At 40.0% G+C, this 144179-nt stretch overlaps 1 long non-coding RNA gene across 2 annotated transcripts; it reads left to right on the top strand.

The window, feature by feature from the left end:
- Positions 1 to 45324: 45324 nt before the first annotated feature.
- LOC134738914 (uncharacterized) lies at positions 45325 to 121264 on the top strand. 2 transcript variants are annotated; one of them, XR_010125195.1, is made up of 7 exons: positions 45325 to 45553; positions 101771 to 101807; positions 102539 to 102610; positions 103415 to 103526; positions 104947 to 105069; positions 119533 to 119669; positions 120541 to 121264. It is a non-coding gene; the product is annotated as an uncharacterized LOC134738914 (long non-coding RNA). The 2 variants fall into 2 exon arrangements; XR_010125194.1 differs by lacking the exon at positions 45325 to 45553 and adding an exon at positions 90222 to 90280.
- The last annotated feature ends 22915 nt before the right edge of the window (positions 121265 to 144179 follow it).

Below are 144179 nucleotides of genomic sequence, written 5' to 3'. Positions count from 1 at the left end.
CCAGTTACCAAGGCTTTGCCTTTTAACTTATAATTGAGAAAGATAAATGATTCTCTATGTTTTTACTGAATTTCTCATTGCATCTGTTTATTACAAATCCCTTCCGTAACTACTACTACAATACATACATCTAAAGATGGCATCAACTAGTTAAGTGGATCAGAAAGGAACAAGTTGACATTTAATAGATCTTCATGAGATTATCAGTGTTCACAACAAATGCAGCAAATATGAAATAATTACCTCATATCAGAAGAATGTTTAGAGAAGTCTTTGGGGGGACCAGATAGATGTTTTCACATGAAAAAAGGCTGACTCATCAACCCTGTGCTGTCAGAGGCCAAAGTGGGCCTGAGGAAAAGAGGAGATTCACTACTTAACTCATCAACCCTGTGCTGTCAGAGGCCAAAGTGGGCCTGAGGAAAAGAGGAGATTCACTACTTAACACAATAGTTTTTGTCATTTGTTTCAAGCACTTGTCTCCTCTACTGGTGTCTGGGATTTTCTATGGTAGGGGAGGAGCCTTAATCATCCCTGGATCCTTGTGCTGTACTGTCAACAGTACACAGTACATTACATGTGTTCATTTGATGGGTAAATGACTTGCTGAATAACTGGAAGCAATTCCTCATATAGATTTTCCAATTACTAGAAAAACTCCCTTATGAAAAAATGGCCAAACACTTGCAAAACACGTTTGAGGAGTACAGAGGGGGTATTTCTTAGATTATGTGGAATCCAAGGCCCTCCCATCTTTTTGGTGTCTGAAATTCCTGTCAACATGCCAGAATTATCTCTCAGCAATCTTTCTTCCTCATATCCCTCATGCTATGTTTACAGACATACCCTGGTTCTTACTAGGACAGTTGTAGAAACAGTCTTTGAACTTGACCTCTGCTTCAAAGCTTCTTCTATCTAATCTATCCAGCTCTCTTCAGCTGGTTTTATTGTTACTTTTTTTGAGACAGAGTCTCATGCTGTCACCCAGGCTGGATGCAGTGGTGCAATCTCAGCTTACTGCAACCTCTGCCTCTAGGGTTCAAGTCATTCTCATTCTTCAGCCACCTGAGTAGCTGGGATTACAGGCATGCACCACAATGGCCAGCTAATTCTTATATTTTTAGTAGAGACAGGTTTCACCAAGTTGGCCAGGCTGGTGTCGAACTCCTGGCCTCAAGTGATCCACCCGCCTCTGCCTCCCAAAGTTCTGGAATTACAGGTGTGAACCACCGTGCCTGGCCTTATTTTGTTTAACTGAGTTCCTACGCTGTGCCAAGCACTGTGCACAGCAGTGAATACATACTAGGGTGCTACTGAACTGTATGGTAGAGATCACCTGGCCCAGAATAGCAAAGTAGGCTTTCTGGGAGAAGCAAATTAGAAGGAAAACAACAAAGAACCAAATGAAGAAAACATCAAGGAAAAGGGTATTCCAGTATGAAGGAAAATTATTAATGGTATCTGATATGGTTTAGACATTTGTCCCCTCCAAATCTCATGCTCAAATATAATCCCCAGTGTTGGAGGTGGGGCCTAGTGGGAGGTGTTTCGATAATGTGGGTGGATCCCTCATGAATGGCTTGGTGCCCTCCTCCGAGGTAATGAGTGAGCTTTTGACTTTTTAAAAGAGTGTGGAACCCCTCCTCCTCTCTTTCCTTCTCTCTCACTGTGTGACACGCTGACTCCCCTTCCTCTTTCACCATGATTGGAAACTCCCTGAAGCCCTCACCAGAAGCAAATTCTAGTGCCATGCTTCTTCTAGAGCTGCAGAATCATGAGCCAAATAAATCTCTTTTTTAGTAAATTACCCAGCCTCGGGTATTCCTTTATAGCAACATAAAATGGACTAATAAAGTGTCATTGAGTTGAAACAGCATGGAAGAATAGAGGTACTATAAAAAGCTGTGGCTAAAGAGTAAAGCAAAAGTGATAGAATTGTGTGATGGGAAGAAGGGAGCAGAGGCCATGATAGGAGTCCATGTAAGTCATAGTCATACATTTGAACTTTACAACAGTCCAGCCCAAATGGATTATTTGAAAACCTAGACTCACCATTTATTCCTCAGACCAAAGTCATTCTTCAGGCCATTCCTACTGCTAGGTATAGTCCTCTTCTAATTTCTGTCTTGTAAACATTTTCCTAGCCCACAAAACCAACCCCTAAGAGCCACTCCACAACCCCACCCCCCTGCCAATACATTCTCTCAGAAGTCTTTGATGATTTCCTTGAGTGGGCCCTCCTCTCCAGAGACCACTTCCATATCTTGCCTTATGTCATGAGACTGGGCTGCATGACAGAGAGGATATCTCCTATCACTTCTCCTACTCCCATTCAACTCAGGAAATATTTACCAATGAACTGTGCATAATGGTCTGCTGAGAAAAGACTACTGGCCAGAAGGAGCACCAGTCAGGCTTCTCGTTTCAAATCTTGATGCTGTCATCTGCTCAGTGTGGAATCCTGGACAAGTTGCTTAATCTCTTCAAGTGTCATTTTATTCACGTGTGAAAGGGGGATCATGGTAATATGTACCCCATAGGGCTTACATGAATATTAAAAATAATACTTGTGATTGACTTAGGGCTCAAAAATGTTAGTTGTTATCCTGGCTTGACAGTTCAGAGACAGTCTCTGAACTGTCAAGCCAGATAATGCAAAATCCTCAGAGGATTTTTGCACCTCACATGTCTGACTCTACTGTCTTTGTCCTCAACAACCCTATAATAATGCAATCAGGAGAAAAAATATTAAGGAGAAAAAGAATGACCATGGGTTTTTGATTTTTCACATGCACTTACATACATGCAAAAGTTGAGCTGAGGGAGGAACAAACTATATGAAATTATAGAGTCACACAAAGTAAAATATGTTTGAGGAATCGTGAGACAATGCTCCTCCTTGGACCCCAATTCTGCCTTTTGGTTTGCATTCTCTCTTACCACCTGAAGCTGGGTCTTCCTCAGGGCCTGTTTTTACCTCATTAAATTGTGCCCTCTCCAATCTCTCTCACTGTGGGGTAACCAGGATGATCATAGTGACTATGCAATGATTGTTCAAACCAAGATACTTGGGGAGGGAATGGATGCTCTGTTAAACATTATCCTGGGACCAAAGGTATAAACTGGACAGTCACTGGCAACTTAAGCTGTGTGGTAATCCAGGTTAGAACCAGCAATCTTGCTGACTGGGGTTGCACAGCTTTCAGTATCTTTCAAATCCCTTCATCTCCCAGCTAAAGAAGAGTAAAGGCTCTTTCTGATCCAATTTATTTTTAATTGTATCGGAACATTTTAAGCTCAATATTGCACATAGGTTTCCTGGAAGGCCATGTCAATATATTGTGAAACAACTGGATCTTTGGGTATCGGGATGTTAGACTATAATGAGCAATTTTCATCCCAAATCTTTAGAGTCATGTAGATAAACCGATTGGTTTCGATTCAGGGAACTTAACTGCCAGCTTCAATTAGCTCGGCTTCTTTAATATATTCTTTTTCTTATATAGTAGGCAACTTCAATAAATTATTATTTATAGAGTACTCATTAAAATGCTACAGGGAAATCATTCCTGGAAACATCTCACTGTGTAACTGTAAATGATCAAGCCCTCGCTTACTGATTGAGTGTTGGAGGACTTAAGTCAGATCACAGGATCACAGCAACTCATGCCTAAAGGAGACATCAGACAGCATGCAGGCCACCCACCCCATTCCATCTCCAACCCCCTGCAACAACATCCCTGCCATGTAGGTATCCAGGAAATATCTGATGTATCAGCGATGAAGGGACTCATTCCTGCCCAGAGTAACTTTTTCTTTGCTGAACGGCTTTACCAGATAAAAACTGGCTCCTGATTTTAAATGGAAATTAGGTTTCCTAAACATTTATGCACTGAGACTCATTCTCTAATATCGACTGCATTTTTCAATAAAATTAATCTCTTTCAGCCCTTTTTTGTTCTCACCTCACATATGGTGGTGAAGATCTACATCATCGGAGCTGGTGAGAAACAAGCGTGGCCCATAAAGTGACAGACAGTGGGCAAAGTTGTTTATCCCATGGACTAGAGCCAAAGTTCTTGAGATTGAATCCTAGCACCACCTGTAATAAGGCAAGGCATTTAACCTCTCAGAATCTCAATCTTCTCATCTGTACAATGGGGAATGTTAGTGATATCTATTTTGGTGTATTTTGAAAGACTATAGGAGGCAGTGTATGTAAAGTGTTTAGAACCATGTCACCTGGCATATGGTATACGTAGCTATTATCACGTAGAATCCCAGCAAATAGAATCTGGACATTGTCCTGCTATTGTAAGATTAGTGGTCAGTGGGCAATGGCTTAGTCCTATGCACTGCGTAGCTCTAAAATTCAGCCTCCGCAAAATACCCCACCAAGCATTCCTATTTTTTTTCTTTGTTTTAATGTTTAACTTAGTCTCTGGAGCGTATAAATTCTGGTAATTAAGAGTCAGAGCCTAGGAAATTGTACTCAACTCAGATATACATTAAATTCATTGGACTGTTTTTTTTAAAATAGCAATGAAATAGGAATTCTTGAGGGTTCAGAAATGGATATTTTCCAAAAGCTCCTCAGGGAATTCTAATGTGCGGCCAGGTAAGAACAACAGACTTCAAATGAGCCTTTATGGATCAGAATCTGGGCTCCCTCAACTGCCAGCGGCACAAATTAGGGCAGGTTTCTTAATCTCTTCAGGCCTCGGTTTCCATAACTATAAAATGGGAGTGAAATGGAAAGTTCCTTTCTCGTTAAACTGCTATGATACTTAAATGAAATAGCACACATGGACAACAGAGTACTCATTAGGTATTAATACTGAGTACCTGACTTTACTATGCAGCTTCCATCCTCACCCCATCTCTTTCAATCACTTTTGCCTCAGCCTGTCAGTAGGTATCAAAGGGTGCTAAGCACTGCCTCAATTATAGGTGTAACCCACAGTCCTGGACACAAGAATCTATCAAGAGATCTTTACCTAACCTGAGTATATTTCAGGCTGATGGTGACCCACTTTGCTTTTCCAGTAATTGAAAATGATTTGCATTTACAGACCATGGGAGCAGACATGGGTCCCCAGTGGCAGAGTACTTAGGAGGGATGAAAGCAAACTTGCCGACCGGGGCCATGGTTTATATCAGCCCTGGAATCATTGTCCTGGATGAGTCACTTGGGTACTACAAGTGATGAGAAGAAGGGTACTACATACCTGCCACTCAAACCAGCAGCATTGACATCACCTGTTAACTTATTAGAATGACAGAATCACTAGACTTACCTCAGGCCCACCAAATCAGAAAGTGAATATTAGCAATATCCCAGGTGATCTTTTTGCACATTCACTTTGGGGGAGTGTTGTTCCTTATCAGTATTAAGAGGAATTCATTCCCAAAGTTTGTTAAAACTTTCCAGAAATGACCTTCAACCTGCCACCTATGCAGCTGGGTTGACGCTTACATAATACTCTTAAGCAACCCTTTGAGTCAAAGCCCTCTAAATTATCAGCTTTTCTCCCTCTCTTGTGCACCCTATACCACTGTCTCAGAAAGTATATAAATGCCTTCTTTGAGTTATTTTCTGACTTGGGGTTTCTACCTGGTTTCTGGTCCTTGCTGGAACTCAGCACCTGATACTTGGTTTAAAGGAAGCCTCAGGTCTGTTTCCTACTTCAGTCACAGAGACAGAGAGAAAGCTGTTGACTAATACAGTTTCTCTCACTAATTATTTCCTACTTCTGATTTTCTCCTCCAGGGATCTATGATTTTTAGGTGGTATGGAGTCTGAATTCAGTTTGAAACAGAGAGAAGTTGGGCCCTAGACAGCATGTGCTAAAGGCCTTTGCTGAACAAAAGGACCCCAAAGCAAAGTCAGAGAATAGTTTCTTCCAATTATCATTTGACTTTACATTGTCATTACATACATATTCAAATCCTTGATTTCACAGGGTTTTACATAGCTAAACTACAGATGGAGGGAGTCAGTGAATTAAAGCCTTTGATGAAGGCCAGGTGCTGTTTCTCATGTTTGTAATCCCAGCACTTTGGGAGGCCAAGGCAGGCAGATCACTGGAACTCAGGAGTTTGAGACCAGCCTTGGCAACATGGCAAAACCCATCTCTCCCCAAAATACAAATATATTAGCCAGGAGAGGTGGCGCACACCTATAGTTGCAGCTACTAGGGAGGTTGATGTGAAGGATAGCTTGAGCCTGGGAGGTAGAGGTTGCAGTGAGCCCAGATCACACCACTGCACTCCAGCCAGGGTGACAGAGTGATACCCCGTCTCAAAAAAATAAAACAAAACAAAAAGTAAGAAAACCTTGGGTGAGTCCTGGGGTACAAAAGACAGCTGTTATCCTTACACACACACACACACACACACACACACACACACACATATTGAGCATCTATTATTACACTGGAAAATGTTGATCCAAAGGTGAACAACTATGAGTTCTGTCCCCACCTCTCACCTCTGGCCCTGTGAAGCTTATACCTTGATGGGGAAACATATATGAATCAAATTACCAAAATATATGTTACATATTAACAGTGATAAACACTCCTAAAAGAGAGGTACACTCATGCCTGCTGGGCTTAATAACTAGGTGGTGGGTTGATATGTGCAGCAAATCACCATGTCACACATTTACTTATGTAACAAACCTGCACAGCCTTCACATGTACCCCACAACTTAAAATAAAATTTAATAAGGAAAAGAAAAAGAAAAAAAAAAAGACAGAGAGAGGTACAAGTACTGTGAGGACATGTGAAAAGGGAGATGGTTCTACTCAGAAAGGTTTTTCTGAAGAAGCAACAAAACTGAGGGGTACATAGGGTTAGCCAGATTCAAGGGTGTGACAGGGAATGGAAGCCCAGCTGGCACTGAGGTCCCGTGACAAGGGGAATCCATGCTCTTTTGAGGAACTGAAACAAATCTGGTGTGAGTGGAGTCCAGAGAAGAAAGGAGGGGGAGGAGGGGCTTGACTCCAGCTGAAGCTGGAGTGATTGTGGGAATATGTTGGTCTTCATTTTAAGAATCTGGGGAAGTGATGCAGGGTTTGAAGCAGAGGCAGCAGAGCCAGATTTGTATTCCTGCAAGAGTGGTCTTTCTGCCATGTGGAAACAGACTGGAGGAGGGCAAGACAGGATGTGAGGAACAGGCCAGTTAGGACTGCCTATTAGGACTGCAGTTAGGACTGCAGTCTTCAATGGTAGAGACGGGCTGCTTACACTGTGGAGGTGATGGGGCAATGAGGAGAAATGGGGAGTTCCAAGAGGGAGTTAAGTGGTTAAATCAAAAGAACTCACATTAGCGTGGTGGGCAGGAGTAGGGGAGAGGGAGGTGTTAAGGATGACAAATCGTTTATAAAACAACTGGATGTTGTTCTCTGAAACAGGGATCTCTGAACAAACACCAGGCAGGGAGGTCAGGGTAGCCACGAGTTAGTTTTTAGATATTTTGAGTTGGAGGCCTTCCCTGACCTCCCAGGCAAAGATACACAATTATGAAATTTGAATGAGCATTCTAACTTGGAAGGAGATATTTTGTAATGGTAATTTAAAAAGTAGAAATGACAAAAGTTACTATTTGTTGAATATTTACTCTGTCCCATGGTTAGGAATCTATTATCTAATTTAAATGGTACAGGACTCTGTATGAAAAGACTGATTCTCCCATGTTACAGATGAGGAAGAGGAGGCCCAGAGGGAGCAGCACCTTCAAGCTCTTAATGACTGTGTCACACTGCCCCCTGCTGAGCAGCTATTACGTGCCAGGCTCTCAGGGCGTTTGCATTCCAGTAATGTGGGCTCATGGGTTTTTGTGTCTTCCATAGCAAACTGAAAGAGAACTTATGTGGTAGGAATTTCTGCCATGTGCCTATTAAACTGCCATTTGTCTGCAACAAACACCCCACTGGTATTCACATACACAAGTACATAGGCACACCTGTGCACACAACTTTCTCACCAGTTTCCTCTCTTCACTTTTCTCTGCCAGGATTATTATTTATTTTCTTCTGATACCTGGTTTTAGGTTGCCCAGTGGCAGGTAGGCTAAACATGATGAACTTCGCCGTGCATCCAACAAGAAACACACTCTATCAGCCTTTAATTTCAGAGTCTTAGACAAACAGGGAAGGGATGGGAGACCAGCAGTACTCTTCTTCTATAAGGTCAACTAAAACTCTTGCTTGCTGTAAGCAGCTTCCTCCACTTACCTATCTGAGTATTGTTCTGAGGATGGTAAGAATGCCACTTCTAAAACTAGCTGAGAAGCAGAGATAGGCTTACTGCAGCATCTAAAGAAAGAAGAACATTTATACAGCATGATCCCTTCAAGCATGTTCTGCTTTTGCCCAAACATTTAACATGACCGTGGAAGAATTTCACTATACCCATTACTCAGAAAAGTTTGAGATTTGAAACTGGAAAATTTTTCATAGTTTTCATGGAACAAAACATACAGATAGGTACCGAAAATATAAATCACTCTTAAACATTTGGTTCTTACTATTTTTGTAAAAAGTAGCACAATTGGAAGATTAACAAATTATGCCCCTGTGTTGACATGTATGTATGTGTGTGTGTACAGAAAAAATAAATAAATTTTCAATGATCCATTTTGGATTTAATTAAAATTCAGTTTTGTCTGTAGTCAAGTGTATTTTTGCTGTTTCAAATAATATAAATCTCCTAATATAAAGATCCTGGCTGGGCACTGTGGTTTATGCATGTATTCCCAGCAATTTGGGAGGCTGAGGTGAGAGGATTTCTTGAGCCCAGGATTTCAAGACCAGCCTGAACACATAGCGAGACCCTGTCTCTACAAAAAAAAATTATCCAGGCATAGTGGCATGTGTCTGTAGTCCTAGCTACTTGGGAGGTTGAGGCAAGAGGATTACTGGAGCCCAGGAGTTCGAGATTGCAGTGAGCTATGCTTATGCCACTGCACTCAAGCCTGGGTAATAGAGCAAGACCCTGTGTCTAAAAACGAAAATAAAATTATTGTCTATAGGATCAGTGACAGTGACGACAGGAGCAATTTTTATCACAAAGTGAGAAGTCTCGAACAATTGAGACTATTGCTGGAATTTTCTCCTATAAATACTATACAACTTGTCTTCCTATATTCAATCATAGTTTTCATGTACTTTAATTTTCCTAAAACTTATATCCAAAAACATAAAACAAATAATATTTAGATTACCCATTGTTAGACAATTCAAAACAATGCCATCTTTAAGCAGAAAATCAGTGCAAACTTCAAGGATTATCTGAGGTCACTGGCTTTTCTCAAACAAATGAAAGAATACACAAACCTATGTTCAAAGGGGAACATATCATTTTAAGAAATTTTTTTGGCAATGTTATTATGACTTATTTTTACTTAAAAAGTAATATATGCTTATTATAAATCATTCAACTATTAAAAGGGAATCGAAAATGGCCCCATTTGAAGGAGGGTGGAGGGAGAATATTAGCTGCTTTTGCCACAGTTTCCCTAACAGCATCTCAAAGCAGAGTTCAGTATAACTCATTAAAAAAATCATAAAATTGTTCACACTGGTGGAAATACAAGGCAGGTAATGCTACCAAACCCAGATCAAAAGCAACTCTAAGAGGTTCCATATTTCTGTCTGAGGCCAGTTCCTTCACCCACCTGTGTTCTAGATGCCATCCAACTTTGTTTCATCCCTAACTTTTCACTCTTTCTACAGTGGATCCTGCCAGAATATCATTTGCTCAAATATCTGTTTTCTTAAAAAAAAAACTTTGATTTTACTTTCCTCTATTTTTCTGTGTTTTTTTAACAGCAGCATTCTCGAAAAGGTGTCTGCATCGCTATGTCCATTTCCAAGAACTTTACTCCAATTTGGTTTTCATTACATCACTCCAGGGAATAGTCTCTGGTTAATTCCATAAGAAGTTATCGGGTCATTAAATAAAATGAACACTTTTAAATCTTTTTATTCATTCATTCAACAACTAATTTTTGAATAATTTCTATGTACCCTAGTTCTTTATTAAATATCAAAGTTGATTTATCAAACAAACATTTAAAAACCAATTTTGTCTTAGTTTTAATGTTGTTGCAGAGGGCATTTTCCATTGTACCTATTAGTGCCCCCATTAGAAGGTTTTATGTAATATATTTCTTTTCAACTATATCTGTGGCAAAATACATAAAATGAAAAATAATCTATTATTTCTATTTCCTCTTTTTGTTAGACTTTTCTTTTAACTCTGGCCACCAGGAAGCTCAAAAGCATTACCCAAATGTAATAACTACATTTGTCTTAAATTTAGCATAATTAATTCTCCAAAGGTTCTGATTGTTTGTATATTTCTAACACTCTTTCTTAATGTCATATGTTTTAGCCACCTCAAGTCCATTTTAGAATGTATTGTGTGTAAGCAAGCAAGGCTTTTCTAATGCTTGTTTAACAATAGTTTAGAACCAAGTGTCTGCATATGTGTCAAATCTAGACCAGAAGCTGTTTCTTAAGGACCTCAACTTAATCTCTGCAACCTGTTATATGGTCTTTCATCCTTGGCTTTAGAAAAGTCATCAGTTTGCTAACTGCTTTAGGGATCATAAAACAAAGTTTGTTCCTAAACAGAGGAAAAGAGTCTAAGAAGGAGAAACTTATGCACAGAACACAGGGTGAGAAAAGGCCCCTCAGAAGCTTTGCTGGCATAAATCCCAAGCTCATGTTACCAGAAATATTTACATTAAAAATATATCTCCAACTTGACCAACTGCTCTAAGGTCAAGCTCAAAATCCTGCTTGGGAATTCTTTGGTTTTATGAACACTTGTCAGCTCAAACTTGGCTATGATTTCTGTGCCTTCTGAGGCATGAAGGCAAATAGGGCAGAGGGACAGCTGAAAATAGCAGCCCTGATAATGTGAGGTAAGAGTGAGGGGCTTCTGAGATTTTTCAGCAGGAAGTGTCTGGTTGCAGCTTTAGTAGCCAAGAACTTTCCTTTCACATACTGACCTTTTTATGTGCAAGAATATGCCCACCAGGAGGTGAGTGAGTCTTACCTTCTCTTCTGAGGCCTGCTTCTGGTGATGAACTCATTTGGTCCCCTTTTCCCATCCACCTGGAACTCCCTAAGAGGTCTTGCTGGCTGTAGGAGTAAGAGAGGGAGCGATTTATGCAGTTTCCATTATAATTATAGCCCTAGTTTTTCTAGGTTCCTACTCAATCTTAAATATTTTCTCCTAAGCCTGACATTAGTGAACACCATTTAAGAAGGCATATAAAAGGTAATTTTATTATTAATATTGTTTTAAAAAACGAATATACGGATCTATGTTTAAAGAAAAATTCAGTGAATAAACTATTCCTGTTTCAGTGTCTCTCAGTAACACCACCAGTTAAAGTAATTCTGTGAGAGACTGCATGTACATAGTACCAAAAAAAGATCATGGTCACACAGAATTGGGGTTAGGAAATGCCACCACTATGCAACAATGTATAAACAAAACTCCAGCCCCCACTCATGTTCCTAGTATTAGTTCTGAACACCTTGTCCCAAACCATGCCTCATATTTTACTCAGTGCAGTTGTCAGGCTTCTTAGTAGACTGCTTTTTCACCAGTGTTGGCCATCTCTTGCAATTTAGACCTGACGATACGTATCAATCACCTTTTTATTTTGTAGTGCTGCATTCAGATCTATTTTCCAGTTCATAGGTTCTCTCTTCAGCTGTGTCTATTCTGGTGTTTAATTTGTTCATGAAGACTTTAAAAAAAGTTTTATTTTCTCTATTCTTTTCTAGAAGTAGTATTTGGTTCTTTTCTTTCTTTATATCATATTTTTATTTTATTTTCTGCTATCTCATTTAATTTTAGTCAGATTTAACATATTTATTGTATAGACACTTCAAGACTTTCATATTATCATCAATTATTAGAGTTATTAAATTGTGTGTGTGTGTGTGTGTGTGTGTGTGTGTTGACTCATTGTCTCATTGACTCTCTGTCATGGACTTTTAGCCTGACTTGGTTCTTCTTCCCCTCTAGGTAGCCCTATAAGTAAAGCCACTCCTTTTGGGTGGTAATAAGAAGAGGAAAAGCAAAATATTTGCAGGCAACAGGCAGTTCCGTTTCTAGGTTAACTGTCCCATGAAGAGCAGTATTTTTTTTAAATTCTTTTCTTACATCACAATTCCTTCTGGTTAATTACATGAATGAATTGAACAGAAGATAGAATGTGGATGTGCAACTTCAGGATTAATTATCTACATGCTCTTGAGATCGTGGCACAAACAACAAATAAACAAAACAGTATCTAGAAGCTCTTTGGAGCAGATAGTCTCAAGTTAATTCTTTTTTTTTTTTTTTTTTTTTTTTTTTTGAGGGAGGTCTCACTCTGTCACCCAGGCTAGAGTACAGTTGTGGGATCATAGCTCACTCCAGCCTTGACTTCCTGGGCTCAAGATATCCTCCCACCTCAGACTCCTGAGTAGCTGAGACCACAGGAACACACCACCACACACAACTAATTTATTTTATTTTATTTTTTGTAGAGCTGGAGTCTTCCTACGTTGCCCAGGCTGATCTCAAACTCATTGGCTCAAGCGATCCTTCTGTCTTGGCCTCTCAAAGTGCTGGGATTACAGGCACGAGCCACCGCACCCAGCCAAGTTAATTCTTTATAAACACAAATCATCGACCTCATCATTTTCTTTGCACCCACAAACTGTTCCCCCATGCATCCCCTAGGTGGCGCTCACCAGGCTATCAGTGTCTTTTCCTAGCATCCTTGCCAGGAGGGAGGCCCATTAATCAGGAAGTGAGGTATGTGCATTGTAGTTTCTGTTGGCCACTCAACTACGTTTGCTCAGATTTCAAGTATGATCTTGACTCATCCCACTCTTGAAGGTGCAGAAATAAATACTTTAAGCAGTTTTTTTGGTTTGTTTTTGTTTTTTGGTTTTTTCTTTTTTGTTGTTGTTTGTTTGTTTGTTTGAGACGGAGTCTCCCTCTGTCTCCCAGGCTGGAGTGTAGTAGCGTGATCTCGGCTCACTGCAACTTCTGTCTCCTGGGTTCAGGGTTCAAGTGATTCTCCTGCCTCAGCATCCCGAGTAGCTGGGACTACAGGCGCATGCTTTAGGCAGTTTTCTTCTCTATATCTCGTCTTTGTACCCTGAAGATAGTGTGACCTCCAGAAACCCCCCTGTTCCCAAATATAAAGAAATAAAAGCTTAAGAACAGTGAAATAATTTCTCAAGGTCACACATGTAAGTAAGTAAAGGAAATAGAATGTGCACCCTGGTCTTTCTGGTTCCAGACTCTGTGTTTACATTCTCAGCAGTGCAAGGCACAGGGGAGTAGATACATAAGCCTACTGGATGAGAAGTCTTCCCAAAAATGAATAATAAAGGCAGATTTGCTTTATGTGTTTTAATCATATCTTAAAAACTCATGTGACTTTTGTATTCTACTTCATAATATTTTATGTGACTTTTGAAATGAAACTCATATTAAGTTAAACTACCCTGTTTTTATTTTAATCCCTTTGCCTTTGTAGCATTTCTCTCTTTTTGTTGAGAACTTGGCTTGTTGTCCATTAAGAACTCATGCTTCTTCTCCATAATATAAAATTGTGGTTGGAATATAACCACCCTAGCAGGAACTAGATTTCCCAGACCTCTTGCATCTAGGTGGAGTAATATGACTAAGTTATACTCCATGGAATATGGGTAGAAGTAATGTATGCCATTTGCAGGCTTGGATTATAAAAACCCCCATTGGCCCCCCTCTTTCCCCCATCTTTATCTGACTCCTTGATGCAGATGCCCAAGACAACCTCAAAAGTCATCCATTAAAATGTTCTCACTTATAAGTGGGAGCTAAATGTTGAGAACACATGGACACATAGAGGGGGACAACACACACTGGGCTGTATTGGAGGATGGAGGGTGGGAGAAGGGAAAGAATCAGGAAAAATAACTAAAGGGTACTAGGCTTAATACCTCAGTGATCCTGGGTGATGAAATCATTTGTACAACATGCCCCCACGACACAAGTTTACCTATATAATAAACCTGCTCATGTACCACTGAACTCAAAAGTTACAATAAAATCATGCAGTAAGGATGGCTGAGCCTCCATCAGTTGAGTCCTTCTCATGAAACAGAATCTCCACCCTCACCATTGCTGCCAACTGGGCTTTACAAGAGCAATATGTAAATGTATATTGTGTTACAGCATTAAGATTTCACCATTCGTGTCTTACAGCAACTGGCTTTAGTTTACTGCACCAGCCCCCAGTTCCAACTTCTTGTCCTTAATTCCAGTCTCTCTTCAGGTCTGACCAGCCTTACGTCTGACTAAGCCCTTAGCTCTGCTCCAAGGGAAAAGAGGAGGGTAGCATTCCTGAATTAGTTTCCTATGACTGCTGTAACAAATTACCCCAAACGGGGTGTCTTAAAACAACAGAAATGTATTCCCTCATAGTTCTGGAGGCCAGAGTTCAAGATCAGTTTCACTGGGACAAAATTAAGGTGTTAGCAGGAACACACTGTCCCTGGAGGCTCAGTGAAGAATTCCTTCCCTGCCCCTTCCAGCTTCTGGTGGCTGCATCACTTAAATTTCTGCCTCCATCTTCACATTGTCTTCATCGCTGAGTTTATCAAATGTCCTTTTTCTCTCTCTTATAAAGACGTTTATGATTGAATTTAAGAACCACCTGGATAAAACAGGATATTCTTCCCAAGTCAAGATCCTTAGTCACTTATGCAAAGATCCTTTTCCCTAATAAGGGAACACTTAAGGTTGTAAGGATTAGGAACTGATGCTTGTTGGGGCCTGTTGTTCAGCCTCCTACACTACCCAAAGTAGCTTGAGTTTAAGGCCAGAGCCAAGGACGATGCAGAAAGAAAGAGCTCCTGAAGTCAGGAGGATGGTGAGTCAGAGGATACTACAATCTTTCACTAACTTCTTTAGTAAAGACAAGAAAACATACGTTACACACACATAGTGAGAAGTTTGGAGCTCCAAATAGAGACTCAAACCAAGAAGAGACCTTCACAATTACCTGGCCTGCAAACAGTAGTCCTGAAAAACACTTTGCTGGGGGAAGCTGCAGACTCACCTCTATTTCCTGTCATTTACTCAATTAACACATAGTGTTCCAAACCTACTACAAATCGAACACACTTCTCTGTACTGGGATATTTCAATGGAAAAGATGCAAGCAGAAGTCCCTGTGCTTTTGATACTTACATTCCAGGCAGGATAGACAGTAAACGACACATTTAATTAGTAGCTAAATCATGTGTAAATAAAAACGTTCCTTGTATCCAGTTTCCAAACTCCTGGCATCTCTCCTATTCCCCTGACTCCCCGAAGATTAAAAATAGAAACCAATAAATCACATCTGAGGGTTCTCTCTTCACTTGTTTTGCATTTGGCCTCTGTTTAAAGACACTGTTTTTTCTCCTACCAATATTTTCAATTTGTTTTTATTTGGGGCAGGGTTTTTTTTTTTTTAGCACATAGTAGGTTATTGCATAAGTTTCTATTGATTTTTAGGTTAGAGAGGACTATCTTAGGGCAAAAATGTATTTTGCATTGGACAGTTCCAACTGCACAGCCTTATACTTCAGTATTTATATTTCTGCTCATCTTTCCTTTCGTCATTACGTTCTCTTGGCCCTCTCTCCCCATTTCTCCCATATAAGTTCATATGGGGCTGTACAGTCAGCAAGAGACAGACACAAGCTGTCATTGCCCTACGGACACCCTGGCTACTCCTGTCTGCCCTGCTCTCAACACAACCTGATGAAAAGATGTCTCTGCAGACAAGCGTTTAACCTCCTCACCTCTCCCCTTTGCCCTCTGCCTTGTCTGAACAGCAGTGGGGGAAGGTGGGAGTGAGAGAAGAGATTAAATCAGGTGGTTGAAAGCTAATACCATCTCCCAGCAACTCTCAAAGTCAACCCAGGAATTTAAACTGTAATATTATCCCCTAGGAAAAAGGAGCAAGAAAATGAGAAAGTCATTGTCTTCCTGGGTTTAGGGTTGGGGTGCTCAGGCAAGGCTAATGACAGGGGTGGGACAGCCTGGCCTTAGCTGGGGTGAATCTGGGAGAGGAAAGAAAAGTGCGGCTTCCATAGACATCCATGTGGGAGCAATCCAAATCGTGCCTGCCAAGCCTCCAGGGCTCTGGGGACATTCAGAAACTCCAAACAAGTGCGTGGAAAGATATGCTTTGTTTTCTTTTTGCCCCCGCTGAGAAATGCTGCCCATTGTGTTTCTGTGGGAGGCTTTTGTGGCTAATTTTGAAAAATGAAGTGAACAGGTAAACTGGAGCTAATGGCCTCAACCTCGGGGCAGACATCTGGGGCGATGTTGACTTTGTTGCCAGAGAGCCAGCTGGCCTTTGCACACCACTCCCGCTTCCAGGCCTGCTCCCTGCAGGCCTCCAGGGGGGCTTCAGCTTCTAATGAACCAACTGCACAGTCCCTGACGCTATAGTTGCTGCTGCCCAGACTCTTGCTGAAGCTCCATAAATGTTTGTTTTACGAGTAAGCACGCACTTGGCACTCCTTGAAGATAATTCTCCTTTATCCTCAGAGGCAACAGTTTCCCAACTGCCCTTCTCTTGCCAAGGGAAAAGAGTACCATCATATATACTCGCAGATCCAGGTAGAGACAGACTCAGCAGAACTGGAGACCAAAACATTCCTCGTGTGTTTCTCCTAATGACCGAAGTGATGGGAATGAAAGTAACCTCCTATATGTTGGACACTGCTCTGATGAGGTGTTTAGCATATATCCTTACAACAATCGTGGGACACACTATGTTTCCCATTTATAGATAAGAACAGTGGAGGCTAGTGCATGTAACAGACCTAAAACCACAAAGTCATCTAGAGCTAGATGTAAAGTTAGATGTAAACATGAGTCTAATTATTCAGTGCAATGCTTAAGAGCATTGCTTAGAAGGCTGAATTCCTGGATTCAGTTCAGATTTGCCAATAGCTTGCATTGTAACCATGAGAAAGTTAATTTACCTAATTTACCTCTCCGGACCTCATTTTCCTTATGTACTAAACAAGAATAGTAAAGGTTCCTGCCTCTTGGATGTTGTGATGACACATGAGATAATGGCTGTAGAGGATTTTAAAAGTATCCTATGCAAATAAGTGCTCAAAAGCTATTTGCTGTCGATATTACAATGTCAGTGATCCTTCCACACAACTGCAGATTGTTCCTAGTGAGTAGAGAGATGCCCAATTTCTAATAAATACTAGAGAATACTAAGGTATATGTGGATGTCCCAGCTGGGCTGTTGGTCTGATTTAGATGATCACCTTTCGGTAGAACAAAGGGGCCTTCCCTATTCAAAAGCTGCCAGCACTGAGTGTGAGAAGACGTGGGGTGAGAAGAACTTAGCATTTCTGGGCTGAGGACTGAGGTCTGGCTTCCCCACATTACCCTGGTTATGGTGACTTATTGATCTTTGGCACCAGAAGGTCCAGTAAGCATCAGCCCTACCAATGACTGGGAGTCTCAAGGACATTCTAGAGTGGAATTCCCCAGTGCCACTTCCCTATTCTTTGCCCTTGTCTGGTTCCATAGACAAAAAAGAGAAAAAGAAGGTTGGTAGGTCCTTCTTCCTGCTAAATGGCCCCATCTTTGAGCCATTTATTTATTTATTCATTCAACAAAGTTTTCAACATTTATAATGTACCAGCCATAGGGTTAAATGCAGCACAAATAACAAAGAGAAAAATAAAGACATGTACAATTGCACATGTATAAGTTCACTGAGGGAAGAGTGCTCAGCCCCTTTATAGGCTTCACTGTGGATCAGAAGTGTGGATGTCTGCACAAAAACACACCACAAGCAAAGAACAGGGAGCCTTCTGTTGATGTGGATGTCACTAATCATTTTATGTTACCCACATGGAAAACTCTTATGCCTGTTTTTCCTCTTCTGCTCCCTGCCCTTGGGCTTCCAAATTTTGCCATCTCAACACTCCACTGTTCTGCTTCTTTCACACAATTGTATTCCCCTGACTTCATGTCTGAGCTTACAGGGACTGTCAGGCAGGCCTCCAAGTTAGCCCTCATACTTTCACAAAGAGCAAGTCTGCATTTCCTTCATCCAGAACATCAAACAGAGTGTCTCCCCTGGGCCCCTGATATCCTCGTTACCACCTCGTTAATGACTGTATGGGGGGAAGTTTTATGAGGCATCAGGGCCGATGTAAACAGATATGGGAGGATGGATGTCTTCTTGCCTGCATCATCATGGGGTAAAAGCAGTACTGACCCTCTTGTGTATCCTCCCAAGCCATCAGCATGAACTTCCTGGGCTTTTACCCTGTGCTACCGTTTGCTCATGAGTCTGGGGAGATATAAGAAGGCAGTTTGCTGGAGGAGTTTGGTGGCTCAACCTAAAAGCACGCTGGAAATTCATGTGAGGATAGAGTGTCAATCCTTCCTGCTGTCATGGTGGCTGCAGTGGAGGGTCACAGTATTACAGTGTCCAGAATAGCAAAGGCATGGCTACCTCAGTTTCCAGGTAGTGTTACCTGGTAGTTGTAGACAGACTGCCCACCACAAAGTGAATGCTTAATAAATATTAGTTGAATGGGTGATTCAATAAATTAATAAATGAGTGAGTGATGGGAGGGATGTGGAAGTTTCTGTTCTCCTATGATGATGACAAGAGTCAGTACAGTCTCGAAAGAGGGGTTAGGGTGGACAAGAGCCTGGCTCTGGAGGTGACCCAAGTTAAACTGAGTTCTGTTTGTTTTGTAATGGGAACAGAGCTTCAGGGCAGGTTTCTAATAATTTCATGAAAACTGAGTCATAAGCCCAGGCATCAGTACTAAGCACAAATAACTGGTATGATAAAACAGATAATAATGGGAAAAATATATTGAGCTTCTACTATATGTCAAGAATTTTCAAAATGCTTTACATTTACTCTTCATAAGCAAACACTATCACATACATATTATTTTTATTTCAAATGTGCAAAAAACTGAAAAGGAAGAGAGAAGTTAAAAAAAAAACTCTTCCACTCTTCTAGTGCTGAAGTTCAAATCCAGGTAGGCTTATTTCGGAGACTGCATTCTGAAGACAACAACAAGGGCAGGGAAAAAATTCAATTGAGTGGGCAGGTGAGTGTTTAGGGCTGCCCCTAGACAAAACAACAAGACCATGTCCAAACTCCACCCCTAGGGGGAGCTAGACCAGAGCTAAAGGGTTGACTGAGGAACTGGACAGCGGTGTGATTGCACGTAGCCATCTGCCTCCAGGGGTGGGCATGGAACAAGCTGTGTCAGGCTGCAACTGTGGACAATGGTGGGAAATGATGCTCCTGACCTTCACTTTCCTTTCCCTCAAGTCTCTAAGCCACCCTCCTATCTACTCACGGAGCTTCGGATCTCAGCTCCATGCAGGTGGATCCCAGATATACATTTTCATTTTTAATTTATCCTCCATGTTTCTGTTGCACATTTCCAAGTTCTTTCTGATTATCTGCCCTCCTATTTCCTGTCAGCTGCTCAAGCTTGACTCAAAGTTCAAATCTGGGCTCATCTTTCTACACAGTTAGAACAGTCTACTTTCCCCACTCGTTTTGACTGTCCTTGACACTACCATTCTCTCACTTTCAAGAGAACCAGAACTCAGAGTCTCAAGATTCCTCTCTTTTTCTTTGCACAATAAGAAATCTTTGAGGAAACCCTGTTAATTTTCCTCTTTTAACTTAAAAAATATTATTACTGAAAGTTCTGTTAGTTTTCTACCTCTGCAGCTGCTCTTTTGTCTGCATCTCCATTCCCCTGTCCACCCATGAGTTCAGTTGCTTCTTGTTTAAAGTAGTGCATGGATTCTGGGTTTATTCTTGCCTCCAGTTTCTCTCTCCTTGGTTCCATCTTCTACCTGCTGCCAAACCGATCTCTCTAAGTACTTTTCTGAATTTGTCACTCCCCTGAGCAGCAAGCTTCAAGGGCTCTCCATTGCCTGCCAAATAGCATCCAGACTCCTTGTAATGGCTTTTCACATCCACTTAGATCTGGTCTCAACTCAGTGCACGTTTATTGAGTCCTACTTAGTGCCAGACCCTGCACTAGGTGTTGTAAATGTAAAAATAAACCCTGCATACTTCCGGACCTTGGAAAAGAAAAGGAAGATAAGCTGGTCCCACAATCTCTAGCCAGTGCTTCCCCTAACTCCTGCCCACTGCTGAAGGAGTAAAGTTGGATTTTTGCTGTTCTCCAAAACTTCCTCAGCACTTTCTTACTTTTGTGTCTAGGAACTTCCTCACTTCAATCTCCAAGTAACCCCTAACCCTCTTCTGCTGTAATAATTTTTCCTTCATGAAGAATCCATGAAGTAGACACATTTGGAAGAGGAATGCTTCTTGGCAGTCACCTTTACACATCTTTTGATGATGGATCATGATCCATGCGCATTATAGCTTTGTGTCTACCTATTATCTCTCCTACGTCGACATTCTTATAACTGATATATAACAGAATGCTATTGCATACAGTATTAATTTATGCATGTTATTAAAAAGAAAAATACATGATGTTTGGTTACATTACATTCAACACAATTTAATAGTGTTCTCTCCTGAATGCTTTCTTACAGACTACCAATTGCGTATTATGCATTAAGAATAGCCAAGAAAACAGTGGAGTATGTATTTTCAAAACACATTGAAATATAGGATATTTTCTTTGCACTTATTTGTTTGTTATAATATCAGTTCACAGACTGGACATGGTGGCTCACTCCTGTAATCCCATTTGGGAGGCCTATGTGGATCGCTTGAGGCCAGGAGTGCAAGACCAGCCTGGGCAACACAGTGAGAACCTGTCTCCACATACAATAAATAAATAAATAAATTAGCTGAACAGGATGTGGTGGTGTTTGCCTGTAGTCTCAGGAGGTTGAGGAGGGAGGATTGCTTGAGCCCCAAGAGTTTGAGGCTACAGTGAGCTATAATCATGCCACTACACTCCAGGTTGGGTGACATAGTGAGATCTTGTCTCAAAACAACAACAAAAACAAACAAAAAAACACAAATCCAAACATCAATTCACATCCATCGTCTGGTATTAGTGTTCTACAAAACACAGTTTTAGGAAGCACTGTCCTGGAAAGTAAGATCATTGAGTAATAATGTTAATAGTAATACTTTTTTAAAAAAGGTTTTTATCTGTTTTATTTTTAATGTTTGCTCCATGGTAGCCACTGTAGCTAGTGTTTTTATATCCAGGTTTTTATCTAACTTTCTTGACAATCTGATGTATGGATGCTAATTTTAACCCATTTTTCAGATTAGGAAACAGAAACTCAGAGCAGTTAAGTAACTTCCCCAAAGTCATTATCATTAGGGAGGTAGTAAAATTGCAGCAGGAGCACATCACAGCCTATCTAACCCCAGAGCCTGTGCTCTTTGAAGGAGAGTCTGTTTTTAAAACTTCTGTATTCCCTGTTCCTCCAAAATTCATAACAGCCCATGATTCTTGAACACACTTGTGATTTCAGTTTTGCAGTCAGATTTTGTATTTGTGCTTTGATGCTTTACAGCACAGACAGTAGAAAGAATACTGGTACCCTGCTCCTAGTCTCAGGAGACCTAAGTTTATGACCCCAAATCTGCCTTTAATTAACCATGTGTCATTAGGCAAAGAATTTCTCCCCTCTGGGGCTCAGTTTCCTCAGCTGTAAAATAAAGTGAGGTTGGACTCACTGGTATTTCAGGTCCTTGAACCTCTTTATACCATACTCTTCTCTTTGCCAAGTTTCTGTGATTAATAGAATTAGATGAGCCCTTTGTTGCCCATTGTATCTGCCACTGAGAGAGCTGGAACAATCCTTCAAAGGAATCCACGATATGGCCAATTCATTGTGTTGACTCTGAGGCCACTTCAGTGACCCACAGTCACTAGCAGCATGAAGAGCAGAAGCACTTGCCTTTTACCAAATATGTTTTTCCATTATAGTGAATTTTTCTTTAAATTATAGAACATCAAATACATTTCAAAATTTCATTTGGACAATATGAGTATAAGTGAGTAAAAGAAATCAGATGGAATATATTTCCCTTGTAATATATATGTGATTTAAAAATGAAAAGAAAAATATTTGTAGCAAATATGTTTTGGATTTACAGAACTCAAAGCTCTTGCGGAATAGTTTGAGACTTCCAAAGCACCAATATGCAGCTGCTTTGGCCATCCTTCTATGAACAATCAAATCCCCAGTTGTCTTGGAAACCTGCCTGCATCCTGGGATGTGTTCTCCATTGAGCAGCTAAAATGGCTTGAAGTCTTCCAGGGAAACAGGGTTTGACTGTAGTTCACCCCTTGGGAGCCTTCATAAAAACAAGATGTCTATCTCCTGACCCCAGAGCCATAAGTGGCATGGCTTAAAGAAGTAAAACAACAATAGTAGCTAATGTTAGTTTGGGGGTTTTCCTAAGGTGAAGCACAGAATTTCACAGATGGAAAATTTAGTCTGCAAAAGTGGTTCCCATTTAATTATTCCTACCCCAAGAATGGAGAACTAAGGGTTAGTTTACACAAACATAAAGATTAAACGAAGGAAAGAGAACCATGAAAAAGAAACATGAAGATTCCCTCGTTAATTAAAATAACTCTGAGACCAGAATTCACAAAACTTGGATTTTAATATGAGTTCTGCACTAGTTATGATAGTGTTAATGCTATCATTTTAATTATGGCAGCTAGCATTTATTAAGCATTTATATGCTAAATCCTTAAATGTGTCATCTTATTTATTTTTTTAACATCTGTAGCAGATACTGTTGGTGTCTGGCCCTGTCCCCCGTCAGCTTACCCCAGAGGTCACCTAACAATAATCCCCATAGATGTCAAAGGAAATTGTGTCTCTCTGCCACAGAATGTCCTCTGGCCACAGGAGAACTGTGGCCCATTGCACTGGATACCCAGAAACCTGAAGGTGTTGACACCACCAAGAGTAACCTTATAATAATTAAGGATAAAAGTTGGTGATGTTGATGAATGACATGCCAACTTCTTTGCCCCATAGCAGGCCAGTTCTGAGGTATGTTCTGCACAGGCTCTTAGGAGTCCCCAGTGGAATTGAGGCCCATCTTCCTGTAGCGATAACACACTAGTTAATACCGCTTTTATTGCCTCTCTCCCTTTCCCTGACTCATTTCTCCACCCCCTCACTGTGCCCGCTGGGGTCGCGACCCAGATAAACTACTTATGCTGAAATTCCTATCTCAAAGTCGGACTTTGGGGGATACCCAACTAACACATCCTTTTTACAGGAGGGTGACGTGAGGGAGGTTCAACAGCATGTTCCAAGAGCACTCAGCTATCCAGTGAAAAACCACCCATAAGACTTTCCATAGGAAGAAGCCTAGAAGGGTTTGTCATACTGATCTGGGTGCCACCAAAGCTGGAGATTCAGAGGGCAAAGAGCAGGCACTGATCTAATTTGGTTGATTATACCCCCAAGTCTATGTGCCACTAAGGTATCTTGGAGAATAGCCTCAGGGCCTTTGCAAATGCCTTAGCAGAGTCGGGGTTTGGTAAATGTCACATTCAAGAGCCATACTTCTGGTTTCTTTAAAAGAAAATTAATGTATACATATGTAACTAACCTGCACATTGCACACGTGTACCATAAAACCTAAAGTATAATAATAATAAATAAATTTAAAAAAAAGGAAATTAAGCCTAATATTGTCATTGTTTTTAAAATAGCATTTATATTGTAAATATAAAAGCCATCTTATAAAATATGAAAATATTAAGAAATATATACCCATAATCTCTCTACCCAAAGAAAAGCACTGGCAATTAATGTTTTGTGAGTGAATTTCCTTATCTATAAAATGGGTATAGTAAAAGAACAATACCTCATTGAGTTGTTGTGAGAAATAGATTACTTAATGATTATATTTACTTAGAACAGTACCTGACACAGAATAACTGTTCAATAAAGATTAGCTATTGTTAAAATTTTCAAAATATTCCATTTCCTGTGCTAATTACATGAGATCTAATTTTGTTTTCACACATACAAAAATAATCCATATGAGATTTACATCAGTTTACCTGTGTCTCAACTGAACCAAGTGAATAATCTCAGAATGCACTGTCTTCATATTTTACAACAAAAATATTGCAAAGCCAGTATTTAAACTCACATTTTCCTTGCTATGATTTTTTTTCCTGAAACACACCATGTGTGTAATAACACGAAAAGGTTCTTGAACCTTTGTTATTTTGACATATTTGTTATCCTTATTCTTTTTTCATCATTTCTCTCTAGTTAATAATTAGTAGTAAAAGCACTAAAACAAAAATGACCAATACTCTTCTCTTTCTTGACAACAAAGCACAGGAGAACAGAAGATCCTGTTCTGGGTCACTTCCTTCTGTGCTGCAGGGAACTTGCTCTAACGATTATCCATTCTCTCATTTGCTTCTTCAATTTATCTTTCATGGCACCATACCCTTAGCCTCTAAATGCAGTCAAGACCATCCTATTCTAAGGAAAAATTTTTTCTTTTAAATTTTATACCGCATATATTAGTTGGAGTGTGCTACCTAATTTCCCAAACAACTCCAAAATCTTAGTGGTTTTATAAACAACAGTTTGGTTCTTGCTTACATCAGAGTACAGTGTGGGTCTATGCAGAGGGTCTCTGCTCCATAAAGTCATTCAGGGATCCTTGCTCATTTCCTCTGGTGGTTCTGCTCTTCTCTGGGCCCTTGTATTCCTCTTCATTCTGTTGCAGTATGGGGAAAGATAAAATGGGGAATCTTCAGTGGGCAGTTTTATGGCCCAGGAGAGTAAGTCATGCATATTTCTTCTGTTCACATCAATACATTGGCCAAAAATAATCACATTGCCACACCTAGATGCAAGAAGGCTAAGGTGCATAGTCAAGTAGAGTGCCAATGGGGAAAGGAAATCTCAGACACCATGAGCAATATCAGTCTCATCCATGCCATTTTGAGCAATACCTCATCTCTTTCTATTCTTGCCCTTCTATAACTCTTGAAAAAAAAAGTTACTAACCTCAGTAAAATGGGTTATATTTAACATAGCACTGATCCACCTCAACTCCCATCCTCCTTAGCATTTTATAATCTTTTATTAGTGCCCCTGCCCTGATTGACTGTTCTTAAAGACACCAAAGACCAATTCCATCTATGTAAAAATCTGGTGCCTAGAACACAGTCTTTCACACAGTAGATGCTTAACTTGTATTGAGCAGATGAATAAAATATGCAACTTTGAGGTCACAACTTGTTTCTCTACACCAAAGGTACTAATCTCTTTTTATATGTTAGACCTTGTTCTAGCTACTGAGGACTTTCTCAGTATCTAGACTTACAGCTAGGTCTTTCACAGCAGATGCTAAGACAGGGTTTAACATACAATGTTTTATTAGGGATAAACACTTTTGGAAGGGAGAAGCAAGAAGCAAAATTAGGTGGATGGAGTAGAGGTCTGACTTGGACAACCTAGGAGAAGCTCTGGAGTGGCCCATGGGAAGCTCTGGAATACATTCCATCAGAGTTTTCCACATTGGGATGAAGCTGCCAGAACATTTTACCACACCTTGATCAGCCCACTGGCTATGGGCTGCCATGGGAAAGGCATACCCTTGGACAAAGCACATTCCTGCAGCTGAGGCAAATTCTGCAGGAGCTGAGAGTTGGGACAAGTTCTTCCATGAATGAGGGTCTGAGTGGCATAGCTCTATGTCTACAAAATGGGGCCACAAGAATACATGTAATGTGGTCTTTGCTTCAAGGTTTAGTTAGAGATAAGATAGTAACTAATCAAAATAATACAGTAAATATGGCAATAAAGACATGCAAAGGGAGTTTTGCGTGTTCTGAAGAGATATTTTTGGCATGTCTGCATAAACAATGGCATGGGAGTCATTTCTTCTCTTATTTCTTTCTTTCTTCTTTTTTTTTTTTTTTTTTTTTTTTTGAGACAGAATCTCACTCTGTCTGTCGCCCCAGGCTGGAGTGCAGTGGCACGATCTCCATTCACCGCAACCTCTGCCTCCCGGGTTCAAGCAATTTTCCTGCCTCAGCCTCCTGAGTAGCTGGGATTACAGACGTGTGCCACCATGCCTGGCTAATTTGTGTATTTTTAGTAGAGACAGGGTTTCACCATGTTGGTCAGGCTGGTCTCGAACTCTTGACCTTGTGATCCTCCCGCCTTGTCCTCCCAAAGTGCTGGGATTACAGGCGTGAGCCATGGCACCCAGCCTCTTCTGTGATTTCTTTGGCTACTCCTTTCTTTTTCGCCATACCAGTTCCTTTATTTTCCCTCTTGCTTCCTAAATATTAGACCTACCTGATCTTTTTACCCTAGGTCCCTTTATACATGAGTTATATTCTTTTTATTAATGTCTTCATTAACCTCCATTTTTAGCAACTATTATCTTAACATCAGCGTTTCTCAAATAAAATCATGTGAGAAAATTAAGCCCTAAAAAGTGATTTGAGTGACCCTTTTCTCAGTCTTCCCAGAGATGGTAGGGAGCTAATCCTCTTTTCCATTCATGGAAGCAAGTTAATTCATTATGTACAATGGATGCCTTAGGACATTAGTGTTTACTTTTTTTTCTTTTTTTTTGAAACCTGATGGAGAAGGACTGCTATAGACTGAAGACTAAATTGATATCTCCAATCTCAGCCTCCTTGTCCAATTTCAATGCTGTCTAGTCAACTTATAGCTTCTCCTGTTAAATTTATAATACCACGGATCCTATCTCCTACCTCCTTGCTGTTTCTCACACTGGCTCGTAATTTTGTCTCTCTGTTTGGTTCAGCGGCATCAACATCCACCCAGACACCAAAGTCCTCAATCTCCCTTAATAGGCAACATACCCAACGGGCTATCAAGTCCTCTAAAAATGTTCTTCCATGGTCCTCTTTGATTCCCAAATGTGTGCTTTATAGCTATCAAATTATTGTTTCTTCCTACCCAAACTCTTGTAACAACTTTCTCTCTCTCTCTCTCTGTCACACACACATACACCTCTTTCTGCTTCCAGAATCTCCCAAGTCCAATTTCTCCTGGCTATAGCCACCAGTATTAAGTTACTAAATGGAAACACATATTATTCTGCTGTTCGAAAAGCTTCTGAGCTCGTTGATTCCCTCACACATAGTCTCTACATTGGAAGCCAGATGCAAGTTATGGCTTTCCACTTTGTCGGCATGGCAATACTGTATAAAACTCCCAGATAAGGAGGACTATTTCATAACATCTGGACAATCAGCTATGCTTAGTTGCTTATAGCTCCTATTCACATGATCAATGGCTCTAACCTGGGAACTATTCATGTTCCACGAATATCTTTGCACCAACAGACTTAGTAGGTGACTAATAGGTGTACAATAAATATTAATTATGAATAAGCGAGTGAATGAATGAACAAGTGAATAACATTGTTCCATCTATTCGAAGACTTCCACTACAATATTTTCACTTTTTTTGCCTAATGCCTCACAATACCATGATTTATAATCTATGATCTAGTCAAATACAACAGCTTGTAATTGACTGACTGTTTTATGAAGTATTTTTCTGAGAATTTCTCATTGCTATGCCCTCCCTGTCTAAGTCTTAGTTTCATACTTTTACTTGTTAAAATCCCATCCATGCTATTATATCATATTCTTCATGGCATTTTCTCTGATTTGTCGCCAGATGTTAATTCTCCATTCCTAGAAACTCTGCAGTACATAAATGTATGCCCTTATCATATTCTTTCTTGTAATATGAATGCCTCCACACACATAATGAGGCCTCCTCTGTGTACCTACCATGAGAATTCCAGCGTGAAATTTCAGTTGAGGTTGTCCAAGATTCTATTTAAGCTGAAACTCTATGAGCCTTGTGGAAATGATGATGATGGTGATGGTGATGATGATGGTGATGGTGACGATGCTGGTGATGGTGATGATGATGGAGACAGAGAGAGAGGGAGCAAGAGAGAAAGGAAAATGATATTTGTTTCCCTGTTTTATTCCTGAAACCAGCATTATCTGTGCCTTACCTGTAGTTTGGTTTTAGCTACTCTCTTAATATGTTCTATAATCCTACATTTAAAAAATAAATCTCACCTTTTACCTGAGCTATTGTGAGTTGGGTTTATGTCATGTGAACTAAAAAAAATGTTCTGCCTAGTACACAGAGAGAGACAATATGAGGTGAGATCCAGTATGTATCTCCTCACACTGACTTCTGAATCAAACTTTCCTTCTTTCCTTCCTTCCTTCTTTCCTTCCTTCTTCCTTCCTTCCTTCTTCCTTCCTTCCTTCCTTCCTTCCTTCTATCCTTCCTTCTTTTCTACTCTTCCTCTTTCTCTTCCTTGTTTAAATATTTCTTGGCCTGGCATGATGGTGTACACCTGTAATCCCAGCTCTTTGGGAGGCTGAGGCAAGAGAATTTCTTAAGCCCAAGCGATCTAGACTAGCCTGGGCAACATGGAGAAACCTCATCTCTACAAAAAATATAAAAATTAGCCAGGCATGGTGGTGGGTGCCTGTAGTCCCACCTACTCAGGAGGGTGAGGAGGGTGAGGTGGGAGGATTGCTTGAGCCTCGGACAGCCTGAGTGACAAAAACAAAAAACAAAAAACAACAACAACAACAACAAAAAACCACTAACAGATAAACACACACATGCACGCACACATAAATAAAATCATTTCTTGATACTCTCTTCTGCGATACTCTGTGCAAAATAGAGACTCTGAGAAAACACTCTAGTAAAAGGTCCTAGAATGTATGCTATGACTAAGTTCCTGCAAGATGATGGTGAGAAACTAAACAATGCATATCTTACTACAAAGGACACAGGCTTTGGCCAATACAGGCTTGGGTTAGAATTATAATTCTGTTACTTGCTGTCTGTGTGATCCCGGAAAATTTATCAACACGTTTATGTTACAGTTTACTTTTTCAAAAAGTTCCTTTGATTGTGACTATTTCACCCCACAACCCTTCTAGGCCAGGGCCAGGACTAGAGTGAGGCAAGAGGGACCCCTAGAGTGCCACGTTTAAGGAAGCACTTACTCTTTTCAACTGACAGTGAAGGCCTTCTTAAATGTTATCCTTAGGGGATTCACAGCTTCACTTTAGTTCAGGCCTTGAGAATTGTGGTGAAGATTGAATGACTTATTACATACAAAGGGGTCCCAATAGCAGGTGGTACATAGTAAGTGTTTAATAAACCCTAGGGATTGTTGTTTTATTATAATTACTCTGACTACTTTTCTTTTTTAGTATTACCTGCCCCAATCATTGTTATTACTATTTTAACTACCACCATCACTAATGTCGGTAATACATTGGTTCTCACTTCGGTTATAATAAAATTATTTTAACTTTTTTTGCAGAGAGTCTTTCCTGTGCCTCATACTTTTTGAGCAAAATGCCAGCCAAACTCACAGCCTGGAATGTGGTAGCTCTGCAGGGAAAAGCACAGCTACTGCAAAACCAAGGAAAGTGTTATTGGCATAACAACAGCACAAAGCAGAGACTTAACCCAGCTTAAAGTTTGGGGGAGGATGTGTCCTAGAAATAGAGAAAATTGCAAACTAATACATCTCCAGAAGGCAGGTGGCATGACAGCTAAGAGCTCAGGCTTTGCACACCTAGATTCGAGAAATGGCTTTACTACTTCCTGACTGTGTGACATTGGGCAAGTCATTTCTTCTTTCTCTCAGCATCTATTTTCTCCTCTGTTACAATACGCACCAGCTCAGTTGGATTTGTATCAATAAAATGGGATGATGCCTATAAAGAACTCAGCACAGGAATGGCACATACAAAGTGCCCCACTTAGAGGAGCCATTTCGCCTTCTCTATTGTCTGTTAGTGTTGTCATTGTTGTGCTACTACTACGCTGCTGTCCCTCATCCCTTTATTTTTAAACCCAGCCTAAAATCACATTCTCTAGGCTACTGTGATCTGGGAAACCATGACACCCAATCCTTCTGTCTTTGATGAAACACTGGTACCAGGAAGCAGGACCAGGGAGTTTGGCCTCACCAGCATCTTCCACCAAGCCTCACACATGGTAGCACCCATAAATGTAATTTAGATTTAAAAATCCAGATCCCTCAACCAAGAGAGAGAAACACAGTATCCCTAATTTTTTTTCTAAGTCTGGTCAGACAGCTTTCTCTTTATTTTTTGTGGGTCTCCTTTGGCTCTGTTTGGTTAAATAACTGACACCTTGGTGACAGCATTCTACAGCTGCCCTTCAGCTCCTGGACTGGGGATGCTGGTGCCCTTCATAATCTACCCCTCCGATGAAGAACCTGTATCTCCGCTGAACTCCTGGGTGGAAAAGCTTTGACTCTGAGCCATAATTAAGATTTCATATACTCTCAGACTGAAATTGAGTGGAAGGTGGGAATGCTGCATTGGATGCTGCATAGGACTGGATAGGATGCTGGAGTAGACTGTTCCTGTAAAAGAAGCTATATGGTTTTCCTGGCCACTATCAAGTACCCTTTCCATGGCCACCTTGGGGCATGACAATTACAATGTTTTGTAACAGCCTATATTTGGACTCCTTTCTTGAAATATATCCCAGAAGCTGAAGGCTGTGTCATCAATAGAAGTAGTCTTTGACATGTGCCTAATGGAAGGGGAGAAAAGTGGCCTTGGGTCCACTGTCTCTGAGCTTTCATTCTGGAATACAATCTTGCTCCCTGGGAGCAACAAAAAAAGAGGTTGGTCTAGACCAAGGCAATGCAACACCAGGCCTCTTGGCTGAAATTCCATGTACATCAGGGTGTTCCTTCCCTCCCACATTGCTTAAGGGAACCCACACCGAGAAACATCTGGCCAGATGCAATCTACAAAACACGCTGTGAAACATATTAGCTCTCTCAGGCCAATGGGGGCCCACCTAGTAAACGAGCAGGAAAGGACCCCGCAGTGAATTCTAGAAGCTGAGATCCATCCCACATGGGACCCATCTTTCTGTAAAGAGTGAAGTTCAAGCCAACAATTTTTGCTGAGGTCTGACAGCATCTGGGAAGCTGTCTTAGGAGTCAGGACCATTAACATAAGGGATCAGTCAGGACCTGGAGCCATTGTCTTCCAGTTTGTCACAACAGAGAGTAGCAAGGAGAAGTAAGAAGCAGTCTTGGGTTGTCAACAGCAAAGTGTTCACAAGGAACTAGCCATAACTCAGAAAATGCTACATCTTCAAATACTGTGCTAAGTGTTTTAGAGGCAACATTTCATTTTATTTTCACAACCACCACAAGGTCTGTCTATCCCATTTTGTGAGTCAGGTATATGAGGAAAAAGAAGATACAAAACTTGCTCAAAGGCACATGATTGGTGAGTAGGGCGAGGAGGGAAACTCAGGTCTGCCTGCCTTGAGCCTTTGTAGCCAGGCTGTGAGTAAAGCATCAATTATCTGTCTCCAGACACTTTCTCTAGATAACACCTAAGCTTGCAGTCCTCAAGATTAGGGGAGGACTCTTGAGTTTATGCCACAAGCTCGCTCTTCTCCAAAGCACCATTTCCCAGAGTACCGAGAATCTGGATTTATATTTTCTAGGGTGACCATAATGATAAATAAGTGCTGCTGACTTCTCAGGTTAAAGGTGGACATCTGTGTGCAGTAAGCCCCCAGCTTTTTTTTTTACTGTCCATTGCTCAGGTGTGAAGACAAAAAGGGAGAGGAAAAGGGAGGAGTCACACATAATTAACTGGACAATTTAATAGGTTCCAAACTTCTGATTCCAATTAACCCCTGAACTTAGTTCTGGCCTGACCTGCTGGCTCTCAGCATGATGGACTCAAGCCTTAAAACTGGTTTTGGGTGTGATTTTCAGCAGCTTCCATAGGGGCCTAATGAAGAAAGGAGTGGTCATGATTGAATTCATGGCCGGAACTGTTGTGCAGAAGAACAGGCCAGTGATTACAGGGAGAGACCTCAGACTCAGGGAAGCTGATACAGGGCCAGTACCTTGATTGCTTTCAAGCACAGAACATTGGAGGACAAACAAATGACTCAGACCTGTGAGCCTGAGATCTGAATCAGCAGCACCACAAATAACCACCTGTCCATTTGCACTTCTCTCTCCCACTTAACTGCTGCATTGTCAACATCACACTTTCCATATCTCTTATTACTTCTCATTTACTGAGGCTGATGGGAAGTGAATACTCCTTGGAATAACTCCAATGGACTTTCTCTCCCTGAGATTCTCCAAGCAAACCAGGCCACAAGATTTGGCATTAAGACGGCCTGGTTCCAATCCTTGCTCCACCTCTTCTCATCTGTGTGACCCTGAAAATAATATTTAAACTCTTTAAGCTTTAAACCTGGGTTTCCTTATCTATGCAATGTGGTTAATAGTGGTACCTATCTCATAGAGGCATTTGGGAGGACAAAATTAAAATAATGCACAAAAAGACCTAGCACATGGCTGGTGCATAACTATTGTTCAATAAAGAGTTTTTTGTGATTTTTATTACTACTACTATTATTAAGAGTTTAATTACAAATGCATTAGTTTTCTAGGGCTGCTGTTTAAAAAGTACAAAAGAATTGGTGGCTAAACAACAGAAACTGAGTGTCTCACAGTTCTAGAAGCTGGGAGTCCAAGATCAAGGTATCATTAGGGTTGGTTCCTTTTGAAGACTGTGAGGAAGATTCTTCTTCATGCTTCTTCCTTCCTTCTGGTTTGTTGGCAATCTTGGTGTTTTGTGGCTTGTAGATGCATCACTCTGATCTCTGCCTTCATTTTCACATGGCATTCTCCCTGTGTATTTGTCTTTCTCAAAATTTCTCTTTTTCTAATAAGGACATTAGTCATATTGCATTAGGGGCCAATTCATCTCTAGTATGTCCTCACCTTAACTAGTTATATCTGCCATGACTCTATTTCCAAATAAGGGCACATTCTGAGGCATAGCATTTAAAACTCCAATGTATAAACTTTGAGAGGAGACAACTCAACCCAGAACAACAAAAGTAATATTTACTCTACTTAAAGTGACATCAGAGCTATGTGATTATAAGCATGTATTTTTCGACTTCCTTCAGATTGCCTGTTCATATTTCAGGATGCCATGTTGTCATGTTAGGACTTAAGCAAGAACTAGTGGAGATGGCAAAGAATTCAGAATCTGTAGTTGGAACAACATACAGCTAGAACTTGTGGACTGGTGAAATGTCCATCTACCCAATAGAAGGTGCTCAAATTGTTGAAAAATCAAGTTTGATTCAGATTAACGTAGATCCATTCTAGGTAGACAGATTATACCCAGTTTATCTCCACCAAGTAAATAGCAATGGGTCTATAGCAGATGCTCTGGCTCCAGGTGAAAAGAATGGAGAGCTCTCCATCTACCAGGCAGAATCAGAATGCCAGAAGGGGAAAAGCACCCATTTCACAGCTTACAGCTCGTACAATATATAAAACATGTTGCCATTGTATAATGGATGAGAACTTGGATTAAAGAGTGCTCCAATGTGTGATAACTAAATATTTCATTTCAGAAATATTATTTCTTGCTTTTATTTCTTCTCCATCTTGAGATTTCACTCTTAGGCACACATATATGCAGATGTGTGTATCTCTCAAAGCATTTTCTAGAATTTTTTTTTTAGTTTAACTTGCTCTTCACACTAACTCTTTTATTTTGTTCTATTATTATTAACATTTGATAGATTTAGAAATTGAGATACAGAGATGTTAAGAAATCATCCCTTCACATTAGCCAGTTATTTAAAAGAAGAGGAAAAGAAGATGGAGAAGGTAAAACAGAAGGAAAAATAAACAAGGAGAACCAGTAGGGGAAGGAAGAATACTAGGAAAAATTCATGTTTGACCGTAGGTATGATCTTCAAACTCTTGGTCATTTAGTAACGAACACTAAAATTATCTAAACCAGGGACCAGTAAATGATGGTTCATGGGCCAAATTTGTCTCACTGCCTGCTTTTTTGCAAATAAATGCACATTCGTTTTTGTGTTGTCAATAACTGCTTTAGAGGTATGACGGCAAAGTTAAGCAATTATAACAGAGACTGTATGTCCAGAGAGCCAAAAATATTTATTAATACTATCTTTACAGAAAATGCTTACAGACCCTTTACAGAAAATGTTTGCTGACCTTATTCTAAATCAGCTCATGATGTTGGTCTTTCAGACTCATTCTATGCTGGTACACTCTGAGCTCTATCTGAGCAGTAGAGTTAGATTTGCCCTGAACTATCCACATTTTTCTCACCATGGTCTTTGAAATCAAAATAACCCATTGGTAAAATGGTGACATGTATAACTAGCAGGAGGGGGGAAAAAAAAAACAGTAGGCTGGGTGTGGGTGTGGTGGCTCATGCCTGTAATCTCAGCACTTTGGAAGGCCAAGGCGGGTGGATCACCTAAGGTCAGGAGTTGGAGACCAGCCTGGCCAACATGGCAAAAGCCTGTCTCTGCTATAAATACAAAAAATTAGCCAGGCATGGTGACAAATGCCTGTAATCCCAGCTACTCAGGAGGCTGAGGCAGGAGAATTGCTTGAACCCAGGAGGCGGAGGTTGCAGTGAGCCAAGATCACGCCACTGCACTCCAGCCTGGTCGACAGAGTGAGACTCCGTCTCCAAAAAAAAAAAAAAAAAAAAACCAAAACAAACCACTAATCTCTACATAGACATCTCTCTCCCAACCTGTTCCCTTTCATCCAGTGAGCTAACCATTAGGGATCTAGCCATGCTGCGGTAAAAATCCCATACCAGTGACTGACACCTTTGGCACAGCTTCCATGATTGATAACTTTCATCTAAATTTCCATCTCTATAGGTTGCACAAATTTTCTGACATATGCAAATATGACCATGACTTAATCACTAGGGCTGACTGGTGATTAATTTTTTGATTATGATCAATCACTACTCACAAATCACAAGAAAACACTCAGGGCAATCGGCAGCATGCTCATAATGTGAGTTTTCCTCAAACTTTGTAATGACTTTCCAAACTAGTCAGAATAAGCTCTTTGTTGTAATCTTCATTTTGGAAAGGAATTTATCTGAAAAAGGGAGTTCATAGGAGAAAAAAGTCAATAAAACTATGAAAAATGCTTAATGTTACTCATAAATAAAGAAATGCAGTATTAAGGGAGTAATGGTTTTAGCCCATCAAAGTGACATTTAAATGTTAATAATCCTTGAGATGGAAGCAGATTTCAAGATTAGACCTACTAATAAACACTGATGTACTATTTTTGAAGATAATTTATCAAATTTGCCCAAATTTAAAATGTGCTTACTCTTAGACCCAACAATATAACTTCTAAGAATTTCTCCTAGAGAATTTTTTATAAAGTTTTTTGTATATGGTAGCTATATATGTATATGTGTATGTGTGTGCACATTTAGATATATGTATATATCATAATACAAGGCTTTTTATTTTAATTTTGTTTATGATGCTAAAGAAACTTGGAAACAGAGATCAATGTGAGATTGTTTAATGAAGTGTGGTATGTACATAAGATAAAGGACCAGATGGCAGTTTAAAGAATGTGTCAGACATCTATTCAATGACATGAAAAGTTGTTCAAGGTCTGCAAAGTGAAAAGAGCAGATTACAGAGTAGTATGTAGAGTCCAAAGACTTTATTATGCATCGGAATCACATGAACGTTTTGTTAAAACACAGATTGCTGTGCCCTCCTTCAGAAATTTTGATTTAAGTCATGGCCAAGACCCAAAACTTCGTATTTCCAACAAGTTTCAGGTAATGCTGATGCTGCTGATTCTAGTATCACACTTTGAGAACCACTGAGGCAAGATATGGTATCACTATATGCCTGCTTATATATATACAGGCATAGTCTTAGAGAAATTGATATTGCTGGTTTTGCCACATAGAACTGGAGCATGGAAGACAGTTTAATTATACTTCTTAGTATGTATACTATTTGAATTTGTACAACTAACATTTATGACTATAGCCATATTAATAGTAATACTTTGGTTTTTAAATATGTCCTGTCACTTGATTCATTACCACTTGCCTTTTACGTTAAATACTTATTTGTTATGATCAGTTTGTAAGTTCTATTTTTTTCTCCTTGTCTGTAAAGAGATAACACATTGTTGATATGGACTGTATTTGCTTTCTACTGCTCGGTATCAAATTACCACAAACTTAGCAGTTTAACATTAGGAACAAAGATTTATTATCTGACACAGTTTCTAAGTTTTAGGAGTCTAGGAGCAACTTTGCTGGGTGGTTCTGGCTCTTATAAGCTCTCAGTCAAAATGTCAATTGGACCTGCCATCTTCTCATGCCTTGAACTGGGGCTGGGGGGAGAGAATCCTTTTCCAAGTTTACTTATGTGGCTGTTGTTAGGAGACTTCAGTTCCTCACCGAGTAAGTCAAGTAATTTTTAATTACTTTCTGGGCTCCCAGTAGATAGAAATTGGTAATATTATCGCTGATCTCTAAGATAAAAGTGTTTATTGTTCATACAACAGGAATATTTCTCCAATGTAAATTAATAAATTATTATCTTAGTATCTTAAGAAGGAAAGGAAGGAAAAGAGGCTAGAAAAGAGGAAGAGGAAGATGGGAGGAAAAAAAGGGAAGGGAGGGAGGAAGGAAAGAAGAAATAAAGAGTAGAAATGAAAAATAAGGGAGAGGAAGGCAGGGCCTTCACATTTGAGGTTAGAACTCCTCCCACATTTCATGTAGTAGGATAGTCAGGTGGTATATTTATTAATAATTAACTCAGGATTGGAATTCACGTATTTGCTTTTTTTTTTTTTTTTTTTCCCCAACATCATCATGCAGCTAGTAAGTGCTAGGCCTGGTCTTGGGAGATCAGGATGCACAGATGCAAAAGACAAGGGTTCTGCCTTCAGAAACTCACATGAAAGAGCAACCTACAGACAGAAAAGCAAACAAAAATAGCTGGTATTTATTTAACACTGGTATGCTCTGCTACATATTCTTCTTGCATGATTTCATTTAATTCTCACAATAACTCTGGATAGCAGCCACTTCATTATCTCCATTTTTTAGAGGAGGAAATTGAGGCATAAGCTAGGTTAAGACTATGTGACCTTAGAGCCCGACCTCTTCATCATGACATTAGCCTAAACATCAGATACTTACCCTATACCTTTGAGATAAACTCTTAAATAGAGATGGGGGAGAAAAAGGTATGGGAACACAGAGGAGACTGATTCCACCTAAGGACATCAAAGAAGGACTGTTGACATTGTGACTGGGTCTTTAATGATGACTTGAGGCTTACCATAGAGAAAAGAAGGTAATGGGTATCTTGGCCGAAAGAAAAAAATTACAGAGGAAACCACAGATAGGGACATCTATGCAGCTGTTCTGACTGGATTGGTAAATTCTGGCTTGGTTCTGAATTCTGACTGGTATATACCATACACAGAAAAGTACATTGGAGTGGGCTAGAGGGGAAGTTTGGGGCAAGTTGTGAAGGGCTTTGTGCACCAAGCAAAAGATTTAAACTTGGTAAATTGGAAATCAGTAAGTTCTTTATGCAGAATGAGTCATCGTGACTCATATCTTAAAAGGGTCTCACTGGACCAAGTTGGGGAATAATCACAGGAGGAGAAATTGTTGATAGGGAGACAAGCTGGGAGCAATGTTTGTCATGAAGTCAGAGGTAGTGAAGGCAAAGTTTGGACAGTCATTTTTGTGGATGTTAAGAAGAATAGGCTGGATCAGAGAGTATTTGAATGGTGGGTGTGAGCTGGAGAGAAGAGAGATGAGAAAGGAAGAAGGTATCACAGATGCCCCCAATATACTTTGGCCAATTGGAGGTAGGTTTGTTGTTGTTGTTGTTGTTGCTTAAATTACTCCTTATCAGATATATAGGTTGCAAATATTTTCTCCCATTCTGTAGGTTACCTTTTCACTCTATTAGTTGTTTCCTTTGTTGTACAGAGCTTTTTAGATTAAGGTGATCCCACTTGTTTGTTTTGCCTTTGTTGCCTGTGATTTTGGTATAATAACCGTAAAAGCATTGCCAAGATCAATGTCATGAAGCTTTTTCCGTATGTCTTCTAGAACGTTTACAATTTCCCCAAAAAAGACAGACAAATGGGCAACAAGCATATGAAAAGATGTTCAATTACAGAGGAAAATGCAAATCAAAACCACAATGAGCTATTACATCACACCTGTTAGAATGACTATTATCAAGAAAACCAAAGATAATAAGTATTGGTAAGGACATAGGGAAATTGGAATCCTTGTGCACTGTTGATGGGAATACAACATTGTCCAATGGCTATGGAACAGTATGAAGTTTCCACAAAAAAATAAAAATAGAACAATTACATAATCCAACAATTCCACTTCTGAGCATGTATCCCAAAGTGTTGAAATCATGATCTCAATGAGATCATTTCAGCATGATTCACAGTAGCCAACGTAAGGGAACAACCTAAATGTCCATCTATAGGTGAATGGATTTTTTTAATGTGGTATGTACATAAAATGGAATGTTATTTGATTTTTTTTAAGACAAATTTTAGCTCTTGTCGCCCAGGCTGGAGTGCAGTGGTGCGATCTCAGCTCACCGCAACCTCTGCCTCCTGAGTTCCAGCGATTCTCTTGCCTCAGCCTCCTGAGTAACTGTGATTATAGGTGCCCGCCACCAGCGGGCTAATTTTTGCATTTTTGGTAGAGACGGGGTTTCACCATGTTGGCCGGGCTGGTCTAGAACTCCTGACCTCAGGTGATTTGCCTGCCTCAGCCTCCCAAAGTGCTGGGATTACAGGCATGAGCCACCACGCTCAGCCTATTTGATATTTAAAAAGAAGAAATGAAAAACATGAATGAACCTCAAGAACATTATGATAAGTGAAATAAGCCAGTCACCAAATGACAAATACTACATAATTCCACTTAATATGAAGTCTCTAAGATAGTCTAACCCACAGAAGCAGAGTGTAGAATTGCCAAAGGCTTTAGGAACGAAAATGTGGAGTTGTTTATCAACAGGAATAAAATTTCACTTATGCAAGATGAATAATTTCCAGAGGTCTACTGTATAGCATTGTGCTTATAGATAACAATACTGTATTGCACACTTAAAAATCTACTAAAAGAACAGACCTTATGTTAAATGTCCTTATCAAAATAAAATAAAACAAAAGCGGTGATAAGTTCTTGAGTGCTTACCATACAGAAGACACTGTGCTAAGTACTTTACAAGTACTACCTCATCTTTTATCCTAATAAAAGTTACTAATTTTATCAGAATTTTGCAGAATGAGAAAATTGAGGCATAGAAAGGTTTATTAACTTGCTTGTACACACACCACTCACAAATAACAGAGCCAAGATTTCATTCCAGGCCTTTAAATTCAGAACTTATGTCTTAACCACTGTTTTACGTGGGTGCATTATTTCATCTTTGTTTTAATAAAGATGTCTTTGGAAGAAAGGGATGTGGGTAGGTAACATTGTTGAGATGGCAGACAGTGTTAAACTTCATCCAAAGTGCAAAGGAGGCATCAATGTCTACTATATATTTTCAGAATAAAAGGTGATGGTGTTCAGAGGTGACAGATTCAGTATGGCCTGTTCTTAGTTAGAGAGTTGTCTTTTCCTTCTCCTCCCACACTAATTGTGAGGATGCATTTGCTCTGAATCATTAATCCTCTCTGGCTGGGTTGCCCTGGTGACCACTGGCATTTGCAAGGCAGCTGGCTGAGGTCATGGGTCAGGTCCTAACTGTAGAAAACACATCCCAGGCCTTTGCCTCCTCAATAATCAAGCTGGTCTTACCAACTGGGAGGGCTAATTGGCCCCATCCTTTGAAATGAGGGCCCTGCATCCCTTAGAGTTAATAAAATACACAGGCCAGTGGTTCCTAAGCCTGGCTCACATCAAAATGACCAGGGAGGAGTTGGGGACATACGAATCCCTGACATCCTCTTGAATCAGGATCTCTTTAAGGAGATTCCAGGAACCTGTATTTTTTAATCTTAAGTTTCACAGGTTATTTGTTATGCGAAGCTAGATTTGGGACCCACTAAGGATAGCCTCCTCCCATCTTGAGTGTCTCAGAGAATAATTAAATGGAATGGGCACTCCAGGTGCTGAGCTGGAAAAAAACATGAAAGGAGAGTCAGTGCACATCACATCTGAAGTTTATTTCTCAGGAGTGCTTGTGACTGGAAAGAGAGATAATAGTAATGGGGGGCAGAGGTACAGGCATGAAGAGGTGACTTAACATTCCTGCCTTGGTAGGAAGGAAGGAGCCACTGCTTCTGGATTCCTCCAGGGCCTACATGCTAAGTGCTGGGAGTTAATGGGTGCAGGACACCAACATGGCACATGTATACATATGTGACAATCCTGCACGTTGTGCACATGTACCCTAAAACTTAAAGTATAAAAAAAAAAACCCTCCAGGGCCTACATGCTAAGTGGGAGAAGAGACTGCCACTGGAGATGCAATGTCACAGCTCGCATTCCTGAGGAAGGATCCCATCTGATGGAGGCAGTGGTAACTGGAGCTTTCTGTAACTCCCAGGAGCTCCTGGTATAGCAAAAGAAGGAAGGCAGCTGCTCTTCCAAGGGCTTGACTATTCTGGCGGAAATGACATCCTTGACTCTTGGTTTCCCTGTTTCCCAGGCTGCAAGGGACCATCTATGGGGGCAATTGGCAAGACAGACTGGCATCATTTTAGGGTTTTTGCTCTGAGCTACTTTGGCAGGCAGCAAAGATGAAGCCCAGACCACATCTTCATCTGCCTGTGGATCTTAGTTTCCCTTAACATGTATGGGTATCCAAAATTATGCTTCTGTCACTGTCACTTTCTAAACTTGAGGTCATACAGAGACTGGCAAGCTGGCCTCAGTAAGCATCCCTGCCTACCCCTAAAGCATTAATCTTCAGTCACGGCTATCAAGAGAAAAGTTTTAGCATCTCCTCAAGGAACTTCTGTGTTGCTGGAACCTTCTTTGGCAGGCATTAGACTGAGAACCAAGTTCTTACTCCTAATGTATGTTCCATCTCCTGAAGTCTGGGCGGGCTTTTTTTTTTTTTTTTTTTTTGAGTATTTTTTTTTTATACTTTAAGTTTTAGGGTACATGTGCACAACGTGCAGGATTGTTGCATATGTATACATGTGCCATGTTGGTGTCCTGCACCCATTAACTCGTCATTTACATTAGGTATATCTCCCAATGCTATCCCTCCCCCCTCCGCCCACCCCACAACAGTCCCCAGTGTGTGATGTTCCCCTTCCTGTGTCCATGTGTTCTCATTGTTCAAGTCTCACCTATGAGTGAGAACATGCAGTGTTTGGTTTTTTGTCCTTGCGATAGTTTGCTGAAAATGATGGTTTCCAACTTCATCCATGTCCCTACAAAGGACATGAACTCATCATTTTTTATGGCTGCATAGTATTCCATGGTGTATATGTGCCACATTTTCTTAATCCAGTCTATAATTGTTGGACATTTGGGTTGGTTCCAAGTCTTTGCTATTGTGAATAGTGCCGCAATAAACATACGTGTGCATGTGTCTTTATGGCAGCATGATTTATAATCCTTTAGGTATATATCCAGTAATGGGATGGCTGGGTCAAATGGTTTTTCTAGTTCTAGATCCCTGAGGAATCGCCACACTGACTTCCACAGTGGTTGAACTAGTTTACAGTCCCACCAACAGTGTAAAAGTGTTCCTATTTCTCCACATCCTCTCCAGCACCTGTTGTTTCCTGACTTTTTAATGATCGCCATTCTAACTGGTGTGAGGTGGTATCGCATTGTGGTTTTGATTTGCATTTCTCTGATGGCCAGTGATGATGAGCATTTTTTCATGTGTTTTTTGGCTGCATAAATGTCATCCTGATACCAAAGCCTGACAGAGACACAACCAAAAAAGAGAATTTTAGACCAATATCCTTAATGAACATTGATGCAAAAATCTTCAATAAAATACTGGCAAACCGAATCCAGCAACGCATCAAAAAGCTTGTCCAACATGATCAAGTGGGCTTCATCCCTGGGATGCAAGTCTGGTTCAACATATGAAAATCAATAAATGTAATCCAGCATATAAACAGAAACAAAGACAAAAACCACACGATTATCTCAATAGATACAGAAAAGGCCTTTGACAAAATTCAACAACCCTTCATGCTAAAAACTCTCAATAAATTAGGTATTGATAGGATGTATCTCAAAATAATAAGAGCTATCTATGACAAACCCACAGCCAATATCATACTGAATGGACAAAAACTGGAAGCATTCCCTTTGGAAACTGGCACAAGACAGGGATGCCCTCTCTCACCACTCCTATTCAACATAGAGTTGGAAGTTCTGGCCAGGGCAATCAGGCAGGAGAAGGGAATAAAGGGCATTCAATTAGGAAAAGAGGAAGTCAAATTGTCCCTGTTTGCAGATGACATGATTGTACATCTAGAAAACCCCATCGTCTCAGCCCAAAATCTCCTTAAGCTGATAAGCAACTTCAGCAAAGTCTCAGGATACAAAATCAATGTACAAAAATCACAAGCATTCTTATACACCAATATCAGACAGAGAGACAAATCATGAGTGAACTCCCATTCACAATTGCTTCAAAGAGAATAAAATACCTAGGAATCCAACTTACAAGGGATGTGAAAGACCTCTTCAAGGAGAACTACAAACCACTGCTCAAGGAAATAAAAGAGGACACAAACAAATGCATGAACATTCCATGCTCATGGGTAGGAAGAATCAATATCGTGAAAATGGCCATACTGCCCAAGGTAATTTACAGATTCAATGCCATCCCCATCAAGCTACCAATGACTTTCTTCACAGAATTGGAAAAAACTACTTTAAAGTTCATATGGAACTGAAAAAGAGCCCGCATTGCCAAGTCAATCCTAAGCCAAAAGAATAAAGCTGGAGGCATCACGCTACCTGACTTCAAAATATACTACAAGGCTATAGTAACCAAAACAACATGGTACTGGTACCAAAACAGAGATATAGACCAATGGAACAGAACAGAGCCCTCAGAAATAATGCCGTATATCTACAACTATCTGATCTTTGACAAACCTGACAAAAACAAGCAATGGGGAAAGGATTCCCTATTTAATAAATGGTGCTGGGAAAGCTGGTAGCCATATGAAGAAAGCTGAAACTGGATCCCTTCCTTACACCTTATATAAAAATTAATTCAAGATGGATTAAAGACTTACATGTTACACCTAAAACCATAAAAACCCTAGAAGAAAACCTAGGCAATACCATTCAGGACATAGGCATGGGCAAGGACTTCATGTCTAAAACACCAAAAGCAATGGCAACAAAAGCCAAAATTGACAAATGGGATCTAATTAAACGAAAGAGCTTCTGCACAGCAAAAGAAACCACCATCAGAGTGAACAGGCAACCTACAGAATGGGAGAAAATTTTTGCAACCTACTCATCTGACAAAGGGCTAATATCCAGATCTACAATAAACTCAAATTTACAAGAAAAAAGCAAACAACCCCATCAAAAAGTGGGCAAAGGATATGAACAGACACTTCTCAAAAAAAGTCTGGGCAGGCTTGACAGTGGCTGTATCCAACAGGATGCAGCAGAAATGATGTACTCTAGGGTCGAGGCCCAAGCTGCAAGAGACCAGCAGCTGTCACTTCCTATTTCTGGAAATATACACTCTTGGATACCTGAACAATCATTTAAGAAGTCCAATACCTTGACCCAGAGGTTCAAGGCTGCAGTGAGCTATGCTCATGCTACTTCCATCCTACCCCTCACCCAACCAAACCACTGCCTGGGTGACAGAGTGAGAACCCATCTCAAAACAAAACAAAGTCTAATAGCGGTTGGAAGATCACTGGAGAGGCCCTGAGAATAAAAAGATGTAAAGCAACCCAGTTAAGTACAGCATTCAAAGAGAACACATCCTCCCCAAGGTGTCAGGCACATGACCACAGCCATCTTGGAGTTTTAGACAAAGTCAGTCACCAGCTGAATAAAGCCTAGAGACCCCAGCCAGTGCCATAAGGAGCAGAAGAATAGCCCAACTGAACCCTGTTTGAATTACTAACTCACAAAATCATGAGGTACAATAGATAGTTGTTCAATAAGATGGCTAGGTTCTGGAGTACTTTATTACACAGCAACAGACAACTAGAACAGCACCTGAAAGAGTAAGTGAAGCTCTCTTGAAACGTTGGCTGGTTGTATCCCAAGTAAAATTCATCTCAGAGCTAAAGTGTCAGCCACAGTTCACCAGATAACAGCCCCAGTATGTCCTGGGACAGAGTCCATCAGTTCCCATGCTATGAAACAGATAGCCTACACACACAAGAGGCCTGACGGATCAACCTATTCCATAAAACTGCCTGCTCCAACTCATGTTCACAGTCTCCTTCCTTCCCTAGGAGTAGAGACTTTGAGGAAAGCAGTCAAATACTCCACTGAAAAGAGTTATCCCTGTTCAATGGTTTTTACTGAAATGGTGTCAAAATAAAGGAAAGTCCCTGGAAGGCCAAGAGGGGTGACTTAGAAAAGTAAAATGCAGTGACTTTTATTAAGATGACTCAGCTGACCCGATCCTACCCCCCAAAGTAGGCTGGATTTGGGGAAAGAAATGAATCCCTGGAACTCAGAGCTGCGGCTAGAGGATTTCAAACAGAACCATTGCTAAATACAGGTTCCAGCACCAATGTCTCCCAAAGAGAAAGCAGTAGTGTTTTTTTTTTTCCAGCTAAATCACACACACATTCCCTCTCTTTCTTCCCCTCTCTCATCGTTCATTAGCCTTCTTATTTGATGAAACCAGAAGCACCTGGATCCCCTAAAACTTCAGTCCCAGAAAGACAAAGGCAAACCCCCAGTCATTATGTCCAGTGAAAACCAGACCTGTACACGCAAAGAGGAAGTGCCAAGGCAAGGGCCCTGCTAAGATTACGGGCTGTTAATAAGGAAAGACAGAAGCCAGAAGGTTTGATGTACAACTCCACAAGCAGAGGTTAAGGGGAGAGACGGGGCAAGCTCATTTGCAAACTTGGTCCTGTTTCATTAAGTGAGAGCAGAGACAGCCTGTCTCAGTCCAGCAGAGAAGGAACTCATTATCCACGTAGGGAGCAAGAGATAAGAATCTTTTAATAATTGCTGGGAATTTTTTTATTATGATGTGGAATGCCAATTTAGGCCTCTCCTCTCAGGCTGGATACAAACAGCCTCCTTGGGAGTTAAAGCCTCTCCCCCCTACCCAGCTGTGGTCATTAAGGACAAAGAGGAGAGAGACGGATGTTTGCTCTGAGGAAGGCCTGCTGCTCAGGGGTGCCCTGCTGGCTTCAGGAGCCAAGTCTCCACCGGACAACTCTGGCCTGGCTGTCCTGCCACCTCCAGAACTTTCCCAGAGCTGAGGCTTTTCATCCGAGACCCTGTTTCCCTACCTCCAGTTGTCCCTGCCTCTCCTCAAGATGTTCGGAGTATCTGCAAAGGTCTGAGCTGTGATTTCCTTTTGCTTTTAAAAACTTCATGTATAGGATCTAAACAGAAACTTTAGACAAGAAATACTTCCTGTTCTAAAGGATTCACTGTCAAAATGAGTCTAATGGAAACTAGGCAATTCTATTTAGGTTTTACCAAGACACCCTTGCCTACCGGAGATTGGGCTTGTTGTTTAAAAGGGAGCTTAGCAAAGGATTAGGTGCATATCCTAATCTGATGCATTTCCCTTGATGTAATCTGAGAAACTGAAAGAGAAAGAGAATAAAAAGGGGAATGCTTTTTTTTTTAAATGCATTTGACCTCACAATTTGCAGAATGATCCAGATGGACCATTCTATCATTTGCAGGCCTCTTGTTGGAAGGCTGTGCAGGCCCTGAATTAGAATCCTGTGTCCTGAGGCTGCATTTTCTCAGGCAGTGACTGTAGTTCTCCTCAAAAGCTGAGAAGAAGGGAAATCAAGGCCTACCTAGGCCTGCAAGTTGCTGATCCTCCTGCCATGGGCTGTGTTGGGGGCTCCCCTTTGATCCCACCCAGATGGGCTTTTAGCCTCAGCACTCCAAAGGATTTTCACAAGTGGGTCCTTAATGCTTTCACCAGCTCTTTTCCTCCCTCTGCCCTGGCTCTGTACGGCCCTTCCCTTTTTTGTCCCCTCCTCTCTCCCTGCATCACGCCTGGCAGGGTGGATGCTGAATGACAGTGATGGTGGGTTTTAAGTCTGAGGTGTCGGGGCAATGAGGAGTCTTTGAGTCAGAAGGGCCTCGCTGTTTCCATCTCCACCAGCTGGGGCACCGTGCCCAGGCCTGGAGGCTCCGGGATCTGTCTGACTGTGAGCTCAGCGCCTGTTCCTTGGCTAGATTTCAGAGAGGCCTGAGGAAGTGAGGGGCGTTGCTGGCTCCCTGGTGGAATCTGTGCTGACAGCTCTCAGGCTTCGGCGGATTCCTGGTGCACAGCAGACAGCAGCTCCAGGGCAGACATGGCCGAGCAAGCTGCCCTGGGCCCTGCTAGCCTGCTCGCTGCTGCACTGCTAGTGTTGCCCCAAAAGCAATAATTCTATTAATGATAATCATCATCATCATCTAACAATCACAGCTACTGGGTATTGGGAGGCAACGGAGTGCTGCCCTGAAGAGCAGATTTAGTAATGTGTTCCCAGGTTTAGTAATGTGTTGGCGACTTCCTAGCAATGTGACATTGGAGGAATGGTTTAACATCTCTGAGCCTCGGTTTGCTCATCTATGAGAATGGGTAAGTGGGGTACCTACCTGTGCTGAAATTCAAAGAGACAGAGAGAAAGCTGGCTGCAATCTAAATGCAGTAAGACACAGCAGGTGCAGGATGGGACAGATGAAGCTGTGTGGTGGTTATGAAGACACGTGACATGAGCCCAAGCTGCTTCTGCTCCTGTCACTGAACCCTCCTAAGCCTTAGTTTCCTTAGCTAGTAAATGGGGATAATTATACCTCCCAAAGCTATTGAGAAAATGGAAATCTCCCATGAGGAGAATAAGAAATAAGTCCAGTTAATTTTGAAGAAAAAAAGAGAGGAAAGGGTGGAGATGCAGGATGAAAGTCCTCCAATTTGACTTTCTAGGACCCATGTTTTTGGTCTCTGTCCAATTCCATGCCCCTAACCACAACTTCTCTCCCACACAGACCTGCTCTAACCTGGCATGTCTCCACATGGGCATAAACCATTTACAAAACTACCCAGCTTGTTTCTTCTCTCTGGAATGCGCATCTTTCTCCTTTCCATCAGCTGATCCCTTATATAAACCCCTACGTCACCACCTTCAAAGAGGCTTCCTTGACTGATTTTGAACCCTACAATGAGCAGTGATTAATATTTTCACATAAAATAGCTTGTTAAGGTTTTACAAAGAGGTGGCCCTGGAGGTGGCAGAGGTCTCCTGCTCATGGTGAACCTGAGCCAGAAGCCCTGATTATTGTAGGCTGGCTTCAGGGTTAACATCCAGATTGTTTTGTTGATCTGGTGTCTTTGAACTGAGGAAATTCTCCAATGGTGTGTTCTCAACTCCCATGAACACCAGAGATAAAATGTTTCAAGAGGAGGAGGCTTAGTTTAGGTACTTAGAGATTGAGGAGAAGAGAAAGAAGGCAATTTTCCTGGATCACTCAGGATGCATAACCATAGTATTCAAAATTAAATTTTGGAGACAGTGTTACTACCATCCTCATCTTGTGCACTCCAGACGTACACAAGCTCCTTAATTCTGCAGCCTCCATCCCTGTTTCTGGCTCCCCATATCTTGAGCCCTCTTTCCTGCAATCCTCGAATACCCGACTTCTGTTCTATCTTCAGGCTTCCACTTAAATGACCCTTCCTCCAAGAAGACTCCCCTGAATGCACTATAGAAAGTCAAGCAATCCTTATTATTTTCTCTCCCTGCCTCCTATTAAATATTTTTGATAATACCTATTACAAAGCAAAATTATTTTATATTTTATAATTTTTACTGGGTTATATTTTTGTCTCTCCCTGTATAATAAGCATTTCATAATTTACCTTGCTTGTCACCATAGCTACAGTGTCTATAACAGGATTTGGTATCAATGAGTGTTTTTTGAATACATACGTGAGGGTCAAAAGAAGTTCTGAGTGGACTATAGAATGCTTTTCTTGAAGAGCTTCCTGAGGAAAAGAAGTCCATAAACTGCCCAAAGAAACTTGGTGACTTCATCTTTGCTAACTTTGTCTCTGCCTACTACTTTCAACCACAAATAATTGCTCCCAAATCAGGACCAGGGCAAAATTAAGGGTTGATAATGATTACTGATTAATCGTGATTCCTTTTGTGCCTGAAAATTCTACTTGAGTAAAGAAAGGACTCTGGCTGGGTTGGTGAGGTTGCTAAGTATAATTTGGGATTATAGACAAAGTACTGGGCTAAGCCATGTAAGTCTTCCTCATTTTGTGCTTTAAATGGTTGATAACCCAGAGAAGCAAGTCCACAAACCCTATCAGAGGCAGACACTTTGTAGCCTCTGCTGCAGTCGCTTCGACATAATTCCTCAAGTCATTGCAAGCCCAACCTCATAGCTCATCATATATAGGCCAACAGGTCAACATCTCCCAGTGCAAGAGGGCACATTTCTATAGTGACTAAGAACTCATGTGTTGAAGTGGGATGGAGTGAACTTTGAATTCTGGCTCCCACACCACACTTGACTTGTGAGACACTGGGCAATTCAGTTAGCCCCTGTACGTAAGACTCAGTTTGGCATCTGCAAAACAGGAATAAAAATGCCTTCCCCATGGGACTTATGTGAAAGGCAAGTGAGTCAATATCTGCGACACACTTTACACACATGAAAGATTAAGGAAAAAGTTGCAAACATTATTATCATGTGCTTTGGGATTTTCTTTCCCTACTGCAGGTGTGACTCACTGTGTCGTTATACCCTCTTCTCGTCGGATCTTCCTAGATCTACTTAGGATGCAATCAACAATACCAAATGCCTAGTGCATGGCAGCATGAAACAGTCACTGCCCTCAAAGAATTGATGCACCAGTGAAGGAGCATGCCACACACAGAGATAATTAGAAAATAATTCGGGATATCTGAAATGAAGGTTAAAAAAAATGTATGGGGTACCCAGAGGAATGAGCGATCTCACTTTCTGGGATACTGATATAAACCTTTATGGAAAGAATGACTTTTGAATTGGATGCTAAGTCATAAAAATGACAGGAGAGAGGGCATGTGTAAAGGTATGGAAGCGTACATGGGGGCAGCATTCTCCAGGGAGATGAAGATTCTAGTGGGACTGCAGAATGTCTCACAGTAGAGTGGTGACATGCAGGACAAGTCACACAGCTGCACTTTCTTCTGAGGCCCTTGGAAAATTAAAAAAAAAAAGTGGGAGAAGTGGGAAGAGCATTTGCTCAGGTTTGGATTGGAAAGGGAGCAAGAGTGGTGGCAGGTAGAACATTCAGGAGACTGGTACCTTAACCTATTCCAGAGATAATAAGGCCACATCTTCACCAGGGCATTGGGAGCAGAGGGAGAAAGGCTGGGGGATATTCAGAAAGCTGTATGGAAGGACACGTTAACTAGTTGCATTGCAGAAATTTGAGTGATGGCTTCTTAGAGCAAAAACAAGTAAATCTAGTGAACCTCATGAGAATGGGCCTGTTCTCATATTCCTGCCAGCTGTTTAACAGTCTCAAGAGGTGTTGAGGAAGTTGACATGAGCCCCTTTCTGTTGCAGCAAACCTGGGAAGATGGAGACAGCTTATGAACAAAAGTATGGGTACCAGAGAGGTCTCGGAGGCAGCCTAAAGGATGAGTCTAGAGCCTGCCTATCATCTTCTCAGAGAATATTGTCTTTAGAACACACCTGTCTCTACCTTTTCCTTTGTTTGTTAATTTGATTTGTCCGTGGCATCACCTTTGAAGTAGGGGTAGTGGGGTCTCAGAAACCAGCATTTTGAGAATTAATGACCATTGAAAATAACCTCTCCCTGCTGCCTTCTCTCTGGAATTCCAGGCCACCAGTAAGGTCAGTCTGGCCACCAAGTGAATAGGCCAGGGGCAATAAGGAGAATGGGCAGAAAGGTGCTCCATAGATAAGGAGAAGCTTTTGCATTTGGGACCAAGCCTTTCAGGACACACTGCATTTTGGAATCCACATCTCCAGTAATTAGCACCAGCACACAGGGACCAGTTCCTAAGGCTGGACTGATTCCCTGATGTCAGAGCACTGGCTCCGCAGGTGGAGAGCAGCAGAGTGTTTCTTATACAAGGACTGGGAAGGCTGGGGCAGGAATCCTGCATATGTACAGGGGCAAAAGGAGAGACAGAGAAATAATAAGAGAGTTCCTATGATTGACATAGGACGACACCATCTCCTGTGACCTTAACTTGTCCCAGTGACATTCATATGAGGCAGGGTTGTTACTATCCTCATCATCTTTCCCCTGGATAACTATGGTGAGCTCCTCAGAGGCCCCATTTTCACCTACACAGTGGCCAGGGCTACCCCTACAAACTATAAGTCAGGTTGTGGAGCTGCTCTTTTCAGCCTCCTCGGATGACTTCTCATCCATCTCCTTCAGAATAACATCCAAAGTCCTTATCACGGCTGCCTAGGACACCTGCTCTCACTCGGCAAGTACCACTCCCTCCTGTCTGCCTATGTTTCAGCCCCTCCAGTCTTCTTGCTGCTTCATCTTTGCATATTGAAAGCACGTATCTGCCTCAGGACCTTTGCACATCTGTCTCCTCTGCCTGGAAGCCTCTTCCTGCACAAGTGTGCATAGCTTACTCCCACACTTACTCACATCTCTGCTCAAACATCTCCTCCTCCATAAAGGCTTTAGCTGCTGTAGCTGAAAGAGCACTCCCATTACTCTCTATTGTCTTAGCCTATTTTATTTTTTCCTCATAACCTTTATCACCTGACATATCACATCTTTTGTCTTTGCTTATTATTTTCTTCCCCAACTAGAATAAAAGTTTTATGAAAGCAGGGACTTGTTACTCTTCTCTACTGTATTCTCAGTGTTAAAAATGTGTCTGGTTCCTAGGGTGTGCCCAATAAATGCTTGCTGAATATAAGAGTGAGTGTAGAAATTGTTATGGGCCAGGATAAATGCCTTTTGGTAATTTAATCCTTCCATCAACTCAGTGATGTAGGTTTCATTGTTACTCCTATTTTATGAATGAGGAAATGGAAGTTTTTGGAGGTTGAGTAACTTGCCCAGGGTAGCACTGCTAGTGAGCAGCAGAGTGGGGATTGGAACCCAGGTCGCCCAACTCTCTGGCCCACTAGGTGAGGTGATCTAGAAGAAAATGAAGGTAAATTAAGATCTCCTACCCCTGAAATTACCCAGGTAAAGGATAGTTTCATGCCCAGGTATTTGCAATCTGGCCTCTGCCCAGAGTGAATGATTTGGGGAAAATTAGGATAATGCTTCCAGAGAAGGCAGAGGTGTAGGGACTCAAGAGGAGAGAATATAGCTTCCACACGTAACCCCATGCCTGCAGCCTTCTGAATACCCATGGCTCACTCCTGCAGGCTCAGCCAGCCTCAGCCTCAAAGCCAACACCAGCATCAGGCAAACGATTTCTTTATGACTTGGCAGTGGTATTGGGTCTACATCATTTCTGATGCCATTTCTTTCTTGCAGCTATGTCTGGTGTTCACATGGTGAGATTCTCACTTTGTGTCCTTGCTCAGATTCCATGGTTTTCCACAACAAGGCCATCCCAGCACCATTAAGGCATTGCCAAAACACATTTTTCATATGACCTGGCACCTTCTATCTGCTTCCGGACTTTCTTAATACCAACTTGCTACCTGCCCTTTCTCCTGTGCCACCTGTTTGTACCTTCCTGGATGCCCACCCTTTATCTTATTCTCTGTAACTCGCTTCTTTACGTCTTTCTCATTTCCCATCTCTGGATTCCAATCATCACACAGTGCATGATGCCACCCCAGTCCCAGTTTGGATATTTTAATAGAAACTCAAAAACCAGTGTTTAGATACTGGAAATTTAGCATCATTAACAGAAATTGCAGAGCCTAGGATACTTGGGAATACTAAGGAGGGGCTAATTTAAAATTTAAATTATTTGCACACTTGGAGCCTGCACATATATCTTGGTATTGATCGTAGCTCTTTGGAAGCGATTTACGTTTTCAGCACACCTATAAGGCTGAGATTTATACTGCATTTGGTGTTTAACTAGCCTCTTAATGCATCCTGTTGAGCCATAGTATTGGTGGCCGTATTGTACATTTCAGCCTCAGTGCTGAATTGATTTGCTGAGTGGAGTTGAATTTAGGCCATTAAAATAAATAAATAAAATGAATAAGAGGGACTTCCAGGACCTCATGTCATATTAAAATCAACCAAAGGCAGAGAGACACAACCTCCAGAGTCATGATTGGGTATGGTGTTCCAGACACAGAACATGAATGAGTCCTTTTGATATGGCCACACATAGTAAACACTAGCAACGTGGAATTAAGGAAGGGACCAGGGCACAACGTACATACATGCTGATGTGAAATGAAGAAGACCTGAATCCAAATCCTGATTTTATCTACACTCCCTCCATAGCTGGATTTTCTTGTTTCTGGCTCCCAAATGAATGGCCCAGCCAGTGATTACATAGAATTCTCAACCCATTGTAGGTAATCCTCCCATCCTCAGATTTTGAGGTATGTCCAGCCTTTAGATTGGAACAAGAGGGGAACAGGTCTCAGCTCTCATCTAGGGTTGATTTGAAGGTATCTGTTGCTTTTATTACCCCTCAAAATTATTGCGGGATCTCAATTATTTCAACATTTTAGTGAATCTAATGGCCTCAGGGCACCTCAGACTACTAGGATCCAAGCCAATTAAAACATGGACCAGCTATTTTCCAAAATATTTATTCCAGATAAAAACTTATTTTGCCTCTTAGATAAGAAAATCACTGGACAATGTACAACTGTTGTGTTCCTCCTGGTTGTCTGAAATGGCATCACTTTCCTTTGCAGTAAGTACAGTGATGCCTGTCACATAAGCTGGCTTTTCAATGGAACCCAAAGCATGCTGGTCATCGGTCATTGTCAAGAGTAGGCTGCCACTAAAACCTTTTTTCTGAAGGAGGTGGCATATGAAGGTTGGTGTAACCAGGGTCATGGGTCATGATGGTGCCAGGGGGAGATATGTGGGGATGAGAGCACCAGGAGTCCTTCCTTTCTCCTCAGCTGAGTGAGGCAAGGTCCCATCATTCATTCAGCCTGGGTCTCTTGATTAGCCATTTCAGAATTTTCTAAAAAGGACATAGTCATTTCTTTACAATGCATTGACCAATGTCTCTACAAATGCTTGCCCCTTAAATAAAAGGTAGACTTGGCTTATTCACCCTTTCAATGCTTCTCATTCTAATCTTAATTTATAAGCACATGGGTCCCATCATAGAAGTTACATATTTGTAAAAATGTTGGAGCCATAAAAAAGAAAGGGATAAAAGGGAGAGAACAGAAATAGATGTTTGTATTTGTGTACCTCCTTCAAATTATCTTTACTTTTTCAATAAAGAAATATTTATTGATGGCGCTCAGTAATTTTTTATTGACAAGCAGGAAGACAATAATATAGCAGGATCCTGGTGATTTCCATCATTTGAAACATAGCAAATGGCAAGATAGCCAGATACTACTTGGAAGGGACCTCTAAATTCCAGGTCAAGGAATTTGGACATTATTCTGTAGGACAGAGGCTTATATTAAAGGGGTTTTGCACAAGAATGTGACATTATTCAATTTGTATATTGGAAATATTTGGCTGATGGTGATGTGAAGAGTGCATTGTACCTGGGTGAACTTGGAGGCAAAAAAATTAATTAAGAGGCCATTGCTCTGGGTGAGATGTAATGAGGCCTTAAAATCATGAGTAAATTGTAATGCCACCTACAATTGAGATAACCTAAAAGGTAATTCACCAAAGTTTATAATTATTCCATTTACACACATGCACACACACACACACACACACACACACACACACACACACACACACACATCCCTACCTCACATCATGCTTCCATACCACAGCAATTGCATTCATTTACTTCTCAACTATCATTAAAAAAGTCAAAAATGCATTTCAAAAACAATATGGCTCTTCAATTCCTCTTAGACTATGATCTCTTTAAAACTTTAGACATGTGTGAAAAACTAGAGTAAGAATCAATACTGCTGACTTCACAGAGTTCCTTTGTGGCCTCCCTCATTTTAGTCCAGCCTGAGTATTCAGCTTCCTTTTTTCTCCAAGCACATCTGCAGAGCCAGGGAGAAGTTGCCACAAGCCTCTTCTATGAAACTTGGGCTCTCTTCAAAGCAGTGATTCTGTTTCAGTAAAAAGTCTACACAAGAGCTTGCCCCATTATAAAAATCTATTTAAACAGGCACTGGTTTATTTACTGTAACCAGAGCATAGTGGAACTGGAGCTGGGATAATTAAGCCCTAATTTATCAACACTTTAGGGAACAGCACTTTTGAAATGGAGAGTTTAAAATTGGGATGAATGGTTGGACTGGGGCAGGCTGGCCTTGCCTGGATTCTGAGAAGAGGCAAACATTTCCATAAGTTGTATACTAATGCTGACCTACACAGCCTGTGGTGTGGTGCCCTCCAAATGCCAATTACCCCAGGTCTTACCTGCCATAAGGCCCTCATCTGTGTTCAGGGGATAGGAGGCCAGCTAGGGTCAGTAGAATAGTCCACCTTAGAGATTTCTATGCACTTCTCACAGACTGATATATGGAAAGTATATGCTTGAAAAGCACTGGACATCTTCTATGTGCCTGTTGTTGTGCTAGTTTTTAAAAATAAAATTAAGTTCTAGGTTGCATGCCAAGTACACTCGTCTTAGAAGGGATTAAATGAGATTTGTTGCCAGCTCACTCTCCACATGCATTTCCTGCCATGCCTCTGAGCCTATCTTCATCTCTCTAGTTACTAACAAATAACAACTGCTTCTAGAACAGACCATGACTTTCTACATGTCCTTTGCACATTCTCTTCCCTCATCCCTTCCCTATATTATTCAAGTAACTCTGACATCTGCAGGTCCCTCTCAAGGGTTTTTTTTCTTTGAGACTCTCCCAGTAAGAATTATGTCTTTTATTCTGTCATTCCAATTTTCACTCATTTTTCTGTTTATTTGTTCATTCAGTCAGCAAATATTTATTGTAACATTTAATTACATTAGAAACATAGTTGTAGTTGCTTGAGTTACAGCAGTGAATAAAACAACACTCCTGCCCACAAGGAGTTCACATTCTAGAACAGGGAAGGGAAGGGAAAAGAAAGATAATATATCAGGTGATGATATGGCTAGGAAGAACACAGATATGGGAATAGACCCCAAGAGAGTGGATGTTATTTTACATAAGGTGGAAAGGGAAGATGCCTATGACAAAATGCCATTGAGCAAAGACCTGAAAAAAGTTAGGGAGCAAACTTGGCAGATATCTGGGAGGCAAGTTTGAGGGCAGAGGCAACAGTAAGTGCCAAGACCCTGAAGCAGGATTATGAATGGTGTATTCCAGGAAGACTCTACTCTTATCGGTTATGTGTACTATACACACATATAATGTTTCATCTTGCTATAGTTTTTCATCTGCCTTTACCCCTAGACTGTGGCTCCTGGAGACCAGAGACTATGCTGTATTCATATCTGTATCCCTAAGGTCCAGGGTCTAGCACTGCTTCCAGACCATCATCAATGCTTAGTAAATACTTGTTAAGTGAAAGAATAGTCTCAGTTATCTTCCCAACAGTCATATAAAAGAGTTTGACAGTTGGGAAAACTGAGACATAGAGGGTTTAATAATGTTTGCATAGCTATTAAATAAGCAGCAGCATCTAGATTCTGACCCATGATGGTAAGTCCCAGAACAAAAATACTTTCACAACAGTCTTGTTTGTGAAGTCAGAGCAAATCCTTCTGCAAGCCCAGGGTCAGGGGCCCGCAAGGTAGAATTTGTGTGGTATCACTAAGCATCCCTGAACCCAGCTGACGCTGTCCGCCTGCATGCTCACCCACCTGGCTACCTTCCATCATGTCCTGTGGAGTAACTGATGCTACAGATGTGACATTCAGTCTGCCCTATGGCTCATCAGAGAGTGTTGTGTGAGCAGAAAAGAGCTTGTATGAAATGCATCACAGGTTGGGTCCATCTCCATAGCTGGGTGACAGAAGGAAGAAGGGGACACCAGGAAACACTAGTGATGTCTGGAGTGGAGCACTGTGCCAAGTGCAAAGAATAGAGCAACAAAGGGTAGGCAGGAAGGAAGATGGAATTCTCTGTCCACATAGCTAAAGTGCACTGACTCAGGCATTGTTCCAATCAGCAGAATTTTCACTGGAGTTTCACAAGGTTGGGATTGAAAAAGAGAACAGTAGTGCCAGTCCTGGGTTGGGCAGGTAGCAGGGCAATGGGGACATCTGGGAGCAAGGATGACAGGCCTGCAGTGAGAGAGGCAAGCGTGCAGTGCCTGCTGTGTCTGCAGTGGGCAGGTGTGGGCGCAGGCAGCCACAGGGTGCTGTGCAGTCCGATGAGAGGCCCCAAGTCCCTGGCTCTGGTTGATTTGCCCTGGGTCTGGATGTTTGCCTTGGCAGCCCCGGAGCATTAGCCTTGGCCTCTATGTGATTCCCCAATGACCAGGCAGCCGGGCCAGCACACCTGAAAGTCATTAGCTTGGGGTCCCATTTTGTTCTCACATTTCCAAGCAGTGACCCGCAGCCATGTGTAACGGGGCAGGCACTTTATCATTTTGTGCTTTCCAGTCCACCACACCTTTTGGGCTTCCCCTCCCATCAGTCCTTGCCCAAGGCCTACCAGTCCCCCAAAACACAGAGCTAACAAGGACTCTTTTCTTTCCTCTTCAATAAATACTTATAAGACTTGATTATTATGTTTGCAATCTGTTTCAGTCAGCCTTCATTTTTTTCCATTAATGAGTATCCTGAGGCTCTGAGTGGTTAAATGACTTGCCCAGAATCACACAGCAAATAAGTAGCAGAGTCCGGGTAAGAGCCGAGGCCTATCTGACACCAACAGGCTCCAGCCACTTTGCCATGATGCTTGCCACCTGTGACATCTTAGCCCACCTTTCCACCTAGTGTTAACCCATTGCTCATCTTTTTAAAAATATCAATTACTTAAAAACTGATAGTCTTTTCAGTGTATTTGTAATCACTTGTATTGTTGTTACTTTCTTTTAAAATGTGATTTTAAATCTATTCTCCTAGAAATATGTTTTTCTAGCTTTTCTAGCTACCATTTCTATAAAGCAGTGGTTCTCAACCAGGGAATTCCTCCCTGCCCTCAGGTGACATCTGGCAATGTCTGGAGACATGTTTGGTTGTCACAACTGGGGCAGGAGTGTAGTTCCTGGCATCTAATGAATAGAAGTCAGGGAATCTGTTAAACATTCTATAATGCACAAGACAGCCTCTCAACTAAAAAAAAAAAAATCCAATCCAAAGTGTCAACAGTGCCAAGGTTGAGAAGGTCTGCTCTAAAGCCATCAATATCTGTATATAAAGATACATTCTTAAGACCATTATTTTCCTACAAATAAATCTTATCTTTGATAATATAGCACCATGAATAACTTATTTAGTGTGTTATATAGTCAGTACAGTGTTATAGCTCATTGTAGCTGACTGTGTGCATGTCTTCCCAACTCTATGTTCAGTGACAATGTACTGAGCTTGAAATTGACTAAGGTGAGACTTTTATGCCATGAACATTGGCAAACTCTATATCAGGGCTTTTTGTTTTTCTTCTGGAGAGCCAGCTTATTAGCATACCATGAACTTTCTATGGGATAGGAATTGTACATTGCCTTGTTGAATCCTCACAATAACATTCTGAGGTAACTAATACAGTTATCCCAATTTAACATTAGGAAACTGAGGTACAGAAATTTATAACAATCTGTCATACACAATATCATTACTAAGTGGTGGGGACAGAATTTGAAACCAAGCAGTTGCACTGCAGAACCTACACTTTAAGCACTATACTGCATGAACAAATATTAATTAGAAACAACTGTAATGCACTGTGTTTTCTGAGTTGGTCCATTTGAGATTGAAGAGTGGATATTTACATTAAGCACGTTGCATTCCAATATCACCTTACAAATTTGATGTCCTCATAAATGATAGACTTGCTATGAGTACTCCATTTTAGGTAAATGTATACATTTTAAAATGAACGATGATTAAACAAATTCACTAAAGAGTTCTTAAAATCCTAAAAGCAGTTCTCCTTCAAATTGCTGCTTAAATGTCACCTCTTCAGTGAGGTCTTTCTTAATGAATATTTTAAAATTGCAGCCACATTACCTCCCCAGAGGCCCATCCTGCCCGCTTCTTTCTCATTTTATCCATAGCACAAACTCCTTAAGGCTGTGTTTTGTTTTGTTTCACTTCAATACTCCCAACACCTAGAACACCACATAGCACATAATATACTCTCAAAAAAGATTTATTAAATGAATAAATAAAGGACAAACACAGAGACTTCCCGAAGAATACTAAACAATCCCATCACTCATGGAAAGGGCATATCCTACCATTTTTATGTATTAAATTCCACATTTAACATGTATCTATGAGAAATGCAAAGTAAGGCAGCATTTGCCCTTAAACAAATTTGGTAAACATATTTGCAGTAGTCAAAATTGGAAGACAAATTATACACCTAAAACAATTGAGCTGGTTTAGCTGTATTGATGCTGGTCTTCTAATTAGATGGAACTTCTCACCAAAGTCATCCTAGAACACTTAGCATTTGCCAGCATCACGGTGGGGATAGACTTGGAACCCATATGGCAGATAGAAATAGGTACTAAATACTACATGTGTGCAGAATTGAATCTGTCAATAAGTCTTGCAGAAGACAGTGTTTATTAAAGAGGGACTTCTCAACATCACTGGCTTTATCCAACTCCAAGAAACAGAAGTTCAAAATGTCCTCTTACATCAGTGTTATCAAAGAGTTTATGACTCAGTCCCCAAAAGAAAGTGCAACAAAGACAAAAATTGACCAATGGGACCTAATTAAACTGAAAATCTTCTGCACAGCAAAAGAAACTATCAACAGAGTAAACAAACAACCCATAGAATGGGAGAATATGTTCAGAAACTACACATCTGACAAAGGTCTAATATCCAGAACCTATAAGGAACTTAAAACAACTCAAAAAACAAACAACAACAACAAAATTAAAAAATGGGCAAAGAACATAAACAGATATTTATCAAAAGAAGACATACAAATGGCCAATAAACATAAAAAATGCTTTACATCACTAATCATCAGAGAAATGCAAGTCAAAACCAAAATGAGATATGATTTCACAGCAGTCAGAATGGCTATTGCTAAAAAGTAAAACAATAACAGTTGCTGGTAAGGCTACAGAGAAAAGTGAATGCTTATACACTATTGGTAGAAATAGAAAAGTTCAGCCACTGTAGAAAGCAATTTGGAGATTTCTCAGAGAACTTAGAACTACCATTCAACCCAGCAATCCTATTACTGGGTATACAACCAAAGGAAAATAAATAGTTCTACAAAAACAAAACAAAACACAAATACACTCCCATGTTCATAGCAACACTGTTCACAATAGCAAAGACATGGAATTAACCTAGGTGCCCATCAAGGGTAGATTGGATAAAGAAAACGCTATATATATGCCGTGGAATACTATGCAGCCATAAAAAAGAATAAAATCATGCCTTTTACAGCAGCGCATGCAGCTGGAGACCAGCATTATAATCAAATTAACACAGGAAAAGAAAAACAAGCACTGGACATTCTCACTTCTAAGTGGGAGCTAAGTATTGGGCACATATGGACATAAAAATAGAAACAATAGGCACTGGGGTCCCCTAGAGAAGAAGAGAGGGAGGAGGACAAGGGCTAAAAACCTGCCTATTGAATACTGTGCTCACTTTCTGGGTAATGGGATGATTTGTACCTCAAACCTCAGCATCGCACAATATACCCACATAACAAACCTGTACATGTATCCCCTGAATCTAAAATAAAAGTTGAAAATTATTTTACAAAAGAAAAAAAGTCCTCTTGGAAAGGAACATAGTTTTAGTTAATGCTTCAGCCTTCCCAGTATTTGACAACTGTAGATAGGTTTGCCAGATATAGCAATAAAAAATACAGGGTGTCCAGTTGGATTTGAATTTCAGATAAACAACAAATATTTTTCAGTACCAGCATATACATAGATATTGTTTACCTGAAATTCAAATTGATTTGGGTATTTTATATTTTCTCTGGCAACCCTAGCAGGCAGCTCAGGCCAGACTCTAGAGTTGCCTGGTTACTGTCAGGACCTCCGCCATCCAGAGTGCTGAGGAGGCAAGGATGGAGAACAGGGACAGGAAGTAGTCTCCAGGACACGATCGGTCAACAGTTCTGGGCACAGGCAGTCCCTCCCTTCTGCTTCAGAGGAGCACAATATTTGAGAATCAGATAGCCTGATTTCTGGTGTCACCTAAAACTCTTGTTCTGTTTTGTTTTCCCTTCTATCTGCATCCACTGATTTCTCTCATTGCTTCTGTTATGGCAACAATCAGAGTTGTCATAAAGCCTGCTTGACTCACAGAATGCAAGGGACGCTTTTAAAGATGCAGATCTGAGATCTTATCCAACAAGCAGGTCTAGGATTGGACTTGGGGATCTGTTTTTTTACATCTCTTTGGGAGATTCTGATAATTTTCAAAAGTTCTCTTGGAAAGGAACATAGTCTTAGTTAATGTTTCAGCTCTCTCACTGTTTGACAACTGTAGACAGTAGGGTTGCCAGATGTAGCAATCAAAAATACAGGGTATCCAGTTGGATTTGAATTTCAGATGAACAACAAATACTTTTTCAGTACCAGTATATACAAATATATTGTTTTCTGAAATTCAAATTCAATTGGATATTTTATATTTTCTCTGGCAACACCAGCAGGGAGCTCAGGCCAGACTCAGCTCAGGCCAGGTTATTTGGGGAAACCCCCTATTTTAGGTGTTGGCCTGAGTTCCTCGGTTTCACCAGATGTTATACATTGTTAGGAAATGTTGGCATGCAGTTTCATAAGTACTCTTATGAAAGTCAGGGATCCAGGCTGGAATGAAATGTGGCCCACCCCAGGACTGGGAGAAATATTGGGAAATATGGCTCATGGTGCCATGGAAGGAAGCATAAACAGCCTAGTATGACAGAGATGACACAACAGCAGGCTATGTTTAGAGCAGGTACACAGCAGTGCTGGAGAAACAGGGACAATGGGATTGGGAGATCCAAGGTGAAATAAGATGACTGCTACCATAGGAAATCTGGGCCACAATTCTAAATCCATAGAATAAAAGCAGGTGGCATAAAGGAGGCAGTTCACTGAGCTACCTGGCAGCACAAAATCAGATGATCTAAACATTATTTCACCTCTTTAAGCTTAAGTGTGTTTATATGTAAAATGGGGATTCATTAAGGTTTTCACTCATTTATTTAATATGATTACCCACAAGCCAGTCATCTACTGAGTGTTGCAAATACACCAATGAATAAAATATGTGAAATGCTTGACTTCATAGAGCTTACAGGCTATCAGGGAAGGCAGATAATAAAAAGGTAAAAGGGCATAAACTGTTATTAATGTAAGTAGTTATAGATAGAAATTTCTAGTTAATACTATAAAGGGAACAAATAGTTATAGTACAGGATGCTTTCAATAAATTAAACACACACCCAGATACGCACGGAGCTATAGAAATATGATTGTAAAAGACAAGGGATAGAGAAACTCACCAGTCAAGTGCAGCCAGGAAAGCAAAACACGTGCAAAGTACTTCAATAGAGAAAACTTAATGTAGGGAATTAGTTTTAAGGTATAAGAAGAACTAAAACAGTGAAGAGGAGATGAAGCAAGAGATTAGCAACTGTAGAAAGTGAGTGCCTTATCTAGGGCTGGAGGGGCAAAGGAAGAAACCAGTTTTGCAGGATCCCAAGAGCCCTGTGGAAACTGGGACTGTGGCAGGCCTGCTAGGCCATCAAGGCATAAGCTGTCCAGTGAGAGTGGGAGCTGCAAGAGAAGCACAGTTGCTTCCAGAGATGCTGCCCCAGGTGGGAGAGGAAGAAAATTACCCTGGCCTTTTCCTGTCCTATGTCTTGCCAAGTCCTTCAGTTGGCCATATCTAGCCAGAAACTAGTGGTCAAGGGAGCCTGTAAATGTAGTTTCCTGAAATACAGAGAAGATGGAAAGAAGGGTAAGGAATATATCCAAGTGCAGACAAATGACCAGCACAAGCAGTGGGTAATAGGTTGGAGAAGTGGGATAAATGGTACCCATCTTGTTGGGTTTTTACCATGGTAGAAGAGCCTGTATGTGTGAACTTCTTAGCACTGTGATAATATGAATTGAGTATGTAACTGGTGCATGGTCTCAATTTATGTTAGTTTAATGACGTAGTATTGGCTCCTAGATGTTTTGACAACTGAATTCATGCATGGGTCTGGGACAATCGGCCAAGAAGAATGTCAGGCCAGAGGAAGGTGTCCATAAGAAGAATACAAAATGCAGAATTCAGAAATAGCTGTTGTGCCAGATGAACAAGATAGGGACTGTAACAGAGAGCCCTAGCAGCTGCCTGGTTTCATTACAAGTCCCACAGGACAGGCTGTGCCTAATATTAGAGCCAAATCCTGGCTCTCAAAGCAAAGCATGAGCCACTTTCAGCCAACCAGCCAAGGTGAGTTGATGATGTGCTCACTGGGTGGATGAAGTTGCATGTGGGAGTTAAGAAAGCCCTATATTTGGAAAGCTAATTGTCTGTGTCCCGTTTTCCCACTGATCATTGATAACTGGACATTGATAATAGTATGGACGTGATGGGGTGAGCATAATGAGAATATAACATAGAAATGTGCTCCCCATAGGAGCAATTAGATTATTAGGTTTCCTAAAGACCAATGCAGTTGGATATATTACTCTGGATATATGCACTTGGTATATCATATAGGGTGCTTCTATCATACAAGGCACACTCAAAACTGTTTAGCTGGAAAGAATTTAATAAAGGGACTGTTTACAGAGGTGTAGACTGAAGGTTGGTGGGGCACCCAGGAAGCAGCTATAGGGAAAGCCAAGGGGAGGGAACTGGGACTGGTCTAGTGAGAGCCATGGGACATGCTCACCTAAGAGGAGCCATTTTCAGCTAATGTCAGAACTGCAGTGAGGCAGGGAGAGAGTAGGGGTATATATACTCCCAATTATCTCTCCTTCTTATTTCATGTATCTTGCCAGTGCCTCTTTTTTTTTTCTTTTTTTTTTTTTTTTTTTTTTTTTTTCTGAGCTCAACAAGAAGCAAAAGGTCAAAGGACCTTGAGCAGTGCAGTCCTTAGGAGTCAGCCTCCAGAGACACAGGGTCACAAAAGGCCAATATTTGATTAGGGAGGAGGGTAGTGGCAAGCCTAATATCTCACACATAAAGTGTCTCAAACTTTGAGAGCATCAAAAGATGGTTCACTCTCCAGTTGTCCAGCCATAATCTTGAACCACTTTCCATTGGCCAATTTCACCTGGAGATCTCACTCATTTGAAGTTAGGACAAAGATCTGAGTGGAATCTACAAACTAAAGGACTTACTCAAGACAGAGTCTCTAAAATGGTGTAGCTGTAGCAGCCCATGAGAGCTGACGATTACACTTACAGAAATTTTGTGTGCTAGTTGTTAGATGCAGCTGTTAATAAAAATTACATTAATAAACTTTAAGTTAATAAATTGCATTTTAAAAGGTAATAAGTAAATACTCAAAATTCAGTATTTTCAGTTATTGTACTAAAATCCATGCTTGTGAGGTTGTTTACATCTATTATATCCATATGATGGAAATGCTATATAATGTTGTAGTACTGTGGGTCCATTCTCAACATTCACATTCAGTGATTCAACATTGATAGCTTAAAATTGGCCATAGTGGTCAATTTTAAGTTTACACCATGGAAAGTGGCATATGCTACAAATGAAAGTTTGTTCCAGGGGAGCTGGTTTTTGAACATTTACCAGCACAGCGCTCGACTCTCCTACCTCACTTCACTCCTGCCCCCCATCAAACCTTGACCAGACTTTTGACAATGAAGAAGGGAAAAAAATGATGTCAGAAATCCTTAAGAGCCTTTACTTCTTTTCAGGAGCAGAATCATTCATGGGAAAGACAAGCACTAGCTTCTGAAACTTTGGCTTTTTCTCTCTTGCCTGAAGATTAAAACAAACAAAACATTATCCTTTTCCATGTTAAGTCTTTAAACAATTACATCAGGCTTGAGTCTGACACCCTAAAATAGGAGGGTAAATTGGAGAAGGGCCAAGAGTATATGAAGTGGCAGACTAGGATTAGGCAGCATGTGTGGTTGTAGAATACAACATGCTGAGATACAAAGAAGCCTGCAAGAATGGGAAGTTCTTGGCTGGGCGCAGTGGCTCATGCCTGTAATCCAAGTGCTTTGGGAGGCTGAGGTGGGAGGATTGCTTGAGGCCAGGAGTTCAAGGCCAGCCTGGGCAACATAGCAAGACCCTATCTCTACAAAAACATTTTTTAAATTAGCCAGGCACTATGGCATGCTACACGTCCCAGCTGCTTGGGAGACCAAGGCAAGATGACTGCATGAGCCCAGGATTTCAAGGCTGCAGTGAGCTATAATTGCTCCACTGCACTCTAGCCCAGGTGACAGAGCAAGACCCTGTCTCAAAAAAAAAAAAAAAAATGGGAAGATCTTTATTTATCAATACTCCTCTTTACCAGAAGACTATACTGGAAGAGGGTGGAATTAGTAAGACAGACCTAGATTTGTATTTCCTAACAACATAATATTGAGAAGTCTTCTTGTTTTCTTGCCTACAAATTGGAGATTATAATCGTTATGTCATAGAATGGAAAACATTGAGTGATAGAGTATATGACAACAACTGACACAATTTATTTATTTATTGATGCATTTGACAAATATTATCATACTATGTTCAAAGAACATATTGAAGAAAACCTATGTAGTCCTGCCCTCATGAAGTTCATAGTTTGGCAGGTGAGACCTACATTAAACAATTGCACTTAAAATAATTTCATTATGAAGATGACCCTGCTGAAGGAGCATATGTATCAATTAAGCTAAGCCTAGAAAGATCAGGAAACATTTGGATACTCGATAACCCTTGTGTTTTCTTTCTCCATTTCATCCTTCTTTCCTATAGTTGTAGCTTTTCTCCAAAGCAGCTGAAGGCTGCTTTGCCCTCTAGCAGGCAGACAGGAAATAATGTAAATAACACCCCTGGGATTATCTTCATCCACCTTGAGAAATGATTCTATGGCATTCTTTGTCTGCCAGAGTGTCCTCAGCAGAATTAAGTTCCAGATGTCCAGGGCACCTATTTTAGTTGCTATCCTTTTATTCTCATATCCCTATTTTCCAGCAGGTGTTTTCTGCACCTCCCAAATACACTAGTTGCACACAATTGACTCAGAGCTGATCTTATGGGAACCCAAACCAAGAGAACTCACCTCTCAAACTCGTCTGTATCCCAAAGCACTTGTGTCTCCCTAAGTTGGGTGCAAATGTGGCCTAAAATGCAAGAAAAGACTTCCAGGAATAGATTGGTCATATAAGGTATGATCTGAAGCAGGACATTCTGAAGGGTGAAGGAAGCACCATTGAAAGTACACCAAGAACACAACAGGCATGAACTGGGATTGTATTGAGCAAACTAAGATGCATGGTCAGCCTGTTTGGAGAATGTTTGACTCTTCCAGAAAGACATAAAGGCCAGCATTCTGGTGGCTAATTGGAAGTCTGAGCACTCCTCAAGAGAAAGCAGCTCATCTGTCAAAAACTCAAGACTTATCAGTCATTCTCAGAGCCAACAGAGCAGCAGCCTCCCATGATGCACAGAGAAGAAGCACATTTCTACCCAGATCCCTCATGCAAACTCACAGTTTTTAAGAGAAAAACAACACAGATTTGTTAATGTCGTCACCTCTTTGGGGCAGCTGCAGCTTTTTAAGAGCCAAGGGGTCCCCAGTGAATTCGAACCACACCAGCGCATGAGAAATGATTGACTCTGAGAGCTTTGCCAAAATGACTACTAATGTTGAAATCACACTCAGCTCAGTACATTTCCTGTGGGCTGGTGCTGCAGTGGGTGCACTGGGGGCAGGCAGGGGGGATTCCCAAAGAAGGAAGTTTCTACGCAAACCCCGCAGCCCAGATCAGGTTTCAGCCTCTCTTTGCTAATTCCCCTTGCATTTTTCTTTCCCCCCAAACATTTAAACTTAAATAGCTATATAAGTTCAAATGTTCTTTTATAGAGTGAAATAAACAGCTTTTATAGCCTGAAAACAGCAAGCTTAGAGATCAACTGTTCTTCACTGAAGCAGGCATGTTTAAGCTAAAGAAATAGATGGCATTCTCTTCGTTATCATTAGCTATATTTTTCCCCCAAACTAATAGGAGGTAGCATATAAATTAGCTGCCATATAAGTTGTCAGGGAAAGAAGTTAATTTAGCCTCCAGGCATTTTGCTGCAAGGCTGCCCCCCTCTGGCTCCCACCACAACCCACAACATGATTTGTGCAGAAAGCAAGATGTTTCAGAAAGAGCAGTTCAGAAGTGGGGCAAGTCCTCTGAAGGGGCCCAGGGGCTGGTCACTATCTCTCCACCTACTGGTTACTACTCCTGGCTTCTCAGTCCATCTTACACTTTCTGTCTCCAAAATATATAATTTAGGTTAAAGAGAAATTTGGCAACCCATTGTTCCTAAACGACATTCGATGAGCGAGTTAGGTGGAAAGGCAGGGAAGCATGGGGAAGACAGAGGTACAAGGAACACTTCCTCCCCTTTGCTAGGGCTGACCTTTTCATTTCAGGGAAAATGAGTGTCTTGCCTTTGGGGCTCTTCCTTCACCAGGGGACTGTGAAGCACCTGGAACATTCATGGAACAGGCTATGTGGTAGAGCCTGATGCTGGATGTCCCATGGCTTGATTATTTGCACTGAAGTAGCCAATTCTTGTAGATTCATTCAACAAATAGCTTTTGGATATCTGTTATTACCAGGTATACTGTAAACATATCACAGGGCAGCCCTCAAGTGATTCTGATGCCTCAATACCTCTCTTTTCCCCAGCTTTCATTTAAAAATGTTGCAACATCCCAACACGTGCCTTCGCAATTCATTCCCTTTCTCTTTCTCTACAGCCACACTTTGCATCCCTCTCTAATGTGCACTCCTGCAACATGAGGCATATTCTCATATTCCCCAAGTCTACCTTCCTCAAGTGACTGAAGGCCTATTCTGGCCCCCTCAGCCTGAAGGTTAATCTTTAGAAGGTTAATTTTCTCTTAGTCTTTAGAAACTATAAAATGTCTGTATTCTTTTGCTAGGGCTGCCATAGCTAAGTATCACAAACTGGGTGGCTTACACAACAGAAATTTATCCTTTCACAATTCTAGAGGCTGGACATGCAAAATGAAGGTGTTAGTCAGCATGGTTGGTTCCTTCTGAAGGTTGAGGAAGAATCTCTTCATGCCTCTCCCCTAGCTTCTGGTGGTTTGCTGATGATCTTTAGGGTTCTTTAGCTTGTGGAAGCATCACCCTGATTCTGCCTTCATTTTCACATGCCATTCTCCCTGTGTGCATGTCTCTGTGTCCAAATTTCCCCCTTTGTATAAATGTACCAGTCCTATTGAATTAGGGCCCTAATAATCTTATCCTAACCTAACTAATTACATCTGCAATGACCCTATTTCCAAGTAAGGTCACATTATGAGGTACTGAGGGTTAGTTACGACTTTTGGGGGAGAGATACAATTCAATCCATAATACTGCCCTTTCCAAGAACCCATTCAACAGAGTGAGGAGCTCAATCCCCCCACCTTCCTGGACACATAATTAATTTTGTACAATGCCCATAATATAGCAATGAACCTATTTATCTTCAATTGTTTGTTCAACTGTCTCCTGTATTTTTTTTTAAGTTGCCTAAGATCATGACTCCATTTAGTCCCTCTGTTACAGGAAAGGGGTCCCGATCCAGACCCCAAGAGAGGGTTCTTGGATCTCACTCAAGAAAGAATTCAGGGCAAGTCCACAGTGCAAAGAAAAAGCACATTTATTGAGAAAGTGAAGTGACGGAAGAATAGCTACTCCATAGACAGAGTAGGACGTTCCTGAAAGTAAGAGGAGGAATATGTCCACCCTAGGTATAATGCTTGTTTATATACAGGATAAGAGAAGATCACTGGTAGATGTGCTCTGCTACAGGGTTTGTGACAAAGGATTGGTTTTCTTAATTATTATATTTTGCAAGAATCAATACTATTATTATTATTTTGAGATGGAGTTTTGTTGTGTTGCTCAGGCTGGAGTGCAATGGCGCGATCTTATCTCACTGTAACCTCTGCCTCCTGGGTTCAAGTGATTCTCCCGCCTCAGTCTCCCAGGTAGCTGGGACTACAGGCATGTGCCACCATGACCAGCTAATTTTTTTTTTTTTTTTGTATTTTTAGTAGAGATGGGGTTTCATCATGCTGGCCAGGCTGGTCTCGAACTCCTGACCTCAAATGACCCACCCACCTCAGCCTCCCAAAGTGCTGGGATTACAGACATGAGCCACCACGTCTGGCCAATATTATTATCTTTAAAGCAAAATTAGGAATGCCTTTGTTCTCAACATATCGAGATATTAGGACAGTCCCAAGTCTGGATCTGTTTAGTAAACATTATCAATCTGTTCCCTTAAGTGTAAATATCTAGAGGCTAGGAATACCTTTCTGGAAATGCAACTCAGCAGGTCCCAGCCTCATTTTCCTAGTCCTCACTCAAGATGGAGTTGCTCTGGTTTAAACGCCTCTGACACCTTCAGATGTCCAGTAACTATTTCTTGAGTAAATAATAGCTCATTCTGAATTGCCCCCTCTTTGCTAAGGACCAGAGGAAAAGCATGAAAAGTAAATTCATAAAGACACCCCTAGCTACCTTCCTTTATCAGAAAGGAGAAAGGGTGTTTTCCTGGGCTATCAGATTCACTTCTTCTTGTGACCTTTTCCCCTTTAAAGTCATTATCCTTCTGCCCATTTCTCCTGCTCTTTCTGTTTTCCTTTTTATTTATTTCCAACTCTCCTTACTTCCAGCTGCATATGCCCCTGATATGTGTTGAATCTAAACAGTTATTGTCATGAGGTTGAGGGAAGTGTGGAAAAGTAAGAGTTTATCAAAGTTTTCCTAATACAATTTATAGGCCGTCAGCAGTTGTTTATGCCTTCATATTAATTCTGGGATGTATATTTATTTTATTCTGATGATATAATATGCATAATTGCTTTTGAGAGTTTGGAATTGCTTTCGTAAAAATGTGGGTCTTGAGTCATGAATCCTAATGACTGGCTGCCAATAGGATTTTGTTTCAAGTTTCTTCTTATTCGGGAGAGAAAGTTTCACACCCTAGTGAGTTCATAAAAATGGAGAGAGTGTATGATCTTGATCTTGCAGCAGGTTTTCTGGGAAGTTCTTAGTTGGGGCTACATGTACTACACATGGCAATGTTTGAAGTGCTTGCCAGATCTATAACCCTTCATTTGGTCATGATTCTTCCAGTCCATTCCTAAAGAAGGAAGCTAAGGAGCCATGTGTATACTGGGTGACTGCTCCTTGGTCCTGCCTGAAGAATTCATGGGCAGGGCAGGTACTTGACTCAAGAGGAGCCAATCATCCTTGCTCTTGAAAATATAAACTAAGCCTCACAAAACATGCTGTAAGATTGAGATTGACTCTGGATCAATAAAGTCATGTAAGGTTAGAGCCAGGGTTGCCACCACAAACCATAGGCAAATGCAAGTTCTAGGGAAATGGAAACTTACAGCCATACAAAGGAAGTGAGCTGCATAGAGGAGAATGCAGAATGTGTGCAGAGGAAAGCAATCACATGAAGCCACAATGACAAACATCTAGCTTCCAGGTTATCTAAGGACACATTTCCCTTTAATATGTCTAGGAGATCTTCTGTTTATTGTGGCAAAACAGTCCATAATGAAGATCCCTTTGTGTGGAAGCTCCAAGAAAAAAAGACACAGCATAGGTCTATTCTGATTTAGAGTTCAAAGCAAAGGTAATTTACTGGCACGTAGTTTCCAGGAGTCAGGAATCCAGGAGCAGCTTAGCTGGGTGGTTTTGGCTGTTGAAGCAACAAATGGGCTATTGGCCAGGTGTTCCTTCATGTAAGACATGCCTGATCTGCAAAATCCACTCCCAAGGTGTCTCACGCCTGGCAAGTTGGTGCTGGTTATTGGCAGGAGGCCTCAGTTCCTCACCACATACGCTTCTCCGTAGGGTTGCTTGAGTGTCCTAATGATAGGGTAGCTGTCTTTACCCACAGCTAGGAGCCAAGAGAGAGCAAAGTGGAAATATATCATATGATCTAGGCTTGGAAGTCACACCTTAATTTTGACAACATCGTATTGGCTCGGTGGTCAGCCCTATTAAGTGGGAGTAAGGACCACACAAAGACAAGAAAACCAGGAGGAGGAGATCATTAGAGGTCATCTTGGACCCTGGATATCACAGTCTGTGACTAAGAAAGACACTAGACTAATTAGTAAGAGAACAAATTGAGGTAGTGTTTTTTCCTAAGCCTGCTCCCAGGCATTACCCACTTATATATGATCTATCTGCCAACCACACCTTGTGTTCCTACCTGTGTGCATCGTGTTCCTGTGTTTTCAGTGTCCTTCCTTTCCACTCTTCCTTAAACTCTCTACTCATCCCCATCCTCCAAGGCCCTATTTGCATGTCATACCTCTTCTACTTAGCTCTTACTGATCTTCCAGCACCTGGCAATAATAGATTGTAGCCCTCTGTGTGTTTCACAGTGCTCGCTGCATAGATGTCTTGTTACATTGATTCTATTCTGCAGTTGCATCTTGAAACAGGAACCTTGCTAAGAATCGAAGATAGGCAACAAGGCAGGGATTGGTTATACAGGTTTTGGAAAAGCTGAAAAGCCAACAAGCACAGTCTGGACCCTGGCTAAGGCCTGAACTGGGCTGTGACTCCCTGGAGTCCAGTCTCAGTCTCTGGGTTAATCTCAGGACCTCCCTAGAACTGCCAACTCCAACTCAGGATGGCATGATCTGCTGAAGGCTGAAATGAACAGTGCTCAGTAATTCCAAATCAGCACTGGGAACATCTTAGAATACATGTTATTTTCCCAGGTTTTCAAATTACTAAGTTGCTCTCATCTGTCACTTGGTGGTGAGTAAATCCAGAGTGATTCCCTGGAAAGACTGAATTGGAGCTTATGTGTGGATGGACCAATGACCTCAATTCTCTCCTTTTTGCTTGTTCCTTTCAGCCTCCTGATAGGGAAAATGAATCAGGACATTTTCCTCTGGAAAGTAGGGAAAGACATGCCCTGGGCAGAAGAATGTGTGCGTGTTCCTTCTAAAGGAGAAGCGTACACCAGGCCCTGGGAGGAGCACCCAGAGGATGGAGGGTGAGGTTCTGTTAGAGGCCTGTTTAGCAAAGTCCTGATGCAACCTTTTAGAGGGTTCTGCATCCCTGAGAATTAACCCTATTAACTGCCATTTGTGGCTGCTTATTATGCACCAGGCACCATGCTAACCTCCTTACATCGTTATTTGAATTCAAGCTTATAATACTTGGCAAGGTAGGTATTATTATTATCATTCCCATTTTGCACATGGGCAAACTGAGGCTCAGAGAGGCAACACAACTTGCTCAGAGTAAACAGTGGCGGTGAGATTGGAGGCAAGGAGTATCCAAGTCTGCACCTACACTCTAACTGGAATACTATGTTGCTTTAGTACTGAGCCCCTGAGTATTCTTGACTCTTCAGGGCTACCATTTGCTTACCTCTTAAAGGAGAAGATGAGCGTGCACAACTCTTAACACCCAACACACATTAATAAGTCAATGACTGCCTCCACAAGAGCAGGGAGGTATGAGCAAGGCCACTGTCCATCCCAGTTGGCCCAGTTCATGCCAGTTGTCTCAGTGTTCTATTGGGTTTAGAATTTATTCCACTCCCTATTACCCTGAAAAGTCCCAGTTTAGGTGGCACATCCTATGGTCATCCCATGTAGAGACCCTGTTGGCTTCAGTGACTGAAACAGTAGCTTCTTGAGAAATATTAGTCTCTGGGGAACAGTGACATTCCCAGACTGAGGTGGTAACCCCTAAACACAACCTGTAGTCTTAAATTAGGCAGCTGAGGGCCCTGCAGCCAGAAGTGTCCCACACCCCAAATGCCATCGAGCCTGAGGGTCTCGCCACTTGACCTTTGGTCCCTGGCACCATGATGTGTCCAGCCCTGTTTTTCTCCCACTTTCCCTTTGCCTCTCACTCCCTGCACACATGTCCCCCTCCTTCCCCTGAGACTGGTTACTAATAATGCTCATTCCTGATGAAAAGCCCCAGCTCCGTGGGAATCACACAGTAAAGGAATGTCAGCATCTGCCGGCCTGGGTCATGCCGATGTCAGTGGCCTCAGCCTTCTCTGTGGTCACTGCTGGCCCAGGTTTAAAGACATTAGTCAGCCTCAGACATAACCCCTCCTTGGGGTCCCAGAGCTTTGATCCTTTGCAGGATTCTGACCATAACCACATTCCAGGCCCTTGCAAGTTGTAAACGGCTATGTCTGCCCTCTTTGGATGCCTATGGTACTTTGTGCCTCTCTTTCTTTCCTTTCATAGTTGAAGTCCTCATATGTGCTGGACATGTGCCTGGGTTCTTCTTCCTCCAGACCTCTGCCTGACTGGCCCTTTCTCATAATTTATAACTCAACTGCCAAGCCTTCGATGCTGAGAGGCCTTCCATGACTACCTTCCCAAATTAGCCCTAGGCACACAGCTTATTAGAAGTTAAATTACTCTATTTAGTTTTATTGTTTGGTTTCTCCACTGAAATATAAGTTACACAAAAAGGCCAGGTATAATGTCTGACTTTCCATCACTGTCTCCCCAGTGTCTGGTACTGGCTGAATATCAATGTTGGCAAGATCTGGATACATTTCCTTTTGCACTGTGCTTTATCTCCCAGGGCTGTGACGATTCATATTCCTCTAAAAACAATCACTTGGTGTTTCACTTTTGCATTCATCTGGGGAATGAGTCAACTTTCTATATTTTTCCATCTGACACCTTCTTAAACTCCATGAATTCTCTAAAGTCAAAGACAATAACTCATGCTTTCAAGTGGTTATTTTATTATCCTAAGATGAATTGTTGATTGTTACGACTGAGGGGGATTGGGTGAAAGTGGGATTATGAAAATTATTGGGTTTTGAGGACTACTCTGTGCCAAGAGCTGGGCAAGGAACTTTATATACTTCAAAGAAACTAATAAAATACATAGGAAATTGCTTTGCTAACAGTGATCTGGTATCTGGAAGACTGTTTAGAAATCCTAGTTCCCATGGTTTGGTGATGGTCACCATTAGTATTTGCAGCATTAATTTACCATTTCTTGCTTCTCTCCTCTAGCCTTTGTTTTGATATGCCCACGTTTCCTTCATGTCTCATTGTAATTTTAGCCATCCAATAACCTTATATATGTTATGACTGTTATAGTTACATTTATGAGAAATGTTAACTCAAATGGACTTAATTGATAAGGGGAATGCAGTGGTTCATGTAACTAAACAGCCCAGGGGTACCCACTTCAGGTGCAATATGATCCAGTACTTAAATGTTATAACAACGATTGGATTTCTGCCTAGTTTTTCTTGGCTCTGCTTGTTTATTGTGGGCAACATTTTCTGAAAAGCTCTTCTGTAGGTCTGATGAAGAGTACCAACTGCTGAGGCTTATAGCATTCCTCCCTCATGTCTTGTGTGCATGTTGGGAAGGGAGGGGCTTCTTATTTCATTCTACAAAGGAATAAGCTGTCCTTTCCTTGCAAACTCAGAAAACATCCTCTCAGGAGAAAGGTGCTGGTTGGGTTACATGCTCGGTTCAGAAGTCATCACTGTGGCCATGATGGAATAGGCAGGTTGTCTTAAGCCCATCAGAGACCCTGGGCTGCCAGTCAATCTCACCTCAAATGCACAGTAGGGTATGGCAGAAAAATGAATTCCCCTATTGGAATTTAGCATACTGTTGGATAACCCAGTAATGAGATACTGGGAAGAAAACCAAGAAATATCCCTGCTACAGTCTACCTATAGGGTCAGGTAAGTTTTTTGAGCTGCCAGTCAATTGCTAATTTGTTCAATGAAGGAACTTTATTCTAGCACCTGCTGTATGCCAAAAGAGCTGAGGTTATAGAAATAAATATGGTAGGGCAACTGCTAGTGAAGGGCCCAAAGTCCACTGTCAATTACTGTTCACCAGAACAAGGCTCCAACAGAAATATGGATTGCTGTGAGAACCCTGAGGAGGAAGTTAATATCTGGAGAATTAAAGGGCACAGAGTAGAGGTGGCACCTTCCCTAAACCTTAAAAGATGTCTGGTTTTCTTGGTATAAGGGGTTGGGGTGAGAGTGGAGAGAAGTCACTGCAGGGCAGAGGGACTTGTGTATGCAGTGACATAAAGGCTTGAACATGCAAGGGTTCCTAGGAAAGGTGGAAAGCTACATGAAGAGAGAGCCCAGGATGAAGGGATGAGAGAAACAGGAGGGAGGAAGACAAGAGGAGCCAAGCTGTCATAGGCTGAATGCACTACCATTCAAACAACTAGCGATATTATATGACAAGCGTTTTGTTTGTTTTTTTTTTTTCATTTTTGAGACTGGGACTTTGTTGCCCATGCTGGAGTGCAGTGGCATGATCACTGCTCACTGCAGCCTTGAACTCCGGGGCTCAAGCAATCCTCTCACCTCAGCCTCCTGAGTAGTTGGGACTACAGGCGCACACCGGACGCCCAGCTAATTTTTATTTTTATTTTTGTAGAGACAGGGTCTTGCTATGTTGCCCAGGCTGGTCTCGAACTTGTGGGCTCAGGCGATCCTCCCAAAGTGCTGGGATTACAGGCATGAGCCATCACACTCTTCCTGGCAGTGGATTTTTAACCACAGATCAGAGAGAACTGGCTAAACAAACAGAGAAGAAGTTAGCTTTTTATGTCTCACCATGAAAGAATATAAATTACGTATATCTTAAAAAGTTAAATTTTAAAGTGAAACTATAAAAACATCTTCTTGGCCTAGAAAAGACATTATTAAGTCTTTCACAAAAGCTGGAAAACATAATGACTAAAACTGACACATAAATATTTGAAGTCTCTTAAAATTAGCAACTAAACATAAAATAATTTTTTTTGAGACAAGGTTTCACTCTGTAACCAAGGCTGGGGTGCAGTGGTGTGATCACAGCTCACTGCAGTCTTGAACTCCTTGGTTCAGGTGATTCTCCCACCTCAGCCCCCTAGGTAGCTGCTGGGACTACAGGTACACACCGCAATGCCCCAATGCCCAGCTTTTTTTTTTTTTTTTGTAGAAACAGGGTTTTGTTATGTTGCCCGGGCTGGTCTGGAATTCTTAGGCTCAAGCAAGTCTCCCACCTCAGCCTCCCAAAGTGCTGGGATTACAGGCGTGAGCCACCATGCCTGGCCCCACAAAATTTTTTTTCAAATGGAGAAAGTATCAGCCGCACATGTGAAAAGTGTTTATTATCTTCAATATAAAAAGAGATCTTATAAATCAACTATAAAAATATCTATTAAAGAAATGGGCAAAGATTTGCAAAATAATAAGATTATGAAAACATTCATTTTGATTGGTAACAAAATGAATGCAAATTAAAATAGATTATACATTTTCTATCTAACTGATAAAGTTTTTATTATTTTATATTTATTTATTTATTTATTTTGAGATGGAGTCTTGCCCTATCTCCAGGCTGGAGTGCAATGGTGCGATCTCAGCTCACTGCAACCTCCACCTCCTGGGTTCAAGCGATTTTCCTGCCTCAGCCTCCCAAGTGCGCCACCACACCCAGCTAATTTTTGTATTTTTAGTAGAGACAGGGTTTCACCATGTTGGCCAGGAAGGTCTTGATCTCTTGACCTCGTGGTCCACTCGCCTTGGCCTCCCAAAGTGCTAGGATTACAGGCGTGAGCCACCGCACCTGGCCTAGTTTTTATTTTTATTTGTTTTACATAATACTTACTAGTGCTGGCAGGTGGTGGGTACCCTTTTACTAGCATAGTCTTTCTGAAGGACAGTGTTACAAAAGCTATCAAAAGTGTTAAAAACAAGACTGCAGTGTCACCAGTTAGAATTTATTTAAAGTACATCAAGGATATGAACATAAAAGTATATACAAGGATGTTTACCTTAGCATTGTTTATACTAGCAAAACATTTCTATACAAGGAAATAACCTACTCTTCAATAACAGGTCAAATTAAGTAAGGGATATCTATACTGTGCAACATTGTTCAGTCAATTAAAATTGATTTTGTTGATAAATATGTATTGACATGGAAAGATAGATATTAAAGTTTACAAGTATGTTTTAAAATGTTATGTGTATTACAATACCAATTTTGTTAAAATTTATACATACACATATACATATCTGCTCTAGAGATATAGCAATTATCCAGAATGGTAAAATATAGACTCTCTTTTTCATTTATTGTATATCTGTATTTTCATTTACTCTTTCATTTTTTCTATCTGTTATTCTTGCTGCTAAATATTAAACACATAGTATACAATAAAATACATAATTTTTATGTAAGTTATTAAGTTAGGAAGCCATTCAACTTAAATGCAGTGAATGTGATGTTCAGGTGATGAAAGTCTGGATGAGGAAGAGGTAGAAAAGAGAGATGGAGAAGTCAGTAGTTGAATAAAAGCTCACAGAGGGCTGGGGGTCTGGTGGGTAGGACTAGAGCAGGATGGCTATCGGAAGACCTGAGCTCTGGCTGACCAGGCAGGAGCATTGGGTGAAGCACACAGTGTGCAGGGGATGGGGACTGGGATTGGGAGGTGCTTAACACAATCTGCATATCAGTGAATGGGTGAATGAGTGATTAGATGGTTGCATGACAGAAAGCCCAAGAACTTTAGTTCCTGCAAAATAGGGATAATATCTCTTCTTCTTTTTCAAAAGGTTTCTGTAAGGATTCAAATATATTCTGAATATCAGGTGCTTGCAAGTTTTAAGGGTATAATTAGATAGGAGGGATTACTGGTATCCTTCACTATTGAAGACTGTTTTGGGAGTAATTAAGGGTGATGTTTTCAGAGTAGAAGACCTCTATAGAGGAGGAATTCTGGCTAAACAGACGTTCCCTTCTTTTTTTCCCCTGTAGGTTCTCATATAATATTTGGTAACACTTATGTAGGCCTTAGCCTAGCATAATTCTAAGCACTTCTATATATATATTATTTATTTGCACAAAAAATTGTGATATAGGACAGTTATTTGATAAAGATCTCGGGGCTATTACGGGGCAGAACAGGGTTTGAACATGGGCATTTTGGCCCTTGAACTAATGCTTTAACCACTATTATTCCATGTCACATGTTGAGTCCCAAATGCAATGAGACAGGTGGATGGAAGATGAAAGACAAGAGGATTAGGTAGGAGGAAAGAGGATGAATGTAATAAAAGCTTCGCCCTGTATAAATGACACGCCATAGTGAGGAGACATTTAAAAGGGGGAAAAATCATTTCCATTTGACTTGTCAAGCATTTACTGGGCTCCTTCTCTGGCAAGGAACAGAGCCACAGGGGGTTAAGCAGAGTGAGAGGCTCTCCCCTCTCTTCCCAATGAGCTAATAGGGAGAAGCAGTTCCTAGCAGCCAAGTTTGCTCCAATAATCAGGGAAGATTCTGTTTAAAGAATATTTTCTCTGTCATAAATTCACAAATAATTTCCTCTGCCTGGCTCAGAAATGTGGAACTTGACATTGCCAGGAGGAAGAGGTGAACTCTCAGGGCCTGAGGCATCCCTGAAGGCAGGGGCCTGGCTGCCAGTGAAAGCTTTCCTCTATAGAAACTGTAGATTTGGATCTTGACATCTGAGTGTCACCAGCCCAGATGCCTATTCTTGGTCCTCCTACCTCTGTGGCTTCAGTGCTCTGATGGGTACTTAAGGATTCATTGCTTATTGAACTTACCCACTGATATGGTTTGGCTGTGTCCCCACCCAAATCTCATCTTGAATTGTAGCTCCCATAATTCCCACATGTCATGGGACGGACCCAGCGGGAGGTAATTGAATCATGGGGGTGGCTCTTTCCCACGCCGTTCTTGTGATAGTGAATAAGTCTCATGAGATCCAATGGTTTTATAAAGGGGAATTCCCCTGCACATGGCCTCTTGCCTGCTGCCATGTAAGACGTGACTTTGCTCCTAATTTGCCTTCCGCCATGATTGTGAGGAATCCAGTCTCAGGTATGTCTTTGTTAGCAGCATGAGAACAGGCTAATACACCCATAGTACAGGCCACCCTGCCACATTGTTGAAGAAAATTTGGCCTCCAATCTGGGACAGGAATGGTGCAACTTGCCTTACGAAATGCAAAGAAAAACTGGCGGGCTGTTGTGCTAAACAAAAGCCTACATTATGATTCAGAAATCTCCCTCCTCAAGAGATGCAAGTTGTGCATTCACCAGAAGACACGTACAAAAATGCTCAAAAATGTTGTTTTGTTTTGTTTTGTTTTTTTGAGGCAGAGTCTCACTCTGTCACCCAGGCTGGAGTGCAATGATGCAGTCTTGGCTCACTGCAACCTCTGCCTCCTGGGTTTAAGCGATTCTCCTGCCTCAGCCTCCTGAATAGCTGGGACTACAGGCACGTGTCACCACATCCAGCTAATTTTTGTATTTTTAGTAGAGACGGGGTTTCAGTATGTTGGCCAGGCTGTTCTTTAACTCCTGACCTCGTGATCTGCAAAAATGTTTAATTCAAATAGCCCCAAACTGGAAGCAACCCAAAGGCCCATCAACAGAATAGAACAAATGATTGTGGTATATCATATAATATTGATGGGACTCACAGATTTGCCAAGCAAAAGGAGCCAGACACAAAGAGAACTCACTGAATGAGCTCATTTATATGAACCTTAAGGATAGGAAAAGCTAATTATAGGGTAGAGGTCAGAGGGTTCACTGTTTTAGGGATATTGATTGAGAAGGAGCAGGTGGGAGCCTTCTTGGTTGCTGGAAATGTTCTCTGTTGTGTTCTGAGTGGTGGTTACATAGGTGTCTGCATCTGTATAACTGATTTGTGGACTTTACTGTATGTAAATTATGTCTAGAATATGACTAAGATACTTAAGCAGAAAGGCTTCTAATGTGTTGTTTAGTGTGTCCTGAAAATATACATGGAATTTAAATGTGTAGAAGTTGAATTATTGATTTTCATATCATGAGTGATTCATTTCCCCCAAAGCCAAAGTAGATTATAAAACTCCAAATAATATTAATATGTTTCCAATATTTCATGCATATTCACCTTTGAACATAGCATTAAGCCTAATAAGGAGCATCTGATTAAAGGTAATGACAGTAGCTAATATTTATATAAGCTTACTGTGCACTGGGCATGGTCTAAATCCTTCAAGTAATTGATTAAATTACATAACAAAGCTATGTGATGTCACTAGCACCAGGAACATTTCTATGTTGTATATGCAGAGCACAGAATGTGTAAATGATTGCCCAAGTTTGCATAGCCAATAATTAGCAGCACTAAGGTCTAAGCCCAGGCCTTCTGGCCCCAAAAGCCATATGTTTAGCCCTACCTCATATTTCTACTTAAATAGTCTCTTCTTTGCAAGCCTAACAAATACTGTCTTTATCTCAATTACATTACATTTAGGAAACTTGCATTTTTTAACACTGGCATTAGCCATTTAATTTGTCTGTATCATATTCAATTTGAAATAATATTATATGCAAACTGCAGTTAAAGATTATTTTCCAAGAGTGTTTTATTACACGATTCCATCTTTTGAATAAAATTTTATCTTGAATCCAAAAATAAACAAAAAGTTTAGCTCTTCCAACTGAAGTAGGATGAATAGGTTGACGGTTGTTGAAGATGATGGAGTTGGTGTGGAGGGGAGAATGCGTGGATCTTGGCAGCTGCTCCCTCCCTGTGGACTGCACCTAAATTTTTTCCTAAAGAAGCTTTGGGCAACAGAATCAAAATAATAGTCTCAAAAATAAAAACAACAAGATCACAAAAACAGAAACAAAGATGACAACCTGCTAAAATTGGCTTTCACTGGCTGATGCAAAGTAGCCTAAATTTGGTTTCAAAATAGTGTAGTAGAGCGTATGAAAGGGTGAGTTGATAAAACATTGAATGTAGTTAACCCCAGGGTCACACGCACTCTGGGAAAGAAAAAAACAGAGTTTTGTGGCAAAATTCCCTAGCCCTCAAGTCCTTAAATCAAACCCATCCACTTTCTTCAAGAAATATTATCTGTGCTGGGTTGCAATTTGATATCCACAATGTAGATATTCCTTAATTTTCCTGTGATGCAGTTTTGAAAAGTCTGCACTTTCAAACTTTATGTATCGACAACCTCATACTGACTTTTCTGTGTTCATATTGCTTTTAGCTTTTGCTTTCTTTTAATTTAAAAAATGTAATACATGGTTTAAAAATGAAATAAATAAAAACTTCAAATGGTACTGAACAGCATCTTGAAAATATGTTTCTTTTTTACCAGAATACTAGCTGTAACCATTATAATGGTTTCCATTTTATCTTTCCAAAATTTTCACTGTAATGCTGAGTTGTGTATGTGTGTGTCTTTTGTATTTTATTTTATACACTCTTCTAAATCATGTCATTGTTATTTTCATTTGTTTGTTCTTATGTTTATTTTTACTAGGAAATACATCTTACAAAGTTTGTAAAAGTTTGCCTCATTCTCTATAGAGATTGGATATTTTCCTACATGTTGATAAAACAAATTATTCAACCAGTTCCCACTGACAGTTATCTAGGTTGTTTCTGATACAGTGACAGGTTGTCACTGTAAGCAAAGCTACAATAAACCTCTTCATATATGTGTTGTTACAACAGTTTTAAGATAAATTCCTGAAATTCTAATTCCTGGAGCAAAGTGTATGTGGATTTAACAAGTGATAGATATTGGCAAACTGCCTTGCTATTCACTCACCATATAGCTTAGACAGGGGCCATTTCTCTCCACCCTCCCCAGCACTTTGTATCATCAATTTCAAATGTTTTCACTTCAGCTAAGGAAGAACTTGGATGATGGAATAGGGGTGCTCTTTGCTGGCCATATGTTCAGTTTATGTGGAGGCACCATCTTTATCTGTAAAACAGTGATTATTTGATAAAAAATTCTACTTATTACCAACTTGAGGAGATTTCCAGTGTCTCTAAGAATGACAAGGTTGAACTTGGGTCAATTGTGTCCTTATCTTGGTTAGCCCATGCTGCCTAGTAGATATTTGTGGCCTACATCTGTGGCTAATGCCAAAACAGTATGGTGTATAGGAACTTCCAAACATTAGAGGGAAATCTGAGAGAAGTAACCACAGTATCACCCTGCCTCAGAAGCAAGGTTCTGACTGGCTAAGACCAGCGAATGGGACTTGACCGGTGTTTTCACATCCAGCACTGGCACACACTGCACAAACAAGGGTCCATGCCAGGATGATCTTAAGCACCTGTGAGCAGCCTGTCCCTTGGATGGGGTAAGAAAACCAGACATACCTGAAAGCCCGAGGCAGACAAACCTGCAAGCCTAGACTTAGGTGGGCATGATTTTCATTTATAAAGTGCCTGCCTTAGAGATCATTTTAAAGAAAGGCCTTAACAAGAAATTTTTGGGTCAATGGGCCAAACTAAGTGTGGCTAAGTGACTAAGGAGAGACTGCTTTCTGATGCCTACCCCAAATTCTACATTCATGGAGATTGAATTAATGAGATTTTACTATGCAGAACTCTGAACTCACAGAATAGACAAATCAGCAGAGGCTTAGACTGAGGTTCAGAATTCACTCTGGGTTTAATTTAAGAAACGCTCTAGGTACCTACATTTAGAATAAGCTTTAATTTGCTGGGGCAGCTCTGGTACAGGGAGAAAAGCAGGACTTGATTTCCTGGCAGAGTTGCCATTTATGGGCTGTGAGACCTGGGAATAATACCTACTTCACAGGTGTTAATGCGAGCACCGAAACAGATGATGTATATGAGGGCTTTGGGAAAGTGGAGTGCTATAACCAATGTGCAAGCTTGGCTTTCCAGGACACGGCAGCCTTGAAGACGAAGCAGGCCCTGCATACGCGGCTCCAGTTCTACCCCAGCTGGGAGAATGAAAGGTCCAGCTCTACTTACACACTTCCTCAAGTATTTTGGGGCGTCCCCACAGGGTGTCTTTTGATTCTCACAAGCATGGACTTTTCTCTCACTCCATAGCATCCTTCGTGTACTTCATTTCTGCTTCTGCTTTTACTGCTACAGTTCTTGGCACCCTCAAGCAATAATGAAAGTGTGAGTGCATCTCTGGCTCATGCAGATGCTGTCAGGGCCACCTCCCACTCAAACCCTTAGAAAATGACATCTTTTTTGGTCATGGAAGTTGCCAGTCCATGCAGCTTTGTCTCTCTCCTATGCAAATGGTATTGCTCAAAAAGAAAAGGAGCTTTCTCTGATTATCTATGGCTTCCTCAACATATCACCCCACATGCAATGTTGCTTCAGTGATGATGGTGTTTATTTTGCTCATGAATCTGCAGTTTGACCAGGGCTCAGTGGAAAGAGCATCTCAGTTCCACTTGGTGTCAAAGGCAGGGGACTGACATCATCTAAAAGCTCATGTACTCCCACTTCCACAATTGATGCTGACTGAGAGCTGGAACCTTAGCTGGAGCCAGGACAAGAACACCTTTATGTGACCTTCACATGTAGCTGATTGGTTACATGTGCATGGCATGGTTTTGGGCTCCAAGGGTGTGGGTGCCTACAAGAGAGAGAAAAGGCTGTATTATCTCTTGTAACCTAGCCTCAGAAACCATACAATACCATTGCTCTGTATAATATTTGTTAGATGCAAGTAATTTCTAACTTCTAAGGCTGGAACATAATCAAGAGGAAGGAAATTAAAATCCACCTCTTGGTGGTAGGAGTGTCAAAAATTTATAGACATATTCCAAAACCAATGCATCCTTATACCTACCTCTACAAGTATGACATTACACAACATGGGCTAAAAACCTGCTTTGCCTGGCAGTAGCAGGTTTTGAGTCTCTATTATAATTTATTAATGAAATACTTCTTGCCATTTTATTGGCAGCGTTTGCTTGCAGTCCACTTGCCCTGGGATTCAGATGTAAATTTCTTCGTGCTCCATTGCGAAAATGACACTCTTCTGTATTCACAATTATACATTTATTTAGTAACCAAGGTTTCATTTGTGGACTGTATTGTTAACCACTGTTGTGTAACAAACCATCTCCAAAGTCTCCCAATTCTGTAGAATGGCTAGTTCAGTTGATCTCTGCTCTGTCTTTCAACCTCCTGTAACCATGGGGCTAGCCAGGGCATGTTTAGCTCACAATGATAGTAGAAACATAGAGCAAGTGGAAGCAGAAGAGGCCTCTTGCCCTAGTCTCTGAATCAGCCCACTGTGACTCCTACCCCTATGCCATTGGCTAAAACAGATTCACGTGACTACTCCAAAGTCAAGGGTCAGGAAAATGTACTGCATCCATGAGGCCAGGGTATGTGTGTGGAGACAGGAAAGGGTGCAGGATAAAAGCCAATCATGCTGTCTCACCCATTAATCAATTTTGTGTATGTTGACTTTCTCTGGTCCTTAAGGCAGAGATTGCAAACATCACCACCCCTGACTCCTGCCTCTATGACAATTTTGGTGAAAGGATCCTGCATTCCTTATAGATGATTTGCAACACTCCTCAGAACGTTTCTCAGTATGGTAATATGTAGATTCACTGGTAATTGATAAGATCTGGTAAATGAAATAAACCACGTTTAGAGAAAATTCCATCCCAGGAGGCTCCTGTGTTCTCAATTCAAAGTCCCAATCCCAACCATGCTAAGCTCTCCGGGCTTGCCTAGACATGTAGAGATGCTAAGGTGTGAACAACTGAGGCTGCCAATAGAAAGTGTGTTGAGAATGGTCTTTTGAATTATACACATCATTTTTGCTTACCTGTTCCTTCTTGAATAAGGGAGACCAAATTGGTATAATCATACACACAAACCGTGAACTAAGAAAATATTGTTCTGAACTCTATGATTAGTCTATTTTCAAAAAGGTCTTTTAAAATCACCTTTCTTTATGTATGGGGAGAGGATGAAACCCCTCACATGCTAGAGGATAGACTGAAGTCCTGTGTCACATGTACACTTATACATACACATCATATACACACTGGGAAATATCTCGAATCAGGCACCCAGAGATGATTACTGCTATAAGAGTCACATTTTCCTATAAAGGAAGATAGTGATGAGGACACTAGAACATAATCCCTTGTTCCTTTTTAAAAAATTGTTATTGGCACTCAGAAGGTGTCATATACTAAGAAATTAATATAGTTGTTATTATATTATAAAAAAATGAGAAACACTTTTCTATGTGTTGTAACCATTTAGAAGCAAACAATTTCCTTTGGGTGCATTAATAGCATCTTAGAATATAAAATAAAAAATTAATTAATCAGAACATACTCCTGTAGAAGTGCCTCCCCTCCTCTTTGGTCCCCAGCCTTCCCTCTCCTTCTCTGCTACGAGGCCAGCAGAGGTCAACAGGGCAGGGTTGGTGTAGGGAACCAACACCAGTGAAGGTAAGAGGCAGAGCTATCAGGGAAAAGGACAGGTAGGCTAGGTGCCTGCGGTCTGCAGAAGGCTAAGAGCAAGGATGCTTTCGAAGAAAGAAAAATAAAACCAATTCTGGAATCTGTATCCAAGCTGACAATGACCATACAGATTAATGTGTTCAATAGGGAGCTACTGACCTTCCAACCCTCTAGGCAAGCTTTCTTTTTTCTTTTCTTTTTTTTTTTTTTCTTTTTTTGCCTCTCCTCTTCACAGTGCAGGTCTGGCCTAGCCCACCAGCCCCAAAGCATGATAGTCATCTCTCAGGGGAGAATTGCTACCTTCTAAAGAAAGGTTGGCAGTTTAGGATTGAAACATTAATAATGTCCCTAGGGCTAAAGCATTCCTTTTTCCAGGACAGACTGGATAACCCATCTAGATGGTGAGGGGTTTAGGGAGGCACATTGGACTGGTTCTTATCACAAAACACTCAGTGAAGAAGTTGCTAAGACACATCAGCCAATCCAGCCAAAGTGCTAATTGGTTTGCAGTTCCCCTAATTAGTGTGTCATCTACCTGGACAGCTTAGCAGCTGGCTGGAAGCCCAGACCCTGCCCAGCCAAATTCACAGTTCCCAGAATTTGGAAGTGCAACAGCAGTGACAATTCCACACCTCATCCATACGTGGGCATGCCCACCCGCACATACACACCTTCTTGCTGAGATGTAAAGATAACAGGTTCTCACAATGTTGCTAACAATCTCATTAGGCTGTTTGATGTGAGGAGGAAGCAAGAGTGGTTCTAACTTTGCTCTAACACTTTGTGAACACACTATAGGGTTGCTCAGATTAGCTTCATCATGAAGCAAAGACTACAGTTATGAGTAAAAAGTGTAAAGAAGTCTTAAGGCTCTCAAATATCTCCTCCATCATAGTTAAGAGACACTATGACAAGCTATTAGCCCCTCAGGATTAAGCACCACCTTCTCTCTGCATCTGACATATTCTCTAAATAACTGGGACACTTCTTAGAGTTCCAGGCTTTTAAAGTTGGGTGGCATAATGGCCTTTGTGAAGGGAAAAAAAAATTACCTGTATGTCCAGTGTTGATATAAATTATTTCTGTCATAATATAACTTCAAAGTATATAAAATAAAGCTCTATATTAACTGTTTATCTTCATGGTTCATGTATGACTATAGCAAAAAACACATTTACAACTTCAATGGTAACAAAACAATAATAGCCATTCCATTTGAACTAACAATATCAATTCAATGTGGCATCTTGTATTGTGTTCCTGAAATTAAATTGCCATTTGAAATCTGAAGATGATACTGATAGCTATATTTTTACAGTATCTTTGCCACCTGACAAGCCCATACTTAGTGCACTGTGCCATGATTCAATTCCTGTCCCCACCCCCTCACGCTGTTTGCCTGTTTGAACTGCTATGAAAGCTTTATTCATACAAATGAATTGAAGATATCCACTGACCTTCACTTAGAATGAACACCTCATTTATTCAGTAAGATCTCTCATCTTTTTTTAAAATTCTTTTGGTGGAGCAGGGTGCTGGACGTCTTGCATTAAAACACAAATGCAAGTATAGTGAAATCAAAGTAAAACTAAGAGTAGTGATCTTTATGACCCAGAATATATTTGTATTACTGCTTTTTTCTATTATTACCAGAGCAATAAAGACACTGTTGGCCAAACAATTAACACTTACTCATTGTAGAAAATTGCACACCTCCCTTCTCTCTCTCCCAGAAGATTCCTTTACTCTGCATATACATTGGCCCCCAGCAGTATTCCAGATGCCTCTCAATATTAGGGTAAATACATCTCAGATTAGCATTACAATTCTTGCTACATTTGTGCAACTACAGTTTTTGTAAGTTTTTTTTTTTTTTTTTCAAACGAAAGCTTTGCAAAGCCCTTATGTTTATGTAATGTAACCTAGGACAGGCTAAAGTTGTCAAGAAAATGACACACTTTGAGACTTTGAAATGTCTAAACTCACCAATACATGCCTGGAAAATAAGGCAGTCAATATTAGGATCTTCTTCAATGTATACAAAAGTCTAGAGAGGCTAAGCCTCTTGGGAGAAGCTAGGTGTTTGCTCTGAACAAGGGCCAAGACTAGGATAAGTAAGTCATTCAGTCAAAAAATTAAAGGAGGTGTCAAGAAACTCAGTAATCATGGTAAATGATAATTTAATAAATATATTTTTAGACATTAAAATTTATGCAAAAAAATCCATGATGAAAATAATCAAAATTTTCAATAAAGACTATTGATCTATTTAGCCATATTGAGCCTGAGGCAAAACATGTGTGTGTGTGTACATGCACACGTTTCTATACATATTTTTATGTATTTTTCTAGTGGTTAATTTTTTTGCAGAATATTAAAATAGTTGAAAAAATATTGAAAAACGAAATGTAAGTATTAAAATAAACATTATCCTCAGCTTAATTATAGTATATATACCCAAATATATTTATGATCATTTTAATTCAGCTTCAGTTAATGAAAATGTATTCAAATTTGTCACTGGGTGAAGAGAAATTGTCAGTATGACAATTCTCTTCTTTGAAAATGAAATAAGCAATGAAGTAGATTTTGAAAATATTGTTGATGTGTTTACTTCCATTATAGCCAGAGTATACATTTTTCCTTCTGCCTCAGGCACCAATAAGGCTTGGCACAGCAGCACCCTGGCCAAGGCAGAGGGTAGATTTGGAGATTAATTAGTGCCTGGAACAGAATAAATAGTTATTAAATATTAATTGTTATCATTGTTATCGTAATCCCTTTTCATGCACTCCAAAGCAGAGCCAGGCCTTCTGGCTAACTGTGCCAAATTCAATTCTGAGAATTTGAGGGGAAGATGCAGGGAGCAAGCTTGACAATAATAATGACTTCTTAAAGTCTCCAAGTGCCACTGTGACCCATGGTGCTGGCATCCAATTTGCACTATCTCCATAACAACCTCAGGAGTAATGCGTGCCTCACTGGCCCCCTTTTCCTAGGGCCTTCTGCCCCCCTTGACCACTTGGGCAGAGGAAAATTTGAATCCTGTAGGAAAGATGGGGAAATGGAAATAACAAAATGTTGCAGTAGGATTTGGGTTAAAGTCCAGACAGTGTCCAAAATTTATACCCCTATTTTCACCCTTACATGAAAATGGGGATATTAAAACTTACTTCTTAGAGATGTTTGGAGAATTATATGCCCTGAGTTTTATAGTGTCTGAAGCAGTACCCTGCACATGCTATTACAGAAATAAATGTTTATTAATGGAAAAAGAAGGAAGGAAAGGATGTTTATCTATTTCTTATTACTGCATAATAAATTACCATAAGCTTTAATGGCTTAAAATAACACCATTTTTATCTCACAGTTCTGTAAGTTTGGAAGTCCAGGTGGGCTCAACAGGTTTCTCTGCTGAGTATTTTTCAAAGCTCCAGTTATAGTGTCAGCTGGGCTGGGCTCTTATCTGGAGAAACTGGGGAAAAAACCTACATCCAAGCTCATTCAGACTGTTGAAAGAATCCATTTCTTCATTGCTATAGGACTGAGGTTCCTGTTTCCTCACTGGCTGTCAGATGGGGACCACTCAGCTTCTCATGTCTCATCATGCCCCTCCATCTTCAAAGCTACCATCAAATTCTTATGATGAAAGTCTCTCTGACACCCTCTGCAATCCTCTTCTGTTACCAGGTGGAGAAAATCCTGTTTTGAAAGGGGCTCGTGAAACTAGATTAGGCAGATAATCTTTCTATGTTAAAGTTAACTGTGCATTAAAATGTAAGATAATCATGGAGGTGATAGTTCATAGATTCTGGATATTAGTTTATGGAAACTTGGTGGCTATTATTAAAATTATGCCTACCACCAGACAGAAGGACAAAGTTAAGAAATAGTAAAATAGTAACATGTTCTTCAAAGGGTTAGGCTGGTTTCATGCAAGATATTTTCTCTTTCACTTAATCTTCATAACAGCATTACACGATAAGAAATGTGCCCATTTTATAGATAAGGAAACTTCAGCTACTGAACCTCTCTCCTGAAGTCTCAGTGTTAGTAAGTCTAATCCAAGACTCCACATTTGTATGTGAAAATAAGAGAAAAACAAATTTTATATGAAAATTAGAAAGTAATTAAAGGCTTGATTTCTTTTAGGGAAAATGATGTGATCATTGACAAGCTTACCCAAGACAACTATTCACCATATTACCCCTGCTTCCATATTTCCACTTGTCTTCACTCAATTCTTGGTGATCTTGGGTCTGCAGATTTTATGCACAATAAGCTATAACCTTCCCTGTGTCCTTCCTAAATGTAGCAAGGAACATACTGGTTAGATACCGGGCTTTTTACCCTAGCTAATGTGGACCAATGTTGCCGTAACAATTATGTTTTTAATTCCAATTGAGAGTTGTTCCTTTGCACATGACTTTGTTTTCTAATTCTGCAGTTTGGAAGATATAGTTCTGGTGCCTAAATACTGGAAATTCAGGAATTTGCTAAAGTTTTGTGGGAGACTGTTTTGAGAAAATTTAAGTGCATGATCATTGGATTACCTACTCTACTCCAGACTTTATATGAGCCTCAGAAGATTTGTGTGTGAATACCACAGCCATAGACTTGATCCTCATTGAGTTGGGAGTTTCATGAGATTGTGGAACTATACCTTGGTTCCTTTTCCATAAGCTGGGACCAAGAAATAGTTAAAACTAAAAACAGATGTCACCTCACCAAGGGCTTTCCCTAAAAGATAAAATTAATGGATGGTGTAGTGATCAGTACTGTGGGTCCTAGTAGTCTAACTTAGGCCACTTAATATAATCTGTATTTAAAACTAAATTTGATATGAACTTTGGGGTCTTTAAAAACTATTTACCTATTTAACCTTTTTGTCTCTGTTTTATCCTTGTTTATAGTTGTAATTCTTTTTGAAAAGTTCTAAATTATTCTGGAGAACCAAAAGGAAGAAGGATTTTTTCCCCCTTTTAAGTCAGGATGGACAGGGAAGCAATATGACTCTAGATAATTAACTTGGGAGTTCTGGCTGTCCTTGGGAGAGGGCCAGTGGCCCAGGAAGAAAGCCAGATGGGGTCAGAGACCTCAAACTGACAGATGTGGCAGTAGAGGGTTCCAGGAAGAAAGATCAGAGCTTGCCCAGAAAAGAGAGCCACTTGCCCAGATGCAAAACCCCAGAGGACTGAAGGTAAAGGCTTGGGCAGTATTTTGGCTGAGTCATAGGAGAAACTGGTCAGCAGCTAAGGTCAAGTTTAGGACAAAGAAACGCTGCACAAGGAGTCTGAGAAAGAAGAAACAGGATAGGGGAGAAGATGTCTGTAGGACCCTGAGGAGTAAGTAGTATCTATGTAATGCTTTTATTTAACCCTTTTTGTGGTCCTACCATGTATATAGAAATGTAACAATATATCCATATCCTGAAATTCAAAGAATACTAGGAGTAGCAAATAAGTTTGCCCCATTGTTTTTGGGTTATGGAGAAACAAAAACTAAAATTTGAAGAACAGAGAGAGTAAGAAGAAGCTGTCTATGAAAATTGTCCAGTCTTTCTCAAGTGTGTCATCACAATGTTAAGTTTCTTCTGGGTAACTTGCTGACCCAGAAGCAAAGGATAGTCTCAGGTATGACTCAGTCCTCTATGTCTGAGACAGCTGAGACCCACTCACTTGAGAGAGGATGGAAGGCTTTATCCTGGAGATTTGTCTCATTTATGTAAGGGGTTTTGGACCACAGTTTATGTATTCTGATGATTTTTACAAAGTGCCTTTGTCTATGCTAATTTTTAAAAGACCTATTTAAATTACAATTCATATAAAGTTTATTGAATAGCACAATTTACCATGTTTGCATACTTTCTTCTTTAAAACAATGATCTTGCTTGTAATATTTTTATAATAACACTAAGCAACTAACTAGAACAACTCACACAAAATAATACCTTCTTTGGACCAGACTGACCTAAGCAATGAGGACACAGATGGAAAAGACATGTCAGAATTCCAACTAATAAATATAGAATGAAAGATGAAATTAGAAAATCACCCCTTGGCAACCACAAGAGGAATAATTGTTTCAGGCAAGGATCATCAATGGATGCTAAAATTAGTAGGTGAAAGTACTATGAGAAACAAGATATTTGATAGTCTCAAAGTATTTCCCCACAAGATACTAATTAATTACAAAGAGAAAAATAGTAACTTCACAGTGGAGAAGCCTGGCAGACACTCTTTTAATGAAGCAATTATAGTTAACATCACAAAAAAATAGGACAAATCAACATCATGTGCCTCACGATATGATGCACCGAGAAGGATACAGCATGACTTCTGTGGTTTTTCTGCCAAGGTTGCATGGTCTGAATATAATTATGAGGAAACCTCAGACAAATCCAAATTAAGAGACATTCTACTAAATACCCGGTCTCTCCTTTTCAAATGTGCCAAGTTTATAAAAGACAAAGAAAGGCTGAGGAACTGTTCCAGATTCAAGGGTAACAAAAGGACATGATGGATTAGAGAGACATGGCAACTAAATACAACCTGTGAGTGCGGATAAGATCCTGGACTTGGAATCTTGGATTTAGTGGGACAACTAGTAAACTTTGAATAAGGCCTCTATTGACTAGTTAATAGTACTGAATCAATGTTAATTTCCTGATTTTGATCATTTAACTGTGATTACATAAGAAGATGCCCTTGATTTTAGGAAATTCATACTGAAACATCTAGAGGTAAAGGAGTATCGTGTGCAACCTTCATTTAAACATTTCATAATAAAGTGTGTATGTGTGTCTGTGTGTGTGTGTGTGTGTAGATAGGTGATAGGTAGATAGAAAGATACAATGGTAAACAAATGTAGTACATTTTTAAAATTTGCAGACAATCTAAGTGAAGGTCATATACTCTTTTAAATTTTTTCTATAAGTCTGAAATTATTTTAAAATAAAAAGTGAAAGATAATAACACATAGTTAAAAAAAAAAAGACAGTCTCTTCCATCAAGGAGCTCACAGCCCCATGAAAACAGATGGGCAAGTCACCATAAAGAGATAAATGTAGCTGAGCAAACTACAGAGTGTTATAAGGGCATGGAGGATAGGATATAATTTCTAGAAGTAAAAGAGAATAAAAATTGTCTAGGAAAGACAGTAAGTTTGAGTTAAGCAAATTCATTGTCTTCCTAGCCCTTAATAAAATGTTTAGGCTCATAATACTGAAAAGTCAAGTCAGTTGTTCTGTGTTGATACAAGAAAGGCTTTAGTTCATAGAACAATTTGTCTAAACCATCCACACATTCATCCATCCATTAACATGTCTGTAATATTGTAATATAATGAGAAATATATATTTGGTCTCTGCCTCCAGTTCGTAGCACGGAACTCCTAAAACTCTTGTCATTTCCTGAGTAATAAGAGTCTTTTCTGTTCTGAGGCATCTCTTGGTGTGCTCTTGGATAGTGACTGGGTACCAGGAAGACCAAGCCATCGTTATGAGCTTGGAACTTTCAGCCCCACTCCCTTCCTCTGAGAAAGGGAGTGGAGCTGCATATTTAGTTAATAATATACTATGCCTAACATGATGAAGCCTACATAAAAATCCCCAAGCTATAGGAGAGCTTCTGTATGGCTGAAAACACAGAGATATCCTGGAGGAAGTTCAGTGCCTATTCTTTCTTCATCTGGGTGTTTATTTGCATCCTTTGTAATACCTTTTCTAAGAAATCAATGAGTGCAAATAAAGCACTTTCGTGAGTTCTGTGAGCCACTCTAGCAAATGATGGAAGCCAAGGAGAGAGTTGTGGAAATCTCTCCTGTATAGCTAGTCAGCCTGATGTTCCTGAGGCCTGAGTTTGTTACTGGCATCTGAAGTTGGTGGCGGGGTTGGAGCAGTCCTGTGGGACTGATCCCTTAACCTATGGGATCTGAGTCTAACTCAATGTAGATAGTGTCAGAGTTTAATTAAATTTCGGGACACCCAGTGGGTGTTCTGCCAGAGAATTAATGTGTCGGTAAAAATTTACATGTTTGATGTTAGAAGTGTTCTGTATAGTGTGTTGAGTATGAGAGTAAGAAACATGATTTGTTTTTTCCTATCTCACACAATGGTCATCTCTCTACCCTTGACTTCTCTAGAGTGTCAGCACAAATTAAACAGTTTTACTATTTGTACTCAAGCTACAGTTACACTAAGCATCTCTCTTTGCTCACAAAGATCCAAGTACTGTTTATACCCCCCTGTTAATTGCTTTGAGGATCACCAGAGGGACAAGATTCCATGAATGGATCTTCAGCCTCATTTAAATTTATTCTGACAAATCCAGAAATGTATCCACTTCTCTCTAGGTAGGCAGAAGTAGATACCTGCTAGGTATTGAAGCAGGTGTTTATGTAAGTGGAGGAAAGAGTCTCCAATCACTTCCATTGAGTGCACTGAGGTAAGGGGATATTAGTAGCTCTGGCTATTGGAGCAAGGGATGGATTCTCAGGGGCCAATGAAGGAGAGAGATTTTGGCAGCTGACAAGGAAGTCTTCCCAAGGTGATGGTACCTGGGCCAGAATAGGAAGCCCCTGGCAAGTTTGAGCTACTGAGAATTCAAAATATCTTCTTATCCTCAACTCCAATAATGCTATTTCACCTCTTTCAGAATCATTGGCTTTGACCGAATTAGTAAATTAATTGACTTCCGAATTCACAACATACATGACCTGGCAAACAAGAGTTGGAATCCAAATAGAATCAGATTCTTCCTGATTCTTCCTGACCGATCTCCAGTCAGTTCCAGGATGAGACCCTTCAATCCCATCACTGGGGCCTTCCATAAACATTTATCTATGACCAAGTTGTGAGTGCTTTCATCTGTCATGGCATCCATGTTGTACTTAAAACTAAATTCCTAAGAAAATGTTCCTCTTTACTCATTCAGTATCTATTCACTCAATAAGAATTGACTGAATGTCTCTTAAGAACCAGGGGCAAATTGCGAACCTATTGACATGTCATCATAGCTGAAAAAAAGCTGAACTGAAAGTCAGAAGTTCTAGTTTGTGCTCCAGTTATGTCACTATGTATGTATAGATAAATTGCTTCTCCTCTCTGGCCTTTGGTTATCTCAGCAGTAAAGTGAAAATGCTTTAACAATCTCCTTAGTACCTTCCAGCATTGTAGTGTCAATAGCCGGTACTAATTGTCCACCTGAAACCTCAAAGGATTATGACTTTACACTGAAAAACTCATTCAAGGACACACATACTAATGATGAGAGGGGATAGACACTGTTGCAAGATTACTTAGTACAAGTAGGAGTGTGATTTCCCCAAAGGTAGGGAAAGAGTCTCGCAAAGGAGGTTATAAAGAAGATAAGCTTTGAGATAAGATAGAACCTGACCATGTCAGAAAGAAGGGAGGATCTTCTCAGATGAGAAAGTGATTCTCTTCTAATACCTGGACAGGACAGGTGCAGACGAAAGTGAAAAATGGGAATGAAACATCTACCAGAGTTTCCTTGCAATGGATGAATTTAGCCTTTAAAAAATTTACAAGAGAAACTTGTGAAATATCCATTCTTTATAAAGCAAATGACATTTTCATTGACTTGGGAAAAAGACTGAGAGATGACTTGTAAGGTATTTCCCAGGTCTAAGACGCCATGATAAAACTCATCAAGCAATCATGTTGTTTAATACCAGACTCACTGTTCCAGAGGGACAAGTATTTTCTTTGAAGACACTTAGAATGTTTAGACACTTGATCTGTCTCCTTTTCCAAATGTGACAAGATTTTGAGTTATTGCTTCAAGAAGGAACTGGAAAACACCCTGAGATGCTGTTTATTTTTTAACTGCTTTGCTGGAAGCTGCTGTTTTAAATTCTAAACAGCTTAGTAAAACTTTCCAACAATTTCAGCGTTTTCTAAATTCGAGAGGCCATCTTTACAGCTTTTGAAGAAAGTCCAGGAGTATTGTCACTAAGCAATTTCAGGCAAAAACCTAATTTTAACAGACGAAATAATAACAAGTGGAGTGATGTCATTTAATATTCCCTAACAACTCAGTGTGCATGTGACTAACACCCCATTACCTCACCAGCTGATTCAGAGAGATAGGTTTACATTATACAGGAAGGTCCATCCAAATGTCTATCTCAGCCATTTTGCCTTCAGTCAGTGGAGAAACTGACTGATTCAGATAATGCATTGAACTCAAGACTGTGAGTATTTAGGGGTCCATATGGTTTTGGTCCGGGATAGTGGGAGGAAGGCAGTGAGCAAAAGCATGGTGGTAGGCTTACGTCTGTGGCCTTTACTTCCTTAAAACCAAGTGTTTGCCAGACAGACCTGGAGCCAAGCCAAAGGCTTCCCAATGCTTGTGGCAACATCACTTCATTCTCACCACCATCCAAAGTAGACATGATGGTTTCCATTTTTTTTTTCCCCAAAAGAAACCAAGGTTCAGAGAGGTGAAATGACTTGCCTTAAGCTCACTTCTTGCAGAGCTGGGATATGAGCCGAGGTCAAACTCCAAAGTTCTTCTAGAAACCCATGGTGCCACACTTTAGAGAATGGCTGTCCTTTGCCTGGGCTCAGGTTGAGACCTTGTCTCTTTCAAACCTGATTTCCACTCCTCCCCTCCCCTCTAGTCACCCCTACTACTCTCCTCGGTTGTTGGCAACAGACTCATCTCCTTCCATTTCAGGCTATAGCTTATGTACCTGTCCACTCTTTCTTGGCCTCATGATATGTCATGTCCAGAAAGCAGAAATGCAAGTAAGCTTTTAGTGGCTGATCTTGGCAACAGATCCATCACAGAATCAGTCCAGAAGCAGCCCATGCAAATTAATAGCTGAAACAGACAGCCCAGCAGGGATTGACCAATGTGCTCACTGAGGGGGATCTTGCTTTTCAGTAGACTTCTCCATCCTGTTTCAAATGTCATTATTGGCACAGAAGGAAATGGGGTATAAAGGTTTGCATTGTGATTGAGATTTGGCAGGGCTTGAATTCCTTGAGTTAAATATTCAGATGCCCCAGAATTCCCCTCCTGTTGCAGAGCTGATGGTCCTTTTCCTCTATATTAAAGGCCATATTAGGCAGCTGGTAATACTGTACACCACCATAGGGGAATAGAACGATATTTCCCTTTTTCCTGTTCATAGGAGACAGTGCAGGTGCTCATGAAACTTCTGCCACATCATCAGCCATGTTTTTGCTGTCCCCAGTATATGAGATATAAACCCTTAAGCCCAATAAAAAGTATTTAATACCTCCATCTCCCTCGCCTGTGCCATCATAGCCAATTCATTGTATATAAAACCCTGTGGATTTTACCTCCCAAATTTCTCTTGAATCCACCTACTCTTCCCCATTTTCATTGTCATTGACCTATTTCCAACCATCATTATCTATATACTGGTTGACACAATTATCTGCTAGTTGGTCTTTTTGCCTTTACTCAGCTCCTGCAATGATCCATTCATTGCCCAGTGAGCTTCTCAAAATGAACATTCTCATTTTGCCCTCTTGATTTTGGCATTTTGGTTATTCCACATTGATGTCAATATAAAAAAGAAGTAAACCCAGTAATGTGGCCTGCCTGGACCCACAATGTACAAGCCCTGCCTACCCTTCTGACTATCAGACACTGCACTTGTCCACACTCCCTTAGAACTGGGCACACCATCCACCAAGCTGTCTCTGACCCCAAGCCTTTGCATATACTCTTCCCTCTGCCTGGAATAACTTCTGCACTTTGGTGAGTTCTCAGCTCAAACACCACTTCCTCAGAGAAGCCTCCCCCAACTCCACACCACTGGCCATGTCATGTTCCCCATTCTGTTTACTCCTTATATTCTGAGTCTCTCTTTCTTTATAGCCATGACAGTTGTAGTTTTAATTCTTATTGTGATTATTTCTTTGATTTTTTTTGTTTCCTTTGCCAAGCAGTTAACTTTTGAGTTTAGAAACACTTTTTTTTCTAACTATTGAATTCCTTGTGCTGTGGAAGATTGTGAGATGTCTTACAAAATTAATCTCTTCAAGTTACTTTTAAATGTTTGTTTGCATAAATCAATGCAAAGAAGACTCTCAAAAGTGTTGCTAGCTTAATACCACTGTTCTCACAGACAGGCTTGGTTAATTACAAGCTTAGGGAAGCCTTAGTCAATGGGCTAATTAATACAAGATAGATGAACACACTTCACCTCTTATGACAACCATTGTTTAAATTGTAAGTGAATAAATGTAATTTTCTACAACAAACACTCCAGCAAATATAATTTTCAACGACTGACACTTAAGTCTGAAGGCTACAAGTCAATATTCTTTGTAGATACATTAAAACAAATTCCTAAACGTTATAGTGAAGTTCTTTGTACATTTTAGTAAACTCACTTAGACAAAAACATAGCATTGACAGGATACAGACTAAGTATAGATTTAACTTCAAATAAAGATGCGCTAACTGATATGTAAACATTCTTTAATCTTCTTTCTTATCTTTCTTAAAACATGTAAAGCAGCATGTTGGATTCTCAAAACATTTTTGTATCAACTACTTCCCTGAAATGTCCTCCTTTCTACACTACTTAGACCTATGGCATATGGGTTTTAACTATACTTTTGACAAATATTGAATCACTTCATTTGATGTTTTAATAATGTATGTCCACAGAGCCTAACATGGCATTGGCCACTTGGTTGGTGCTTAATAAATATGCACTGAATGAATGAATGATCAACCAAGCTATGGAGTGACCTAGATGGGGCAGGATGAGATAGGGTTCTGCATTGATATCCATGCCTTCCTCTGGTGCAGTTTCTCAATGTGGCACTATTGACATTTGGCGCTGGCTAAGACTTTTCTGTGTGAGGGGCTGACCTCTGTGTTATAGAATGTATAGCAGCTCCCCTAGCCTCCACTCACTTGATGCTAGTAGCACCCGCCACCCCAGTGGTGGCAAAACATGTCTCCAGGCATTGCCAAATGTTCTCTGGGGCTCATTTGAGACCACTTATCTAGAGTCGTAGATGAATAGTAATTACATGGGCAATGCTCACAAATTTCTCAAAGTGGTGAAGAATAAGACGATAGAATATATTCATGACCTGTCCTCTTGGCACAGTGGAAATTTCAGAGACTTTGGTGTCAGAAAGACTCCCGTTTGTATCCTAGATCTGCCTACCTATGTCCTGGCTATGTGATACTAGGCAACTTACTCAACCATCCAAAGCTCTCTGTCTATAAAATAGAGAGAACAGTAGGATGGTTATAAAAAGTACATGAGCCAATACACATGAAGCAATTACAGGATCTGATGCAAAGTAAGTACTCAATAGGCCAGTGGTTACTGTCAGTGTTATTGCTGATATTACTGCCAGCTACCTCCACCCTGCCTTCTTTGCTTGAAAGCTGTTGTGCTCCACCCTTTCCCAATCTCTTCCTCTGACTCCTAGAGCCATCATATATATGCTTTCTGGAACATTTTACATTACTTTCCTGAGCATTTAATAATAAGGCTGTACAATAATATGCCAGCTTTGGTGCCCTGGAACATTGTTGTCTTACCTCTGGTCATTGCTTCTGACAAAGAGCTGTGTCTTCAGTGTGCTGTCTCTTGCTAAGAGGCCTTACTGTAATAGGCATCCTCAGCCTTGGCTCAGGACACAGCAATTCAGTATCGGCAGCAGGCTGCAGACATCATTGAGCCAAGTGCTTTTCTCCCCAAACACTGTACAGCCAGGTTGCTTGGTTACTGTCATTTGCACAGAAGTGTAGGCATGAAGAAAATTCACAGAATACGCTCAGAATGTCACAGACTAGGGGAAGGGAGTTTCCTTCAGTGAAGTTTCTCAATGGATTGGAGATGCAGAGAACAGAGGCAGGCAACTTAATCCGGCCTGATCCAAGGTATCCTGCTGTCTGTACAGTCTCTGTGCTTCTCCAGCTCTGACTGGAAGCTGCACTGGCTCCTCTCTAGTGAAACATCTCATGGGGATGAAGGAAGCATCTTGGGATAAAAAACCTAAAACCTGTATGTACTTATAGGTACCAGAATGGTAAATAGCTGCCACATCCCTCTATCAAAATCTGAAGCATCTTTGAATGATACATTAAATCCACATAGGCTTTTTTTTTTATTTTGATTTTTTTATTTCAATAGGTTTTTGGGAAACAGGTGGCATTTGGTTACTGAGTTCTTTAGTGGTGATTTATTAGATGTTGGTGCACTCATCACCTGAGCAGTGTACACTGTACCCAATGTGTAGTCTTTTATCACCACCCCCTGCCCTTTCCCCCACGGGTCCTCAAACACCAATGTATCATTCTTATACCTTTGCATTTTCATAGCTTAGCTCCCACATGTGAGTGAGAACATACAATCACATAGGTTGTTTTGCTTATGATTTTTCATTTTGTCTATTTAAACAGTGGGACTGTCACATTTCTCATTGCTTTTCTAAACCAGACTTAAGCTTACAGATGAGTCACATTATTTCCTCTTTATCTCATGTGCTAAATGTGGTGGGCCTGCTTTCATTTAGAATTCACTAATTCATAATTTGTGAGTGTGGAACAGAAACAGGGTTTAGGTTGACCTCAGGTCTACGTGAGAAACACTTTTTGGAAAATTGATATTTTAGCAAGCATATGTAAATAAATAAGTATAAATTGCTTCCATTCTGCTGAAGACACTATTTACATACAATAAATAGGAAATTATCTTTGTGTATTAAAGGAAGCTGTCCAATAGAAATATAATGAAAGTCACATATGTACTTTTATTTATTTATATTTATTCATTTATTTATTTTTGAAACAGAGTCTTGCTCAGTTCCCTAAGCTATAGTGCAGTGGCATGATCTTGGCTCACTGCAACCTCCGCCTCCCAGGAACAAGTGAGCACATCCTGTTAATGTTTGCATTTTTAGTAGAGACGGGGTTTCCCCATGTTGGCCAGGCTGGTCTCGAACTCCTGAACTCAAGTGATCCTCCCGCCTTGCCCTCACAGTGCTGGGATTACAGGCGTGAACCACCACACCTGGCCAAATATGTAATTTTAAATGTTATAGTGGCCATATTTAAAAAGTGAAAAGTGAACAACAATTATAGTAGCATCATTTATTTAACCCAATATAGGCAAAATATTATGTCAACAAGAAACCACAAAAATTATCAATGACACATTTTCTGTTATTTTTCTCAAACTCCTTCTTTGAAATCTGGTGTGCGTTTTACACTTACAGCAGATTTCAGTTCAGACTAGAGACATTTCAAGTGCTTGCCAGCCACATATGACTAGTGACTACAATACTGGATGGTCCAATGCTAGAAGACTTCATCCCTTTTCCCTTCTTCCTCTGTTCTTCCTGTTCATGAAGTCATCAGCATCATAGATCTTTGTGTTGCTATTGTTTATTTACAAAGATAATATTTACAAAGATAACAAATATTCACTCTAGTACATTATCTTCTTTGTCTAGAATCCCCACTGGGAATTAGCTATTATGTGTATTGGTTCACATTTTTCAACTCCAAAATACAAGGTCGGGGCTGTCAAGTTCAAGTGAAAAAGAAATTTTAAGACTGAATTTTTGAACATAAACACATCATGGAAATTCTGGAACATTCAGTTAACTGCTATATGGCCTTTAGGGTTTACAGAGTAGAAGCTGAAGGTCTGCCACACTGAGTTTTAGCAAAACTTTGAACATGTACAGCCTGAAATTTTGGCCTACATGGGCTTGCATTTCAGGGGCTCTGTGTACAGAGGCCACGCACAAGCCCAGCATCGTTGTCCACACTGGCCCATCAGATCAAAGCACTAACCTGTTTTGAAGGAGCAGATGCATGAGCACCAAGAAATTGAGCAACACAAAGCTTAATTGTCTGCCCTTGGCAAAGCTCATGAAAATATTTAATTCATGAAATGTATTTTTGTGAACTTGATTCCATTTGCAACTTTCTTGTTGACCACTGTATAGAGGTAACTAAACCACAGAAAATAAAAAAGTCTTCATATGAAAACTCAGCCTTCTAAGATAAAACTGGTCTTCAATCATTTCCAATAATGAGGAAGATTCATGTGTACTAATAGGGTAAGGTGCTTGAGATATCATCAGGAAGAGCTTCACTTGTATTCAATGAACCTTCTTAACAGTCCTAGGGCTTGGGTATCACAGTTTCATTTTAGAGATGAGGAAACCAAGACATAGAAATATTGAGTCATAGACCCAAGGGCACATAGCTGGCCAGCATTAGAATCAGAATGTGGTTTGGCAACTCAGTGATGGTAACCTGATTCTGGTGTTCTCACACCACCCAAAGGCCTGTGGGCAGCAGGTGCCTGCACCCTGAATCCTCAACACAACAGTCCCTTGAATTAGGCAAGATATGGTTTTTTTAAGGGAATAAAATTTCTGCTCCATCCCACCTGAGGATAGGTGGTAGCCAGAGTTGACAATCTACTAAAGTTGCCTATAAAATAAGGCTGTCAACTTGTTGAAGTGCAAGCCAGGAAGAACAGAATGCCCAGGGAAGGCCAAAGTGGGTGTTTTCAGCACATTGTCACCATTCTAATGACTACAAGTTTTGTTCTAAAGAGAATTTGAGTTGCAAAAAGTGTTACTGCCAACAGGCTGCAATTTTAATGATCTAGCTTTAATTGTGAAAATGAATCTTACGCTTATGAGAAGTATGGAATCCATCAACAGACTGAGTGAATTATCTTGAGTGCTGCCTGTCTAATAGTGTTGCTTGTCTGTGATCTGCTTAGAATTGAATTATTTTTAAAAAATTTAATTATCATTACTATTATTATTATTATTCCTATAGGTCTTCAAGTTACAAACAATAACAAACACTACCAAAGGTAATGACCGATAATGAATTATTAAAGTCTCTTTCCTGTTCTTAACTAATTTCATAATGTTATCCTTAGAAACATCACCAGTCATCATATATCAGCCCTGAGTGAATTTTGATGTAATGTGTCTTATCCATCCTTTAATTCAGATATGTTTTTGAAAATTTAAAAACCAATGCAGTGAACAAATTTTAAAGATTATCTCTCCCCAAAGCATTTCCTCTTAAACTGTAAGATTTAGATATTTTGGGAAAATAAAGTCAAGTTAGTCATTGTGATAACGTTACCTTCCTTCACCATTCCTTCCCGTTTTCTTGCTCCAAATTAAGAACTGAATCTAACAACTCTTACGCTTTGAAAATTCTCTGTTAAAGCAATTTTTTCAGAATAATGGATTTTTCTTTTGCACAAATCACTTGAGCTTAAGCACTTTGGCCTGTCTACAAGTACTCTGCAATCTCCCAATTGTTTCTTGATGAACCCATTATATTTCTATTTAACTCTAAGCAAGTTGCTTCTTTCGCCACTCGAAGATGTATTTTATCAAAATATCTGGCTGCATCTGAAATACATCAGTATTGTGATTTGTTTGAGCATGTCATTTTCGTCTCTGTGCCTTTCTTTTCTAATTTGTAAAATGGGGATAATAATTCATATTCTGCAGAATTGCTGAGGCAATTATGGAAGACGATGGGTATGTTTAGCACAAATCACTAATGGTTTCTTTCTTTCACCAGAACAGGCTTCAGAAAAATGGAAATTGATCTAACAAGGAAGAAGTATTATGAAACAATGTTAAAAAGAAATTGGTAAACGCAATGGCAAATCTTTTAAAATTGCTTTAAAATGTAATAATTGTAATAATAACAATGCCTTATTTGGTGGACAGCAGATCATAGGGTAAATAAGATACTAGAAGCTGTAGCATGAAAATGGAAAGTGAGTAAAACCAAGTTAAAGAATTTTAAGGTTTTTTGGAAGCTAAGAAAGAGACAGGTTGCTTAATTTAAGACGTTGTTGAGATGATTATGCACATAAAAAAACTTTAATGATAACTACTAAAATAGTAGGCAATATATAACTTCCCAACAAAGAAAAGCAAAAATGAAAACATAAAATAAGCTGGATCATCTGAAGAGAAAACAAGAAATAGGATGGGGTATGGAGTGAACAAAGAAAATACATTGTAAATAGAAAACACAGAGGCGGCATGTTCAAATCTGTCAGACAAATACATTTAAAACATTTACCTATTACACATAAGTAAGTAATGTGTGTGGTAAATCTTAGAAATACATTTATGCAGTCAGGAAAGAGAAATAAGAATTGTAGAATACAAGTTACCTTTGGATTTGAGAAGAGATCGAAAAAAAAAAAAAAGCTTGAAGAAATGAAACTAGAAATTATTCTATCAGCCGGAAACATCAGGATGCAGAATTACATGACACCTGTCATCCCTTCGCTGATACTTTCAAGTTGGTGAACATGGGACCCAACAGTCCCATAGGACAGAATTTTAGCCTTGCTTATGAGTAAAGTTCAGACCCATGTAGACATGTCTGATGGATTGCTTGGAACTGGCTTCTGGCTGACTGTAAACATTCTACTTTAAGGTAATAATTGCCAACAGAGAAAACCCTTCAAAGAGAGTTGCTGCTTTTCCTAAGGGTTTCCAAGGATCCAAAAACCTTCGGAAGTTCCAAGGATCAAGTCCCAGGATCTAAGGTGAAGCTTCATATTCTGCTGTTTTTAAAACTCATGTCTTTTTTCACCAAGGACCAGCTGTTGATCAGGCCCACAGGGCTTGACTCCTCTCTTTTATGTTGGAGAAGTTTGTTTTCCTTTTGCCCTTCATTATTGTTTGCTGAAATCTAGGTCCCAACCTCTCATCCACTATTCTAATTCCATGACTTTGACTCTGCCTTGAGGCCCACACCTCATTTCTGATAGCTGCCAATGACAGGGGTATTGGCTTTAGTTAGTGTCCCATTTTCCCTTTGTGATGTCCCACAAAATGCTTCTCCCTAATTTGAGTCCATCTCAAACCCAAAAGTGTTCCAGGGCCAGGCAGACAGAATAACTGGGTGAAGCAGGCTGAGTGGAAGGGGTTGAGAGGTGGGCAGCTGGTAGTTCATCTTGGACAGACTTTTATCGTTAGTGAATAGGGCATGTGATATGGTTTGGCTGTGTCCCCACCCAAATCTCATCTTGAATTGTAGCTTCCATAATTCCCACATGTGGTAGGAGGGACCCAGTGAGAGATAACTGAATCATGGGGGCTTTGTCCCCCACACTGTTCTCTTGGTAGTGAGTAAGTCTCATGAGATATGATGGTTTTATAAGGGATATCCCCTTTGGCTTAGCCCTCATTTTCTCTCTTGTCTCCCGCCATGTAAGACATGCCTTTTGCCTTCTTCCATGATTGTGAGGCCTCCACAGCCACATGGAACTGTGAGTCCATTAAACCTCTTTTTCTTTATAAATTACCCAGACTTGGGTATGCCTTTATCAGCAGCTTAAAAATGGAATCATACAACATTAAATAAATGAGGGGGAGAGAAAATTGGGGACACTGATTATCAAGATGGCTGAGATATCCCAAGAGGCTACACTCGACCTTTGACTTCTCTTGGGTATACGCCGCCTAAGAGTGAAATTGCTGAGTTATGTGGTTAACCCATGTTTAACATTTTATGGAACTGCCAGACTCTTTTCCAAAATAGCTGCACCATTTTATATTCCCATCAGCCATGTATGAAGGTTCCAGTTTCTCTACATTCTCAGCAGCACTTGTTTGTCTGTCTTTTTTATTATAGCCATCCTTGTGGGTGTGAAGGGGTATCTCACTGTGGTTTTGATTTGCATTGCCTTAGTGACTAGCGATGCTGAATGTTTTTTTCATGTGCCAATGGCTAATGTAAGCTTTTTAATATTGGATATAGATGTTTTCTATGAAAAGGGACATTTCTTTCCTCAGGGGGCCCACCTGTCTGCCCAGGGGTATGACATTCATTCAAAGCTTTGAGACTCACCAGTTACTCATTTCCATACTTACAGGCTGGAAAGGACAGATTCCCAAGCAAGAGGCAGAAGGCCAGAGATTTATGCCTCATTCTCTCTTTTCTCCCTTTCCTGTCAAATGCAGCTGGACCTTTCCTGGAACAAATTCCTTCAGACAAATTCTCCACCAGACCATCAACTCAGGAGGGCAAACAAGGAGCTTGTTTTCAAGAGCTGGAGCCAAACCACCCAGAGCTTCCTGTGCCAGGTGAGCATGAAGAGGGGCCAAAGTCACCCATTACTAACCCCTCACCCATGACTGCCTGAGAGGTATGTCTCAGGCTTTAACCATGAAACCTGTTTCCTCTCTCCCCTCCAAAGTCCAGCCCAGAGAGGCATGATAAAATCACTTAGCAAATGGAAAATATTTTGTGCTTATTCTAAGAAATGTGATCCATCAAAAATGAGCTGACAAGTCATTTCATTTCCAAGGACAGTGTCCACATACTCCAGGCAACCTCTGGACCTGGATTAAGATACATCCAAGCCACAGGCCAGTAAGGACCATACAGATATAACGTTATGAGTGATTCTGTAGCATGGTTTTAAGGCACCAGCTGCACAGTCAGACTGCCTGGTTTCAGCCCAGCTCCCTCATTTGCTAGCTGTGAAAACTGGGTGAATTGCTTAAGCAACCCTTAAAAACATTTTGTAGTTTTAAAAATGGCAATAATAATACTCCCTTCTTCATATGACTGTTTTGAGATTTGGATAAGGCAATAGGTGCTTTATTCGATAAGGACCCTGGAACATACAAATCTATTTTAAAAATGCTATTAATATGGTTTTGCCCTAAAAAGGCAGGTTCTTCTGTTTCTCAAATCTGACAAAGTTTTGTCGAACTCTTGAATTCTCATTAATAGCTCCAATACAGACTATTAATGCTGTTAGTTTTGACCAAATACATGACTCATGAATTAACTAACTCTTACTTGGTAATCTGAAGGAATCAATAAAATCCACACTTAATTCCCCCTAAATAACTGAACAACTGTGGACTATGGAACTGGGGAGATCTGTCTAAATGGCAGCAATATCAACTATGAAAAATATTTATTTAGAGTCTGGGTAGGTACCAAGTTCAATGAACTGCTTAGAGAGTCTGTATTGCTTTGGTGACTGTTCTAGGCAGTGCTAATTTTGCTACAATTTCCTTTCTTAAGTCACAATTAGAATAAAAACAAAGTTCTAGAAATCCCATTTTTTTTACAAACTGGATTGATGAAACCAGTTTTTAAAATATCAGAGGACCAGACTAAAAAAGAAACCAGGTGTAGCAAAAGGCAACTCTTCTGGAAACTGAAAATTCAAAGAAACATGGCAATCTCACTGTATTCATTTTCTTTTTCTCTTGTAACGAATTACCACAAGCTTAGTGGCTTAAAACAACACAAATGTATATCCTACAGTTTGTGGAGAAGTATGAAGTGGGTCTTCCAGGGCTAAAATCAGTGCTGGTACAGAGGGGGTACAGAGAATCTATTCTTTTCAGCTTCTAGAGAAAGCCTGGGTTCCTTGGCTCAAGGTTTCTTCCAGCAGGGGCATCTCTCCAACCTGTTTCCACTGCCTCATCTCCTACTCTCACACGATCCCTACTGCATCCCTCTTATAGGAACCCTTGTGATTACACTGAGCCTGCTCAAACAATGCAGGATAATCTTCTATCTCAAGACCCGTAATGTAATCACATCTGCAAAGTCCCTTTTGCCATGTGAGGTAACAAATCCATAGGCTCCAAGAATTAAGATATGGACATCTTTTAGGGAACCATTCTTCTGACTACCATACTCCCCTATCTGAAGAATTATTGTGTGAAAGAGGGATGAAGGCAGAACTAATACAAATGAGTGAAAGTGGCCAGGAGGTGAAATTTGGCTCCAAACAGAAGAATCTCAATAATGATAAGAGGTGAGTGAAAAAGGACAGGAGCTTTTGAGGAGGATGTGGGCTCTTTATCACTAGGGCTGAGCCTCTCTTTCTAAACATTCACTCCCGCTGCCCATGTTGGGGTTTTGATTGCATGGCATTTGAGGGTCTTTCCAATTCTAAGTTTCCAGGTCTTTGAAAATTTGGAAGGTGTGTCAGTCAGGGTATAGGCTAGGCTATGCTGGGTAACAACCAATCCCCCAAATCTCAGTGGTTTCAATCAACACATCCATTGTTGGACTGCATTAGCTCTAGGCATTGTGGTCCTCTAGGGACTAAAGAGACACCACCACTGCAGACACAGCTAGCCACAGTGCCAGCAGGATAGAGAGTTCTGGAGGGTCTAGAAAGAGCAACTGATACCCTGGTCCACAAGGGTCACACAGCACTTACACTAACAGCTCCTCAGTCAGAACTAGTCACAAGTCTGTGGCCAACTAAAAGGAAGACCAGGACAAAGAGCCAATCTGGAAGGCAAAGAACCAGAAATATTAGCGAGTGCAAATAGTGACTCTGACAGGAAACAGTTGACCCTCTCTATCAATTCATAGATTTCAGTCATAAAAGGAGTCATAAAACTCTTTTGACCCCTAAAGAGTTTTTCTAAAGAGGGTGACAGTCGATCAATTATCCTAGGCTCACTGATGCAACAAGATTGTCTTAAGCATGTTCTTCTTTCTTGATTTTAGCTCCATGGTTAGGATTTCACTTTCAAAACATTACTAATAAGGTGATAATGATGATGATAATGATGATGATGGTAATGCATGCTTTTTGAAAATTCACAGTGTACTGAGCATTGTACTCAGCACGTTCCACATTTCATTTATTTTTTGAATCTCAGGCATAGAGGCATGAGTGAATCACACTTCTGATTTCATAGCATACTTCTATTGTGAAACTCGTACAAAGACTCTCTCATGGTGTGTTTTATTCATGCGTCCCCTCTCCTCATTTTATCAACCATAATGTCTTTGATATGATACCTTAATATTTTGTATATTTTTGCAAACTGTATAGTGTTGTTGTTATGTAGGTATTTTTAATTCTGTAAAAGTATATTCATGTATACTGGTTCTGTTTCTTTCTTTCTTACATTCGGATCTTCCTGCATTTGTGAGCATACGTCTCACGTAGTTAATGTCTTATAACAGTAACATGATATTCCATACTGTGTGTCCATTATAGTTCCCTTAGCTTTTCCCTTGCAATGGAACATCTAGGTTGTCTAATGTTCCCTGATACTTTAAACCAGGGGTCAGCAAACATTTTTTATAAAGAGTGAGACAGTAAATATATTTGGCTTTGGGGGCTCTAAAGTCTTGGTTTTAAGGATTTTGCTGCTGTTATACCATAAAAGCAGCCATAGACAGTGCACAAATACATGCCTGTGGACATATTTGGCCCATTGGTCATATTTGACAATCCCTAGTTCAAACACCATGGCGATGAACATCCTCTATGTGTTCCCTTATGAAATTGGGGCTGGATGTTCTCTCAAATATACTGTACAAACAAGAGTGAGATTGCAGCATCATAAGGTATGCCCAAACATCATTAGACTAAGTATTTCTGGTTGCATCAGCCTGTTCTCTTAACAACAGTTAATAAAAATAAAAGATTATTGTTTCCCCATATTCCTCCCAACGTTATACAATTATTTTAGCTTTTGCCAATTTGATGGCATAAAGTAATATTGCATTTTTCCACTCATATTTCTGTTTACTAATGAGTTTCAGTATCTTTTTATTTATTTATTGGTCATTAGGACTACCTCTTCTGTGTATTGCCTACTCATACATTTTCCCTTTATTCTATTTCTATGACTTTTGGGTGTTTCTTATACATTATAGATATTCATCCTTTGCTAATTTTAAAATTTGCAAATAACTTGCAAGTAATTTCTGCCAATCTGTCAACTGTTTATTAACCATGTCCATGGATTTATGATCAGGGATTCTTAATTTTGACAACATATGATTTGTGATATTTGAGACTTTTTTAAGAAATCCTTCCACAATCCTAGTCATAATAATATTTTCTTTGTTTAACCTTCAAGTTTCACTTTTTACACTTTGGACTTTAATCCATCTGGACGTCCTTTTATTTGTAGTAAAAGGATTTCCATAGTCATCCATGTAGTATGACAAATTTTTCAGCACCATCAGTTAAAAGTTACAGATAAAATGTAATCCACTTATTTTTGTTGTCATCTTTTATATATATACACACATATATATACATACATATATATACACATCTATATACATACATATATACATATATACACATACATATATACATATATACATACATATATACATATATACGTACATATATACATATATACATACATATATATATACATATATATACATACATACATATATACACACACACATATATATATATCTCTCACCTGCTCAGGTATGCATATAATTCCCTGAGAACGTTCTTTTCTGTTCCAGTGATGTGTTTATTCATTTTGGGAGCCACTGCCGTACTGTTTTCACTTCTTTTTTATTTATTTATTTATTTATTTATTTATTTATTATTATTATACTTTAGGTTTTAGGGTACATGTGCGCAATGTGCAGGTAAGTTACATATGTATACATGTGCCATGCTGGTGCGCTGCACCCACTAACTCGTCATCTAGCATTAGGTATATCTCCCAGTGCTATCCCTCCCCCCTCCCCCCACCACACGACAGTCCCCAGAGTGTGATGTTCCCTTTCCTGTTTCCATGTGTTCTCATTGTTCAATTCCCATCTATGAGTGAGAATATGCGGTGTTTGGTTTTTTGTTCTTGTGATAGTTTACTGAGAATGATGATTTCCAATTTCATCCATGTCCCTACAAAGGACATGAACTCATCATTTTTTATGGCTGCATAGTATTCCATGGTGTATATGTGCTACATTTTCTTAATCCAGTCTATCATTGTTGGACATTTGGGTTGGTTCCAAGTCTTTGCTATTGTGAATAATGCCACAATAAACATACGTGTGCATGTGTCTTTACAGCAGAATGATTTACAGTCCTTTGGGTATATACCCAGTAATGGGATGGCTGGGTCCAACGGTATTTCTAGTTCTAGATCCCTGAGGAATCACCACACTGACTTACACAATGGTTGAACTAGTTTACAGTCCCACCAACAGTATAAAAGTGTTCCTATTTCTCCACATCCTCTCCAGCACCCGTTGTTTCCTGACTTTTTAAGGATCGCCATTCTAACTGATGTGAGATGGTATCTCATTGTGGTTTTGATTTGCATTTCTCTGATGGCCAGTGATGGTGAACATTTTTTCATGGGTTTTTTGGCTGCATAAATGTCTTCTTTTGAGAAGTGTCTGTTCATGTCTTTCACCCACTTTTTGATGGGGTTGTTTGTTTTTTTCTTGTAAATTTGTTGGAGTTCATTGTAGATTCTAGATATTTGTCCTTTGTCAGATGAGTAGGTTGCGAAAATGTTCTCCCATTTTGTAGGTTGCCTGTTCACTCTGATGGTAGTTTCTTTTGCTGTGCAGAAGCTCTTTAGTTTAATTAGATCCCATTTGTCAATTGTGGCTTTTGTTGCCATTGCTTTTGTTGTTTTAGACATGAAGTCCTTGCCCATGCCTATGTCCTGAATGGTAATGCCTAGGTTTTCTTCTAGGGTTTTTATGGTTTTAGGTGTAACGTTTACGTCTTTAATCCATCTTGAATTGATTTTTGTATAAGGTGTAAGGAAGGGATCCAGTTTCAGCTTTCTACATATGGCTAGCCAGTTTTCCCAGCACCATTTATTAAATAGGGAATCCTTTCCCCATTGCTTGTTTTTCTCAGGTTTGTCAAAGATCAGATAGTTGTAGATATGTGGCATTATTTCTGAGGGCTCTGTTCTGTTCCATTGATCTATATCTCTGTTTTGGTACCAGTACCATGCTGTTTTGGTTACTGTAGCCTTGTAGTATAGTTTGAAGTCAGGTAGTGTGATGCCTCCAGCTTTGTTCTTTTGGATTAGGATTGACTTGGTGATGCAGGCTCTTTTTTGGTTCCATATGAACTTTAAAGTAGTTTTTTCCAATTCTGTGAAGAAAGTCATTGGTAGCTTGATGGGGATGGCATTGAATCTGTAAATTACCTTGGGAAGGATGGCCATTTTCATGATATTGATTCTTCCTACCCATGAGCATGGAATGTTCGTCCATTTGTTTGTATCCTCTTTTATTTCGTTGAGCAGTGGTTTGTAGTTCTCCTTGAAGAGGTCCTTCACATCCCTTGTAAGTTGGATTCCTAGGTATTTTATTCTCTTTGAAGCAATTGTGAATGGGAGTTCACTCATGATTTGGCTCTCTGTTTGTCTGTTATTGGTGTATAAGAATGCCTGTGATTCTTGTACATTGATTTTGTATCCTGAGACTTTGCTGAAGTTGCTTATCAGCTTAAGGAGATTTTGGGCTGAGACGATGGGGTTTTCTAGATATACAATCATGTCATCTGTAAACAGGGACAATTTGACTTCCTCTTTTCCTAATTGAATACCCATTATTTCCTTCTCCTGCCTCATTGCCCTGGCCAGAACTTCCATCAATGTTGAATAGGAGTGGTGAGAGAGGGCTTCCCTGTCTTGTGCCAGTTTTCAAAGGGAATGCTTCCAGTTTTTGCCCATTCAGTATGATATTGGCTGTGGGTTGTCATAGATAGCTCTTATTATTTTGAGATACGTCCCATCAATACCTAACTTATTGAGAGTTTTTAGCATGAAGGGTTGTTGAATTTTGTCAAAGACTTTTTCTGCATCTATTGAGATAATCATGTAGTTTTTGTCTTTGGTTCTGTTTATATGCTGGATTACATTTATTGATTTGCGTATATTGAACCAGCCTTGCATCCCAGGGATGAAGCCCACTTGATCATGGTGGATAAGCTTTTTGATGTGCTGCTGGATTCAGTTTGCCAGTATTTTATTGAGGATTTTTGCATCAATGTTCATCAAGGATATTGGTCTAAAATTCTCTGTTTTGGTTGTGTCTCTGCCAGGCTTTGGTATCAGGATGATGCTGGCCTCATAAAATGAGTTATGGAGGATTCCCTCTTTTTCTACTGATTGGAATAGTTTCAGAAGGAATGGTACCAGTTCCTCCTTGTACCTCTGGTAGAATTCGGCTGTGAATCCATCTGGTCCTGGACTCTTTTTGGTTGGTAAGCTATTGAATATCGCCACAATTTCAGATCCTGTTATTGGTCTATTCAGTGATTCAACTTCTTCCTGGTTTAGTCTTGGGAGAGTGTATGTGTCCAGGAATTTATCCATTTCTTCTAGATTTTCTAGTTTATTTGTGTAGAGGTGTTTGTAGTATTCTCTGATGGTAGTTTGTATTTCTGTGGGATCTGTGGTGATATCTCCTTTATCATTTTTTATTACATCTATTTGATTCTTCTCTCTTTTCTTCTTTATTAGTCTTGCTAGCGGTCTACCAATTTTGTTGATCCTTTCAAAAAACCAGCTCCTGGATTCATTAATTTTTTGAAGGGTTTTTTGTGTCTCTATTTCCTTCAGTTCTGCTCTGATTTTAGTTATTTCTTGCCTTCTGCTGGCTTTTGAATGTGTTTGCTCTTGCTTTTCTAGTTCTTTTAATTGTGATGTTAGGGTGTCAATTTTGGATCTTTCCTGCTTTCTCTTGTGGGCATTTAGTGCTATAAATTTCCCTCTACACACTGCTTTGAATGCATCCCAGAGATTCTGGTATGTTGTGTCTTGGTTCTCGTTGATTTCAAAGAACATCTTTATTTCTGCCTTCATTTCGTTATGTCCCCAGTAGTCATTCAGGAGCAGGTTGTTCAGTTTCCACGTAGTTGAGCAGTTTTGAGTGAGATTCTTAATCCTGAGTTCTAGCTTGATTGCACTGTGATCTGAGAGATAGTTTGTTATAATTTCCGTTCTTTTACATTTGCTGAGGAGAGCTTTACTTCCAAGTATGTGGTCAATTTTGGAATAGGTGTGGTGTGGTGCTGAAAAAAATGTATATGCTGTTGATTTGGGTTGGAGAGTTCTGTAGATGTCTATTAGGTCCGCTTGGTGCAGAGCTGAGTTCAATTCCTGGGTATCCTTGTTGACTTTCTGTCTCGTTCATCTGTCTAATGTTGACAGTGGGGTGTTAAAGTCTCCCATTATTAATGTGTGGGAGTCTAAGTCTCTTTGTAGGTCACTCAGGACTTGCTTTATGAATCTGGGTGCTCCTGTATTGGGTGCATATATATTTAGGATAGTTAGCTATTCTTGTTGAATTGATCCCTTTACTATTATGTAATGGCCTTCTTTGTCTCTTTTGATCTTTGTTGGTTTAAAGTCTGTTTTATCAGAGACTAGGATTGCAACCCCTGCCTTTTTTTGCTTTCCATTTGCTTGGTAGATCTTCCTCCATCCTTTTATTTTCAGCTTATGTGTGTCTCTGCACGTGAGATGGGTTTCCTGAATACAGCACACTCATGGGTTTTGACTCTTTATCCAATTTGCCAGTCTGTGTCTTTTAATTGGAGCATTTAGTCCATTTACATTTAAAGTTAATATTGTTATGTGTGAATTTGATCCTGTCATTATGGTGTTAGCTGGTTATTTTGCTCGTTAGTTGATGCAGTTTCTTCCTAGTCTCGATGGTCTTTACATTTTGGCATGATTTTGCAGCAGCTGGTACCGGTTGCTCCTTTCCATGTTTAGCGCTTCCTTCAGGAGCTCTTTTATGGCAGGCCTGGTGGTGACAAAATCTCTCAGCATTTGCTTGTCTGTAAAGTATTTTATTTCTCCTTCACTTATGAAGGTTAGTTTGGCTGGATATGAAATTCTGGGTTGAAAATTCTTTGCTTTAAGAATGTTGAATATTGGCCCCCACTCTCTTCTGGCTTGTAGAGTTTCTGCCGAGAGATCCGCTGTTAGCCTGATGGGCTTCCCTTTGAGGGTAACCCGACCTTTCTCTCTGGCTGCTCTTAACATTTTTTCCTTCATTTCAACTTTGGTGGATCTGACAATTATGTGTCTTGGAGTTGCTCTTCTCGAGGAGTATCTTTGTGGCGTTCTCTGTATTTCCTGAATCTGAATGTTAGCCTGCCTTGCTAGATTGGGGAAGTTCTCCTGGATAATATCCTGCAGAGTGTTCTCCAACTTGGTTCCATTCTCCCCATCACTTTGAGGTACACCAATCAGACATAGATTTGGTCTTTTCACATAGTCCCATATTTCTCGGAGGCTTTGCTCATTTCTTTTTATTCTTTTTTCTCTAAACTTCCCTTCTCGCTTCATTTCATTCATTTCCTCTTCCATTGCTGATACCCTTTCTTCCATTTGATCGCATCGGCTCCTGAGACTTCTGCATTCTTCACGTAGTTCTCGAGCCTTGGTTTTCAGCTCCATCAGCTCCTTTAAGCACTTCTCTGTATTGGTTATTCTAGTTATACATTCTTCTAAATTTTTTTCAAAGTTTTCAACTTCTTTGCCTTTGGTTTGAATATCCTCCCATAGCTCGGAGTAATTTGATCGTCTGAAGCCTTCTTCTCTCAGCTCGTCAAAGTCATTCTCTGTCCAGCTTTGTTCCGTTGCTGGTGAGGAACTATGTTCCTTTGGAGGAGGAGAGGCGCTCTGCTTTTTAGAGTTTCCAGTTTTTCTGCTCTGTTTTTTCCCCATCTTTGTGGTTTTATCTACTTTTGGTCTTTGATGATGGTGATGTACAGATGGGTTTTTGGTGTGGATGTCCTTTCTATTAGTTTTCCTTCTAACAGACACCCTCAGCTGCAGGTCTGTTGGAGTACCCGGCCGTGTGAGGTGTCAGTCTGCCCCTGCTGGGGGGTGCCTCCCAGTTAAGCTGCTCAGGGGTCAGGAGTCAGGGACCCACTTGAGGAGGCAGTCTGCCCGTTCTCAGATCTCCAGCTACATGCTGGGAGAACCACTGCTCTCTTCAAAGCTCAGATGGAAATGCAGAAATCACCCGTCTTCTGTGTCGCTCACGTTGGGAGCTGTAGACCGGAGCTTTTCCTATTCGGCCATCTTGGCTTCCTCCGGCTTTAACCACTGTTTTCACTTCTATGACTTTGTAATATATCTTAACATTTAGTGCAGTACATTGCTCTTTTTTCTTCTTCTTTTCCAAAATTGACCTATTTGTGGGCTTTTATATTTTTATATCATATACATTTGTGTGCATTTTTCTAGTCTCTAGATGTTTTTAAATCTGTCTGAAATTTGGGTTGTCACTGCATTAAGTTCTTAGTTTACTTTGAAGATAATTGGTAACTTTAAATATTAAGACATCTCATTCATAAGCATGGAATATCTTTAAAATTATCAGATGGTTTTTTATATCCTTTATTAGAGTTTTGACACTTTCCCCCATAGGCTTTATATATTATTTGTTAAGACAATTCCTAGACATTTTAGAGTTCTCATTTCTATTTGAAATACACTTTTTTTCTTCTAGCTGATTTTTGCTGGTATAGTGACGCGCTATCGTTTTTCTCATATTGGAATCCTCACCTTATGAGAATAGTACTGTTATCTCATTTTATAGGTGAAGAAGCTAAGAAATTTTCCCAAGATCATTTAGTTAATAAGGAGTGCAGTTAGTGTACAATGCAAATCAGTGTTTCCTATCACAGGGAGTTTTGGTTGTATGGAAGGGTAAATAGTGACTGTACACTTAAAACTCTCTTGCACTTGTAGTAGTGCTCAATTTACAAAATGAAAACTGCACATGCAAATGTTTTTCTTTGGCTATTCCTCTACTGACGCCTGCTGACTCCCACGAACATGGCTAATGCAAGACATGCTGTCCGTGGCCCTGCAAATAACAGTGCAAAGAGAGAAAAAACACTTCCTTTCCCAATGGGCCTTTCTAACACATTCCTCTACCAAGTTGAAACCGGCCCTGTCAAGGCAGCATGATGCTCTGAATAAGGCTTCCCCAGGCTCCCTGGTCGGCTGGCACCTCCTGTCATTTCCCTTGTCATTTTTGCTGAAGCCTAGCCCCAGCCCCCACATTAGCTCCCACTTGGAAGTCTCCTGTCTGGAGCCAGTGAGGTTTGTCTGCTTTCTTGGGTTTGGCTAATAAATTGAGATCGTGGGGTCAGGCAGCAGGGGACCTGGCACCCAGGGAGCCCCTGACACCAATTTTATTAGATTTCTCTTTGCAAGGCCCAGGATGCCATCCCAGCAGGGAGTCCACAATTGCTCAGTAACCAAGATTTTGTCATCTCTTGTTTGACAAGGTCATTTTTTACTAGAGGAGGAAAAATCCCACATTAATTATACAAGCAAACTGGGGCCAAGGCCATTAGAGCTGGCCTCCCTCTTCTGTGAGGTGTGGGGAGGAGAGGAGGTTAGTTTCCTCTGTAAGTGGAGAGGAAAGCTGGGAGAGGAGTGTGGACTTCTCAGACCCTCAGTCTCTGAACTGCATATGTGCTAATTCCTGGTACTCACTAGAATGTATGTTTATCTAAAATAGACTGCAAAGGGACTGAGCAAAGGAACACACAAAATCATGCCCCACTCATTCATTCTGTCAATATGCTTTTATAAGTCGCCTATTAGGCACCAAACACAGAGCTAGGCATTGAGAAAAAAATATGAAAGAAACGTCATGGCTGCCTTCTTAGTGGTTTTCTCAGTATCGCATGAGGGCTAGTTCTCAATACCCCAGTATTATGCCAAAAATGTGAGCACATCATCACTCTTTTTCTGAAAGTTAGAAAATGCTTGCATCCTCCTTGGTAAACTCCCATGCCAACACAGTCCATCCTGAACCATCATGCCATCGTATCATTTTCACATATGATTGTTGTTTTCATTGAATAGGCGGGAGTAACTATGAATTTGAAGGCTACATTAGTTTTCTAAAAACATGATAACAACTGCTTGACTCATAAAGATGGAAACAGAAAACAGAGGCTTTTATTTCAGAGATGGCACTGCCTTGTCCAGGAATCACAGTGAAAGATTCAATTAATCTATGAACATTTATATCAATGTTTATTGGAATGAAGTGGACAGGTTTCCTGTATCCCTTACCTACATATCTCCATTCACCATCTTACTCTATGATCTACTTTATAACTGGAGCCAGTCCTTCATCTTCCATCTTCTCTCACAGCTCAGCTAGGCTTTCTGTTCTGAAGTCTCTGGGAAGCTCGTGTTTTCCTGTGTGCAGATGCTCCAGTAGCTACAACCTTCACACACTGGTTGTCTTCCACCTCCTGAAATATTTACCTTGATACACTAGATTACTTCATATCTTCTCAATAAAAAAGCCTCTCTTCTGCCTGTTTCTGTCTCCTGCTAGACTTCCTCCTCCTGAGGCTAAACTCATTATGTTTTGTATCACTTTCTCCTCCTAAATCTAAATCCATCATGTTTTCTACCACTTCCTCCTTCTGAGTCTAAACCCATCATGTTTTCTATCACTGTCCCCAAAGCACTCTTGACACAGAGCAGTAAAACAACACTGGCAAAGAGCACGTTCCCCACAGCATCTGCAGAAAAATGTTCCAGAACCTCAGTATGACACCATGGCTCTAGGATCTGAGTTTGTTTCCAAATTCTGCCACTACTGAACTGGATGACAATCAGCAAGTAACTTAATCTCCCTGAATGTTTTAATCTTTATCTACAAAGTGTAGATGGAAATAAAACCTCTCATAAGGAGGCTGTGAGGCCTAAATGAGATGTAAAATGGTGACTTATTGTCATCAATAGTATTGTTACACTAAGAAGCCCTCTTCCTCTCTTGCTTTCAGCAGATAACCTGAGAACCTGCATCTATACAAAGGTAAAGGCCATCTGGTATGAATGAAGCATCTCCATCTTATCTCATTCTCAATGTTCACGGAGGTATCCCCTCACTATCACAATTTCTCTACATTGTCACCATTTTTCTTTCTTCTGGCTTGGTATTTTTTTTTCTTCTTTTTGCTTTAAGGCCTCCCCAGTTAGCTTCCTGTCTACATCTCCAGGTCTGCCTGGAACTCTTTTGTGAACATTCCATAAAGCCATTGCTCACACACTTCCCCAGCCTCAAATGTCACCTCACTCTCTTGCTTTCCTTAGTTATACTTTTCAATCCATTTGAATTCTTCCAAAAAGGCTTTGTCTGCTGAACCTTCCTGTATTATCCATCACTGTGTACCAAATTACCACAAATATGATGGACTAACACAACATGCCTTTATTATCTTGTAATTTCTGTGGGTCAGCAATGAGGGCACAGTTTAGATGGGCTGTCTGGTTCAGGGTGTCTCAAAGTATAACGGAAACTGTCAGCCAGGGTTGAGGTCTCATCTGAAGGCTGCACTGTGAAGGATCTGCTTCTAGCCTCATGGAGTTGATGGTGAAACTCAATTCTTTAATGGCTGTGGGGCTGAGAGCCTCAGTTTCTCCTTGGCTGTAGGCTGCCTTCATTTCCTTGCTAGGTAGGCCTTCCCAACATGGATGCTTGCTTCTTCAAAGCCAGTGAGAGTCTACTAACAAGATGGAACTCACAACCTTACATAACCTAACCATAGACGTGGCAGCCCATAAGTATTGCTGTATTGTATTGGCTAGAGGAAAGTCACAGGTTCTGCCCACACTCAAGGGGAGAAGGTTACACAATGACATGAATACCAGGAGGTGGGGATCATAGTGCCCTCTTAGAAGCTGCCCACCATATCCATTTTGTTAAATTACTTCCTTAATCCATAAGCTATTTTTAACTACTCCATAATAGCATATGGAAGAAACTGAAAGAGTGATAAGATACGACCATTTCTCTTCAGTTATAAAGGAAATGGACAACACAAGGAAGTATGAGGTAAAAATCTCTAAACTTGCTGCAAAGTATTCATCCCCTCAGTTCAGAGGAGAGAGTGTTCATCCCCTCAGTTCAGAGGAGAGAGAGAAGACCTGAGGTTGGGTTTCTTGTGAAAAGCTTAATGAAGGCAGCAACGTTGGAAACTGTAGGTGATACTTGGAGGACAGGCAGAACTCAAAAGAGCAAAATTGGTAGATAGGGAAGAGGCACATTCTAGGTGACAGCAAATCCAAGAGAGATGAAGGTGTAGAAGATGGGCAGAAAATAGAAACTATTAGATTGCTGCAAAAGTCATTGTGGTTTTTGACATTGAAATTAAAGGCAAAAACCACAATGACTTTTGCACCAACCTAATAGTTTACTGTACTATAAACCCCCCTAAATAATGGAAAGCAAAGGTGAAAACAAGAACAGGTCAAAATGGGTGGCTGGAGATGCTGTGGCCATCAGAATCAGCCAGACAAAGACCAGGACTGTCTTATCTTATCTTCTCTATCCTGAGCTCTCAGTACAAGTGCTGGATATACCTGAACAAATAAACCACCTGGGAAATGCATTTTGAAATCAGGATTACTAACCAAGAGGATTGCAATTGTCCTGTAAGAGAGGATCACTGGAACAACATTGGGACACTGCAAACTAAATGTGTCTGTGACTCAGTTTCCTATTCTGAAAGTGAGAAAAATAATAGAGCCTATCTGATAGGGTTATTGGAAGAACTGAATGAGGTAGGACTTTAAAAGTGTTTGGATAAGACCTTACATGAAGTAAGTTCAAAATAGCTGTTAACTATTATTTATTATTGTTATTCATAATCTACTTCACCTGGGTTTGCCGTCTTTGGCTTACAGCCTGGTGTTTCTTTGCTGTTCTCTGTCTTTCCTGGCTCAGAAACACAGTGAGTTTCTCTTTCTTGCTGACCCTAGGATACCCCCCAAGGCTTCTCTGAAGGTCCTCCCTTTGTGCCTGAGTCTCTGCTTCTGATGTGGTTCTGCAGAAGCAAACTAGAGCATCCCCAGCCTGGTGGACACCTCCATGCTGAGCTCAGCGCTGAGCTTTGAGGGTGAGTGACTGACTCCCTGGTCGGCACTTTTATTGTGGTTTCCTGATTGGTTCAGGATGGCTGGGCCTTTGCTACCCCATCCCCAAGTGGATTTCCAGTCCTGCCAGAGGCCAAAAGGAGAGTGACTTAGTCATTAGCTCCTCTGGCAACAGCCTCTGGCAGCAGTTCAAGGCAGCTTAGAAAACAGGGCAACAAGTGGCTGCAATATGTATTTCAAAAGCCTAGCACACAAGAAAAGGAAATGAAAACCAGAAAAAGCAGGCATAGTAATGTCTGAACCTGGAGGCACATCCAGACACGACTGGGCATTGCAGACCATGCTCCCAGGCCCTGGAAGTAAGGGATATGGAAGGGTTGTACCAGTAAGGAGCTGGGTCTGAATGGCAAGGCTGAGGCCCAAAGCCTCTCTTCCCTTCTGACATGTGCAAGGCATTAATGAATGAAGACCCTTTGTGCATCCTAGAAAATGATGTCCAGGTACACCTGGCTTAGGGTTTGTGTCCAGAGCACAAGAAGGGTTCCCTATTCTGTGCCAGTCCCTTGCAGAATTCATCTGATTCAAGCATGTTCAAATTTAGGGCTTTGCTGACCAAAACCTTTAGAATTCAGCCTCTACCAAAGAATAGATACACAGGGAGCAATGATCAATAAGCTGGGGTCTCTTCCATCAATTCCATCTTAGGTCATCTGACTCTTACAACACAAGGCGAGTGTTTTTATTGACTCCATTTCACATATGTTGGTGGAAACTAAGGCACAGAGATGTTGCATAACTATTGAATTAATGTCTTTCTTGTCTTCTGCCTATCTAATCAGAATAGAAGTTTCTTGAGGACTGAGACTGTCTTTCTTGTTCATCACTTTATTGCAGGTGTCTAAAACGGTCCCTGGAATGGATCAGATGCTTACAAAGACAGACTTAATGAGTGAACTTTACCAAAGATCAGAGCTTTTGAACAATGCACCCCCAACTCTTAGTATCTACACTAAGTGTTCTCTGATTGGGTGTGATCTGATGAAGATTGTAGTGTTGGCAGGGTCTGGGGCAAGAGAGGAGGGGGAATGTGGTCCACGATCACATTTACCAGTTAACGCTCAACTTCAGGAGCTCATAAGAAAGCCCTTATAAAAAATGAGATGATGGTGTTTACAGTTTGAATGTGGGAATGATCTATCCTTCCTTGAGGACATGACCTTCCTCGGGTTGATCTTAGAACTAAGGGAGATGGTTCCTGCCCATCACTCCAGCCTAATTTTGTACCACCATCACTTCCTGCCTGCCAGCCTTATTTTGCTTCTCATGTTCTAGTGTCAAAGATTTGGGTGGGTAAAGAACAAGATGTAGGGGTAAAATCTAAGCATATCAAAACTATAGTTACTGACTTCAGACACCCTCCTTTACCTCATGCTATTCTTTTTGCTTCCTCTAGAAAAAGGCCAATATTTGGGAGCCTCAAGCCCCTCCCAGTTGTGCTAAAAGGACTCCAACTTTACAGCCAGCAACACTTATTGCAGGGAAAATGACTAATGGGAAATACAACTGAGGCCAAATCCTAAAAGCCAAAGCTGGTTCTCACTCAAGAAAAATAAACAAATCACATTAGGCAGGGCACAACCCTGAAAACAAACTTTCATGAGAAAGAAGTTGTCAGTGGGTAAATAGTATAAGGCCTCCTGCAATGAAAGCCTCATCTGATCTTCATAAGGGTTTGTCTTTCTCCTCGGAGAGGCTACTGAGTTCCATTCTCATTGTCTAGATCTTGGGGTGCACACACATGCCACCTAGCTGGCAGGGCGATCCTTCAAGAAAGGGAAACAGTGCTGCCTTCTCTACAAAGCTGGATAGTGGCATGGACCAGGTCTGAGAGCACATGAGGGGCCCTGAATTCTCCCAGCACTCTCTGTTGCAGGTGATGGAAATTCAACTCAGTGAAGCTGCGACAGACCTCGCCTTCACGACACTCAAGTCTCTTCACCCTCACCTCAGTCCACACTAGCCCAACTTAAATTGGCCAGCCCTGCATTTCGTTGCCTGAGGGCTTCCTCTGGTTCTACGAGCCCATGCTGCCACCCACTCACAAGGCAGCCAGAACTTCCAGGAATTGATGTCTCCTGGGATTACAACTCAATAACCGACTAAAGGGCATAGTACATAGATACCCCCAGCCCCTCTCTCCACAGGTGGGATAATCTGCAGACACATTTTTATACTGGCTCCTAAGGTTTCCCAAAGAGATTACGCTCCAATTATGTATCATGGTTACTTCCTGGATAAGAAGGCTTTTAGTGACTGTCTTCCGTTCCTTGTCTTGCTTCTCTCCTTTCATACTATTATATCCTAGTATTATCTCTAAGATAAAGAACTTGCACTTGCATCCCTGTCTCAAGGTCTGCTTCTGGGGAAACCAAACTGAGATACTGGTTTAAGAACATAATGGAATTGTTTGGCCTATATAACAAGGAAGTTCATGTTAGTTTCAGGAATGGCTCAATTGAGATTCTCAACTATATTTGTTATCTTTCAAGTGTGGCTCAGTCCAGACCCTTTACCATCATCATTTTCTCCACCATGAAGCTAGAAGAGATGCTCACTGTAAGCCCCCGACATATTTTTATAGCTCAGCAAACCAAAACAAAGTATTTCTATAAAAATATATATTACATATTTTTAATAATATATATATTTCTATGCTAGACATAGAAATATACAGATATATAGAAATATATAAAATATTCATTTTTATAGAAATACTTTGTTATATAAAAGTACTTTATATATAAAAACAAAGTATTTGAATATACATTATGTATTTTAATATATAATCTATATATTCTATATATAATCTATATATTTCTATAAAATATATTATAGTATATATTATATAATTATATATAATTATATATAATAATATGTTATATATAATTATATATATAATTATATATAATTATATATAATTATATATAATTATATATAATAATATGTTATATATAATTATATATATAATTATATATAATTATATATAATTATATATAATAATATGTTATATATAATACATAATATATATAATTTCTATATTATATATAATTTATATATTATATATAATATACATATAATTATATATTATATAGAAATATATAGAATACATGTAGAAATATATAGAATATATAGAATATATAGAATATAAATATATATATTTATATATAAATATATAGAATACATGTAGAAATATATAGATAATAAATATATAGATAATATATATATTGATATAATATATATTTTCTATATAATATAATATATATTTTCTATATAATATATATATTTTCTATATATAATATGTAAAGAATATATATAGAAAATAGAAAATATGTATTTTCTCTATATATATTCTATATATATTTCTCTATATATTCTTATATATTTATAACATATATTATATAAATATAAATTAAATATTAATAAATATAGAGAAAAGTGTATATTTCCATAGATAAAATATTTTTATCAATAAAATATATGTATTATATATAGAAAAGATATATATATCTCTATATAAATATTTTTATGTGTCTGCATATATATATGCATCATTTCCAGAGAAGAATTTTGGTGGGTTCTGTGGTTATCTGTCCACCTGCTGCAAGGGAGTGGAAGAATGACATCAATAGTCTCATGAAAAATATTCAGAATAAGGGGAAATGGTTTCAACTAGGAAATTTCAAACTAACTACAAATAAACAAAAAAGTAATATAACTAGCACAATTTTATCCACCAAGGTCTTTGTCATGATCTTGTGAAAAGAAGCCTAGGTTGTTAACATAATGGCCTTCATTTACACTCCCTTACCTTCATTCGACCAAGCTCAAAGCAAATACTGCTAATCATTCATGATACTCTCTGTTTAGCCCAGATGTGCCTTCAAAACATTCCCAGCAGTGCCCAGCCATCTCCTTACTTCTCAAACCATCTATCTTCCATTAGTTCCAACACAGCTATCAGATCCACACTCTGCTGATGTCTTACATTCTCAGCCTCCCTTTTCCACGTGTGGTCCTCACCTAGAATGGGTAGATGACACAGCAACTTACATAATGTAGTTAAGGGACAGTGAAATAGTCTTGTGAAGCCCCAGTATCACTTTCATTGTCTGTCATTTTGCTGCCATCTCTCCAATTAAATTGGCTATTTAAAAATGGGGTTAAATGGAATTCAAATCTTGGTTCTTGCATTGAAGTCTCATTGAATTTAAAAAGGCATTTAGCCTCTTTGACCTTACTTATTTTAAAATGTGAGTAATAATCTCAGTCATCTTCCCTGATGCCCCCCTACTTGGAGTATCTCAGTATCTTGGGAAAATTCCAGGGTAATCATTCTTGGTTCTTTATTACACAAATATACATAATATAGGGTGCAGATAATGGGTACATGTGCTACCTCTTCCATCTGCTCTCCATGATTGACACAGCTGATCAATTATAACACACTTTCTTAATGAATTCAAAGAAATGCTCATATTTTTCTCAACATAGGTTCTTGTGTCAGTACTAGACAAAGATTAGTCCTAGAATAAACAATGTTCTGGTCTCCCCTAACAAATCTTAAAACACAAAATTCTACAGAACCAGTTTTCAAGTAACCTTATTCAGAACAAATGTTAAGAACATGCACACACACACACATGCAAGCATCAAACATCCAAAAATGCAAACTTCACAATATCTGGTACACAATCAAGAATTACCAGGTATGCAAACAAAAACTAAAATAATAAGAAAAAAATCAATAAATTAAAACTTCCCAGTATCAGCACAGATATTAAAATTAGTAAGCAAGGACATTGGATGTTATAATTTTTCTCATATGTTTAAAAATCAAGTAGACACAGGACAAATATAAATATAAACCAAAATATTATTGGTAAAATCTAAAATGTTTGAGAGAAAGATCTATAATGTATGTAGCTTAGATATAACTGGAAGAAACATTAGTAAACTTGAAGACATGGTAATAGAAATGATGCAAAATCAAATACTTTTAAAAAGTAAAAAAGAAATGAAGAAAAGCATTAGTGATCTATAGGATGATTTTAAGAGATCTAATATACACTAAATTGGAATACCCAAAAGAGGAGAAGAAAACAAAAATTGAGGACACAGTTGCCCAAATGTTTCCAAGTTAGATTAAAACTATAAATATGTAGATTTGAAAAGCCCTATAAACACCAAACATAGAAAACTAACCCAAAGCACAGCATAATCAGATTTCTCAAAACAAGTGATGAGTACAAACTTTTAAAATAGACAAAGAAAAAGGACATGTTAAACACAGAAGAGCAAGTTTAGAGATAACAGTGAACTTTATGTCAGAAACCAGCAAAACAAAAGACAGTGCAACAATCTTTTAAAGTAATAAAAGGGGTAAAAACTGTCAATGTAGAATTCTATACCCAGCAAGAGTATTTTTCAAATATGAAAGCAAAGTTTTTTTCAGACATAGAAACACCGAAATAATTTATCACCTACAGATGGTAAAGTTACACCACAAGACACAATAAAGGAAATACTTCAGGCTGAAGTAAAATAATACAGATGAAAATATGCATCTGAACCAGTGTTTCTCAAGTGTTTCTTATTATCATCCCCTAAGGAGTCTTTTTAGACTTTTTTCCCTAAGTACCAACTCATAAAGTCTTAATGCCACAGATACACTGTATATCTATTTATGTACTGCATGCATATTCATGCTTTACACACAAAAAGTAATATTTATACATAAAAAAGTATGTTGGCATCCAAGAACCAATTTCATCCTCTTGGGGGTGATGGTATTCTCACTGATGATACATCATGTATTAGTTTTCTATTGCTACTCTATGGTAACTTGTTAAAGTTACCATAAACTTGGTGGCTTAAAAAAACAAATTTATTATTGTATAGTTCTATAGATCATAAGTCTGACACAGAGAGCACTAGGCTAAAAATCAAGATATTGGCAAAGTTGTGTTTCTTTTTGAAGGTACTGGAGGAGAATCTGTTTCCTTACCTTTTCCAGTTTCTAGATGTAACCCACATCCTTCCTCTGTCTTCAAGACCAGCAATATTGCAATCCTATGATCATTCTTCTATAGTCACATCTTCCTCTGACCTCAGCCTCTGACTTCAGCCAGGAAAGTTTCTTTCCTTTTAGAGAATTACGTGATTAGGTGAGGGGCTTCTGAATAATCCAGGATAAGCTCCTGTTACAAGGTCCTTAACTTTGATCACATCTGCAAAATCTCGTTATATATGTTAACATATTCAAAGGGTCTGGAAATTATGACATTGACATCATGGAGGTAAAAGACTATTCTTCTGCCTAATACACATGTTTTAAACAAATAAATAAATAGGGCAAGAAATATTAAGTCTGTGGATAAATATGTAAGATTTTGTTATTGTTTAAATCCTTCAAGATGCAATTGGCTGTTTAAACAAAATAATAAATATGTGATGCATACTTTATAACATATATAAAACTAAAAGGTATTACCAGAGTAACAAAAAAGCCCAGAGAAGAATCAGTGGCTCACTCCTGTATTCCCAGCACTTTAGTAGGCGGAGGTGGGCGTATCACAAGGTCAGGAGTTCGAGACCAGCCTTACCAACATGGTGAAACCCCGTCTCTACTAAAAATACAAAAAAAAAGCTGGGTGTAGTGGTGGGTGCCTGTAATCTCAGCTACTTGGGAGGCTGAGGCAGGAGAATTGCTTGAACCTGGGAGGCAGAGGTTGCAGTGAGCTGAGATCATGCCACTGTACTCCAGCCCTGGAGACAGAGTGAAACTCTGTCTCTAAAATAAAATAAAATAAATAAAATAAAATTAAAATCAATAAAATAAAATAAAATAAATAAAATGAAATAAAATAAAATAAATAAAAATAAAAGCCCAGAGAAATGAAATAGAAATAGAAGTATACTATTTTAAGGTTCTTATAATGCATACAAAGTATATAATATCACTTGAAGGTAAACTGTAGTAAGTTAAGAATATATATTGTAAACTATAAACTTTAAAGCAACCAGTAAAATGTAATAATAGATAAGAGCTAAAGAATATAAAATGGAATCACAGAAAGTACTCAATTTAAACAGAGGGTAGAAGAAAAAAACAGGAGAAGAAATTAGTCAGACAGAAACCAAAGAGAAAGATAACAGATTTAAACTGAACCATATTAATAAATATATTAAATGTAAATGACCTAAACACTCAAATTAAAAGGCTGAGATTGTCAGATTGGATAAAATAACAAAACCTAACTAAATGTTACCTACAAAAAAATTGGAATATAAAGATGCAAATAGACTAAAAGTTAAATGATGGGAAAAGATATATTATACTAACACCAGTGAAGTAAATATTGGCTTTTAGCTCTGACATGTAAAGGTCTTGAAGGTTATCACTTCTATTCGTACAAGAAAAAAAAAACCTGAACAAACCAAAAATCATGACTTTTTCTGAGTCCATCAGAGAATTGAGGTCACAGGGCAAAGTACCACCAAGAAATCTAGAAAGATAAGAAACTACATGGTTCTGCAGCCATGACTAGCTTAGTTGGAGCAGAAGTAACTGGAGCCATTAGCTGATAGTAATGCTAAATCATAATTTTAATGAATTGCTGGAGTCTTAGTGTGAAGTAGCTGGAGAGTGAAGAATTCCTAGAAACCACAGTCTTAGGGAAGCCTCTACTCTTCCTTGGGTTTTTACCTCCTGAAAACAACAGAAAACCTACCCATTTCTCACAGTAAAGAGGCAAGAGAAAAGCCTTACATTTCTGGCAGAAGGAAGGATAAAGTAACTACTTTGAAATATGCCCAGAGCATTCTCCATAAGACAAGTCTACTTGGCAAGAGAAAAGACTTTACTAAAGCCTTATCCACTGTGCAGTAAGGGAAATGTCTCAATTCTCCACCATCTACCCTTCATATCTACCTAATATGGGAAAAAACACCGAGATACACTTAGGATGGTCACAGATCAGAGACAGAAGCCCACAAAAAGACTGAGGCTTAATCATAGCATTGTAGAACGTGTATACCTTACCACCCTGTCATCAAAGCTTTCATATAATAACAGTGAATTACAGTTAAAAGAACTGCAAGACACAGACTATTAAAAAGGAGTTTTTAGGAAAACTGAAACACAAAAAAGGAAAAGAAAATCAAGGACACCAGAGGAAATTGAAATCTTCAATACCCATAGATAAAGAAAACATTAAACAGAGCCAATGCCTAGCTCAATTTCCACAACAATGTACACAAAAGCCCTTTTACCTTAGTTCCTATTACTCAATAAGTCGTGTTTAATTTTCAACAAAAGTATACATGGCATGCTAAAAGGCAAAAAAAAAAACTGAAGAGACAAACAAGCATCAGAATCAGAATTAAATATAACATAGATTTTGTAATTATCAGGCAGATAATTTTAAATAATTATAATTAATATGTTAAATGCTTTAAGGGAAAAAGTAGACAAGATGTAAGAACAGATGGGTAATATAAGCAAGTACAGAGATGGAAATTCTAAGAAAGATCAAAAAGGAAACAAAAACACTATAACAGAAGTGAAGAATAGACTCATCAGTAGACTAGACAAAATCAAGTAAAAAAATCAGAAGAGCTTAAATACACATCAATAGAAACTTCTCAAAATGAAATGAAAAAAGAATGAAAAATTAAAAAAGTACAAAATAGCCAAGAACAGTGGGGCATTCCAAAAGGTGTGACATATGTGTTATTGGTATGCCAGAATAAAAGGGATAATGAAACAGAATAACTATTTGAATAATGGCTAAGAAATTCCCCAAATTGGCAGGAGGAGCCAAGATGGCCGAATAGGAACAGCTCCAGTCTACAGCTCCCAGCGTGAGCAACGCAGAAGACGGGTGATTTCTGCATTTCCATCTGAGGTACCCTGTTCATCTCACTGGGGAGTGCCAGACAGTGGGCACAGGTCAGTGGGTGAGTGCACCATGCGCCAGCCGAAGCAGGGGCGAGGCATTGCCTCACTCGGGAAGCGCAAGGGGTCAGGGAGTTCCCTTTCCAGGGGTGACAGACGGCACCTGGAAAATCGGGCCACTCCCACCCGAATACTGTGCTTTTCCAACGGGCATAGGAAACGGTGCCCCAGGAGAGTATAGCCCGCACCTGGCTCAGAGGGTCCTACGCCCACGGAGTCTCCCTGATTGCTAGCACAGCAGTCTGAGATCAAACAGCAAGTCGGAAGCAAGGTGGGGGAGGGGCGCCCGCCATTGCCCAGGCTCTCTTAGGTAAACAAAGCAGCCAGGAAGCTTGAACTGGGTGGAGCCCACCACAGCTCAAGGAGGCCTGCCTGCCTCTGTAGGCTCCACCTCTGGGGGCAGGACACAGACAAACAAAAAGACAGCAGTAACCTCTCCAGACTTAAATGTCCCTGTCTGACAGCTTTGAGGAGAGCAGTGGTTCTCCCAGCATGCAGCTGGAGATCTGAGAAGGGGCAGACTGCCTCCTCAAGTGGGTCCCTGACACCTCACCCCCGAGCAGCCTAACTGGGAGGCACCACCCAGCAGGGGCAGACTGACACCTCACACAGCCGGCCAGGTACTCCAACAGACCTGCAGCTGAGGGTGTCTGTTAGAAGGAAAACTAATAGAAAGGACATCCACACCAAAAACCCATCTGTACATCACCATCATCAAAGACCAAAAGTAGATAAAACCACAAAGATGGGGAAAAAACAGAGCAGAAAAACTGGAAACTCTAAAAAGCAGAGCGCCTCTCCTCCTCCAAAGGAACGCAGTTCCTCACCAGCAACGGAACAAAGCTGGACGGAGAATGACTTTGACGAGCTGAGAGAAGAAGGCTTCAGACGATCAAATTACTCCAAGCTATGGGAGGATATTCAAACCAAAGGCAAAGAAGTTGAAAACTCTGAAAAAAATTTAGAAGAATGTATAACTAGAATAACCAATACAGAGAAGTGCTTAAAGGAGCTGATGGAGCTGAAAACCAAGGCTCGAGAACTACGTGAAGAATGCAGAAGCCTCAGGAGCTGATGCGATCAAATGGAAGAAAGGATATCAGCCCTGGAAGAGGAAATGAATGAAATGAAGCGAGAAGGGAACTTTAGAGAAAAAAGAATAAAAAAAAACAAGCAAAGCCTCCAAGAAATGTGGGACTATGTGAAAAGACCAAATCTACGTCTGATTGGTGTACCTGAAAGTGACGGGGAGAATGGAAGCAAGTTGGAAAACACTCTGCAGGATATTATCCAGGAGAACTTCCCCAATCTAGCAAGGCAGGCCAACATTCAGATTCAGGAAATACAGAGAACGCCACAAAGATACTCCTCGAGAAGAGCAACTCCAAGACACATAATTGTCAGATTCACCAAAGTTGAAATGAAGGAAAAAATGTTAAGGGCAGCCAGAGAGAAAGGTCAGGTTACCCACAAAGGGAAGCCCATCAGACTAACAGCGGATCTCTTGGCAGAAACCCTACAAGCCAGAAGAGAGTGGGGGCCAATATTCAACATTCTTAAAGAAAAGAATTTTCAACCCAGAATTTCATATCCAGCCAAACTAACCTTCACAGGTGAAGAAGAAATAAAATACTTTACAGACAAGCAAATGCCGAGAGATTTTGTCACCACCAGGCCTGCCCTAAAAGAGCTCCTGAAGGAAGCACTAAACATAGAAAGGCACAACTGGTACCAGCCACTGCAAAATCATGCCAAAATGTAAAGACCATCGAGACTAGGAAGAGACTGCATCAACTAACGAGCAAAATAACCAGCTAACATCATAATGACAGGATTAAATTCACACATAACAATATTAACTTTAAATGTAAATGGACTAAATGCTCCAATTAAAAGACACAGACTGGCAAATTGGATAAAGACTCAAGACCCATCAGTGTGCTGTATTCAGGAAACCCATCTCACATGCAGAGACACACATAGGCTGAAAATGAAAGGATGGAGGAAGATCTACCAAGCAAATGGAAAACAAAAAAAGGCAGGGGTTGCAATCCTAGTCTCTGATAAAACAGACTTTAAACCAACAAAGATCAAAAGAGACAAAGAAGGCCATTACATAATGGTAAAGGGATTAATTCAACAAGAAGAGCTAACTATCCTAAATATATATGCACCCAACACAAGAGCACCCAGATTCATAAAGCAAGTCCTGAGTGACCTACAAAGAGACTTAGACTCCCACACATTAATAATGGGAGACTTTCACACCCCACTGTCAACACTAGACAGATCAACGAGACAGAAAGTCAACAGGGATACCCAGGAATTGAACTCAGCTCTGCACCAAGCGGACCTAATAGACATCTGCAGAACTCTCCACCCCAAATCAACAGAATATACATTTTTTTCAGCACCACACCACACTTATTCCAAAATTGACCACATACTTGGAAGTAAAGCTCTCCTCAATAAATGTAAAAGAACAGAAATTATAACAAACTATCTCTCAGATCACAGTGCAATCAAGCTAGAACTCAGGATTAAGAATCTCACTCAAAACCGCTCAACTACATGGAAACTGAACAACCTGCTCCTGAATGACTACTGGGTACATAACGAAATGAAGGCAGGAATAAAGATGTCCTTTGAAACCAACGAGAACCAAGACATAACATACCAGAATCTCTGGGATGCATTCAAAGCAGTCTGTAGAGGGAAATTTATAGCATGAAATGCCCACAAGAGAAAGCAGGAAAGATCCAAAATTGACACCCTAACATCACAATTAAAAGAACTAGAAAAGCAAGAGCAAACACATTCAAAAGCTAGTAGAAGGCAAGAAATAATAACTAAAATCAGAGCAGAACTGAAGGAAATAGAGACACAAAAATCCCTTCAAAAAATTAATGAATCCAGGAGCTGGTTTTTTGAAAGGATCAACAAAATTGATAGACTGCTAGCAAGATTAATAAAGAAAAAAAGAGAGAAGAATCAAATAGATGCAATAAAAGATGATAAAGGGGATATCACCACTGATCCCAAAGAAATACAAACTACCATCAGAGAATACTACAAACACCTCTACGCAAATAAACTAGAAAATCTAGAAGAAATGGATAAATTCCTCAACACATACACCCTCTCAAGACTAAACCAGGAAGAAGTTGAATCTCTGAATAGACCAATAACAGGAGCTGAAATTGTGGCAATAATCAATAGCTTACCAACCAAAAAGAGTCCAGGACCAGATGGGTTCACAGCCAAATTCTACCAGAGGTACAAGGAGGAACTGGTACCATTCCTTCTGAAACTATTCCAATCAATAGAAAAAGAGGGAATCCTCCATAACTCATTTTATGAGGCCAGCATCATCCTGGTACCAAAGCCTGGCAGAGACACAACCAAAAAAGAGAATTTTAGACCAATATCCTTGATGAACATTGATGCAAAAATCCTCAATAAAATACTGGCAAACTGAATCCAGCAGCACATCAAAGAGCTTATCCACCATGATCAAGTGGGCTTCATCCCTGGGATGCAAGGCTGGTTCAATATACGCAAATCAATAAATGTAATCCAGCATATAAACAGAACCAAAGACAAAAACTACATGATTACGTCAATAGATGCAGAAAAGGCCTTTGACAAAATTCAACAACCCTTCATGCTAAAAACTCTCAATAAATTAGGTATTGATGGGACATATCTCAAAATAATAAGAGCTATCTATGACAAACCCACAGCCAATATCATACTGAATGGGCAAAAACTGGAAGCATTCCCTTTGAAAACTGGCACAAGACAGGGATGCCCTCTCTCACCACTTCTATTCAACATAGTGTTGGAAGTTCTGGCCAGGGCAATTAGGCAGGAGAAGGAAATAAAGGGTATTCAATTAGGAAAAGAGAAAGTCAAATTGTCCCTGTTTGCAGATGACATGATTGTATATCTAGAAAACCCCATTTTCTCAGCCCAAAATCTCCTTAAGCTGATAAGCAACTTCAGCAAAGTCTCAGGATACAAAATCAATGTACAAAATTCACAAGCATTCTTATACATCAATAACAGACAAACAGAGAGCCAAATCATGAGTGAACTCCCATTCACAATTGCTTCAAAGAGAATAAAATGCCTAGGAATCCAACTTACTTATAAGGGATATGAAGGACCTCTTCAAGGAGAACTACAAACCACTGCTCAAGGAAATAAAAGAGGTTACAAACAAATGGAAGAACACTCCATGCTCATGGGTAGGAAGAATCAATATCGTGAAAATGGCCATCCTTCCCAAGGTAATTTACAGATTCAATGCCATCCCCATCAAGCTACCAATGACTTTCTTCACAGAATTGGAAAAAACTACTTTAAAGTTCATATGGAACCAAAAAAGAGCCCGCATCGCCAAGTCAATCCTAAGCCAAAAGAACAAAGCTGGAGGCATCACACTACCTGACTTCAAACTATACTACAAGGCTACAGTAACCAAAACAGCATGGTACTGGTACCAAAACAGAGATATAGATCAATGGAACAGAACAGAGCCGTCAGAAATAATGCCACATATCTACAACTATCTGATCTTTGACAAACCTGAGAAAAACAAGCAATGGGGAAAGGATGCCCTATTTAATAAATGGTGCTGGGAAAACTGGCTAGCCATATGTAGAAAGCTGAAACTGGATCCCTTCCTTACACCTTATACAAAAATCTATTCAAGATGGATTAAAGACTTAAATGTTACAACTAAAACCATAAAAACCCTAGAAGAAAACCTAGGCATTACCATTCAGGACATAGGCACGGGCAAGGACTTCATGTCTAAAACAACAAAAGCAATGGCAACAAAAGCCAAAATTGACAAATGGGATCTAATTAAACTAAAGAGCTTCTGCACGGCAAAAGAAACTACCATCAGAGTGAACAGGCAACCTACAAAATGGGAGAAAATTTTCGCAACCTACTCATCTGACAAAGGACAAATATCCAGAATCTACAATGAACTCCAACAAATTTACAAGAAAAAAACAAACAACCCTATCAAAAAGTGGGTGAAGGACATGAACAGACACTTCTCAAAAGAAGACATTTATGCAGCCAAAAAACACATGAAAAAATGCTCACCATCACTGGCCATCAGAGAAATGCAAATCAAAACCACAATGAGATACCATCTCACACCAGTTAGATTGGCAATCATTAAAAAGTCAGGAAACAACAGGTGCTGGAGAGGATGTGGAGAAATAGGAACACTTTTACACTGTTGGTGGGACTGTAAACTAGTTCAACCCTTGTGGAAGTCAGTGTGGCGATTCCTCAGGGATCTAGAACTAGAAATTCCATTCGACCCAGCCATCCCATTACTGGGTATATACCCAAAGGACAATAAATCATGCTGCTATAAAGACACATGCACACGTATGTTTATTGAGGCATTATTCACAATAGCAAAGACTTGGAACCAACCCAAATGTCCAACAATGATAGACTGGATTAAGAAAATGTGGCACATATACACCATGGAATACTATGCAGCCATAAAAAATGATGAGTTCATGTCCTTTGTAGGGACATGGATGAAATTGGAAATCATCATTCTCAGTAAACTATCGCAAGAACAAAAAACCAAACACCGTATATTCTCACTCATAGATGGGAATTGAACAAGGAGGACACATGGACACAGGAAGGGGAACATCACACCCTGGGGACTGTTGTGGGGTGGGGGGAGGGGGGAGGGATAGCATTGGGAGATATACCTAATGCTAGATGACGAGTTAGTGGGTGCGGCGCACCGGTATGGCACATGTATACATATGTAACTTACCTGCACATTGCACACATGTACCATAAAACCTAAAGTATAATAATAATAATAATAATAATAATAAAAGAAAACAAAACAAAACAAAAAAACCCATAAAATAAAAAAATAAAAAAAATTAAAAAAAAGAAAAAAAAAGAAATTCCCCAAATTATTGACAGGCACAAAATCTCAGATATAGAAAGCACAAAGAGTACCAAGCAAGAAAAATGCCAAAAATCTACACTCAAATATATCAAATTCAAACTGTAGAAAACCAAACACAGGGAGAAAATCTTGAGCACATCCAGAGGAAAAGAAACATCTTACCTCAAGGAATAAGGATGAGAATTACAGCAGATTTCTTATCAGAAACTATGCAAGCAAGAAGAAAATACAATGAAATATTAAAAGTGCCAAATAAAAAGTAAGAGAACAACCAAGAATTCTATATCAAGTGAAATTTATTTTCAAATGTTAAGGTGAAGTTCTTCAACAAGTTAAACATAGGCTTTCCACATTATTCAAAGTTCCACTCATAGGTATATATCAAAAAAATTAAAAACATACTCAAACAAACACATGTACACTGTACACACATGTTCAGATCAGCACTATTTGCAATAGTCAAAAGGTGGGAATAACCCAAATGCCCATAAATGAATAAATGGGCAAATTATAATATGTACATACAATAAAATATTATTTAACCAGGAAAAGAAATGAAGCACTGATACATGCTACAATATGGGTGTGCCTTAACAATATTATGCCTACCAAAGGAAGCACAGGCAAAAAAGACTATATATTGTATAACTCCATTTATATAAAATATGTGATGTAGTAAATCCATAGAGACAGACCCTGATTGGTAGTTTTTAGGGCTTAGAAAGATAGAGAAATGAGGTGCAACAGCTGAATAAGCACAGCATTTTCTTTTAGGGTGAAATTTTTGAACTGAATAGAGGTGATAGTTGTACAACATTGTGAGTGTACTAAATGCCATTGAACAGTTCATTTTAAAATGGTTAATTTTATGTTATATAAATTTTACCTGAGTAAAATAAAAAATGAAGAAGAAATAAAGACTTTCTTAAACATACAAAAACTGAGGCAATTTAGTCAAAGACCTTCTTTGCAAGAAATATTAAAAGCAGTTCTTGAAAGAGAAGAAAAATGATAGGTCAGAATTTTGGATTTACCTTAGAAAAGAAAAGCATCCAGGAAGAAGGAATGAAGACAAAATTAAATCTTTTATTTTTTATATTCTTAATTGATCTCGAAGTTAACAATTTGTTAAGAAGAAAAAGAAAAATAGCACACCAGCATGGCACATGTATACATATGTAACTAACCTGCACATTGCGCACATGTACCATAAAACCTAAAGTATAATAATAATAATAATAATAATAAAAGAAAAAAAAAGAAGAAAAATAGTAATATGATTTGATCTTTGTTGGTTTAGGGAGTTCATGTCCTTTGTAGGGACATGGATGAAATTGGAAATCATCATTCTCAGTAAACTATCGCAAGAACAAAAAACCAAACACCGCATATTCTCACTCATAGGTGGGAATTGAACAATGAGAACACATGGACACAGGAAGGGGAACATCACACTCTGGGGACTGTTGTGGGGTGGGGTGAGGGGGGAGGGATAGCATTGGGAAATATACCTAATGCTAGATGACGAGTTAGTGGGTGCAGCGCACCAGCATGGCACATGTATACATATGTAACTAACCTGCACATTGCGCACATGTACCCTAAAACCTAAAGTATAATAATAAATAAATTTTTAAAAAAATAAAGAAAACTAACTAGTAAACAAAGCTAAAAAAAAAGAAAAATAGTAATATGTATTGAATAATTATAGCATATAGACAAATGAAATGAATGACAACCATTTTATAAGGAACTGGAGGGAAGAAGTGACAATACTCTGTTTAAGATACCTGCATTATCCTTGAAGTGGTTTAGTGTTATTTGAAAATAAGAATAGTTGTCTACAATTACACTATTTTCAAATGAAGTCACATTTTGAGGAGGTTAAAACTTCAACATACCTTCTTTGTTGAACATAATTCATCCCATAGCTTGAAGTATATAAGAGCTTTCTGTATTATCTTCTCAAATTTTCTGTAAATATAAAAAGTGTTCTAAAACAATAAAGTCCATTTGTAAAAAATTCTGCAATGATTATATTAATATCAGACTAAATTTCAGAGCAAGAAATTTTACCAAGGATAGAAAAAAATTGTTTTATAATGATAAAGATGTAAATTCATAAGAGACATAACAATCCCAAACATTTACATGCTATATTAGTCTGTTTTTATGCTGATGGCAAAGACATACCTGAGACTGGGAAGAAAAAGAGGTTTAATTGGACTTACAGTTCCACATGGCTGGGGAGGCCTCAGAATCATGTAGGAGGTGAAAGGCACTTCTTAAATGGTAATAGCAAGAGAAAATGAGGAAGAAGCAAAAGCAGAAACCCCTGATAAACCCATTAGATCTCGTGAGAATTATTCACTATCATGAGAATACCATGGGAAAGACCAGCCCCCATGATTCAATTACCTCCTCCTGGGTCCCTCCCACAGCAGGTGGGAATTCTGGGAGATACAATTGAAGTTGAGATTTGGGTGGGGACACAGCCAAATCATATCACATGCCCAAAAACAAAGCTTCAAACACAAAAATCAGAAACTGACTAAATAGGCTGGATGCAGTGGCTCACACCTGTAATCCCAGAACTTTGGGAGGCTGAGGTGGGTGGATCACTTGAGGTCAGGAGTTCAAAACCAGCCTGGCCAACATGGTGAAACTCTGTATCTACTAAAATTACAAAATTAGCTGGGCATGGCGGATTAAGTCTGTAATCCCAGCTACTTCAGAGGCTGAGGCAAGAGAATCACTTGAACCAGGGAGACTGAGGTTGCAGTGAGTCGAGGTCGCACCACTGCACTCCAGCCTGGGTGACAGAGTGAGACTTTGTCTCTGGAAAAAAAGAAAAAAAATAAAAAAGAGCTGACTAAATAACAAGAAGAAATAGACAAATCAGCAATTACATTTGGAAACCTAGAGATTTCAATACCTCTTTCTCAATAACTGATAAAGAGGTTGATAGAAAATCAGTAAATGCAGAGAACAGTGAATAATACACAATAAACTACTTGACTGAATTGATGTTTAGAGAACATTCCACCCAACAACAGAATACAAATGCTTTTCAAGTGAACACAGAATATTTACCAAGATAAACCATATTCTGGCCCATGAAACAAGTCTTCAAATTATTAAATTAAATTAACACATTTTCAATTTTTTTTTTTTTTTTGAGATGGAATCTCCCTCTGTTGCCCAGGCTGGAGTGCAATGGCACGATCTCAGCTCACTGCAACCTCTGCCTCCCAGGTTCAAGCGACTCTCCTGCCTCAGCCTCCTGCCTCACACAATCCTGAGTAGCTAGGATTACAGGTACACGCCACCACACCTGGCTAATTTTTATATTTTTAGTACAGACAGGGTTTCATCATGTTGATCTGGCTGGTCTTGAACACCTGACCTCATGAACCACCCACCTCAGCCTCCCAAAGTGTTGGGATTACAGGCGTGAGCCACCGTGCCCGGGCTAAAATTTTAAAGTTGTGAAAAATATGTTCTTTGACCATGGTAAAATCAAATTAAAATGAAAAACAGAAATATCTGAACACAAATAACATACCTCTAGATAAGTTCTGGGTCAAAGGAGAAATCAAAATAAAGTACTTTGAACTAAATGAAAAGGAAAACAATACATTAAAATTTGCATTTGTGAGATACTACTAAAGCAGTACGTAGAGGGAAATTTATAGCAATAAGTGACCCTTCTTTGCTGCAGTACATATTTCCCAAGGGAGTATGTGTCCTTTCTGTCTATGGTCTCTGTCTATGGTTCTTTTTTGGTACAACAACTGTCCATTTTAGTGATGGTTGTCCACTCATGGCAGAGCACAACCATTCTGTCCCTTCCAACAATGTCCACCATGGCCCCACTCACTCTATCCTGACACCTAGATGTGCATTTCTCATTGTCAGTTTAATTACTGGTATATACAGGACGGAAGAGACAGAGAGGATGCAATAATGAAAATCGCAGATGCAGATGGCCCTGGAGCCCTTCTGCATTTGCTCCACCCTGAGGAATTAGGGGTCACTAAGGTAAAACAGGACCCTGTTTTCTTCCTGCTATTAGGAATATGGTATCCTGCACTTTGCTCTGGTTTCTTTGATTTTCTTGTGTCCCTCAGAAACTAGCTTCTCCTTTCCTTTGAAATAAAAAAAAAATGTAATTTTCAGAAAGATAGGTTTCCTGAGGCCGGCATATAGCTGCACCCATGGAAGGCCTAATAAAGCTTTGAGAAGCAGACTAAGATGAGAAATCTGTGGACACAGAGCCTAGCTCATCGAAAGTACTCAATAAATGTTTGTTCTATAGATGAATAAATAAATGAACTGATTTGTGCCTACAAGTGTTGGAAAATTTGTCTGTCTCTCCTTAACCTGGATTTATGTGTAGTTATATGCGCACACACCCTGTACCTAAGGTTGATGAAATGAGTCTCAGGCCTGAATGCATGACCTTCCTGGTCCGTCCTTGTCTTTGAATCCCCCTATCCCACACTCAGTCTGAGCCCTCTGTTCCCAATTCAGAATTTTCCCCATGCTGATTCTAATCTTCCTCGGCAAAGTGCTGTGGTTTTCCTCTTCCCAGAGAAACACCTACCAGCAGGGAGGGAAATGTATGCATAGTATCCTGGGCATTCAGGAGGTAAAATGCCAAGCTTCTGTTAAGCATATATGTTGTGAGGAGAGCTGGGAGATATTGCAGATAAGCTCTCTTTTTTTTTTCTTTTGAGAGAGGGTCTCGCTGTGTCACCCATGCTGAAGTTCAGTGGCATGATCTCAGCTCACTGCAGCCTCGACCTCCCCGAGCTCAGGCGATCCTGCCATCTCAGCCTCCCAAGTAGCTGGGACTACAGTCATGAGCCACCAAGCCCGGATAATTTTTTTGTTTTTTTTGTGTGTGTGTGTGGAGATGGGGTTTTGCCACGTTGCCCAGGCTGGTCTCAAACTCCTGGGCTCAAATGATTCACCCATTTCAATTTCTCAAAGTGTTAGGATTGCAGGCGTGAGCCACCGTGCCCAGCTGCAGATAAGCTCTTTTATCCAGCATTTGAACCACTGCACGATTTACTTGCTATTTTAGATCCATCAGCCAGAATCACTGACATCTTACTCTTCAGGCTCTGAAACATTTAATCTTGAACTAATTCTGACTAAGAGTACTGTACATCAGCTATGTAAACCATATCTTGAAGCACACAGAGGTGAACACCAACTCTTTGCAACCTGTAAGAGAAACCGTAGGTTTTTTCTTGCTCTAGAGCTAGAGCTCTGCAAAACAGAGGCCTTAAAATGGAAATATCAGAGGAGCAAATTGTCTTCAAAGTTACAAGACTGCTTTAAATTCTGGTTCTTCCACTTTATTTGGGCAAGTGATAAATCTCTCTGGAACCCAGTCTTTTTATCTGGATAATAGTAATAATAATACTACTACCCACGAAGGAACATTAGGAGAATTAAATCAGGTAATCTGTATAAGCATCTAGCACACTGCCTGGCACATAATCAATGCATTCTTCAAACAAGGAAATTCACTGTTTAACCACCTAGTGGAGGATTAAAAAGTCAAAATAATTTCTCATAAGGGTATTAAGTAAAATCTGAGCATCCTGACCACTTCCTTGGGATATGACTAAGATAAACATACTAGGAATGGATTTCTCTAGAAGGAAAAATGTTTAAATCAGAGCTCAAATTGTAGACTCTTTCAGTACACACAGAACTCTCTACATCAGAAAGCAAATACTGACATATTTGATGTAGTTCAGATATTTGCCCCCTCCAAATCTCATGAGGAAACTTGATGTCCAGTGTTAGAAGTGGGGCCGAGCAGGAGGTGTTTGGGTCATAGGGGTGGATTCTTCATGAATGGCTTGATGAAGTTCTCATGGTAATGAGTGAGTTTTTATTCCATTAGTTCCTGAAAGATCTGATTGCTAAAAAGAGCATGACACCTTCCTCTTCTTTCTCTTTCTTGCTCTCTCTCTCTCACATTGTGACATGTTGGCTCCCCATTCCCTTCTGCCATGATTGGAAGCTTCCTAAGGCCCTCACAGGAAGCAGATAGAGGTGTTGGGCTTCTTACTGTCTGCAGACCTGTGAACCAAATAAACCTCTTTTCTTTGTAGATCACCCAGAAATATGTCTCTATAGCAGCACAAAACCAATCAGCACATTAAAAATAATGCATAGACTATGTTCAGTGAAGTATACTAGATTAAATCCTTGAACAAAAAAGAACAATCATGGAAAAATTGGTGAGACCCAAATAAAGTCTGGAGGTTAGTTAGTAATTTACCAGTGTTGATTTTATAGTTCTGGCAAATATACCATAATATATAATATGTTCACATCAGGAAAAGCTAGAAGAAATATACCAGGAATTCCGGACTAGCTTTGAGACCTTTATACAAATCTAAAGTTATTCCAAAAAATTTTTAAATTTATTTAAATGAATCAAATAGATCTCTTCGACCTTTAGAGAACCTTCCACAGTGGACTCATTCAAACTCACAGTCCTGTATTTAATGTTTAGCTTTCAGGGTGATACCTGGAGGGGCTGGAGAGCTTGAGTTCCACTCCTTCCCTGGGTGAAGCTGACATGAGTGTCACGTGGGCTGCATTATTTTGACGTTTTTCTCATTTCCCTAAAGCTGACTGTGGCAGAGGGGCCTATTCCAGGCTAGGAACTGGTCACCAGGTTAGCTTAACCTTAGAGAAAGATGAGGTGTTAGAATGGAAAAGTGGCCAAGATTTTGGTTTTCCTGAGCTCATTTTTCTCAGAAAAGCCAATGAGTGCCTAATGACTCTGCACCCACTGCCCCTGCACATACACAGTCTTTGAACGATGTCCCTGACTGTAGCCAAGAAAATTCCTAGTGGCTTCTTTAAAACCCAGATACAGGCCCCTAGATCTGCCTCCCTGATAGGTTAATAAAACAGGAATATAGAGTGCAAGATATCATTTTATTGAACAGTTACACTGATTTAAGATTAGTTTTGAATATTTCGTGTAGTTATGAAAGTCTTATCCCATGACAAGAGAAGACTGAGGCTCAGAGAGAATAGGGCCTGGTCAAGGCCATATCAGTAGGTAGGAGGAGCCATGCAGAGCTGGAGCCACATAGAAACTCCAGTTTCTCCCCTCTTCCTTCAGATACATACACACATACATATAGACACAATTCTTGCAGAGATCAAGGTGTCTCTGACTTCACAAAATGTATGCTGGGCAAACATGCCAAGTGCTTGACATGCATTTAATCCTATTAACATCTACCCATTATTATCCCCATTTTACAGAAGAGGTAAACAAGGCTTAGAAAGCTTTAGTAACTTACTCAAGATTTACATAGTTTAAACAATGTCAGGGCTGTACTGCATATTCAGCCAAACTGATTCTAGAGCCTGAATTTTTAATCACTTTATGACTCAGTGAATATTTGTTAAATGAATGACAAACAATTTTGGGGGATGCATTGCATCACAGTCTCAATAATACCATGCTTTTCACCCCATATCTGCAGTAGGTGAGCTAGTTCAAACTCTGCTAAAGAGTGAGACAAAGGCTGTGAATCTTTCTAGTCTTGGCAGGGATTTGAATGGATACTGAGAAACAGCAAAGCACAAGTAGAGGGGGGAAGAAAAGAAAGTACTTGTCACTACCATTAAAATTTGAAATGAGATGAGCAGTGATGACAGCTAAAACCTGAACAAGTCTAGCTTTTCAGAACAGAAGTGGTGGGAAGAGTAACAGAAGGAGCTGGAAGTCTTCATCTTTCTACTTAGCACTTCTAACATGTGATTTTCACCAAGCAAGGTCTGGAAAGGACAAAATATTGCCTGTCAGAAAGGCTCCAGAGGATCTTAAGAGGCATTGTGGATATGAATGGAGCAAAAAGACCAGAGTTTAAGCCTCTGCCTTGCAAGGTGGGTGGCAGGAATGTATCTTAGAAGGCACCTGAGCTGCATCATCTCCTGTAGGACTCCCTTGCGTTTCTACCAGAGTGGACAGTCCCAGCAAGGCCAGAGAACATTACACTCCCCTGGTTATCTTTGCATTTTCCTCTTCTCTCTCTTCTTGTGCAAACTTGCTTAATGTGCTTAATTTTAATGGTGCTTAATGTGTGGTAAGGAGAAAAATACCGCCGCAAATATTTTCACTGAGAGAGAAAAAGATCACAAAATGTAAAGAAAATCTTGGCTTTGCCTCTCACTAGCTGTGGGTGCATGACTTTGGGTAAAGATTTGCAGCCCCCTGGGCCTCTTTCTTTATCTGAGAAATGGGATAACAGTCCCTAACCACCATGGTTCTGAGAAATAGACATCATCTCTCCAGAGTCTCTAGTGCAGCAGAGTAGACGCCCTGTACGACTTGTTTTTATATTACTATCTTTATTGTCATCATTGTCTATTATATAAAACTTGTTTACTTTAGCAGAGTCTCATAGCCACATGCCATCCAAACACAAGAGCTGAGGTCACATGTCCCCCAAATTCTGATGCCACCCAGGCAGATGAAAGCACGAGCCTAAACAGGGCTTATCATCAGAGTGGAGAGATGAGGAAGTTCATCTGGGCTGGAAAAAGAAAAAATGTGTCCAAGCTGGCGGAAGGAAGCCTTTCCAGAACTGCTTCATCCATTGCCTGATTCTGTCAGCTAGAAGGGGAAATGCCATCTCAATATTGAGTGCTCAAAAAGATGGTCTTTGTTATCAATAGGCAGATTGGCAATAAAATTCCACCTGAGCCCTAACTTGGAAAAATTGATTAGCAAGAACACCCATAACTAACAAACACAAAATTAAATTAAGCCTTAACTTTGGGAAATATCACTGTTGATTTTTTCTCTTCTTTTTCTTGGTTTCTAATGAATTTGGTTTAAAAATAGGACAAAACACTGTGTTAAAACCCAACAGTTTGTTGTAGGACTCCAGATGGGGTGGAAAAGGCTGAAGAGAGGCTAACATCTGTAAAAAAAAAAAAAAAAAAAAAACCAGGGTAAATAAAACTGCACAACAGGCCAGGTGCAGTGACTCGCGTCTGTAATCCCAGCAGTTTGGGAGGCCGAGGTAGGCAGGCCACCTGAGGTCAGGAGATCGAGAACAGCCTGGTCAACATGGTGAAACCTCATCTCTACTAAAAATACAAAAATTAGCCGGGCGTGGTGGTGTGTGCTAGCGTGTGCCTGTAATCCCAGCTACCCAGGAGGCTGAGGAAAGAGAAGCCCTGGAACCCTGGAGGCGGAGGCTACAGTGAGCCGAGATTGTGCCATTGCACTCCAGCCTGGGTGACAGAGGGAGACCCCATCTCAAAAAACAAAACAAAACAAAACTGCACAACAAAATAATAGTGGTATCAAAAATAATAATAGTATCAACAATAACAACAATAGCAAAATAATGAATATCTGTATAGAGCTTTAACATCAGATTGAGAGGAGAAGGATGGCAGGGGAAAATGAAGGAAGTAAAGGAGAAGAAAAGAAAGAAAGAGATGGAGAGAGAGAAATTATTTTTTTAAGTCTTAATTTTATATGAGATA

This window comes from Pongo pygmaeus, chromosome 21 (genome assembly GCF_028885625.2).
Source record: "Pongo pygmaeus isolate AG05252 chromosome 21, NHGRI_mPonPyg2-v2.0_pri, whole genome shotgun sequence".
Classification (NCBI taxonomy): domain Eukaryota; kingdom Metazoa; phylum Chordata; class Mammalia; order Primates; family Hominidae; genus Pongo; species Pongo pygmaeus.
The sequence above is the reverse complement of the archived record's forward strand: the minus strand, read 5'-3'. Positions and strand labels throughout refer to the sequence as shown.